The sequence below is a fragment of the Peromyscus eremicus genome, chromosome X, assembly GCF_949786415.1.
Source record: "Peromyscus eremicus chromosome X, PerEre_H2_v1, whole genome shotgun sequence".
Taxonomy (NCBI): domain Eukaryota; kingdom Metazoa; phylum Chordata; class Mammalia; order Rodentia; family Cricetidae; genus Peromyscus; species Peromyscus eremicus.
In genome coordinates this window covers 115,944,522-116,088,700 of record NC_081439.1, presented here as the reverse complement: position 1 = coordinate 116,088,700, position 144,179 = coordinate 115,944,522, and the positions used below count along the sequence as shown (strand labels likewise).

At 39.8% G+C, this 144,179-nt stretch overlaps 2 protein-coding genes across 2 annotated transcripts; one reads left to right on the top strand and one right to left on the bottom strand.

Moving 5' to 3' along the window:
• The first annotated feature begins 54,920 nt into the window (after window positions 1-54,920).
• Gpr101 (G protein-coupled receptor 101) lies at window positions 54,921-56,459 on the top strand. The gene has a single exon (XM_059250160.1). The coding sequence runs from the start codon at window positions 54,921-54,923 to the stop codon at window positions 56,457-56,459; it is 1,539 nt and encodes a 512-aa protein (XP_059106143.1).
• Window positions 56,460-66,088: 9,629 nt separating this feature from the next.
• LOC131899607 (transmembrane 9 superfamily member 2-like) lies at window positions 66,089-143,943 on the bottom strand. The gene is made up of 17 exons (XM_059251110.1): window positions 143,617-143,943; window positions 139,426-139,493; window positions 137,918-138,011; window positions 136,254-136,381; window positions 135,942-136,071; window positions 126,117-126,244; window positions 124,950-125,061; window positions 118,941-119,020; window positions 112,964-113,072; window positions 111,825-111,957; window positions 109,385-109,504; window positions 108,919-108,976; window positions 96,480-96,639; window positions 95,193-95,341; window positions 91,059-91,170; window positions 85,775-85,946; window positions 66,089-66,230 (listed from the first exon to the last, which is right to left on the bottom strand). Exons 1-17 carry the CDS (start codon window positions 143,761-143,763, stop codon window positions 66,163-66,165), a joined length of 1,968 nt encoding a protein of 655 aa, XP_059107093.1. The 5' UTR covers window positions 143,764-143,943; the 3' UTR covers window positions 66,089-66,162.
• Between the last annotated feature and the right edge of the window lie 236 nt (window positions 143,944-144,179).

Sequence of the window (144,179 nt, the reverse complement as noted above, 5' to 3'; positions counted from 1 at the left end):
TTCCAGGCAGAGACTATTTCTGTACTTTATATCACAGCTTGAACTTAATTCTTGTTTTGATTTTATTTTACAGTCATTTATTTTCATGTAGAGGGATGAGTGGGTGGGTGGGAGAGTGCCCATGTGCCACAGCATGCATATGGAGTTTGGAGAACAACTTGCAGAAACTGGTTGGACCCAGTTCTTAATATCTGTTTATATACACAGGATCAAACAATCTATAGAAAACCATGGCTAATCCACAGATATGTGTTCAATTAATAAATTAATCAGGTGTGGTATTTAAAAATCATAGACTTTTCAGTTAAACAAACATGGATTCAAATTATAGTTAAGAAAGTGATTGACAAGCAGGGGGAGGTACTGTCTTCGGTTGTGTGCCCACTGGTATACTCACCAGACTCCAGAGGAGATTTTAATCTCAAGGTAAGACAGAAGGACTTGATCAAATCCAGAGGGCCACAAACAAAAGACATGGATGTAGAAAAGAGAATAAGAGGCAAATTGGGGGTGAACACGGGAGGGAGGGGGATGAGAGATGATACAGCTATGAGCAATTGGAATGCATTAGATACATGTCTGAAATTGTCAATGAATAAATTTAATTAACAAAAAAGAAAGGAAATCATCTCATATCAACTATTTTTCACAGCTTAAGTTCAGAACAGTGATTGTATGTGTACTACTTAATAGGGTGTCTGTAGCAAGAATTGTTAAAGGACTATTCAAGTGGTAAATTCTTTAAATCTCTCTTATTGCTTTCTATTCTGCAAACAAAGTAAATGATAATAATGCCAATAAAAAATAAAGTTATCTACAAGCTACTTGGCTTCTCTGAACCTGTATTCTCATCTAGCAACTATAATAGTAATGCCTTCCTCCCTGGATGAAAGAAGGTAGTAAATATAAACATAATCACTGACTTCAAAAGCCTTCCACAGATATACTTAGGACCTAAGGCATGAGTAATGCCAAACACATGGAAAGTGCTCCTGGACAGTTAGCCACCATGATTACCTTTGAAGATGAGGCTTCTGACAGTCCCCCCGGTGTATGAGAAGTATCTGATGAATGACCAAGTGGTCCTGCCTAAGCATCAGATGCTCTTCATATGCCAGTCCCATAGCTACATGACTCTGTTGCTTACAGAATGCTTATATATCTATCCAACTATTATATTTGCTACTGCAACTTATCAGGCATATTCAACCACTCCTTACTGCTGGATTTCAGGGTTCAAGAGAACCCTATAGCTTATCTAAGATGATAGTCAAAGCTAGAGAAACCAAATATCCCAAATTGCCTGCTGGAGTCCCAAGTTTTGTGTGAGGGTCCACATAATTAACAGTGTTCTGTGTTACTTTTGAGTGGATCATGGTTTGGGTAGTAAATTATGTGGTCATTCTAGTAAAAAATATGCTTCTTACCTGTTTTCAATGTAGAGAAGAAAAAATCCTAAGTGAGAACCAACTTAATGCTCTTTCAACAAGAGCATCTCTGTTTTGGTTGGAGAAGGACATAAGTTATGCTTTTTTCCTTCTCTCTGTGTATGCGGCTCCACATAGCGCACATGAGCAAACCACTGGGGAAATTAAGAGTAGTACCAGCCAACTCGCCTCACAGCCTGTAGGTTCAATTACATGAGGGACTAGTCTGCTTCAGCATCTGCTCCTGTAATTGTGTAAGCACGGTGTCTTCCTGGACTCAGAGGCCATTCTTCCTGTAACTCTACCCCAGCACTCTTTTGGGGTACATGGCAGGGCAGTCAGTGCCTGCAGTCACAATGTGGACAGATGGTTCCCTATCACAAGCCTCTCCTAGATTGCAGTTTTAAGGAGGTCACTTTACTTACAGCTACTGTCCTTAACTAATGGACATGCCAAGTCTTTCAGGCAAGACTCTCATTACTGCTAGCACACCTTGGTGTTTTCTGGTGGCCACAGATGAGAACCGAAGGCCACAAATAATCATAATAAAGATGATTGAGCCTGACTTTGCCAACACTTTGACAAGATGCAGTAAGAAGCATTATGTTGGTCAGCCTAGACCACCAATATTTGCATCTATTGATTTAGTCCCTCCCAGTTGGTTTTGCCATTGTGCATTGGAGGCAAAACTTCCTATCAATTAGTTCCAGTGAGAAGAAAGATAATTGTATCATTGTGTGTGGGGAATCTCAACTATCATGAACCGTGCTTAGTTTATGTCTACAATGTCCATCAAGGAACAGGAGACAGAGTTAGAAGTCATGGATTTTGCTCCATAGATAACAAGTTCCCATTGTGCAAAGCACAACACAAACATATAGTAGAATAACTTGCCCAGATCAGTGGAAGGTTGTGCTTATTCACTGAATCCATAGATTACCTATAGTGGGCACCAAGGACAGACTGATAACCAAGATGAGCACTGTCCCTGCCTTCCTAAGACTTAAACATGAGAAAGAGAGAGACAGCAAAGCTATTGTTTTAAAATACACTCTTATTAGAAGAGTGACAGCAGAAGGACTATATAAAGAAGGTGTGAAGGGAGTTGAAGGGACTAATTCCTGTAGTGAGTGACAGCTAACCCACCAGCCAGAATCGGGAATAGACATTTGCAATATAGGAGCTGACCATTTTTATTCATTTAAAGATTTACATGTTTGGTGGGACTTTTGTGTGTTAACTGTGGTGCCAGGGTCTGTATGGAATGCCAAGGAAACTGAAAAATAAGACAGAAGGCATACTGTATCTCTAATTTTTAGGATGGAATACTAGAATCAAAAAGCTAAGTGTCTTTCTACTTTCATTCGACATAGTTTTAAGATTTACCCATATCACTATATATCTATAGTTCATTAATGCTGTTATTTCTGACTTTACAAGTACATGAAATATATAACCACTATTCTATAAATGCTAGAATCCTATTGTCTTACAAAGATTTCTGCAGGTTCTCAGGAAAGAGCCCATTGCCAACAGACATAGAACACAGTCTGAAAAATAGATAGCCTTGAAAGTATGTTAGGGAATGGACCAGAATCACCCAGAGACTGGGAGAGCAGAGCAGAAAGACCAAGAAAGAACTCAGAACAGGCAAAAGCAGGCAGTACAGAGACAAGGCAGGACCATGGGGATAAACTTTCGGACTGCTCAAATCCAACAGTGTTTCCCCTTCCTCTCTGATTTGAAAACTCCTGCAAGGTTCCTATCAGCTCTGCCAATCAAACCCAAGTGTTAAGGCCAGCCAATCACGTGTGATTCTCAATCCTGGACAGCAGTTTTGGTTTTAAATGAATAATATTTAAAAGTATCATCTAACTTTTTACCAATTCATTTTAAATTCTCTAAACCTCATCTTTTGTCAATGATGTATTTGATGACTCTTGGCATCTTATGGCAGTGCATAAAATAATTATGAATGTGCCATTTGCAGAACAAAGTCAGTATCTTAGGAGGAAATTGCTACTGTAATTTGCTGTAATAGCTATCCTGAGTTTAAGGATCTGAAGTGTGTGATTGTAATGCACAGAAAGCTAAGAAAAATATTGAAGTCCAAAACAAGGACTTCAGTGCTAACCTACATATCTTTCCACCAAGGTTTTAGTAACTAAATAGCCTTAGCTTTGCCCCTGCTCAACTCTGCTTCTATTGCCTTAAGAATCCTTCCTTGAATTATTAAAAAAGTTTTCCCAAGCCGGGCAGTGGTGGCACATGCCTTTAATCCCAGCACTCGGGAGGCAGAGCCAGGCGAATCGCTGTAAGTTCGAGGCCAGCCTCGGCTACCAAGTGAGTCCCAGGAAAGGCGCAAAGCTACACAGAGAAACCCTGTCTCGAAAAACCAAAAAAAAAAAAAAAAAAAGAAAAAGAAAAAGAAAAAGAAAAAGAAAAAGTTTTCCCAGTGTGACTATTTCCTGTCCAGAGAGAAGAGAGTTTTGTTTGTCTGGTGCCATACCAAGGCCTTTGTACCTGCAAGGTGACAGCTTCACCACTGAGGTGACTCCTCAGCCAAGGAAGATTTTTTAATGCCTTATTTCAATGGCAACTCTAAATCAGATGATCGAAGCAACAACCCTGCCTCTTATTCTTGGGCCTCCCTTCTCCCACACCCCATAGGTGTGGAGCCATAGGGCCAGCCAGTTTTATGAGGGGATAAACAACAAGTCCTGAGACTTGAATCTAGACCAGTGGTTCTCAGCCTTCCTAATGTTGGGACACTTTAATACAGTTCCTCATATTGTGGTGACCCCCAACCATAAAACTATTTTTGTTGCTAATCTATAACTGTAATTTTGCTACTGTTATGAATCATAATGAGGATATCTGATATGTGACCCCTGTGAAAGGGGTCATGACACACATGTTGAGAACCACTGGTCTAGCTGGGCAGTGGTGGCACAAACCTTTAATCCCAGTACTTGGGAGGCAGAGCCAGGTGGATCTCTGCGAGTTCGAGGCCAGCCTGGTCTACAGAATGAGATCCAAGATAGGTACCAAAACTACACAGAGAAACCCTGTCTCGAAAAACAAACAAACAAATAAATAAATAAATAAATAAATAAATAAATAAATAAATAAATAAATAAATAAGAACTACTGGTCTAGACTGTTTGTTGTTCACTTAAACCCTGTCAAAAAACAAACAGACAGACAAACAAACAAACAAACAAATAAATAAATAAATAAATAAGAACTACTGGTCTAGACTGTTTGTTGTTCACTTAAACCCTGTTGAAAAACAAACAAACAAACAACCAGACAAAAAACAACAAACAAACAAATAAACAAACAAGCAAGCAAACAAATAAATAATTAATAAATAAATAAATAAAAAGAACCACTGGTCTAGACTGTGTGTTATTCGCTCCAGTGGAGTTGCTCGGTAGATACTGTGATTTCTAGATTTGTTGCTGAAGACGAGGGCTGAGCCAGAGACTTGGGACTCATCTTAAACTCAAACTGCCAGGATATTTACGACAGGAAAAAGCCTGAAGTCCCAGATGTTGAGTTTGAGTGATTGAACGGATAGTGGTGCTTTCACTGTGATACAAAACAAAGAAGGAACAGTTTTCAAACAAAGTGGTGGATAGATAGAGCTAAAGAGCCCACTAGACATCCAGAGGAAATTGTTGAATGAGCAATTGCTTATATGGCTTTGGAATTCAAGAGATCATGGCAGATGATAAAGCCCTAGGCACCATTGCCATTTACAGAATTAATCAAGGAAAGGGAAGAGTAAGATAGGCTCAAGGAGAGCAACCCAATCTGCTGGAATTCAAGACACACTACAGGCAATGATCAAAAACACAGCAGCTTCCAGGTCTTGGTGCTCTTCTAACTTTAAACACTTTTAGATTTATGATTTGCATCCTCATAGAAGCTAAATGAATGCAATTAACCAGACCTTGGAGACCAGCTGACCCATGCTATGGGAGCACAGTGCTCAGACGTTGGAGCCAGAATGCCTGTTGGACCTTAGACCGAAAGCTTGTCCATCAATATGCTCACCTGTAACATGAACAGTTCAGTCTTCACAGCACTTTAATGAGAATTAAACAACTTAATATTTGTAAAGTGCTTAAAACATAAGCACCGACACATACACAAGCAACCACTACAGAAATGCTTATTAGGATAAATACACAAGAATCAGTTAGGAAAATTCTGGTTTATGCTGAAATAGATGGCATTGGGTACGAGTGTTTATCCCAAACCCTAGGTTATTCTAATGTGTGACTAGAATTAAGACCTATGATCTTAATGCTTCTTAGATCTTTTGTGAAGAAATGTGCTTTCACAGCTCAGTTACTTAAAATGGGCCATATCAGTCATTTTGGTGGTCCTACGTCATTGGAATCTAGGTAGATGCATGAGTATCAAACCTCAGCAAGGTGTGGAAGAGCAAGTCCTTATTCCTGCTTGTTAGCAGCCTCTAGAAAGCTCAACCTCCACTAGATTCTACCTTCTCCCCCAGCAGCTACATCCCCATCTTTCCCAGGGATCTTGTGACCCACCAGGTGCTCCACCAGCTAGTCAACATTTTAAGTATCAAACCAGCTGTACCAGTTAGCATTGGCCCAATCATCCAGAGCCTGAAAAGAAGCGAGGTGAAAATACCCCCCCACACAACCCTCCACTTCTCCAGAACTGCTCTTCTATTTCTTTAAGGTAGAGAGGTTCTTTCCTAGGATTCAGTGGGCAATACATATGTAGCAGAAAGCAAATAGGGCCAGGAAAGATCTTAGTAGGCTGCTCGTTTCAGGTTCTTTTGGGACAGCAGTATTGAACTTTCTCTGGAAACCTTATGACATCTGATATGGGAAACATAAGTAGCTCTGTAAAAAGTTCACATGGGATTGGGGATCGGAAATAAAAAGCACACTTGATTGTTTGCATGGATTCATCATATACATCAAACAAAAATGTCAAGAATGTCCAAATAAGCATTGGCTTCTATAACAGATACACGCAGTCATTCGGAGCTTACCTGTGGTGGCCACTATGCACCTCTATTTGGACTGCAGACTCTATTTCAGGAGCTAGGTCATATAGCTGCTTTATGAAAGACAAGAGTCTATACTATAAAGTGTTTCAACTGAGGCAAATGGTAATGCCGTGTCAGTGTAGTAAATGGTGAGTGTAATTAATGCAATTACTTTGAGCTCCAGTTCTTCAAAGCCTAGCTCAAACAGACAGTCTACACCTCTCTTGGCCCTCCATCTTAATGAAGTAAAGAACTCTTTACCAACACTCACAAGTCCCAAATCTGCCACCAGCAATTCTTGTCTCTATCAGTAGTGCTTAAGAAACAAAGAAATATCCCCAGAATAGATTCTGGCAGTATGCTTGAGCAGACAGAGCTCAGAGTTTGGGGAAAAAAAACGAGAGATCATTCCATGTGATCTACCAGGGTGTCACCTCGCAAATGTCTTTGGCAATGCCTCAGCCTCAGTTTCCTCATTAGTCTAATAAAGGGAGTAAATAAATTCAGTTAAAAATGGCTTCCAGATTGTACCTGTGAAGATTTTTCCAGATCCTGTTTCCTTTCTCTCAACTATTGTGCAGCCACCAAAGCATCTTTACCTGATGTATTTGTGCTCAGATTCCTGCTTCCTACTAAAAGGCTGGAGATTGGTAATCATTTTTTAATTTGTTTCAGCCTTTTCAAAGCAACTCCCCAAAGGTCTCCAGAACTTCTGTTCTAATCATGCTTACAAGAGCGAACCTTCCCTTATCTTCACTGAGCAGATATTAGTATACAACATGAAGATTAGAATCTGTGCCAGAGGAAAAAAATCGTATTACATCTATCTTAGACACTGTTCTCTAGCTATGAGGAGACATCAGGACCAAGGCAACTTTTATAAAGGAAAATATTTAATTGGGGGCTGGTTTACAGTTTCAGATGTTTAGTTCATTATCATCATGGTAGGGAACATGGTAGCACACAGGCAGACATAGTGCTGGAGAAGTAGCTGAGAGTTACATCCAGATCCACAGGCAGTAGGAAGAGAGAGACACTGGGCCTGACTTGGGCTTTTGAAAACCTCAAAACCCACCTCCAGTGACATACTTCCTGTAACAGGCCACACATACTCTGACAAGGCCACACCTCATAATCTTTCTCAAATAGTGCCACTCCCAGGTGATTCAAAAATATGAGCATATTGAGGCCATTCTCATTCAAACCATCACAATATCTAACAGAGCCAACAGACTTGGGTTTACTTTCCACGGCCCATACCATCCTAGCTTGTAAGTTTGAGAATATTGTTTAATGTCTTAGAGTCCTGAGCTCCTCTTCTATAAATGAAGATATTATTACCAGTACCTACCATATTTGGTTCTGCTGATGATTAAGACATAAATTGAATGCCCTTCTCAAGGCATAGTGAACATCTAATAACAGGCAACAGATGATGAGGATTTCCATCACCTCCTGTGCCTGTACCAGGTGGAAAGGAAGATGTCTTCCTCTCTTTCTGGGGTTCTTATCCATCCATTTATAAGAACCCCAGAAGAACCCCAGAAAGACAGTACACAGTAATGCTGGCAGTGCTGGGGGGATGCTAAGGGAGAGTCAGTGAGTCACATGTTTTGTGATTGTGGTTATCACTGTGCCTGTGATTGTTTCCAAGGTGGAACCTTTTTAACTTTTCTATTTTTTCTTTCTAAAAGATGTTTGCAGAAAATACTTTAGAAATGCCCTGTAGGTGAGGGAAAAAAAGAACAATTGACTTAATTCCTTTTCAGAACCTGTCAGACCCATAGCAGTTAGTCCAAAGAATATGGAAGTGAAAAACTTTTTTGGACATCCCACTGTCTGCCTCCTGAGATTTAGGACCATATTTTATTCCATTTTCTGTTGCTATAATAAAAATAACTGAAGTTGTGAAATGTAATTTTTACAAAGAGGTTTATTTGGGCAGTTGCATCTGGTTGACTTTCTGAAGAACACATCTACTGCATCATATTACAGTGGAGAAACAGAAAATGGAAACAGGCACCTACAAAAGGAGGTTGTCTATGAGACATAGAGGGAGATGTCAAGCTTGTCTGATTTGCACTCCCTCTCCCTGTAAGCAATCCAGCCTCAAAGGACCTAACTTGTCCCAAGAGACCCACTACAGTCTTGAGAAATTGATTCAATCTCTTGGTAAAACATTACTCCATTCAGGAATGTTGTACCCTATTAACCAATTACAACCTCAAAGATCTACCTCTTGAAAAATTTCATGAGGAGAAATTATGCCTCAACATGAGTATTTGAGAGGACAAACCATGTTCAAGTCATAGTGAGTACTAAACTGAATTTAACAGAATGTACTTAATGTGAAGTATTTGCCTTCTCGCCCATCACATTCGAAATCAAAACCACTTAACTAAACCTTGCTGAAAGGCCTGTGATGAGAACCACCCCCTCTCTTCCTTCATTGGCCCATAAAGGATTTCTTTAATCTCTTGTTGGGACCTCTCAGAAATGACAGTGCAGATTATTTATGCAAAGAAGTATTTTGTTCTGCAATTGTTTTCATTTTCCCTTTTAGAGGCAATAGCAATTGAAGAAAAATAAAGTCAAATTATCCTAAAATAAGAAAAAAAGTGCATGACCAAACTTAAAAAAAAACCAGAAATCACAAAATGTTCCCCTTTTTACTGAGAAAAACAAATCTATTATTTCTTTACTTGGTACCCCACAGGCCTATACAGCACATGGAGTTAAGGTACTTGATAAATATTATGTAATAGGATGATGAAGATGATTTTAATGAAAAGAGGAAAAAGCCCCCCTCAAGTGTTTTATCCATCCTTTCTACAAAAGACAGCATCCTTCTTTTCCCATTTTTTGTCTGTAAATGATCTTTGTCAGGGAATATTGCAGATGGGTTCAGAGCAGGGGATTCAAGTACTGACTCTGCTTTATCATTTGTGTCTTCAGACAAGTTATGTAACATGTCTATGCTGCAGTTTTTTCTTTTATGAAAATAGTACCCCTCTTTGACACTTGAGCTGTGGTGATCAGAATGACTTAACTTGTGCAAGGACCCCGATGCATATATGAAATACTTGAGAGCAGCCTCCCATGGTGACTTTCCATCCTAAGGACTATACTAACAGTTTGACCACAAAAACACAGTCTAGCAGCTGGCTACATTATTATATGCTCTTAACATCTAATAATCTTTACTCTTTGTAAACATCCCCAAACTTCTTGTTTGTCACCATGCCACCAACACCAAACACTGCCAGATACACCTGAAAACCAATTACAAAATTCTTTACTTCCAAACTTCCTAGCCTGGTGGCATATTTGCCAATCAGAGGCAATCTCTGTGCTTTTTCTTATTTACCTATAATACACTGGCTTTCCCTTTCACAACCCTTTCTGTAACTATAGTGGTAGATACAGGTTTGTGAGTAAACAACCTTTGTTAAGTTTGTTTCAAAGTTTGTTTCTGACAAGTGATGTTGATTCATTGTCTTATACCTTCCTCCAATTTGTCAACATTACTGAGTGTTCTTTAGGGCCTTGCACATAGGAGACATGCAATCAATATGCATTGCATGGCATAATTAATTGTATGTTAACTAATATTTGTCTACTACTCAGTGAGCCTCTTATAGCCACTGTGTTATATTTTACAACACACATTCTCTATTTGTATCAAAATATTGAGCAACTATGACTCTACATATGTAGAAAAGCCTGTTCATTGTTTGCTAGAAGCTGTGTTAAAGGGAAAGAAGGGCTTTGGTGTCTGGGAAAAGTGAATTTGGAGAAAACTCTGGGCCTACAACATTTTGGACTTACACTTCGGCTGTTATGTTTCCATCATTATATAGGGATCAAGGTAAATTAAATACAGAAAGTTTTTCTCTCTTTTCTTTCATTTTGCCAATCCTTGCAATGCACTTTACCTAATTTCGTTCAGTATCTTCTCTTATTTTGACATGTTAGATTGTGTAGAAATGTAAGGTAGGAGCAGTAAAGAGAAAATCCCCTGAAAGTCAGAATATGCATCCGATGTCCACTAATGGCCGAAATATTATTCAGCCATGGGAAATTATTCTTTCTTTAAGAAATAATGTTACAATGTGGTTGAATCTTGATGGCATTGTGTTTAGTGAAGTAAACTAGTCACAAAAGACAAAGTACTTCCATTATTCTACGTGCTGTACTTAGAACCATCAAATTTACAGAGACAGAATGTAGAATGGTGGTTATCAGGAGTTGGGCTGAGGGGGACAGGAATTAATGCTTAATAGATCTGGAGATTTGGTTTTGCAAGATGGAAAGTTATGAAGAGCTCTTACACCACTGTGTCAATATATTTGACACTACTGAACTGTACATTTAAAATCATTATTATGGAAAGTTTAATTTTGGGAGCCATAACTAAAGGTTAGGAGATGCAGGTTCCATGGGAACTAGTGCACTTACTGGATAGCCTATATGCCCCAGGTGCAGTCATCTCCCAGGTTGAAGTTCATTTCAAATGCAGGCATTACTCAACATGCATGCCTCTATTTCATTAGCATGATTTCTGCATTTTCTTATTTATGATCCTGCTAGTGAGCTTTGCTTCAGGGTAGGAGACTAAGGAGGCAGAAAAGCATGAAACAAGCATTTCCCCCACCAATTGCCTTGCAATTGATATTTAGAAATTTTCCACTCCCTCTAAGTAATGGCACACAGTAATTTGCAGCTGCTCATCTCAACCGTATCTCCTGATTACCGGAAGCGCTCTCAAAGTCATTCCACGTGAGCTTTTGGCTAAGCTCATGGATCAACTGAGTCACTGTACGAATATGAAACGTATTCATAATACATATTTAAAACCCCAGAGCCTACCTTTAAATATCCTCATTACCGTAAAACTCATCAGCAAAAAGGAGAGACTCAAAGGCAGAAGTGACCTAACAGCACAGAGTGGATGGGAATGGAGTACCTTGCAGAGACAGAAAACTCAGCTCTGACAAATTTTCACTTTGTTGAAGCTAGGATTTTGTTAGCTTGTTTGTTTTTGTGTGCTGTTTTCTGGCCCATCTGTGATGTTTTAATTTATCACAGTGTTCATACACACAGGACAATTAGTTGTTAATTGTTTTATATATTTCCTGCCTAATTGAAGAGAGCACCAATATGGCTTTGTGACCCCTGATCATTTGCATTAATTAACTCTAAATCAATCTCTCATTACTAACTTCCCTAACAAAATCAATCATAATCTGCTAAAAATTGAAAGACCAAAAAGCAGATAAAACTGAGAGAGTTCAAATCACCTCTATTCTGTCCTCACAATACCCTAGTCTCATTGTATGCCAGTGACCTTTCTATTTTCTGCTCCATACCCCCCCACACACACATACACACTTCCAACTGACAAGCTTTTAGTAATCTCACCTTTTCAGGAAATGTTTAAAAATATACCCTTCTTTCTTGCTCAGCCACTGGGTAATTGCAGTGATGATGATGATGATGATGATGATGATGATGATGATGATAGCTTCATTTTATTAAGTCTCTGGTATGTATTAGGCATGGAACTATTTTTTGTGTTTCTTATTTTTTTTTTTACAATTTACATGTAGTTCATTGTGAATATTCTCACTCCCATCTTCACTTATTTCCCTTTCATTCCTGTCATAGCCCACTCCTCCCTACAGGTTCCTTTTCCCACATTCATATTATTTTGTTTTATGATTCACTGATTTTAACTAGGATTGTCTTATGTCCACAGGATTAGAACTATTCATTGGATCCTGAAGGGCTCACCATTAGGCATACAACTGAAGACTGTCCCTGCCCAAGAATCCTTCAGTAGCCAATAATTCATCAGGAATGGGTAGGTTTCCATAAGCCCTCCAGAATCAATGATTTACTGCGGGCAAACCCAATCTCTATGCAGGACCATTGCAGACAATCTCAGTTGTTGTGAGATCATGTTTTCAATAGCCATGTCCTGCCCCAAAGGCAACCTTTCATGGCCTTTATTCCTATCTTCCAGCTGGCTCTTACATTCTCTCTGCTCCCTGTTCTGCAGTGTTCTCTAAGCCTTATGCTATAAATGTTCTGCTTAGGGCTCATCACTTAACTGTCACTTACTCTTAGCACCTTAAACGGCCAGAAGTCTCTGTATTCATCACCATTCACTCCAAAGAGATTCTTTGATGAAGGATAAGATCAACATTTGTCAATGTGTATAAACATGAATATTTATAATGTAGTTTGGTGTCGTATCAATTTAGCTAAATGACAGTAATGAGCTCCCCACCAGGATCTTTGGCCTCCCCAGCCATGGATTGTTAACTGAGTTTACAGTACTAGCATGGATTTCCCTTTTGGATTGGACCTCAGATCCAACCTGAAAGCAGCTGGTTATCTCCATACTAGTCATACTACTATTGCACTAGTGGGCATATCTTGCTTTGTAGGTTGGCATTGTAGTTTATAGAGTTCACAGCTGGGTAAAATCACTGACGCCTTATTTCCCCTAGCAACCTGCATAGAACCTTCCAGCATTATGAAAGCTAGCCAGCAGGAAAAAGGGTTCCAGCTCAGTTTCAGCTTGATTTCTCTATATCTGGCTACCAGGATGTGTAATGTCTTTAGCAGCAGTGCCTGATCACCTAATTCTTGTAGGCAACCAAGAGGAATAGAAATAGCCTACATTGTTTTGGAAGTGTCTAGTGCCTCCATGACCCTAGGCCTGGAGAGATAAATGCCACATGTTCTTTCTCATGTGTGGATAATATAATATATTTGAATATATAGGGTTGTGTGTGTGTGTGTGTGTGTGTGTGTGTGTGTGTGTGTGTGTGTTTAACTCAAAGCACCTATAAAATCGAAGAAACTAGACAGAGCTATTTGGGGAGAGTATCCACCAGGAAGGTATCTTAGTACAACATAGGCGATATGAAAGTAGAGAGGCAGGACACTAGGGGTGCGGAGGTTTAAGCAAATGGGGGTAATGTGGAACAAGGAAGACAAGGAGGTAGAGAAGGAAGGTTAACCAAAATGAAGGAGCTATCAAAAAGCATATGGAAACCTACTACTTTGTAAACCATTTTTTAAGTTAAAAAATAAAAGGAGAGAGGTAACCTGAATGGCTGAACAGTGCTGCACCTAGAAGCCATTATTTGTCAAACAAAAATGTTAGTGTCAGATGCGGAACACCTCCCTATGTGTTGGTTGCACTACTTCAATGCTCACAAAAAAAAATACTGCTAAGCAGGTTACTGTTGTTACCCTACTTCACATGTTCCCCATGCCATCCCTACAAACTGTATTTTCAGAATCAAGCAAATAAGAATCTCAAGATATTATAGGTCATATTCATGCAGTGCATAGCTAAAAATTAAAATGCAGATCCTATTCTTCAACCAATGACCAGAACTTTTGTGAATGATGCCGCTCTCAGTTGCACCCACGGGAAGACATAACACTGATTCCAAGGACATAAAAATTGCTCCAAAATCTCTACTTTTCCTTTCGTCATGACTGCCTCCAAAGCTCACCTCTAATGTGCTCAGGGAAATTTGTGTCCTTAGCAGAGAGACACAGCTCATTTCTAAATCCAAAACATTCATTGCCAAGCATGATCATCCACCTTATTTACCAGTGTGGGCTCTAATGACTTCTAGCTGCTTGTTCTCAGAGGACAGAGATTTGTCACCACTGAGAAGATTCAAGGGAACATGCGACAGGCTCTGAATGTAATTTAACAATTGAGTTTCTCCCTTCACCCCAACACCTAGCATCTGGCTTGTCGTTTCAAAATTTCATGATGAACAGGCAGCAAGGAATCAAAAACTTCCTCTCTGGGCTAGAAAATAAGCAAACTTAACCCTGAAAAATCCCTCTGAATGCAATGACCAGCCACAAAATATTTGCATTCTTCATCAGATTTCCCTAGACCCTAGAAGGGAAATCAATGGCAACCAGTTGCTATTTCCCTTTCATTTGGAGTGGCCAGAATCCAACTGGCCTCCGAGGAGCCGCTCACAGTGAAACAGGAAATAACTACTTTTCACCACAATACTCCTTGGAACTGTTTTCTCCAGCAGTAAGTTAATTGCCAGCATAAAATTCTATTCCTATTCTCTGCGTTGTGTGTCTATGAGAAGAGAGAGCAAGTCCCTTTTGCCATGCGGACTCTTGCAGATAAATGGGCCCTGGCAAACCAACTGCCAGTTGGTCATCTTTGCTACCACCTTTAAGAGCATATTTCAAGCTGTCTTTCCTGCTTCTCCTGATAAAATATTCTAGTATATTTATTGCCCAAGAAGTAATCATCTCAACATAAGCTGGCTGTACTGAACCACATTGCTAAGGAAGAAATATGTTCCATGGATCAATTACCTTCATGCAAATAGCACATTACAGAAATTTAACACTCTCATTAAGTGACAAACATTTTGCTTTTGAGTGTCACAAAGGCCTTGGAGGGGAATTGTTATTTGGAAGCTGAGGATATTGTAGCAACCTATGAGCCCTGGGCCAAACAAAGTGGAACACTTTGAATGTTGGACTTAGGGGTTGGGGGAGGCAAGGATAGGAAGGACTTCAAATGGTTTGAACAAGGGATGACCAAACCATGGCTCACCCAAGAGCAAATGTGAAAGAGACCCAATAGCCATTCTGAGTGTGACTGATAGTCTAATTGAATGTCATTTTCCACTGTGGATTATATACTTCCTTTGAAATGCCTGGGAGCACTGTTTTCAACAAGCAATGGAGCACAAGGCTTTCATGATCTTGTTTTCAAATAATGCAAACAGTGAATTGAACCATTTCTCAGAAGCTTTAGTGAGGTCTATCATTCGCCCTTAGATTCCATTGGAAATCTCACCCAGAACTCATACAGGGAGCACTATTTTGGGCAATTTATTGGATCCTCTGGGGGCTTTTGAACCTTTCCACCACCTTTCTCTTTTCATCTATCACTCTCATCCTTCCCCGTTTCTCCCTGTCTTTTGATAATTATCTCAAGTAACATTCACAAAGCTCAGAGAGCTGGTCTCAGATGCAGCCCAGGAACAACAACTCTGTGAAGTAAAACACTTGAGGAAAACCCATCTGAGATACACAATGAAGGATCTGATATGAAAAGGTATTGGTGAAATTATTAAGGCCACTCCACGTAGTTAAAAGGAGATTTATTTAATGGCGTAACTTACAAATTAAGGGATAGTTAGTTCGTGGGGTCTGGGGAAGGTGTATCGCAGTCCAGCAGTGTTCTCTGGAGCTCTGCTTGGCCCACCTTCACCGTCCAGGGTCCCGGAGCCGAGAGAGTGCTCGCAGATCCAGATCTCGGGTCTCCAGGCGCCTCCCTTGGCCCTGCCTTGTAGGCGTGACAGTTGCCGAAGTCTCAATGAGGGTTGGAACTTCCAGATCAAAGCTGGAATGGCTACCCACTACAAAAAGGATACCCTACACTAAACATGTCTATAATATTCTCATTTATAAATAAAATTTGCATTCCTGCATGACCCAAAGTGGTTGACTTCTTCCACAAGGCTGCTTGTACCAGAATGAAAGCACAGAAAAACACCATTGTTTTCTCTTGTGAGTGTGCAAGGCTCCCCACAGTTATTTAGTCATTCTCCTCCTCTAGCTCACTACTAACATTCCTCAAGGGGAAAAATTTGTCTGGCCTGCAACCTGAGCCCAAGACAATGCCCAGATGATTTGGTGAAGTGTTATAATAAGTGCTGCTACAAAGCAGTGTCCATAAATGGTACCTGTACTTGCTGCACATTTGCCCAATGAATAGGATCCATCTGTATCCAGAAATGGTTGAGCGATGCTAAGAGGGCATTATGACCCTACATGCCCTTTGCTTTCCTTGCCATAGGTTACAACGCCCAATGGATCTTTCTTCATCTGCCTCATTGTTTTCCTCTGGCTCTCGGCGAGTGAGTTTCTTGGTGGGCTGTAAAGTAAATCAACTTGATAATGAGGAATTCATGACTTCCCTGGCTCTCTGGAGACCATCAGCTCCAGAGAAAACATTCTCAATTTGTCATTTTTTTTTTATCATGGCTTGTTGCCAGCCACTGTTGAATCAGGGACCATGAACATAATCTCTCTCAAAGGCTGATTTGGGGCTGCTGAAGTTGGTAGAAACATCAGGTTTGATAAAAAGTAATTTCATTTGAGACCAGAAACATTTTTCCTGCATATCACTTTAAAATGTCACGTATTTGTTTCAACATCTGAGTTGTGAGACAGTTTCTAATGACATCTCAAATCTTCCAGCAGTTTCTAAGTCAAGTTCTAAAAGGTGCTTATAAAGCCTCCTGTAGCACTGCCAGACTTGGCTAGCTAATCCCTTCCCCTTATAGGACATCGGAGAACTATTCACCATTGAGAACAATTGCTCTGCCAGTTCAATATCCTATGTCGACATTGCTGCAATTTCCCTGTATGCCATTTCTTCAGGAGATCAGTCTAAATATTGGGTTATGTGAGTAATGGTGACAAGAAAATCCCTGGGAAGGCTTTTGAGGGCACATCATAAGTTGAAATTTTAATGATTATAAGACAAATAAGAAATCTGTTCCTATCCTGTAAGTTATTTAGAACCACTAGCAAGTATATGTGCGAGTTCAGAAAAGTCAATACAAACCAGAGTCCCACTCTTATCATGGCTAAGAGAGGTCTCCGTTAGCCACATGCCATTACTAAGACTACTGTTCATTATTGGTTCACAAGCATTTCTCTCTTTACTTGCACAGAAGACATTTAACTACATGTTGATGATAAAACTTACTGATCAAAGGAAGTCCTCCATTTAGCTTCTTTCCTTCTATTTGTGGACAGTTCCCAATGCTTCATAGACCAGCACAAGCAATTACCTGCAACTGTGCTGTTTTTCCTTAATGCTATCATGTCTCAGTCCACTCTTACAGATGATAGGACTGTGCATGGAGGCAGACATGGAGAAAGTAAGCAGAAATGGGGTTACCGAGCTTATCACCATATGGTAGTTATGCTATAAAAAATGAATAACTTAGTTTAAGCTCTTGGAATAGCAATATCAATGCTCATTCAACCCAAAATATTAGCCCAAATGTCAACAAAAACCAATTATTTCTCCTGTTCTTCAAGAAAATAATGTGTTCATTTAAAACACTGAAACTGCTTTTCTTTTTTTATAGTATTTTTATTTTATAATTAACTTAATTTCACATATCAGCCACGGATTCTCCCATCCTCCCTCCTCCCACCCCCCAGCCCTCCCCCCAATCCACCCCCCACTCCCACCTCCTCCAAGGCAAGGTCTCCCCTGGGGAGTCAGCCCAGCCTGGCAGACTCAGCCAAGGCAGGTCCAGTACCCTCCTCCCTACACCAAGGCTGAGCAAAGTGTCTCAGCATAGGCCCCAGGCTCCAGAAAGCCAGCCCATGCACCAAGGACAGGTCCTGGCTCCACTGCCTGGGGGCCTCCCAAATAGTTCAAGCTAATCAACTGTCTCACTTATCCAGAGGGCCTGGTTCAGTTCCATGGGAGTTCCTCCACCATTGGTTCACAGTTCATGCACTTCCACTAGTTTGGTTATTTGTCCCTGTGCTTCCTTCAACCATGGTCTCAACATCTCTCCCTCATATAATCCCTTCTCTCTCTCACCAATTGGACTCCCGGAGCTCCACCTGGGTGAAACTGCTTTTCTATCACCTGTTGAAAGACAGCTGATGTTGGTCTGTACTCCACACTAACTCCCTGGGACTATGATCACCGCCACATCATCTGGATCCAAGTCCAGTTCCTTCTCTTTCTAGTTGTACCAACCAAAGGCAAGCTACTTTCTCTCTCTGAAATATTTCTTGCCAGTTGAACACAGAAAGTCACAGTACCCTTTGTATGCGGCTGCTAAGATTTTCAAAATCAAATTGAGAAGGTGTTATGCTACAATGGACCCCACACTGTACAGATTCTAAAGTATTTTGTAAATTTGGGGTTGTTTTGCATATAACATAAAGATCATCTAAGTTCATATGATTGCTAAGACAATCTGTGAGATTTCAAAGTGCTACTCAAACTAACAAAGATACATCTGATTATATATATATATATATATATAATATTTGTTATATAGGAGTAAATATAGTTTTCTGTATTCTCATGCCTTTAAGCATGTGTCCTACATGTGGTACCTATTAGACAAAGTAGTCATAAACTACAACCCCAACCCCAACCAGGTTGAGTAAAAGAGATATAACCAAGTCTTTTGATTCAGATTACATCTTACTCTCTCCAGGCATCAAATGCCTACAGTTTGACATGTAGATTTCTAAATGTAGCTCTACTTCCCAGGAGGAAAGTACATCTTTACCAACAAGTACAAGGCAGAGAGAGTGGAAGATGATGGAGAATGACTTCTTTACTACCTGCCAACAACCACCTGGCAGCCACTTGTCTGTCGGCCACTCAAGTCCACCTGAGGATGCAGCTGCTTTCGCCTCCTCTGGGGCTCACAAATGCGTACTAGATGGCTATTAGCTCTCAAATCACAGCTAAACAGTTTCATCCTAGCCGTTCTCCATACAAGTGTTTATGCCTACTTCCAGTACAAATAACCAAATAATAACTTGTCATTGGATATTCTTAAACATCTGTGTAGAAGACCAACATTTCATGAATATACTAACTTATATTTGTATTATAGTCTCATGAAGTTCTTTGCTGTATATTGTTCCATGTGTTTCTTCCCAACAGCTCTGAGACAAGCTAGGTGAAATTGCTGCCACCCTCTCTTTCTCTAAATGCTGACAATGTTACACATTTTACCTTGTCTAGGACCAGGCCTGGAACCCCCTACTCGCTCAGATACTGACATGTTAATATTTGTTACGTTACTAAAGAAGAAAGGGACTTGTAGTCAGTGTGGGTGATAAGAGACAAAGGAGCTACAGGAATGATCACTTCAGAGCCACCATATTCACTGGCTCACCAACATGCTGCCACACTACCACGGCAAGTTCTTTGATCTTTTCGGTGAAAACACAGGCTTCCCTTTGTTGCAAGGAATAGGCATGTTCCTTTGCATCCATCAAAACTACTGGCATTTACCCAGGACATTTTTCTCCTCAGACGCTTAGTTTCTGCTGACTCTGGCCTGAAATCTAGCAGCCTAACTTCCAGAATTATGCCTGCATAACCCCTACAACATCACCTGACATCACCTAATTCCATGGCATCAGGAACAAGCAGAATAAAATCACAGTGCAAAAAGAATCTCATGGTTCATTCATTAGAGCAATAGTGGCAGCAAATACACAAACAATTGCGTTTTCTTTCTATTTCCCCTGAATTGCATCCCTTTGGGACCTGCCTATGCACCTATCGGTCAGAAAGCTGTTTGTTGTCTTCATATCAGTGCACAGGTGACACTATGAACTTTTGCACTAGAGAGGGGTTGCAAATAGAGCAGTCGTGCTATGAAAAACACTGCAAGTGATTTTTACACTCCTCGGCCCTTCCAATTACTGAAAATAATTATGCAATGTTAAGAGCTTTCTCCCTGTTGTGTTTGGACTGATCATAATAAAAAGTCCTTAGGCAAATTTGCAAATTTGGAGTCTAACAACTGCTTTGTTCCAAATGGAAGAGAGCTGTAAACTGATAGGAAGAGAGGGCTGGAGCCAAGCTGAGAACAGGAGGGACCTGGGTTCACAAGAAATTTCCCACCTCACAAATACAGCCACATTCCTAATGGTCCTTCCTGCATTTTAAGAGTAAAGCAAAAAGAGGGAAAAAAAAAAGGTAGAGGCGATCTCTTGTGCAGAACCTTAAGTTCTCTCTAAGTTGGAATAGGTAGCCCTTTTGGTCAGGTAAATAAAGATATCTTGCCAGAGAGAAGTCACTTCAGTGGCAACTTCTAAGGGAACCCAGAGGTCTGTTGTAGCCAGTGAATGCAAGTTGCTCTTGCTCTCTACAAAGGACTGTCTAGCCTCCACTCACTGCATCCCTCATGATGGTACCTCCACCTCATCTGCTGTTTGCTCTCGTATGGTGGAGACTTATTAGGCTCATAGTTTCAGAGAGTTGAGCATATAACGGCAGGGCTGCTGCAGTGGAGCAATGGCTCTTATCATGGTGGCCTGAACTAGCTGGCTTTCTCTTTTTCTCCATTTTATGCCATCTAGGTTCATATTCCATGGAACAGTGCCACCCACATTCAAGATTTCAAGATAAGTCTTGCACCTCTTCATTTTTATTCATCTGCTAGGCATCTCTCAGTCTAACCAAGTTGTCAGTCGAGATTAACTCTCACGTCTAGTTTTCAATATTTTTTCTTTTATAATTTTCTGTGTCCTAAGAATCTATTCCTTTATAAGACCTCATGACCCACCTCTTTAATTGGTCTTGAATCTGAACCATCTTCTCTCGTCTCCTCTCTCCCTTTTGTAAATGGCCAACTTGAAGCCACCATCAACTTTCTCATGACTGCTGCAAGAGCTCCTTTGTGGTGCAAAGTAGAACTTACAACTGTCACCTCCTCCACTCTATTCCTTCTTGTCCCTCCTTCAGTCTTCCTTGTTTTTTTTTTAAGGCACTACTGTATAAAGCATTCATTCAAACTAAAACCTAGACATCATCTTGAACTTCTTGCTCTCCCTTACTCTCCATCCCTAACAGATCACAAAGTCCTTTGGGCTTAACTTCCTACCTATCTCTCAAATATGTATGCTTTTCTCTGCCTTTTCTTCCACAGCCTTAACCCAGACCACTCTCCCTACAGTAACAGCTCTCTAGTTCAACTCTTGTGCCCCCAATCCATTCCCCATCCAGAAGCCAGATTGAATTTTCCAATTACCCACTGCTGCAAACAAAACATCCCCAAATATTCAACAGTATAAAAAAAAAAACCAACATTCTGTGGTGTCCATAGATTCTAGCAGTCAGGATTTGGGAGAAGTATAGCAAGGAAAGGTCTTCTCTGTTCCTTCGGTATCTGGACAGCTGACTTGAGACTTGCGCAAGCAGAGAACTGGCATTATCTGAAGGCTTCTTCGTTCAAATCTGGTAATTGATGCAGAATGACTTAAAAGCTGAGTTTAGTTGGAACTGTCCACCAGATAGCCTGATTCTATGTTGCTTCTGCTTTATGTGTTGGCTTCCTCACCATCTGGTAGTGTCAGGGTAGCCGCCACCTGACTTAAATATTAAGTATGTCTTAAACATTGTTTCTGTTTACAGCAATGAGTATTCAAATAAGCATAGTGGACTAATGGACTAATTAGTGGACTAATTCTCAATGGCCCTGTATGCCTACCCTTGGAAGTGACATACATTTTCTTATAATTTAATAATCAAAAAAGTTAGTTACCATACACACAGGTGGGAACAATGATTGTCACACACCGATTGGAAATGGGTCAAAGAATTTGGAGCCATATGTTCAAACTACAGAGTGGCCATCTGGACACAAACAGATCATGAAATTGCCTGACAAAGACTTTCAGTCACCTTAGCAGTTGACTCTTACATGGGACCACCTCCCTCAGAGTGGTGCAGTCAAGCCTTCCAGCAGGCTGTGTTCTCCAGAAATCATGTACTTACCTGATCAGTTAACTCCTACTCATGAGCACCCTTTCCCCAGGTTCACACAAGACTGATACGAGCTCATGTAGCACTCATGCACATTTAAAAGCTATTCATTGGCCCTTCTATATGGATATAAGACATATGGCCGGGGCACTCTGTTTCTGGATTTACACTCTATTTAGCACTTGAAGGAGCATCCTTATCTCAGTAAGTAGCACTTATATTCTGGAACTGCTCAGCTCAAAATTTTGGTCATATATTTAAGTGTTTCCTTTCTTTGAAACTTTCATGCAGTCTACCAGGAAACCATACCAGATCTCTCTTCATATGTGTATCTTAGTCTACACAGAGCAGTTATGGGTCTTAAATAATCTCCCTTGCTGATAGCCAGAGAGATGTCTCAGTGGGTAAAGGTGACTGCTGCCAAGCCTTATGACATGAGTTCAATCTCTAGGACCCACATGGAGGAAGAAGAGAACTGACTCCCGAAAGCTGTCCTATGACCTCCACACACCAAACACATAAACAGACACGTGCTTACACATACGCACATGTGCACATTTATTTTTCATATATATGACTATTTTTGTATATATATATATTCATGTATATATACATATATGTGAAAATATATAATATGTATATTCACATATACATATATATATATATGAAAACAGTCTTATATGTAAATTGCAAGCTCCTAGAAGCACAGATAATGCCTCAGTCATTCTTGTCAAAGAGAAAACAACTGCCTTTATATTATGATGTGATACATGAGAGAATGACTCTCTTCCATCATGGTATCCAAATATCAACTTTAGAAACACCTGTGTCTGGATTCCTGAGTCGTTTTAAATGGCAACATTTCTCATGGTTTCAACTCATTCACAATTTGGTGTTAGTGGTACATCATAGGTCATTCCTTCATGTGAATGCATTAGGCCAATAAGAAAGGAGGAAATGAACGAAGAAAGAAAAGGGCAATGGAAAGAAAAGACCATCGTACAATTTCACCTTCCTTCTGCCCTATGCATTACTAATACCACACAATGGTGAGCAGTCCTTGACTTGCCACACTAGAAAATGGTTTATACTCTCAATGTTCCAGGCTGTTTCCTTTCCCCACAGATTATACTCATACCTTAAAATAAGGCTTTCTAGTGTCTTAAAAGCAGTTAAGAGAAGAAGGGGATAGATGGGCCTTGACAAAAATTTTTCTGAAAAGCATTCTGGCCTATCACATTATAAGCCTTTGATTCAGAACCCTTCCAGAAATCATACCAAAAGGGCAGGGGAACACAAAATCAAAAAAAAAAAAAAAAAGAATTGTGTCTGAGAAATTAGAGAATAAAAGTGCTACTTAATGAGAGGAAGATGCTCTTTCATAGGTGCTGAGTGTAACTCAGAAAAGGATACTCGTCTACAAAGGAAAAAATGTCCAATAATCAGGTACTTGGTAAGTAATATAATGGGATACTAAATAGTGAACATTGTAATTTCAAAGAATATTTAGTAACATAGAGAAATGCTCATAATACAATTTATATTGACAAAGAAAAGCACAAAAATTATATATGTAATATGTGCTAATTTGGAGTTATTTATTAAGTATGAAAGTGCCCAGAAAGGTGTGTGGTACATAGTAGTACCTGGCTCAATACACTATATATGTGTACAGTCTGCTCTATAAAATATAGTCATTGAATGACTAAAGCCATTAGGTGCTCACGGCATATCAAGTTTGATGTTAAGACTTCCCATGGTCTACATACCTTACTTAATCTTTCCCACAATCCTTGTGAGTCAGCCAGTTACTGGCATAGTCCCAACAGGTTAGAAGACTGCAAGCCTGAAAGGATAGGTGACTTTGCTCAAAGACACATCATAGTTACCAAATGGCAGAGCAAGGATTCAAACAGCCTATTCTGGAGTCAGAGCTTTTTAACAATACCTATTTTGCACAGTTATGCATACATTAGTATCAAAAGGCTGAGAGGAAAAACACCAGAATGTTACCAGTGCCTTATCTCTAGGTGGTAGAACAGGAGGAAATTAACATTCTAGTCTTTTGCTTTTCTTCATTTTCCAAATCCCTTACAATAATTACACATTGCTTTCATTTTCAGATTCTTAATGAATCATTTTGCTTTTAGCAGACCAAAGATTTGGGAGATCAATGGTCAAGTCCAATCCTTAGTCATGACCTTCCATTTGCCTGTTGGGACCACCCACTCTGATTTTCCCTGGACAATCCCACTCCTCCTCAAAACTGCTGTATAAACAGCACTTCCAGGCGGGCGTAGGTTAGAGTGAAGTCCCTGTCCTCTGCGGCCACTCTGCCCAGGCTCTGGCTTTCTGCTCTATTTTGGTCTCAGCCCTTCTCTCTTTTTGCCACTCAGGCTCTCTGCTTCTGGGCAAGCCTCCTCTTCCCATGCCCCATTCCCATTTCTCACTCTCTGAAAGCCTATAAGCTCAGTATGACATCATTGCAACACTCAAATGTGACAGTTGGTGGGGGGAGTCTTGTGTGCAGAATCCTTGCAGCACAGAGGATTCGGGAACAGGCCACTACAGCTCTCTCTTTCCTCTGTGACTTTTTCATATCCCTCTTCAATTACAGACCCCAAGCTGATCACACCACTCTAATAAGGCTCTGATCAATGCTAAGAAGTTATTTTATGATTCCTGCAGGTTGTATTCCTGTTATTATTACACATCACAGCATCACATTAGCTTTCAAAAAAAAAACAAACCAGCATTGATTTGCTGACTCACTCTGTGGTCTCCTATGACGCTCAGATCCTTCCATTATGTTTGCATCTCCAGGCACAGAGAGAATTGATTTCCTCTCCAAGCCTCCATAAGAGGTTCCTGTTCACTCGCTCGCCCGCCCGCCCGCCCGCCCGCCCGCCGCTCCTGGTCTCCCCCTCGCCCTCACCCTCACTACTGAAATCAGACAAGTGTAGAGAAAAACAAAACCCCAAGGTATATTTGTAAAGCCCCTGGAATCGGAAGTCTCACAAGGAAACTATAGGCTTTTACCCCTTTTCCACTAGCTCTCTCCAATTTTTGTTTTTGAAGTTTAAATAGCCCAAAACAGTTTATGTTGTAGGCTATAAATCAATACAGTGAGACAGTTAAAATCTTAAAACAGGGAGTTGGAGAGATCTAGATTCCAACACCAAGTTTTGAAGTAAATAAATAAATAAGTCCTAGCTCTGTCGTTTCAGAGTAATTAACTTTGACTCTTAAGCCCACGATCTTACTACCTGCGAAAACCAGAGGCCTGGTAAACACAGCAGCACAGTTTCGCGTTAAACGTCCCATGTTTAAAGGACCTGGAGTTTGCTTGTGGAAGTGGGAGAGTGAAGAGTGCAGTTGGTAAGCCCTTGTGAAGTGGCAGGATCAGCAAACCCAGCAAGGCTGGAGCAGCAGGTGGGGCTGGGCATATTTTGGTGAACTGAGGGAGTAGATCATGAGCACGTGTGCTTGTGCACATGTGTCTACATGTACTTCCTGTGTTTCTCTATAATTCACTTTAGCTAGGCACACTTTATTGAGTTCATCCCTAGTGTTTCTAGTAGAAGAAATGGCACATAAGCAAACCTGATGTTCGTGTTGTGCTCAAATTGCTCCCTAATACATCAATTGCATTAGAGTGAATTCCCAATTTTCAAAACAAGACTGTACAGCAGAACTGACTGTACTAACCTCCCAACTTGGGAAGATCACACAAAATAGTACCATGGATAATGCCTTCAGCAAAAAGGCTTGGTCCATGATAAGCTCTCAATAAATGATGGCTGCAGTTATCCAAAACAGTAATGGTAGTTCAAAATTTATGCAAAACTGCCGTACTTACAGGTGGATCCTGGTACTGTCTGGATATGAGTTTCCCCTCGTACATCTGATGAGAGGTAATGAAAGCTCCTTAAAGCTTAGTTCTGTTTACACTGACCCCTCTCCCAACACCCCACCATAACCATAATCAGATGGCTGTGCCATTTCAATGAAGTTCATGACTCTCTTTTCTGGCCTTGGAGTACCATGCAGGGCTATGCAACGACAGCTCTTCAAGAGGAGGCAAGGGGGAAGCCCCTAGCCACAAAGAGCTTATTCTATCGGCCACCAGGAAGAATGAGGCACAATGGGAACTGGGGTGGAACGGCTGGAGAGTTCCCATTATGGGAGACTCTGGGTTCCAGAGCAAAGCAATGACAGGATAAAAACTATGCTTTAGCACAGATGTCAGCAAACTTTCTCTGTACATGGCCAGATTGGAAGATTCTAGGCTTTGCAGGCCATATGATGGCTGTTAGAAGCAATCAGTGTTCCATTGCAGCATGGAAGCAGCCATAGGCAATCTCCACACTAATGAACATGGCTGTGTTCCAGTAAAACTTCATTTACAACAGTGGCAGTGGGCCGGATTTGGTGTGCAGGCCTTACATTGCCAACACTTGTTTTAGAGAAGTCTTATCTAATGGAGGTGCAATTTGTGACACAATTGTAAACCACATAGATAATTTCAATTTTTTCCTAATAGCCATATTTTAAACCATCAATAGAAACAAGTGTAACTAATTTTAATAATATGTTTATGTAACCTGATAATAGCTAAAAAGTTCTGATTTCAATGTGTAACCAGCAGCACGTAGTGAAATATTTTGCATTATTTTTTATTATACTAGGTCTTTTCAAATATGCTATGTGTTGAACTGCATCACCCCAGAGATGGTAAAGCCCTAACCCCCAGTGACTGTGATTGTGACCCTGAAAACAGGAACTGTGCACATGACCTGGTTAAGAGAGCTCTTCACAGTGGATTCTAGTCTGATGCCTGCCCTACTATGTCTAGAGAGCCTCACAATGGAACCATGCCTTTCATACTGTCTTAGTGCATATATGACATCATCAACGCCCAGTTCCAAACCAATTTGGAGTATGAAGCTGACCCCACACTTCCTGGAGGCAGCCAGAAGAGGGAGAACCTGTCACTTAATAATTAATAGAAAATATACCATCACGCTTCTCATAAAAACTAATACCACTTCCAGAAAAAATTGACTTTTAGTCATAGAGGGGATTTTCTCAATTGTATCTATGAAGAAAGACGAAGTTTTAGGAGCTTATATAACATGTCACATGCCTCCCTCACTCCCACTTAGCTACAGATTAATTTCCCCTCAAATGTGTTTGCAAAAGCTGACTTTTTCAGCCAGGCAGAAAAGAATGCACATTCAAAGTCGTCATCTGTACAGAACTCCTGATAAAGAGTTTTAAAGAACTGCAGTGTCACAGTTACCCTGGCATTGTTAATCCTTGAAAAGAAGGGAGGGGGTGTATTGCTCAGGGGAGCTTTGTAAATGCTACAACTGTCACACATTTGGAGGGGGGAAGTAACAGCAGTAGGACTGAAGTCCTGCGCAGGTTTTATAGAAAAGAAAGCTCTAGAAGAGCTTCTACAGTGAAGACAATACTGACAGATACCATAGCAACCTGAACTGCTTGTGGCCTGGTAAAAATGAAAATTGTTCCAATGATCAGGCATATGCTGTGTGTCAGGAAATGAGTTTATGAATAGAAAGCTTCTCTCAATAAAAATCAATTTCAGGGATAATACTGATCAGGAAAAGGGAACTTTGTCTCTGAAAGTATTCTACTCAGTCTACTTCTGCAGAGAAGATATCAATTTCAGCTTCCGCTGAAAAACACAGAGCTGTGTATTTATGTGGAATTGTGAAGCAGAAAGGCCCCTCCAGAGGCACCCACGCCACCACTCCGCCGCTCTCCCATCACCAGGGCACCTCTCCTGGATGTAGCTCTTTGGAAAAGATTTGGTTTCTGCAGCATGAGCTTCTTTCTCTTTTTCCCAAACACCCACAGTTCTCTCTGCTGTGCCTTTCACTCTCCTTCCTTCCTTCTTGGTTCAGCACCTCTCATCTTTTGGGGAGTCGATTTCCTTACACTGTATTTTAGACTTGATGATGGTTTGGCCAATCCAGGATAAATCCTCTGTTCTCTAATCCAGCCTTTTCCATTGGTTTATAGACTGAAATATTTTCATTCAATCATAATGCTACCATCAGTCCCCTTGAACATGAATGAACCTCTGCCTTTGCTCAGAGTCACTGCATTTCATCATCTCTTTGTGAAAGGACTTCTAATGGACAGTCTTCCTTTCCCTCCATGCCCCCAACCCCATAGAGAACTCACTCTGCACAATTTCAGTACAGCAGAAAGAACAATAACACAGATTAGTCTATGAGCTTTGAGTTTCATCACCCTCTCTGATCCTCACTCAACCTCCAGGTTGTTGTTCTCCATGCCCATACAAGGAAACTAAGGCTCAGAGTCAGAATGGAAACACTGAAAGAACCAAGATCCCAGGTTTGAACTCCGAGACACTACCAGGACCTCAGCAGCCCCAAGCTTGCCCAGATCCTCACTATTTTGCCTGGAGTTCAAAGACCTTGATCTAAGTGATAGCTGTCACCTTCAAAACTGCTATTGACACCATGAAAACACCCAAATAGCCCTTTCAGTGAGTCTACTCTGAAAACCACCTATTAAGCCAATCTCAGAGAAGGCTGTTAATAAACATAAAATAAACTGGTAAGGCAGTTACGGCTCTCCAGCCTTTTCTCTCAGGCATCCTATCTAAGTCCCCAAAAGTATACAACCTTGTTAGTATTCTGCCTAGTAATCTTTGCAGTTCTCTTTCTTGCCAGAAGTTTACACAGTTGCCCAGGGAACATTTAGACACTGGTAGAAAAAATCAGGACTAAACCTTGAACTTCACACATACACAACAATAAAATTAGAAATATGGAGGAAATGTGAGCAAAGTAATGACAGAGAGAAGGAAAACACATTTGAAAAGACAAGGACTGAAGCGATGGCCCAGTAGTCAAGAGCTCAGACTCCCCATCCAGAGGACAGGTTTGATTCCCAGCACCCACACTGGGCAGCTCACAACCACCTGTAACTCCAGCCTCTGGGGGATCTAACTCCCTCTTCTGGACTCTACAGGCATCTGCATGTACACACATAGAGAAACACAAACATACACACACATAATTAAAAAAAACCAAAACTTTAAAAAATGAAAAGCTCCCTACCATCTAAGTGATTCTAAAAGCTTTGGAGTTTCTGAAGGTGGCATTCAGTTATTGTTTGCAATTGTATTTCTCTTAGCATTCTTTCCTTCCAATCTTTCACAGATCTGACTTTCAATAAACAAACAACCCCCCCACCACCACCACCACCATTTAGTGACAAGTGCTGAATTCTGATGTTCAACTTGTTGGGTTTATATAAAAAAGAGAGGGGAGGGGGAACTCATATAAAAGAAGATAATGCTGTAATTGAGATGGTAATAATTCTCACTGTTGAAGTTAAAAACATTCTAACATTTCAAGGTATGAATACACCTCCTCACAGCCTCTGCTTTTCAATACCACAATTCATTAGGAGCGGACAGGGCCATTAAGAACAGGGAGCGAGGGAAAATGAGGGCTGATGTTACAAGCCCCTGGGCCAAACTCAGAAATGAATGACAATTAGATTGCCATTCAAACCACATAGGCGATCCAGACACCCATTTTGAATCCCATCCACATTTGCAGAAGGGAGAGGTAGACAACGCCTGGAATGTTGTCTTTCAGAAGTATTAATGACGCACTATAAATTTTGTCCACGTTTCAATGATAATTCAGTCCTCGTTAAGCGCCGGTGCTGATAGCAAGCCACATTTCGACACAGCGGGTCCTCGCAAATTTATTTTCCCTTTGTTAAATCCAGTTTACTTTAATAGTTTGCCGAACAGTAGACAGAAGCTGAGCGGGGGTGGAAATCGATGTCCGCGTCTGATCAGATACCAGCTTTCTCTAAAGCAGCGAGCAGCACCGGAACTCCAGTGGCAGCAAAACATCTTCGGAAGAGATGGGACTGTGCTAAGGGTTACAGAGTCCTTTGCTTATAGGGAGCTTGCCCCTTCCCCTTTGGAGTGTTTCCCCCAAGCGAAAATGGTGGCAGGGGCAGCAAATGACAGCCGCAAAGGCCCTAAGAGACAAGGAGCTGTAGGAACGCTCCATAGCCCTCCCCGCAGCCCTGGCTAGTTCAGGACGCTGCGGTAACCTCGGCTGAACCATGAGCAGCCACTACTGTGAGAAGGAGCCCCTGGGGGCATAGGCACAGCAAAATAAAGAGCCTGGGTTTGAGTACAGTTTTGCTGAAGAAATAAAGAAAGCAGGTGACCCTAAATCTACATCCTATAAGTCTGAGGAGGTGTATATCACAACCATGCCAGTGATTTCAATAAATCCCCCTTAGAGGGTCCTGGCTGACTGGGACCACCGGAACCCACGCAGTGACAGCTATGCAGCACCAGAGGGCGCCTTGAGCTCGACTTGCTTTTGTGAGGAGGGGGAGGGCGGGAGTTAGGGGCCTGCGGAGGGTGGGGACAGACAGGAGTCTGGACTAACCCACCGGAACCTCAGCTCATTGCCCACACCGCCCCCAGGCCTCTCTGAGAGGCGCACTGGGAACATCCGAGGAGCTATTAGATTGACGACGCAGCAAACGCAATGAAGGAGGGAAGCATCTGCAGCTTGTACAGAAGCGGAATCGAGAATGTCATTTTGAAATTGCCTAGGACGGGCATTTGTCATCACCAGACCCTCTCCTTTGGCACATTCCAGTCTCCCAGGGATGGCTGTGTCCTAAAGTACACTCCATCTCACCCATGTGAAGGTCCTACCACACCCAGGAGGGTTTTGAATGGTACTGTTTCATAATCAGGACAGCACCATCCAGAGCTCTGAGCACTTGCACACTATGTCTCTCATTTAATTCCCCAAACAAACTCAGGGGAGATTCTTAATTACCAGTTGCAGATAGAGAAACTGAGGCTCAAATGGCTTATAAAATCTGCCCAAGTTCACAGAAACCCCCTGTTCTTTTCACTTCTGAGCACTGCTTCCTGGATGAGAAATGCAGCTGTCCAAATGGCCGCTTGCACCCTTCTTCAAACTGTCAGGAAACACTGGAGCTAAAAGGATTCCTATGGTTCATAAAGTATCATCTATAATTCTAATGTGTTTCCATTTTGGAAATGTACACACACTATCTATCCTCGGATGCTCTCTGACTGCTGTATCTCAAGCTACTTTAAGAGAGCCTCCTAACCCGAGTTAAGAGGTGGCAGCACATGTGAGGAGCCTTTCAGTACACAAGGGAATGGAAAAGTGGCCCTTTGCCTCAGAAGCGGCACCAACCACACTAATATAAACTGTTAAGTCTCACATCTTCGAAGAAATCTGTAGCTCACACTAGCTTCTTTTGCCTCTGACTTCTTCCCAGCACTCAATTTATGAACCCTCGAGCAGCAACTTGCTTGTTTCCATCTCTTCTTCTCCAATTCTCTCTTGCGTCTCTAGCTCACCAGCAAGCTGATGAGAACCACAGGAGCAGAAGCCATGTCATCACTGGACTGGCAGCAGCTCTCAGAGTTGTGAAACTGAATTATGACTACATCCCTGGGTACAACAGCTACCACTTTCCATCAGTTAAACAAGACGGACTTGTTTGCTTTTTCTTCTGGCTTTTGGTTTACTTCTTTGAAACAGTGAGGTCCAGTGACAGGTATAATTTATTAAAAATAAAACAACAAACCCAGAAATTGTAAAAATCTGAACAGTTTCCTTTGTACAACACAGTGTATAGCTGTCTTCTCATTTCTTTTGGTTCCCTATTTCATCTCTCCTTTGCAACTTTGATTTTTATTAGAGGTGTTCATTTCCATTACAGATACAGGTTGATGATAAGCAGAAATACTTCCATACAGCAGATCTCTGCCCACCATTGCTAGTTATGTAGACTGCGGTCAGACCCATTGAACTGGGCACCTCCCATTCCTCTATAAGACAGTACCCAGACTTGCTGCTACAAGGGAGAAATAGAAGCTGTTCAGTGAAGGAGAATAATTGAGGACTGATATAGATACATGCTGAAAAATGCAGAATGGACTGGGGAATAGACTTGAAGAGTGGAGGGGGGCAGTTTGAATGTCATGGAAGCTAATAACTGGGCTTCCAGAAACTAAAGGTGTGGGGCATCTAGCTAGACCATGAAAACTAGCCAAGTGATCCCATCCAACGTGCATACATTTGCAGAGGCTGCAGAGTTTCCAGATTGACCACTTCATGCTGAGCTGCTACCACAGCTTAAATGTGAGGTCCTCAGGCTAGTTAGCTGCTTTGGGTTGAATGGCACAGCGAGAGTCTCATTCAGGCTGTATTCAGAAAAGAGTTCACCTCGAAAATGAATGAATCTAGTCAATGAGCCTCAGTGGGTGCTGACATCACAGAAAGAGAGACAATCAGACATCATCAGCCTCCTGATGGAAGCACCATAATACCATCTATGAAGAAGTCTTGCCAGAAGGCAAGTGTGAATCTGATCAAGCTCCAATCAAACCACCAATTGCAGGGAAATACAAAGTACAAAAGAACATTTCAAAAAGACATTGTAGTAATACAATCAACAATATCTAGACTTTAAGAAACTCTACCAGAACAAATTATCTCAGTATTCCAACAAATAAACTGGGAGAGAATCTAATACAATTGGTTTAAAGCACCTATCAGCCAATCATAATATGTAGGAGCTTATTTAAATCCCAACTCAAAAAGTTACAAAATGAAAAACTCCAATGGCATTTAAGAGGCAATTCAACATTTGTTTGAGAGTTTGTGATATTTTCTATTGTTTTAAATGTGATGATGATGTTGTGCTTCTTTTTAAAAGGTTCCTGTGACCTGCCTGACAACATGTACCCATTGGGGTAATAGTGACATGAAGGTGGTAGGGGCAACCAACTTCTTTCTGATTGGATTTGAGACCCACTAACAGGAATTCATATCCAGTACTAAAAACCTGGTCAAAAGCCCAGGGTTCAGGAGGTCATAGGCCCTAGAAAGAAACCTACAAAAATGGTAGGTTTCTTTCTAAATGGACATGTCAAACTGCTGTTTGTGTTTACAGCCATAGACCTGGAATGGCCCTCACCTTGCCCAGAGAAGCTTCTTTCTGCAATGGGAAGCAGTCGATACAGCAACACATAACTGGTCAAAGTGCTGCGAATAAGTGACTTCTTGAGTATTTATCCCTAAAAGGCACATATATCTTAGTGCCCTCCATCCATGTTTCAAGAATATCACAGAGGATGAGGTAGAAAAAATATAAGAGCCAGAGACTAGGGAAGGGTTTTATGAAATGCAGGCTTCTGGATATGACATGGCCAGTGCACTCAGGAATTCACGGCGATGGTTACCTGCACAAGACCTGCACAAGATCAAGAGCTGGCAGTACTAAATGGACTCAGTGGGTTACAAAAACGGGAAAGGGCATGAAGGAAGGGGAGGAAGCTAAATACATTGATATATGTATGCAGTTTAAAAGAAAAAATAGGAAGAAAAAGTGAAGAAATTAAGCTGAGCACTAACATACATGAACACATTGCCTTCTGATTATAGGTCTGATATAATCAATTCCCTGAAGCTCCTGCTCTGTGGTTTTCATGTTACCTGAAACTGTGAGCTACAATAAACCCTTCCTCCCCTAGAAAATAAACTACTCTTTTAATTTACACACACACACACACACACACACACACACACACACACACACACACACTGAAATGCGTGTTGACGAGATGATATATCTGGAGTTTGCTTCAGAATATTCTAAAAATAAATATTTTCAACAACACTACTCATAATATTCCAAAGTAGAAACAACCCAAATGTTCATCTACTAGTGGATAGAAAAAGAAAATATGCCGGGCAGTGGTGGCGCATGCCTTTAATCCCAGCACTTGGGAGGCAGAGGCAGGCAGCTCTCTGTGTGTTTGAGGCCACTATGGTCCACAGAGAAAAAAAAAGAAAGAAAAAGAAAATATGGTATATCGATATAGTGAAATATTATTAGCTATAAAATGTATGTACTACTGATTGAGGGAACAGTTATTGGTATGTTAGCTTTAAAAACATAGCACCATGTATAGAAACCAAATGTGAAAGACTGCACTTTTGCATCTAGGTTTAGATGATAGCGTATTTTCTTTATTCACCAATAGATGGACATTGCATCGCTTCTGCTTTTGACTGTTGTAATAGCACTGTTGTGAAATATGTAGGAACAAAACAAAGATTAGCAGTTGTCAGGTAAGAGTGGAAGGGAAAACTAAAGAGGATGGGTCTAAATAACTTTCTTGGAGCAATCACCTTTTAAAAATGGATTGTGGAGAGTCTTAAAAAATTATTACATCATTTTTATTTTGTGGGCAAGGAGGCATGTGCCATATGTGCCACAGGACACATGTGGATCAGAGGTCAACTTGCAGAAGTCAGTTCTCTTGTTCTGGCATGTATGTCTCAGGGACTGAACTCAGGTCTTCTGGCTTGGCGAAAAGCAACTATACCTTCTGAGCCATCTTGCTGGCCTGATTGTGGTGATATTTTTGCAACTTTGTAAATTTACATAAAGTTGTTAGATTTTATTCTCACAATGAGCGAATTTTATAGAATGTAAATGTTGCCTCAGTAAAGCTGTTCTGCTTTTAATGCTATAGGAGATGGGATGAATGAATGGGTAGGAATTAAATGAAACAAGATTGGCCATGAATTGGTAATTGCTTAGGCTGGGTGATGGATACATGGGATTTATTAGGATACTATCTTTAGCTTTATGCTTGAAAATTTCCACAATAGAAAACTTTAAAAGTGAAGGAAATAGAGGTTAAAAGTCATCACAGACAGAGGCTTTTCCAAGGACCTGCTCCTCTCATAATCTGTTGCTTCAGTTCTGCGCTGTCATTCACAGGATCTCTGCATCTCTTGCCTTCTATGCTCTCATATATCTCTGCATCTCTTGCCTGCTCACCTCTCATGATCAGTTGACTCAGCCTCTTGACACTCTGTAGCACAAATCCTATGGAGTATAGTATACATAACCTAGTTGGGGCTGCTTTTATCAAAAACCCTTGGTACCAGCCTGGGTAGTGATCATCAGCCTTGGGCCAGTTACCCACTTCTTGTCCAAACAGTACATATCAGTATCAAAACCAAATCTAACACACAGAATGATATGACCCTACTTCTCCAGGTAAAGGATTGTAGAACAAACCATTTGAGCTTGAAATGAACACACAGGATCTACTAGCATGTTCCACACAGGCCCCATTTTTACCATCTACAGAGCTTGAAAGAAATTGATTCCACTTCTGGCATGGTTTCTGCTGGACATGGCTCCAGTAGTTGAGTCTGAAAAGTGGGAGCATGATGCATCAAATGAGAATGAGGGAACATGGTGGCAAGTGGCCCAGTCTAGCCCTGGAGAGCTATGCAAGTCAAACTCTTCAGAAGGCTAGTGCACCTAAGTGTGAACTAAAGAGACCCAAGGAACAACCACAAAGCAGGAGAATTCACTATTTCACCAGGCTTGCCAACAGTCCTTAGCACTTTCACCATGGTCACCAGATCCTGGCCATAATGATACTGAGAAAGGGAAAAGAAGGAGGGGGGAAGGGAGGGAAGAAAACAGACTGGAGGACCAGGCCTGTCTCTGCCTACTTGAGGTGGGGCAAGTAAGTGATGATAAGTGGCTCATTAGTAGCAGTTCATGCCTGCTGCCTCTGAAATGCTTGATTGTAAGTGCTTCCTGGGTTATTACCCCATGAGTACATTCACAACCACCTACAGACATGGCATGTTGCCTTAGGCAGGGAAAGTGCTACATTTGAGCAAAGAAAGCTATTCAACCTCCAAGCCCCATTGGCTTGATCCACTTGGATACACCAAAGGGAAAGTAGGACTCTTCTCCACTTATAGTTACTCTCTAGCCACCACTCCAGCTTTGGGGAGGATTCAACACTAAAGTAAGTTCACGATTCCATGCAGATGCCCTAAGCTGCCACAACCAACTCCAATTAGCAGGTATCTTTTTCCTCTACTCATTGACTCCAAAAGAGTTTGCCTCTACTTGTACAAAACTAGCTATATCCTTGTCATTATACATAAGTATTCACCAATGGTGGTCTACAGTACCAATAGTAAACCCAGCATGGTGTTTGGAAAAGATTTTCTGCTGCATAGCTGGACAAAATCCAGTTATAGCGAAGACAGACATGCCTACTCTATACAGTTCCTCCTTCAGTGGCCTTTGATCAGCTTCTTCAGATGTGAGCTGGATAGACCACACCTTTTGATTATGAGCTGTCATCTACTCTCTGGATCCTAACATTCCCCCTTAAATTTCTCACAGCTCCATGCCACAAATTAGCAAACAAGCTCTCTCAGTAGGTATCATGACATCTCCATTGACAAACAAGAAATCAAAGTGAGAGAAACTCTTGAGAACGTTCCATCATTTCTACTACATACTTTTTCATAGGCTTTCTTTTCAAGGTTTCTTGCTTTCAAGGTCTATTCGTTTTGTACACTCATTTACCTTACTCTTTAGTGGGCTGATTTTTTTTAAGGAGATTTGTGATTTGTAGGCTGATTTTTCTGTCCTGTCTGCCAGCTCCCAAATAACTACATGGAGACTTCTTATTTATTATGAAAGCTTGTCCAATAGCTTAGACTTGTTCTTATTTCTTATAACTTAAATTAACCCATATCTTTTAATCTATGTTCTTTTAAGTGGCTCAATTACCTTTACTTGGTAAAACCCATGCAGCTTTCTCTGTGTCCCTGGCATCTCCGCACAACTTTGCCCTTCTTCCCAGCATCCTCTGTGCCTAGAAATCCTGCCTAGCTATTGGCTGTTCAGCTCTTTATTAAACCAAAATGAGCAACACATCTTCACAGTGTACAAAAGATTATTCTACAACAGTGATTGTGTAATAGAAAGTAGGTTTTTTTTTTTCCAGAAAAACATTTCCTGGCCATTCCACACACATAAGCAACCTTTTCACCAAGGAAAGCTCTGTGATCCTGAGGTATTATGAGAATCTGTCCACACAGCACTCATTCAGTCTCCTTTCACTGTCAGAAGGACTTAATACAGTTTCTTGGCTATGGAATTTCTAGAAACAGGAAAAGTTCTGCATCAGTTCTGGTGGTTTTTTGATCATCCACATTTGTCCTAGTCTATAAGAGCATAACCAAGCTGCACAGGAGAACACTGAGCTCAGAGCATGCCAGGAGCTATCTTTCACAGCAGGAGTTACTACCCATAGGTCCCTGCCTCAGACATCAATAGATTGACTTCATACTCCTATGAATACCCTTGAAAATGTGTTTAAATGACCCTGTGTGTATGACAGTACATGTGTGTTCATGTACAAAAGTGTGAGCACTCTTGCATAGACCGGAGCTCTTAGCTTTTCTCAATTTCTTAAAGGAGTCTTTAATCTAAAAGAAAGATAGAGCTTTCAGGTGTGCTATTAAGTTGCTAATATGAGAGCTCTCCAAATTCTTCATGAAGGTACTTAGTGCTATGAACTTTCCTCTTAGCACTGCTTTCATAGTGTCCCATAAGTTTGGGTATGTTGTACATTCATTTTCATTGAATTCTAGGAAGTCTTTAATTTCTTTCTTCATTTCTTCCTTGACCCAGTGGTAACTCACTAGAGAGTTGTTCAGTGTCCATGAGTTTGCAGACTTTCTGTGTTTCTGTTGTTGTTGAACTCCAGCTTTAATCCATGATGGTCTGATAAGACACAGGGGGTTCTTTCTTTTTTTTTAATCTCTTGAGACTTGTTTTGTGGCTGAATATATGGTCAATTTGTGAGAAGGTTCCATGAGGTGCTGAGAAGAAGGTATATTCTTTTGTGTTTAGGTAAAATGTTCTGTAGATGTCTGTTGGGTCCATTTGAGGCATAATGTCAATTAGTTCCATTATTTCTCTATTTAGTTTCTGTCTGGATGACCTGTCCATTGGTGAGAATGGGGTGTTAAAGTCTCCCACTATCATTGTGTGGGAACAATCCTATGTGTGATTTAAGCTTTAGCAATGTTTCTTTTACAAATGTGGGTGCCCTTACATTTGGGGCATAGGTGTTCAGAATTGAAACATCATGTTGGTGGATTTTTCCTTTGATAAATATGAAATGTTCTTCTATAAAAGGAAGATATAAAGGTAAGATTCTGTGGATGCCCACAGAGGTGTCCTAGTGAGATCTGAGCTTGCTTTACCCAGCAGAGCTGCATAAAGGGATGGATTGACCATGTGTGTGGTTACCAGGTGTTTGGAAGGGTCTGCATTTGGCTGTACTAGGGGGAGGTCTTTTGCTCCACCCCTTGTCATTCCTTTAAAAAGTCCTTTAGAAGAGACAGAAGAGGCTGGTGGATAAGGATTCAGGCCCTCCTGAGGCTATCTGTTTCTCTCCCCCTCTATATTTCTATCTAAATTTCTTATCACTCACTCCTCAAGAGTACCCTGGGGAAAAAGTGGAAGTGGGTCTCCCCACAAGAATCATTTTCTCAAAATAAAATAAAATGAAATAAAATAAAATAAAATAAAATAAAATAAAATAAAATAAAATAAAATAAAATAAAATAAATTTGGTCAGTTGAGTGTATTGGAGCAGTTTCCTCTGAAATCTAAACATTCTATCCTGCATGGAAGCTCATTAAGAAAGAAAGTAAATAATTCAAAATAGCTTCAGGAAGTCCCTGAAAATGACCAGGTTCACTTAGGCTCCTCCTTCCTCAAAAGCGTATTAAACAGAAAAGACTGCTGGAAGTTACTTTCAGACAAGCGAGTCACCTGGGAGAAACAGAGAGCAGCCAAGTAGTCTGAAAAAAGCAGAGACCAGCTGAACTGTAGAAGAAACAAAAACCAGCCAAACTGGCTGGAACCAGCTCAGACCAATTGAGCTACTTGGAAAGGACAAACTTCAACCTGTTGAGCTGCCTGTAGGCTGTGTAGTGTGTTCCAGGTTCCCAGCTTTGTGAGCTGTGGGTGGACTTTGGTGATACAGCTGTCTTTGAGTCATTTCTGCTACCGTAAGTGACCCCTCACCCATATTCCTATAAGTAACCCCAATAAAACTCATTGGTTCAACAAGTTGAACTTTGATGGTATCTGTGCTTTGGTCTGTCTTGAGTTCCCTATCTGGGATGCATAGACATGTGTTGCCACAGCTCACCTCAGGAAAATTTCAATAGGCAGAGTACAAGGCTGGCCTGATAGAATTGAGAATGTTATTTTAAGACCTTTTCTCTAGAACCAGACAACTCAGCCTCAGTGACCATCTATATCTGAATCTAGAGCTTAGCATAGAGATACTAAAGGGATCCACATATTTTATCCAGGACTGTGTCATTCTTTTAATTCCTTACTTATAGACATTAGTGCACACTGGAAAATAATGTGAATGGAAACATTGGGACAAATATGTACACATCTCTGATGTTGCTGTGGGCTAGTTGCCTCATTCAAACAGGAAATTATACACAGAAAGAAAATGGTCTAACTACCATCTAAGAGACTGAACGCTGATGTTCCTTTAAAATTTAGGCATTGACATTTTCTATCCCTCCCCAAATGTGACTGTATTAGGAAGCAGCGACTTTGGGAGCTATAATAGTCCTGAGAGCTCCACTCTCATGACATGGATTAGTGACCTTATAAAAGGAACTTCAGAGAGCATGTAAAGACACAGTAAGAAGGCAGTGGCCTACAATCCATCAAAACTAAACCATACTGACACCCTGGTCTCAGATTTTCAGCTTCTATATTATGAGGAATAAATACCTGTTGCTGTTTATAGCCCATCAGTATATAATACTTTGTTATGGTACCCTGAGCTAATACTGTTATTGAGACAGGCTAGAACTCAGTTTCTCTAATACTTCAGACAACCACATAATAACTCATGGCCTTTTCCATCTTTTTCCTCAACCCTGGACACCCATGGAAGACCTATCATCAGTAACAGATACACAACAAGCAATTGTGGGTGAAGGCTAGCAAAACCAAAGCAGTCCAGTGGGAAGTGGAAAGTCAAAGAAAACCACTACATACTTTCTTCAGTATAGCAGAAGGAACCCTGAACAAATATGAAACGAGTGAAGTCAATAACCACAAAAGGTTTCTGATAGTTGCTTTTTTTAAATATCATATTGAAAATCCATAGTGTGCCAACAACTTCAAAATGCCAGAAACTGGGAAAGAATCATTTTTAAACAACGAAGTATCTGAGATAAAAAAGATGAGTGGTGTAAGCGCGATTCTCCATGTGGAATGATGCATCCAGCAAAGGAAGCAGATGCTCCCCATACACTGAAGGTCAGAAACTAACTAAAATCCCAGGTGACAAAGGGAATGGAGAGAAACCAGACAAGGTACTTGAAAGTCAAAGGAGAAAGGCTATTATGGAATTGCCTATGGGAAATGCCAGCAGGACAAAACAGTGGGGATAGCCCTCAGGTGAGAAAATGGCCATACTTAGGAGGCTAGAAAGTGAACATACACCAAACTGAATATCACAGAGATGTTTATTCTGTTTCAGCTGCCATTGGGAGTATTCAAGTCCTTGCCCTAGATATTGACAAATGTTGTCACTGTTGAAGGCTTAAACTATAGGATCGCCTAAATAGGTACTTTTCACTAAGACTCAGGAGGTAAAAATATCCCCCTTGAACTTAGGCCAGAAGATGAGCCCTATCCTACCTGGAGGACTCCATCATAAGGTAAGGACCCAAAACACCACACACACCAGCTGAGAAAGCATATTTATAATAAAGATGGACTGAATGACCACTGGAACAAATATTTTCACAGGAGGAAATCAGGCATGACCAACAAGTTTTAAGCAGGATAGTCACACATAGATTTTAAAAAAGAGAGCAAGGGAATGAAAGAACAGAAGCTTTTGACAAAGAACTCAATCACTCTGAGATTGGGGGTATAGTGGTATGGTCATAGATATGTACAAGATATGTACAATCTTTACAACAGCCAACTTTACAAGATTTTCATCATTTCAAAAAGATAAAGAAACCCTCTAAACTTTATTCAGCTCAGTTTTCGAGCTGCCTATACCTCCAAATTAGATTAAGTCCCTTATCTAACTTCTGTCTCCAAATTTACTTATTCTGGGTGTTTCATAGAAATGAAACAAACAACAGACATAGGGAATGGAAAAAGGCATAAGCATGACTTTCTTTATGGAGATGCTGTGACCTCCCATATAGTAGTAGAGGGATCTGTCTTACTTGGCATACTCAAAATCCATATGGAAACAGAGTCATCTCGTAAAAATTTCAGGTTTCTAGGCAACACCCAACCCTTCTGGGTAGTAACATGTTAAGCTTTTTAGATTAAACTGCAGGAAGATGCTGAGAGGCTGGGTGAGTGGGCTGAAAAGTAGCACGTGAGCATCAGTGTAGGCAAGTATAAAATAATGCACTGAGAAGAAGAATTCCATTAACGATTCAAAATAAGACATCAAGCAATCAAGCCTCCTTTGTACAACTCCTTGGGATTCCTGCACCCCAAATGAAAGGGCCAGATCTGCTATTAGACCAATGGAGTAATGCAAAGGTCATCTCAAAGTCTTCCTTTGAGAGATGAGGCTATAGAGACACAGGGACAGGTGGAGGAATAGAACCCAGGCCAGAGCACTTTATCCAGAACCTCAGCTGCTAGCTAAGAGTATATTAGTCTTTAAGTATCAACTGGAAGATCAAGGGTCTTGGAAGCAATATGGTATAATGTATAGAGCATGGCTTCCCAAGCTAGATACATTCCACTCTAGCTCCATTTTTAGTTTTGTGTAAGTTGAACAAGTGCTCTCATCTCTTGTGTATAAGTTGTCTCATCTGTAAGATGGCAGCCACCACTCACATTTTGCAAAGATATTATGAGAGTTAGAAACATTTTAAAAGGATTCAACATGGATCTTAATTTCTCCAAGAAAGATATACAAATGGTAATAAGCATGTGAAAAGATGTTTGACATCATTAGTTAGTAGGGGAATGCCACTCAAAACCACAATAAGCTATCACTTTACATTCCCTAGGATGGCTATAATTTTTTTTAAAAAAGAAACTAACAAATTTTGAAGAGGATGTAAGCACCCTCAACGCATTGCAAATGAGCACATAAATTGGCATGCTTGTTATGGTAAACAATTTGGCATATCTTTGATAAATAAAACATGACCCAGCAATTACATTCTTATATCTATACCCAAGAGAAGTAGAAGTGGATATTGGAAAACACTTTTATAGGAATGTTCCCAGCAGTGCTTTTTACAATACCCAAAAGGTTAAAAGATCTCAAGTGGACATCAACTTATGAAATAATAAACCAAAGGGATATAGGTTTAAAATAAAATACTCTATAGCCTTAGAAAGAAATGAAGGACTGAGATGTGACAACATTGGATGAATCTTGAAAATACTACACTGTGTGAAAGTAACCATCAGAAACAAATTACATATGGTATGATTTCCTTTATGTCTTAGGGTTTCTATTGCTGCAATGAAACACCATGACCAAAAGGAAAGTTGGGGAAGAAATGGTTTATTTGGCTTACACTTCAGCATTGCTGTTCATCACTGAAGGAAGTCAAGACATGAACTCAAACAGGGCAGGATCCTGGAGGCAGGAGCTGATGCAGAGGCCATGGAGAAGAGCTGCTTGCTCATCTTGACTTGCTCAGTCCACTTTTCTTATAGAACCCAGGACCACCTACCCAGTGACAGCACCACCCACAATGGGCTGGGCCCTCCCCATTGATCACTAATTGAGAAAATGCCTTACAGCTGGATCTCATGGAGGCATTTCCTCAGTTGAGGCTCCTTCCTCTCTAATGACGCTAGTTTGTGTCAAGTTGACACACAAAATCAGCCAGTACAACTGACCCTTTATCATTTTGACACACAAACACATCCCTATTAAGCCACAACCCTTCCTTTCTTATTTATCCCTAAGGTTTTAAAGAACTTTAAAAGTCCCAGAGTCTTTACAAATTCAAATACATTAAAATTTTAGTAAACAATCTTTTAAAATTCAAGGTCTTTTAAAATTCAAAGTCTCTCAACTGTGGGCTCCAGTAAAATACGTTCTTACTGCAAGAGGGAAAAATCAGGACACAGTCACAATCAAAGCAAAACAAAATTCCAACTGTCCAAAGGCTGTGATCCACTCACCATCTTCTGGATCCTTCTTCCAAAGGGCTTGTATCACTTTTCAGGCTCTGCTCTCTGCAGCACACACAACTTGTCTTCTGTTCTCCAGCTGGCTCCACTCTACTGCTGCTGCTGTTCTTGATGGTCATCCCATGGTACTGGCATCCAAAATGCTGGGTCCCTCGCTGCAGCTGGACTGCACTTTCACCAATAGACTCTCATAGGCTCTCTTCATTGTGCCAAGACTCAACTTCTTTGCATGACCCCTTCAGTCCTGGGCCCTCAACTGCCACTGAGGCTGCACCTTAACCAATGATCTATCCTAGCCTCTCATAGTGCCAAGTCTCAGTTTTCCCAAGGACCGCTTCATGACTTCAAAACCAGTACCACCTGGGTGACGCTTACATATTACCAGGTCTGGCTGCCAGCACAAGGTACAACCTTGGCAGTCTTGAGCACATGGCTTCTCTGTGGTCTCAGGAAACACTTCCCAGAAGGTTTCACCTCAGTGATGCTGGTCTCTTCTTAATCAATGCTAATTTCTTAGCTTCAGTTGACCAGCATCAAGTATCCTAGCAAAGCAGCTGATTTTTCAGCCCCAGCTAACCAGAACCACAGAATCTTAATTCAAAACAACAAACAACCCTGATAGAGTCTTTAAATTTCCCTCTGAAACTTTGCAAGCTGGGCCTCCATCCTCTGCACTTCTCTCAATATTCGTATCTTCCAAGTTCTCACAGAAAGTCTCACTGAGGTCTCAACACTCAATGGCTTTTCTAGCCCAAAGTTCCAAAGTCCTTCCACAATCCTCCCCAAAACATGGTCAGGTTTGTCACAGCAATATCCCACTACACTGGTACCAATTTCTCTCTCTCTCTTTTTTTTTTATTGCTGTGAAGAGACACCATGACCACGGCAACTCCTATAAATAAAAACATTTTATTGGAGTGGCTAGCTTACAGTATCAGAGGTTCAGGCCATTATCATCAGGACGGGGAGCATGGCAGCATGCAGGCAGATGTGGTGCTGGAGCTGAGAGTCCTACATCTTGATTCAGAGGCAACAGGAAGTTGACTGACTGTCACACTGAGGGAAACTTGAGAAAAGAGACCTAAAAACCTGCCCCCAACCATGACATACTTCCTGCAACAAGGCCAAACCTCCTAATAGTGCCTCTCCCTTTGGGGGCCATTTTCTTTCAAACCACCACAACTTATATGTAACTTCCAGAACATGCTATTCATAGAAAGTAGAAAGTAGTGGTTTCTGAGGACTGGGAAGTATGGGCAGACAGAGAACTATTAGCTAAGAGTTACAGTCTTTCTAAAGTTGACTGTGGTAATGATTGTACATGTCTGTAGATCAATTTAAATAGGATGTATGGTATGTACACTGCATCTCAATAAGTTAAAAAATAAAAGTGAAGTGTCATATGGGCAGAAGTGTATTTGTTAGTAAACGTTTTACTTCTGGTTCTCAGAGGGGAAAATGTCTTGGCTTATAGGGTTCAGTGTTTCCACGGGGGAAAATATTTCTCTGGTTATTTTTAAGCACCCAGTTCTCTATTGGTGAGTGTAGGTATGGAAAGAAACATAGAGCTGCTTGCTATCACAGAGTATTTAAACCATCTATACACAATAAACCAAAGTAGCAAATATATCAAGGAGTATAATGTAAGATGGTAGAGTAATTACATGCTCTGACTATTTATTTCCATTGTTTTAAGTATAATACATTTAACCATAATTTTGCCATTTGATTTTTAATTATTATTTGTATAAGTCATGAAAATTTAACACTAAGTGCCCATAAACAAGTTCAAAGTTCAGACTGACTCTGAGTACTATACTGTGATTCAAAAACACTCCTTTTGAAGAATTTTGTGTAAACATCTAGGAAAGTGCCACCATTTACATTCCTTTGAGCAGAATTAAAATGCTTATATGGCCTAAGAAGTTTCCTATTTCTTCCTCTAGTGCTTATATCTGAGCTTAGCAGAAATATTTTCCTGGTTGTAGCAACATAATCCTATTTTCTGTAGACAGTTTTGAGGCTTTTGGGTACTATTTTTCAACCCAACAACCCACACCAACAGCTCAACAAAACCCCTGAGCACACGTGATGAATGGCCTTTCTGCAGTCAGGCCCTGGGCTCTTTTGATTTCTGACTGTCATCAATCTCAGTGCTTGTACTGTTTCATGAAATCAAACTTCAAAAGGATTTAATGCAATGACAAACAAAATAATCAGCTAGCCTTTGAAAAACTCCGCAAGTCCTGATATTTAATGCAGAGTCATAACAAGTTTGATGTAGTTGCTACTTTGAGTATTTGGTGTTAACACTGTGCTGTTTCTGATCACAAAAGACTTCCTCTGGAGGAATACAGGCTTTGGAATGGGGTATGCTCATCATGGCACCTGATGCTTACTGTACTTAGGTCATGAACATTGCTGCCTGTGGGCAAATAGATTCAAAAAGATTAGGTCTGATGTCAAATTAGTGGAGATAAACCTTGCCTGGCCTAAGCATGATAGTAAGCCAAGCAGCCATAGATAATAGACAGACTATAGGCACTACTGTTATCCACCTGTTGTTGGAATAGCTAAAAGCAAGTTATATAGTTTCTCTGTGCTCTGTTTTCATATCTGTACAACAAGGTACATTAACAAATTTCACAATTGCTATAGAATAGATGAGACAAAATGGATAAAGTTTCCAAAAACTTTATCCATTTGGATAAAGACATCCAAAAACCCTTAGGATATAGAAGCAAAATTGCATAGCATATTTACACAAAATCCTTCAAAAGGAGTGTTTTTGAATCACAGTATAGTGCCCAGAGTCAGTCTGAACTTGTTTATGAGCACTTAGTGTTAAATTTTCATGACTTTTACAAATAATAATTAAAAATCAAATGGCAAAATTATACTTAAATGTATTATATTTAAAACAATAGCATATCTGGGCTTTAAAGTCAATTGGTCCTAAATTTAACTCCTAGCCCTATATATTCCTGAGTAACTAACTCTAAGTCAGTCTTGGCTTCTTTCTTAGTCTTCAGTTTCCTATCCGTAATCATAGCACCTACCTGAAAGAAGTCAAAAGTGCAAGTCCTCAAAAACTGGGGGCTGTTAGGCAGTTCAAAGAGAGTGGATGTTATTCTGCAAGCATTTGGGCAGAGCTCACACAGGGAAGACAGAGGAAAAACGCTGATTCCTAGAACATAGTGGTAGACAGATGAGACCCAAGATGGAGGTGCTAGAAGGCTTGATTGCTTCCATTCGGGAAAGCCAGTCAATGTTCTTACACTGTAGGTAAGAACATGGGCAGGCAAACCGTTGGCTTTGGATTTTCTTTTTCATAATCTTTTAAAAATTTTATTTCAGTGTAATATATGTAAATTAGACTGTACATACCTAACGAGTACAATTTGATGAATGTTGATAGGAGTATATTCTTATAAAACTATCATCACAATCAAGATGATGAACATTTGTGTCACTACCAAAAGATTCTCCGTGAGCCGTTTTAATTGAGCCTCTTTCCTTCCCTCTCATCTCTCATCCCAAGGCAATCATTGATCTACTTTTTGTCACATTAGCTAGACTTTCTGGAATTTTACATAAATGGAATCATACAAGATATAATCTTTTGGGTCTGGTTTCTTTTGTTCAGCATCATTATTTTGATAGTCATCCACTATTCCATATACTAAAAATTCATACTCTTTATTGACCAAGTGGTATTTGCATGTATGTATATATCATCTACCTGTTGACACATATTAAGAATCCTCCCGCCGGGCAGTGGTGGCGCACGCCTTTAATCCCAGCACTCGGGAGGCAGAGCCAGGCGGATCTCTGTGAGTTCGAGGCCAGCCTGGGCTACCAAGTGAGTTCCAGGAAAGGTGCAAAGCTACACAGAGAAACCCTGTCTCAAAAAACAAAAAAAAAAAAAAAAAAGAATCCTCCCAGGGTTTAGGCCATACAAATGAAGGTATTATAAGCTTTTATCTATATCTTTGCGGAGGACAAGTATTTTTATTATTTCTTTTTAACATTGTCTAAATTAAGCATATTATTTTCCAATATTATTGTACTATTTTCCATTCCAAAAGCAGTGTCATGTAGAATTTCTCTGAAACCTCACTAACTGTATGGTGAGTACTTAGGGCGAAATTAAGCATTATGATTTACCTTAGCTCCGTTTTCTCCACATTCTTTATGCTTGAGTTTTGTTGGAGTTTTTGGAAGTTTGAGTTTTGAACTTTTATTAAATTTGGAAATGCTTCAGCCATTACTTCTTAAAATAATGTTTTTGTCTCCCTATTTCTAAGGCTCCAATTACACATGCACTAAAGCCATAGAAGTTGCCTCACATCTTGCTGTTGCTCCATTCATTTATTTCTCTCTTATTTTTCTCTGTGTTTGATTTTGGACATTTTCTATTGCTAAGCCTGTGAGGTCACTAGTGTTTTCATCTACAATGTATAGTATAATAATAATATTATCCAGTGTGTTTTTATATCTGGCATTATATTTTTTTATCTGCGGACATAAGAACTGAGTCTGTGTCTCCTTAGCGTTGGAAGCATGTAAGAAATTTTTGTAAGAAATTATTGTAATGTAATTGCTTACCAATTCTCTCACCTATGTTACTTACCACTTAAGAATTCTTCTTTGCACTATAGGACACATTTTTATATTTTGCATACCTCATTATATTTTCCTAGATTTCAGATTTGAGGAACTATATTGTTGAGTGCTGGATACCCTTTAAATACTGATGAGCCTTGCTCTAACTTGTATCAGTCTTTTGGAAATAGTTGGAGCCTTTCAATGCTTGATTTAAGCTTTCTTAGGTTGGACCAGACAAACTACACTAAGGCTCATTGGGCTTTATCACCAAGGCAGTCTCCTTCTGAGCACTCAGCCTGATGCCGTGGATATTAGGAGGGTTTTTTTCTGCCTGAGTATTGAGAAGCTAAGTAACCTGGAACCTTGTGAGAGCTCTAGAAGTCGCTTCCCTACTTCTTCTGAATGGTTCTTCTCCCAACCCTGTACTTCATGTAATTGTGATCAATATATAGCCAAAGACTTGTGGGGAACAGATTACAGAGACATCCCCAAAGCTTTCTTTTGGGGTTCTTAAAATCTGTCTCTTCAACTAAGGGATGTGCAGGTTCATCCTGGGCTGCATGGAAACTCTCTCTAGGTCACACACAAGAACAACTGTAGAACTATCCTGTACAGCATATTTTTCAAATGTCTGATAAGCATTATTTCATGTGTTTTGCACATTTTAAAAGTTGCTTGAGGTAAAGGGCTAAATCCAGCTTCTATTACTCTTCCATGGCTAGAAGCAGAGTGTAGCTCTCTATTTTTTCTAATATTTGGGCTAGACTAGGTTTTAGATTCCTAGTAATACCAGATAGAAAGTAAGAATTCTGAGTCATAAACTGGTAGGATTCTTAAAGATGACCTTGGATCCTCCTCCTCCTCCTCACTCATCTCCCCTCAGGTTTCATTTGATGGATTATAGAACACAGAGCAAGAAAGGAAGACTCTTTCCAAAGTCACATTGCAAGCTGGCCACAAAAACAAGACAGAAATCAAGCCTTCTGCTCTTTATTTTTAATTCATACAGTAATTTTCTACTTGTTTTCTCTTATAACTTACTTTATTTGGATAGATTATAGCGTTGAAATCCAAAATCCATGCTTCCCCGGGCTACAGAATGGGCAATTATTAGCTCCCACCTAGATGCTATTTCATTTTATTTGAGTTTTACAGACAACTCCTAGGGTTGGATGAAAGTAAATACTACCAGAATAGCTAAAACATTGAAAAATTAAACCACTTCCATGGCAGTCACTCCAGGACAAAACTATATATTTTCCCCATTGTTTTATTGTGAACTTCCTAAGTAGGAAGTCATGTGACTTAGAACTTAGATTGGTTCCCTACAAAAAGTCAACTTTTTATAATTGCAAATGTACTCCCACAAGTCCAGTGATTACTAGTCCCCTTTCACCTGAACTGGAAAAAAAACTGGCTTGTCTAAGTTTCAAGAAGCCCTGCTGTCTTACCCCTCCTTAAAGCAGTCTAGGAAATGCTGCTTTCAAAGTCAACTAGAACAGATATTAACCATTGGCTTCAACACTTACTGTATCACTTTGGATAAGTGACTTAACCTCAGGGAGCTAGGGAGATCACTCAGTAGTTAAGAGCACTGGCTGCTTCCAGAAGACCTGGGTTCAATTCCTTGCACCCACATGGCAGCTCACAGCTGTCTGTAACTCCAGTTATAGAGGGTCTGGCATCCTCACACAGACGTACATGCAAAACACCAATGCACATAAAAATAAATAAATCTTTAAAGTGACTTAACCTCTTTGTAAGGGAAGTGTTAGCATTGTAGTATATCATCATTATAATTAATTATTCATCTCATATTTTAGCACTTTTCAAACAATAGACAACTTTGCAGTATTTTCTTTTTTTGAGATTTATTTTTTTTTATGTGTATAATGTTTTGCCTGCATGTGTGTCTATGCACCATGTGCATGCAGTACCCACAGAGGCCAAAAGGAAGCATCAGATTCCCTTGCAACTGGAGCTGCAGATGGTTATGTGCTGTCACGTGGGTGCTGGGAATCAAATCCACGTACTCTGGAAGGGCAGTCAGTGATCTTAGTTGCTGAGCAATCTCTCCAGCCTCTTTTTCCCCCTTAATGGTATACAAGATATTGTGGGATCTAAAACTACAGTACTAATTCCTAACAGTAGAATATTTTCAATGACTAAATATAATAAAGTAAGCATAGTACATGGACCTCTTGGCAATTATTATTGTTGTCGTCATCATCATCATCATCACCAATAATAAAAAGCAATACCTGGCCAGGTCACAGGCCTTCCAATTCCCCTCTTCTGGTTGTCAGTACACAGTTGGAGCTGCTTGTCTGACAAGTTAGAGGCTGTCATGCTGCTCACCAGTGTCAACTTGTCACTGTAGTTCAGCCCTAGGGTTTTCCTATTAGTAGGATTTTGTCCTCTACTTTAAGCCTATAAGTACCATTATCTCAATATCGCCTTTGCTACCATTGAATTATAAAAGCAGAGAAATGGGTTCTGTGACTTCTTGAGTCATCTCCCAAACTCTCTCTACTTCATTTCAAATGTCCTCCCCATGTTCTGAGGAAGCATTCTAGTTGTAGTGTTCGTTAAGTCATCAAAATCAGAGCTGCCAGGGCTGAAAGTCAAATCTACTTTCCTCAGTACACGTCCAGTGCCCCATGTTAGGGAACTGATATTTAGATGTCTTTGAAATTCAAGGAAACCAAGTCTGGTCAGGTGTGAAGTGGAAAGAGTCACCTGAGGATGAAGCACCAGCCTGCATCTCCCCATACAGAAAAGTGGCCTGCATTTCTCTCCAGCTTTTTCTTGGTTTTGTTAGTATGTGATGCAGACAAGGCAGGCTGCTTGCATTGTAAAGCCTTACTCCTCCCAGACTTCTCACACAACACACACACACACACACACACACACACACACACACACACACACACACACTCCATCCCAATCAGCTCTCACTGCCCATGAATATAGCTATAGACAGCATGAGCTGGTCCTGGAACACCAACCTTTGACATGTAAGCAGAGGTTAGCTCTCTGTCTCCTTCTGGTTCCTAGCAGTCTAGGACACTCTGGAGAATCCCAGTAAAAAGGAAGAAAGGTCAGTAAAGAATGGACTTTGTCTCTGGCCATTTGGAGCAAGCAGCTTGACTGCTTCTCAAGCAATTGTAAAATAATCGAATCTGAACCAACTGGTGCTTGACAGTGCATGCCACCCAGGATTCTGCACCATGGCCAGTGTGAGGCTGGGAATTAATAATAGTGAATGATTATCATAGAAACTGTCTCCAGGAAAAACGACCAAGTTTTTTACCATTCAACCTTGGGAAGATAAAATCGGGCCTAGCAGAAAAAGACGAATGATCTAAGAGCAAAAGCAGGACTTGAAATCCAAAGAGCATCCTGGGACATGACTATGCACCAGCCTCATCTCTTTGTCCCAGAGGCAGGTGATACGGAGAAGAGAGGATGTCTTTGTCCATCTCAGAATCCTGTGGTCAACCTGCAGTATCTCTAATACCTCCTGGCCCTTGTTCTTCTCGCCACTAATTTCTTCTTTCCTGAAGACTATGTTAGGCCCCTCTGTGTGGCCTGTTGAGCCCTCCTTGTTTCCCATGGCAACATCCTTTCTGCCCTTTCTCCACCCTATGTCCCATCTGCCCCCACCTAAGCAATGCTTCTGAGAGAAACCTCATCACATTGCCCTACTTTTAAAAAAAAATCAATAAACAAGAATGGGTTAACATGTGTCAGTATTTAGTTTGAGTAATATGAACATAATGGCTTATTTAATTATTCTCACTATATTTGTGTATACTCTAAATTACTCATAATAAAACAGTTCTTCAGAGATGTCAAGTTAAAGCCTAAAGTCTTCAGGTTTGCCTTCAAGGTCTCTCAGGCTGTCTGTGAGATACCATAACACACAGTCTTCTGTATTTCCCAACCTTGACGTGCAGCCCTATCTTGGACCATGCACTTACATATAACAGAGCAGCTGCCCCCTCTCCTGTCTACAAAGTGTTTCTTCCTCTCTTGGAAGCAGCCAAATGAAAATGACCCCTGATCCGTCAAAGATACCTTCCCAACACCCCCCCCTCAATCCCGAGGAGGTAGGGATGGTGGAGGGTGCCTCCTCTGGCCTGATATGCATATATGCTGAACACATTTTCAAGAGAGCAGATTGTTTTAGTTAATCAAATAGGTGCGATATTTACTTGAACTTGGGCAAATCAAGTAATCTATCTTGGCTTCTGCTTCTGTCTCCAGGAAATGAAAGTAATAGCAGTACTTATCTCACAAGACTGGGGTAACCTCCAGTTCTGTTTTGTCCTCTATGAAAATAAAGGAAGATGGTATAGGGGAGATGGGGGAGGAAATAGGAGAGAAGAGAGGAGGAGAGAAGGAGGAAGAGGGCAGAGGAAGGGGAGAGGGAGAAACGGAGAAGAGAAGGAGGCAAGGAGGGAGGGAGGAAGAGAGAGAAGGAGGAAGGAGAGAGACTGAGACTGACTGGCAAATCGACTTCAAGCAAATAGTGTGGATAAATAATTACCCAATTTGTCTAAGATGGAATGGTCCTGAAACCTACAGGTAAGACGCTGCTGTTTATGGGAGCAAGTGAAAAATTATTGACATCAAAACTGCGATTCCTGTGTGGGAACTGAGGACCGTTCACATTTGGAGGGAGGTCTTCAAAGATCAAGGCCAGAGTCTCCCACTCTTTCTTTATAAACACTCTGAAAGTCAGTGGCAGTGATCCTGCCCAAAATCCAGGGGCTAAGGGCTGAGAGCTAGGGTTTGCATGAAAATTCGCCCTGGTGACAGCTCCAGTCTGTGAGCCTCAGAGTGCTTGCGATGGGATGCAGGGTGACAAAATCTGTGCGGGTCCAGTGCGAGTCATCCCCCCTCCTTCCTTCCCGCCCCACTGCCGCTGCCACCAGCCTAGCTCCTCTGGGTTCGGTGGCCTCGTGCGTCACTGGCGCGGGCGGGGACAGAGGGGGGGGCGCCGCAAGGTGAGGGCACCGCGCTGCTTTAAGAAGCCGTGCGCCCCCGCCACAGCTCAGAGCTTGCGGCGCTGCGCGCTGGCCAGACTTGCGGGCACAAGCTCGGTGCCCCGCTCCCGCTGCGCCCGCTGCTCCTTCCACTCGGTGCGAGCTCGCAGCCGCCTGTGCCCCTAAAGGTGGCCAGAGGAGCGCGGCGAGCCCCGAGGGATCGGTTCTCAGCTCCTGCGACGCAACGCCTCCAGCAGCAACAGGTAAGCTGCGGAGCTCCGCTCAGGTCGCCGCGGGTCCCCGAGCCCAACCGGTCCCCTAGCCCAAGCGCTCAGACACCCATTTGCCAAGGCTAGAAGGTTACTAAGGTCGCGCACCAGGTCCGAAAGGGCTCTCCAGGCGCCCTTGCGTATCCCGAGCACTTTCTCTCCCGTGTCCTCTCCCTCTCCCTCATTTCCTTGTTTCCTTCCTGCGTTCTCTGCTTCTCAACCTCTTTTCTATTCTGGTTAGCTTTTATCTTTCTCCATTTCTCCATGCCCCTGTCTCTTACTATCCCCTTTTCTCTTTCTCATTCTTAATCTTTTCCCCCCTCTCTTTCACTCTTAGGATCCTATTTGTTCTTTCTTGGTTCTCCTTCCAAACCGCTCTCTCACTTTTTCTGTGTCTCTCTTTTCCCTTCTGCCTCTCTCTGCCTTTCCAAATATCTTGATCTGTCCCTCTCAGACCCCCACCCCCGTCCTTGCGCACCCCTGTCTCTTTCCCTATTCTTCACTCTTCCCAGCTCGCTCTCCTCACCCCCACCCCCACAGACTCCTAGCCGGCTGGAAAACATAGGGAGGATGGCGAATTTGGGACATGAGGCAGTGTAATAGGTTACATGTTCCAGCCACCACTGCGCTATTGAGAAACTACGCATTTTATCTGATAAAGCCCTGGCGGCCGAGGGGGCAACTGGTTTCCATGGCAAGATAAAGTCAGCAGAGACAGGTACAAGGATACAAAGATCCAGCTAGAGGAAAACTAAGGTGGGGTGGGGGGTGCTGTCAGAGAAGGATGCTGAGCGATAGGGATGTATGCACATTCAAAGAGGCAGAGAAAGAGTTTGGCAATGGTACTCGGGCGGTGAGAATGAAGGGCAGAGATGAACTGGAGGACACACCTAGAGACATCACTTGAGAAACAGAGATACCAGAGTGTTAGGGAACAAAAGAGGAAGGAGGGACAGGTGTGGCAAGACATAGAACCTAGGTACTTAGAAAAACAGTAAAGGAAGACAGGAAGAGGTACAGAGAAATGTGAGAAAGGGCAGGCACACAGGTGCTGGTGTGAGACTTGAGACACATAAATCTGAGAGAGACACGGACGAGAGAGCTAGAGACACAGAACAGGTGTGTTAGGAGCCCAAAGGGGCAATAAGGGAAATCGACTGAAGAGGAAGAAAGACCCAAGGAGAAGAGGAGCATACATAGCTACAGAGTAAGCTCACTAGTGAAAAAAAGCACGCAGAGACTGAGAGACAGAACTGAGAGTGGGAGGGAGACTATCAGAGGACAGCAACAGCCAGACATAGACAGACTATGTACATGCTAGTGGGAAACTGAAAAAAAAAAGACTATAGAATGAAGGATGGGACGATGTTCATGGAAACAGGGGCATACGCTCTGTGGTAGAGGAAAGGTGCCCCTAGTAAAACACTGGAGACAGAAATCTCGTCTTATAAGCAGGCAGATACAGAGTACAAGTGCATGCGTCAGTGAGAAAGAACAAATCTCCAAGAGGCATGGAGGAGACAGGCTGAGGGAGTGCCCACTATGCTAACAGGGAGGACAAGCAAAAGGAAGAGAATGCAAGGAAGACTGGCAGTGAGACCCCAAGAGTTAGAAAAGGAGCCAGAGAAACTGCTTTGATTGGGGTTGGGACTGCGCAGGGGTCTAAGGGAGGGGTCCTATAGTGATGCTACTGGTCTCAGAGGCTTGTCTCTGCAAGGCATTAACCCTGCCCACGTGTTTCTCTCGTCCTCACTATAGACAGTGTGCAGTCTGCGCATCTCATTGCCCACTGGTGCAGAGACTGAGCTGCACCTTGTCTCCCGCCTGCCTGCCATCACCATGACACCCACCTGCACCAACAACACTCGAGAGAACAACAGCAGCCAACCGTGTATGCCCCTCTCCAAGATGCCTATTAGTCTAGCTCACGGCATCATCCGAGCCACTGTGCTGCTCGTCTTCTTTGGTGTATCCTTTGTGGGCAATATAGTGCTGGCTTATGTATTGCAGCGTAAGCCACAGTTGCTGCAGGTGACCAACAGGCTCATCTTTAACCTCCTCGTCACTGACCTGCTGCAGATTGTTCTCGTGGCCCCCTGGGTGATGGCCACCTCCATTCCTGCCTTCTGGCCTCTCAATATCCACTTCTGTACGGCCCTGGTTAGCCTCACCCACCTATTTGCCTTTGCTGGTGTCAATACCATTGTGGTGGTGTCAATAGATCGCTACCTGTCCATCATCCACCCTCTTTCCTACCCATCCAAGATGACCCACCGACGTGGTTATATGCTCGTCTATGGCACCTGGATTTTGGCTGTCCTGCAGAGCACACCTCCTCTCTATGGCTGGGGCCAGGCTACTTTTGATGAACGTAATGCTCTCTGTTCCATGATCTGGGGAGCCAGCCCAAGCTATGCCATTGTCACTGTGATATTCTTCATCGTCGTTCCACTGGTGGTTATGATTGCCTGCTACACTGTGGTGTTTGGTGCAGCACGTCGGCAGCATGCTCTCCTGTACAACGTCAAGAGCCGCAGCTTGGGGGTGAGAGTCAAGGACTCTGTGAAGACTGAGAATGAACGGGGAATAATGAAGAGGGATGAGTGCCAGGATGAGAATGAACTCCTGTGCCAAGGTGAAGGTCAGACCAAGACTAAGGAAAGCAGCATCGAGGTGGAAGAGAGTCCCATGGAAGCTGGAGACATCATCATGAAGGCCAGAGAAAGAAGCCCTGATTTAAGTGCAGGTATTGCTGAGTCCAAGGGCATTGAAGAGGTCAGTAACGGCAGCATGGAGGATCTGGAAGTCGGCAGTGAAGTTCAGGAGAGCAGCATGAAGGCAGACACTGGCCGAATGGAGGTCAATCAGTGCAACATTGACTTGGGTGAAGATGACATAGAGTTCGGCATGGATGACGTTCATTTCAGTGAGGATGATGTCGAGGCCATGAACATCCGAGAGAGCTTTCCACCCAGTCGTCGTAACAGCAACAGCAACCCACCTTTGCCCCCATGCTATGAGTGCAAAGCTGCAAGAGTGATCTTCCTCATCATTTTCTCCTATGTGATATCTCTGGGGCCCTACTGCTCTCTAGCTGTGCTGGCTGTGTGGGTGGATGTCCAAACCGAGGTCCCCCAGTGGGTGATTACCATAATAATCTGGCTTTTTTTCCTGCAGTGCTGCATCCACCCTTATGTCTATGGTTACATGCACAAGTCCATCAAGAAGGAAATCCAGGAGGTACTGAAGAAGTTTGTCTGTAAGAAAAAGCCCTCTACAGAAGACAGCCACCCTGACCTGCATGAATCTGAAGCTGGCACAGAGAGAGGCACTGAAGGCAAGGTCGTCCCCTCCCATGATTCTGCTACTTCACCTTAAAGTTAGTTCTAAGGCAAACTTTTCACTGTCCACAAAACAGAAAACAAGAGCAGCTTTCTCTTCAGTACACCACCCACAATCTCATTAGTGCCAATCCTTACCATTTCAGGCAAAGGTGTTGTACATGCATCCTTGTCCACCACAAGGCAGGTAAATATAAGGAAGAAGTAGAGACTTGGATCTTTCCTGAAAGGTATAAGCCCGTCAAAGAGTGGACTTGAGGATTCCTATCAAATATGTACATATTAGGCTCCAAATTTTTTAAAACAAGGGCTACCTGGTTTGGAACTATTCTTGGTATTTTGCCTGCCTCCTCAGAGCTACAACATAGCAGCTTTAGCTCTGAGTAAAAGGGAAAGTGATGCCTGTGGACATAAGAACTATTTGGCCTTCAGGTCAGGAACTCATGGGCTGGGGCTACGTATTGTGTTCAACTGAAAGAAAAGCAACTGATCAAATCACTTTTGGAGTCCGAAAAGCACAGCTAGGCGGACTGATCATCGTAGGAGCAGATTTCTGTACTGAAGAGCCCCACAATATGGTGCAGAGACTATAATACAAACTTTGACATAGGGGGATTGTGCAGCTAGAATATGAAGAAAGCGTCTAGGTCCTCTAAAGGGATCCAGAAAAGGGCATACACGAAATGGAGAGCTAGTTCAAGGGAAGAAATGGAGAAATACGTCGTATCCATGGAGCTAAACAATTGTGTGTTTCTTTCTCTTTCTCTCTCTCCTCTCTTTCTCCATCCTCCCCTACCCTGGGATTCCTCATGGGCTGGGACTGACCTCTGTGCAAATGGAAAACTGTCAAGTGACACAAATATTTTCTGTCTCCTATTGGAGTAACAGCAGGAAAGAAATCAAGCCAGTAGTTTACTATTTCCCTTCTGTGACCGAGTTGGAATGCTCATGAGAATTCTCTAGATGTCTACCAACCACTTGTGTTTTACTTTCTTTTATTTCAAATTGATGTTTGGGTTAAACAAATTTTCAGGTTTAAAAAAAAGAAATTCAAGTATTAATGGTCCAAGTTCTAGAAAACTCACACTGCCAATGAATTTTATGTCCATAAGAAGTCTCTTTTATCTCTATAACCTAATAAACATGAACTAGTTTCTCCATATGAGGATAAACATGTTCCTTCCTCCAGGCACACACAACTTTTCAACCTGTGGCTCTCTCTAAAACTTGTAAGTTCTCTGCACAAATGCAGAAATGACAGAGAGGATTGTTTCATAATACCTAGCAAATATTTGAACTATTCCAAAGAATCTGAAGATCAAAGCATCTGAATCAAGCATATCTTTTTGATTTACTATTGAAACACACCTCTTGTAATATGAAAATTACCCCCAGGGCAAATACCGAAGTAAAGTTTAAAAATATCAAACCTGGAAATCACTTTGGGCAAGGACAGAGCTAACATATTTCAGAGAGCACAGGACATATTTAAAGACAAAATAACATGCAACCAACAACTAGTAAGCAAGTGTTGTTGAAGCAGATACCTACTGTTAAGATGGGAGGAGGGAAAAGGGAGGGCTATTTGATTAAAAATGATTAAACAGGAGGTTGTACATGATGGTAGCCATAGTCAGAGGTTAACATTCTTCATTCATTTATATGTTATCTCTTCCTCCTCAGATTCCAGCATCAACTTCTCAAAGGGGGAGAGGTAAATGGCTGTGAATAAGTGTGTGTGTGTGGATGTGGGATTACCATATTCAGAATGCAGGAGAGGTGATTCAACTAAATACTTTTGAACTGACCTGTCAGATCATTATGTCCATGAGAACTTTATCAACTTCAACTCCACTAATTTGGAACTTGTGGTAATCTCAGACAAGGCATGGTATCTAAAATTAACCCTCACATCACCATTTATTTTTCCATCAATATTGATATAGCAAATTAATATTCAAAAATTTATTACATTGATTTATTGCTAAAATTATATTGGCCAATCCTTAAAAGATACCTGGGTGAAGTGGCTTATTTGATCAGTTTTCTTGTGGGGCAAGGGGTATTTCCTTACAGGTTTGAAACAGAGGAGTTCAAAGGTGGCAATGTCTATACTATCAGTAGAAATGCTTATATACTTACATAGAAAACAGGATTTCAAATGTGTTTCCAACATTTTGTTGAAACTGAACTTCTTATTTTATTTTTAAAGCTCAACCCCTTCAATGTGTAACAAAGAGAATTGTTTGCCAAAACCCAAAATCCAAATGGAACCAGAACCTGTACAAGTGTGGTAAGTCCATTTGACAACACACACAACATCTTCCAGGGTGCTGAGACTCACTTGCTCCTAAAACAGTCCGACTTTCCCTCTTTTATTCACTGTTCATTCTTTGGAAATCAGATTCTTCAAAGGTGAAGACCTTTTGAAAATAGGGTAGAAAGGACAACCCTTGAAGTAAAGGTATTCTGTCTTGATGACATTTTCTTTTAATGAACAATAGGACTTCTGGTTAGCATGGAGAGAGGATTTAACAAGCGGCTGCAAGCTAAGAGCCAAGCTAAGACGTCTGGTCAGTCAGGGCTTTAGACACTCTCCCTACTTAACTGTGTCTCCATTTTGATTATTCTGGGCCCCTGAAGGCCCTAAACCACTCCCAAGCTTAGGTATGAGGAGGCAGAAGCATGAGCTGGAGACAACAGACTAGAGCCTAAAACCCTGGAAGAATAGACACCTTTCCAATTACATATGATAGCTTCCTCTATGGCAAATATTTAACATGCATATTAGCACACTTAGGCTATAAGCAACAAAACTGGTTAGAGGAAGAAATAGGGAAACTCAAATATACTGAACATGGCCACTGCCAGGTCACTGGCAAGTTCACTGCTTTTTGGTAAGTAGGGTAAGAATCCTCAAGGAACATGAAGGTTGCCAATAGGAGTTAGGTTTCCATCATTGCCTCCCAAAGCCTCCATATCTTAAGAGTATACACACTAAGGGGAAAACACAGCAACTTGTACATATAAGGAGATTTGCTGTGTGAAGATGAACAGCTGTATTTCTTTTGCTCTAAAAGAGACAAAAACAAGATTGGTTTTAGTTCGGTGCTTCAAGTTTGAGTGGATTTTTCCCCTCTTCATCTGTTACAACTTTGTTGAAAATTGGTACTTTTGTCTTGTGTCAGTGCTGTGCTCTTTTGTGGTATTTCTTCTAATTGTAAGCTCTAACTGTATATAAAATGTGTTCTTGGAGATAAGGTGCTAGATATTAGATTGTATGTGTTCATAGCTAGTGTCATCAGTAAAAAGTGAGTGATGTGTACATGTAAAGTTAGTTAGTAAAATGCATGCAGTATTCTATATGTGATCCACAATTCTTGAAGTAGAACATAGTACATTTATTTACCTTTAAAAGTGTATACTACAGGATATGTAAGATGGCTCCAAGATCACCAGTGTGGCAGGAAGAGTTGACCTTCATTCCTTAAATACCTGGTACATGACAAGCAAGAACTTAATTCTGGTACTACTGGTAATCGATGTGAACTAAAGTATCAACTTGGCTGAAGTCCTTGCTGGCAGTTCTCCACAGTACACCTGGCACTGGTATACCTGTTTTCTTCAATGTATAGAATATAAAATCAAAGAAGACGGTCCTTTCCCCATAAAAGAGCAAGAACACCAGGACAGGCTATTGGAGTCCTCCTGATAGCAAAATGAAAAGAACACTACAGTTTCAAGACCTAAACAGGAACCAGTACCTGATTGGGACGTTATTGGACTTGCATTTAGCTGATCCATATTGTGACCATCCCTGCCCTCGTGGGGAAGTGCCAAAACCCAGAAAAAGGCTGCTCTGGTTTTTGTTTCCCCCCTTTGGCTGTCTCAGACAAGATGTAGTATTAATAAAGAGACAGTTAGAATTCTCGGGTTGGGGGGAGGGCAGGGGTTACAGCTCAGGTGTTTGAAGAGTTACAGTTGTAGATCAAATATATTTGCAGAAGAACTCAGATTATTTTATTATATTTTGAGAACAAAAGTATTACAGGAGAATATATATATACATATACATATATATACTCACTAAATTATTTCTAAAACTGCCTTTAATACCAAATTTCATGTGCTATTTTGAGACTGAGAACAATAGGAACACTGCACTCAGTCAATAAAACAATTCTCTTTAATACTTTCCATTTTAAATTTAAAAGTTTCCTTTAAAAAAGGTTTGTAATTTAAAAGTGCCTTTTCAAAGGATTTTCAAAACTACAGTCCCGGGGACAAGTTCCCATTGGCACAACTTACCTTCAGGTGCACAAATGGGGTGGAATTTATTGTCCACCTTTCAGCAAGAAGAGAAATCCCCTCACACTCCAATCAAATTTACAAATTGATACTGTTACATGGGTCAGTAGTCCCAGAGACTCTGCCTAATGTCAAGGTTTCATATATTGGATAACTTTAATTGAATGCTTTCTAAACTGGTTATGACGCATTTATTGTTGGACAGGAAATACAGACTCCTGCTTGGGGAATGCTGAGAGATTAACATTTGTGATTTAACTATTATTAAATGTTTGTGTTTCTTAAATAGGTGCTGTTAATCTGTCCTTGGTATATTCTTCTGAAATACATTAAATAAAGTGCGATTTTATGTGTGTATCTGGCCCCTATATTGTGCTCTTTGAGAACACAGGGAGACACATGACATTTCCATCCCTCCTCTTTCGTGGAGACAAAATAAGCAGCTCACTGTATCAAATTCCCTCCATGGGCAACTGCACTCATGTGTACACACATACACTATTTTTCAAGATAAAAATAAAATTAAAGGAGTATGCAGTAGTATGTAGTAGCAGTCATCAGAAAGGATTTTTTGAGAGAGGCCCATTGGTGTGATCCTCTATGAATAAAGAAAATTTCAAAGTAAAATAGGGTGAGCAGAAAGGAAACATGGATGGAGCCAGATGCCTAAGGTTCTCAAGTGTCAAGTTCACTCCAAAGGCAATGAGGTTTAAACAGATGGGGGATTTTTATCTATTAAAAAAAAACAACTTTTTAAAAACTTTTATGAGTTTGAGTGTTCTGCCTGCATGTTTGTGCACTATGTGTGTGCCTGGTGCCCTCAGAGGTCAGAAGAGTACCTCAGATCCACTGTAACTGGACTTCTGGACAGGTATAAGCTGACATATGGGTACAGAACATTGCACTCATGTCCTCTGCAAGAGCAACAAGTTCTTTTAACCACAGAGCCATCTCTCCAAGTGGGATTTCTTTTAAAAAAAATAAACAACTGCACCTCACTAGGGCAGCACAATAGAGCCAACCCTGTTAGCACAGGTGTAGGTGAGCCTGACCTGACATTATGGGCATGAAAGAGCTGTCCCCATTACCTATCTGTCTTTTAGCAGCACGAGCAGGGGAGAGCTGCCCTTCTCCCCTCCCTGACCATCAACATCCAGGACAGATGGTAGAGCTGACCCTGTGGTCATAAAAGTAGAAGAACTGTCCCTGACCCCCACCAGCTGTGACACTCAGGAGAGCAGGCTTTGCACCTCACCAGGGCAGCACAATAAAGCTAACCCTGTTAGCACAGTTGTGGGTGAGCCAGCCCTGAAATTGTTAGCATGGGAGAGCTGTCCCCATTACCCATCTGTCTTATGGCAGCATGGGTGGAGGAGAGTTGCCCTCCTCCCCTACACCCATCAATGCCTGGGGCAGGTGGGAGAGCTGACCCTTGTGGCCATAATAGCAGAAGAGTTATCCCTGACCCCCACCAGCTGAAACACTCAGGAGAGCAGGCCCTGCACCTCACCAGGGCAGCACAATAGAGCCAACCCTGTTTTAGTGCAGGTGTGGGTGAGCCTGGGAAGTTGTAAGCATGGAAAAATTGTCCCCATTTCACATCTGGTGGACCAGCCCTACAGATGCCCAGGTCCAGACCCAAAGATATAACTTGGCCTACTGCACCATCCACCCCGTGTATGATTTGTTGGAGTACATAAAGGAGCTAGTCCTACAGACCCAAAGCTGCGGGATCTCTACAATACATGGCAACAACAAGATATACAGGAAGGGTCCTAGTGAGGGCCCAGCATCAATAGTGTAGCAGAAACCAGGGGCCTCGAACCAGACCAATGACTCTGCAATGAACACTTGCAAGTAAAGATAAATTGACAAAAAGAGTTATACTGTATGACTCACTGTGTCACACTACAGCTTCCATGACAAGATTTTTAAGTTTTTTCCTTTTTTTTATTTTCCCCCTTTTATTCTCTTAAATTTTGTTTTATTTGGGGGGGGGCGTGTGCAAGGGTGGAGGACCTATGCAAAGGGACGGGGAAATGAATGGGATCAAGATACATGATGTAAAAGACACATTGAATGAATGAATTAATTAATTAATTAATATTAAAAATAAACAGAATTACCCAGTACCTCAGTCACCTCCACTAGGCTCAAGCCCATACTTTATTTCAGCTCAGAGCACTTCCTTCAGTACCTCTCAGTTTAACCTAGCTTAATTACCCACACTCATATCACTCAGTTCAGCCCCAATTCACCAGGGTCTATAGGACAGAAGAGCAAAAGCATGCTTCTCCAATCCCCAGCCTCATAAAGCAGTAGTAACTCTGATGCAGTCATCACATATGAAAACAGTACGCAGATAAGGTGGGTTAATATGTTTAATATTTAATAACCCCTAGTTCCTCTTGAGACGAATTATTTGGCCTACGATTAGCTCCTCTCCTGATACTCTCATTAGTAGTGGTGTAAGGAACTGTAGAGCTCATACTGCTGAAGTTATATTCGTGAACCCATACAAGGAGGCTCAGGATACTATTCAGCCCCATTTCAATAAAATTAAAGAGCTCTTCTCCACTTAACTACAAAACCAAGCTAATACTTACTTACACACTTTCAAGATGTGGTTGTCATGAGACCTGCCTTTATCTTAATCTATGAACACCACTCAGGCAACAACACTTTTTTGCTTAAGGAATAAATTTTCCTTTCTAGAAGACTATCTTCAATGCGGGGGGGGGGGGGGAATGGAAGCCTATATAAAACTACCAGGCAGCTAAAGTGGTGGGGAAAGTGCTCCCTGAAGCTCAATAGCACCATTTAGTTTAGAATATTTGGAGAATTGAGTAAGTTCCAATGATCTTCACAAAAAAAAAAAAAAATCCAGTTCTTCTTAGGCAGGCTGAAGGGCATAGCCCTAGATTAAGAGGAATCTGAAAACTCCCGTTTGTCAGGAGACCTTCTGTGGCCTTCTGGGTCCACTCCTCCAACAATTCTGCAATAGACCCAGGCTCATTTGCCATCAGCCACAATACAGACCCTTCTAATTTAAAGGCAGGTTATGCTACCCAGCTAGTGACTTAATTTCTTCTAAGGGTCAACCAATCAACTTCTAATTGCCCTCTCATTCTCTCAGAATGGAACTCTCCCATGTCTTCCTTCCTGATTCCAGTCTAGCCTCCCTTTCCCTGGAAGGTAATATGACCTCTTTGAGCCCTTGAACCAGGCACACAAGAACAACTCTTCAGCTTTAGGGTAGCTTGGGAATATTCATAAATTGAAGGGTATGTGTGAATATTTCTCAAATATTTTCCTAATTGAGACATTTATCAATAAAATTTACCACATGAAACATGATTTTCATGACTGCTCCCCCAAAACTACAAACAAGATTGAGGAATATTTGTAATACAAATGTCCAATATCCAGAGTTAATAACGTATTGTTTAGTCAAAACCAATCAATACCTGAGGACCATCAAGGTGGCTCAGTGAATAAAGGCCTTGCCACTAACCCCAATGACCTGGGTTTGATCCCTAGAACCTATAAGGTGGAAGGAGAACCGAGATGTTCTCAGTTGTTCCCACAAGTTGTTCTCTATTTTCCACTTGTGTGCCATGTCATGCACATACCTACACACACACATACACATGTACAAAAAATAGATAAGATATAATAATATTAGTATTAATAATAATAATAACAAAGCTGGACAACAGAGGCTGATGAGATGGCTTAGTGAATAAGGCACTTGACAAAAACCCTTATGACCTCAGTTCAGTCCCTGGAACCCACATGGTAGAAGAAGATCACTGACTCCTTCAGTTGTTCTCTGACCTCCACACATGTTCCATGACACCCATACAACCATCTCCCACATGCACAGAAATTTATAAATAAAGGTGATTTTAAAAATCTGAACTCCCAAGATTTGTTATCTACATAAAACTAAGTCAAAATTGAACATTTCTGGCCTCCAAAGGACATTACAGAAATAGACTAACAAAATATATGTTTTTAAGTTAAAGGAGATAGACTACAAATAACTGGAAATGTGTAGGATTGACTGAGCAATAAAACAGCAATATCTAATATTTTTTTGTAAACTCTGTAATTTAAACTAACTACTGTACTGGCTAGTTTTATATCAACTTGATACAAGCTAGAGTCATCAGAGACAAGGGAGCCTCAAACAAGAGAATGCCTCTATAAGACTGGGCTATAGGCAAGCCTGTAGGACATTTTCTTAATTAGTGATTGATGGGGGAGGACCCAGCCCATTGTGTGTGGTTCCATCCCTGGGCTTGTGTTTCTGGGTTCTATAAAAAAGCAGGCTGAGTGCTGTGGATGATTGGTTAATAAATAAAATGCTGATTGGCCAGTAGCCAGACAGAAGTATAGGCAGGACAAAGAGAGAGGAGAGGGCTGGAAAGTGGAAGGTTGAGGCAGAGAGATGCTGCCAGCTGCCACCATGAGAAGATGTTAAGCTACTGGTAAGCCACAAGCCACGTGGCAACTTATAGATTAATAGAAACGGGTTAATTTAATATAAGAACAGCTAACTAGAAGCCTGAGCCATTAGGCCAAACAGTTTAAATAATATAAGCGTCTGTGTTTTTATTTTGTAAGTGGGATGCGGGACTGCGGGGGCTTGGCAGGACCCGGAGAGAAGCTCTCCAACTACAGCTGAGCAAGCCATGAAGAGCAAGCCAGTAAGCAGCATCCCTCCATGGCCTCTGCATCAGCTCCTGCCTCCAGGTTCCTGTCCTACTTGAGTTCTGGTCCTGACTTATTTTGATAAGAAACGGTGATGCAGAAGCAGAAGCTCAATAAACCCTTTCCTCCCCAACTTGCTTTTGGTTATGGTGTTCATCATAGCAATAGTAACCCAAACTAAGATTCATACATTTTTTTAAACAACCATGTAGATATAAAAGTATAATATATCTTGTATCATCAACTTCGGTTACAAAAACATTTTACCTAAAAGTTGTTAGATAGTGCCAATAAAACAACTGTTCTGACAGAGAAACTAGGCACTCTAAACATTAGGAAGCAGAATTGGGAAAAAAGCAAGCTTCATGTGAAAAAAAATGATGTATATTAATTTTTAAAAATGTGTCTCCTTGGCTGATTGTTTTAAATGAAACCCGTTTATCTTTTCAAGAAACTATGACTGAGAGTCAATCTTTTTACCAATCTATTTTCTTTCATTAATCATTATTTTGTGTCAAAGAAACTGAGGCCAGACAGTGAGATTTTGCGATTTTGCATTTATGAACACTTTAACTGAATGTAACTTAGAGCATATATATATATATATATATATATATATATATATATATATATATATATATATCAACAGATATTTATATAGATACAGAGGTGTTGAAAACAAGGGCTATGTGCTTTGAAACATCTGGAAAATTTCATTAATCCACTTTCATCACTCCGTAGATTGAAGTAATAAAGCAGAAGCAAGAAAAAAATCCGACTGTCCCTGAAACAAAATACAAAAGGTCTGTGTTAGCCAGGTATCATAGTAAATCAAAGAAGATTGCTTGAAAACACAAACACGGCTGCTTCAAGGGAGGCTACTGAATCTTTAAATCTCAAGATTTATACTTAATCAAATAAAAGTCATAAGGTTCAGCTGTCATAGTGGCACCTACCAGTATTCCCAGCATCTGGGATACTGAAGCAGGAAAATCAAACTAATTCGAGGCCATCATAGACTACATAGTGAGACCCTGTACCAAAACAGCAAGATAAATCACCAGGTTCTCTTGCTAAGCAACCAGGGTGAGCAGCAAGGCCAGAAGTAAGTGAGAGAATCCTTCTGATTGAATTCTGTAAGTCTCTAACCAGAGTCAAAAATAAAACAAAAACGATGAGCTTACATTCTCCATTTCAAAGAGGCTCAAGACTTTCTGATTAAAAAAAAATTTCTTGTAATTTGCTTCAGGGTTTAGAAAATGTAAGTAACTAGGCTGTGAAGATGGCTCAGTCAGTAAAGTGTATGCCACACAAAAATGAGGAACTGAGTTCAGATCCCCAACATCCCCATAAATTCTGGGTACTATGGTGTGCCTACTGCTGAGAGGCAGAAACATGTGGAGCCTGGAAGTTCATCAGCCAACTGGTATGGCCAATTGGTTAGCTCCAGGTTCAATAATTGTTTCAAAAAATACTATGAAGAGTGACTGAAGGTACCCGACATGAACCTCTAGCCTACACACACATACACATACACATAATCACACATACAGACATACACACAGAGAGAAAAATATAAAATATCATTATCATTATATATAATAGAAATGGAATATAGATACAGAGTACCTATCAGTTTTAAAATCAAATTGTCTTATGATAAACATGAACAATATCTTATTTCTGAGGATTTATATGAAAAAACCCACAATTTTATAGAAGAAAAACACCAACAAAAAGTTAATCTTAATACTATGGCTTGAAACACTGAATTAATACAAATAAACTAAATGCTCCTCAAAGATGATATTAGCTATACTGTGACCTAAGTAAACAATGAAATAATGCAGTCACCAAAAAATGACAAAGATAGCAGTATGAGAAATCTTTGGTTATTGATTTTTAATGTGTTTGTTCTGAAACAAGTTCAAAACAGGTCTTGAAATTACTAGCTTCAAACTTAAGGTGATCCTCATGCCTCAGTGTTTCAAGTGCTGAGATTACAGGCATGTTCCACCAAGACAGGCTACAATCTTTACAAATGGTATTAGGTGGAAAGAAATTTAGACCTTAACTCCAAAGAATCATACCAATACTAGTATAAACTGGATTAGATAAAGTAGAACATGGACAATAGAAGATATCTTTATATACTTTAGGATGATAAAATTGTAAGCACATTTTCCTTTCATATATAATTTCATACTATAAGAACTTGCAAATGTTATTTAAAAACATCGTAAATGTTCTGACTTGGGGCTTGAAATATATTATTACATGGGATTTATCTAAATATAGTAGTCCTCAACATTGATTTCATATTGAAAATGCCTGGTGAAATGTAACCTGTGTGTTTCAAGCCCAGAAATTATGACTTCATTGACATGGTACACACAGTCTAAATATCAAGATTTTGAGGGGCTTGGGAGATGGCTCAGAAATTAAGAGTGCTTGCTGCTCCTGCTGCTGTGGGATGTTCTGTATGGCAAATGTGTTGCTGTGATTGGTTAATAAATAGAACACTGATTGGCCAGTAGCCAGGCAGGAAGTATAGGCGGGATTAACAGAGAGGAGAATTAGGGGACAGGAAGGCAGAGGGACACTGCCAGCCGCCGCCAGGACAAGGAAGATGTAAGGTACCAATAAGCCACGAGCTACGTGGCAGCTTATAGATTAATAGAAATGGGTTAATTTAAGATAGAAGAAGTAGATAACAAAAAGCCTGCCACAGCCATAAAGTTTATAAGTAATGCAAGTGTCTGAGTGATTATTTTATACATGGGTTGTGGGACTGCAGGGGCTTGGTGGGACCTGGAGAGAAGCTCTCCAGCTACAAATGGCGTCCAATGGCTCAAGTTTCCACCTTAAACCTGAGAATATTTAATAACCAATTCAAAACAGAGCTAAAAACAGCTTCCTAGTTGTCTCTCTCAAGTTGGCGGGTTCCTGGTGTGAGTGTTTGACCAGCAGTATGGCGGGAATGGGGCATCTACAAGGACACATTACACTGCTACATGGTGGATTTAGCCTTTGCTAGTAAAAAAAAAAAGAGGTTTCTGAGCTACACGCTGCTTTGATAAAACTGCTTCTGATAGTTCATGGTACACATGGCTCCAGATCCAGAGCTGGTAATAAAGTGTACCACCGCCATGTTGGAAAGCTAAGGTGGACGGAGCCAGCAGCCACAGTACTGTTTCAGTCTTAGAATGCTGCAGTTTAAAGCAATAGTTACACAATAAGACAGATTCAGATGGAACAAGACTTTAAATGCTTTACAATATATATAAAAATGTACATAGGCTTAAAAGAGAGACAAAAACAAATACATACAGTTATATAAAGAAATACATAGTTTTTAAAAATAAAGTCTTTAAAGAGACAGTAAAGACAGTATAAAAAATAAGCCACGTAAAGATGGATATTACACAGAGAATCTGGATTGTGTTGTCTTTGGGATTTTTAACTACAAAAAAAAACATTTGATGGTAAAAACTATTGAGTTAAACAAATATGGATATTTTAAAGGTACCTTGACTTCAAAATTTAGATGTAAGGATATGTTTCTTTGGAAAAGAGGCTCTGCTTTTGTTTCTACAGAAAGCCAGAGGCTATGGATTTGTTCCAGATTAAGATACATCAGGTTTGACCAGCCACAACCCCCTGAAAGGTCTCCAATGACACCATGGCCCAGATGAGACAACATCCAGATCAGATTCAAGACAACTGGCTCAGACGATATAGCCTCATGGACTACTCCATGATCCTAAAATTTTCTTTCTGTCCCCATAAGACACAGCGCCCCCCTCCAGCAGGAAGTAGTAAGAAAAGCTACACCCAAATTCCCAAATATACCAAGCTGGCTGTGGAAATGGAATTGGCTCATTCCTTCTCTAAATTCAGCCATATTGCTTAAAAAAATGGTTAAGAGATTCTTGTGTCCCAAATCAGAAGAGCCCTCTGGTGTGGGACAGAGAAAAACCAATATTTTTATTTAAATCAGGTTGATTATAAATACAATCTCTTTCTAAAGAATAAAAGGGGATAGTTTAGATATGATAGGATGAAAGGGTAGATTAATGAACCTACTTTTAAAGAGCAATAATTTGTTTGAAATGTTTTACATTGGTATAGATTTTAGCTTATTGATACAAACTTAAAATTAATTTTGATATACTGTCTGTATATTTCTACTCTTGTTTAAGGTATTATGTTTGTACAGCTCATTTAAAATTGTAATGGATAATTAATAAATAGATTAATAATTAGTCATCTATGATAATTATATTTATAGCCATGTTAGTTAAGTCTTCTAGGTATACATATATATATTTCAGATAGATAGATAATCTTCAAATACTTCAAAGACCTACAGAATATGGCATTTAAAATGTTTTAAAAATTTAGACTTTCTGGACAGTGAGACATGTCTGCCCCTGGCAACACCGATTTACTTTAGAGAGGAAGATGGGCATTGAAGACACTCTATATGGAGTTTATCTTCACCTTGGCAAAAATAGCCATTTGGGTAAGAAACTGTTCTTGCCTGGACTGCTTGATCGACTGGACATGTAGGACCCATAAAAAAGTAACGACCAAACTTTGCTTGACAAAATGGTCCTTCAGGTTCCTGCTTTGCAGAGGAAACTACCAGACATTCTACAGGACACTGAGAAAAGTAACCGAGAGACTCTAGCCCTGTGGGCTGAAGACAGATGCCCCAACTTTACAAAGGAACATTAGGTGACTATCCAAGCTGCCAGCTGTCTCTGTCTACCCTGCAAGACTCCCAAAAGTTGCTTGCATCCTTCTCGCATTTCTCAAGTAATATTATATCCTTCTGAGGTCTTTGATGTAGTTGAAGCTAGATAGTTACAATTTTCCTTAGTTATGATAAAAGATAAGTTAGATATAAAACCTTAGACTCACAAATATAAGATAGATAGGATATTTCTTTAATTTTGCCAAATAAACTAGTTATTATAAGTAGACTAGATATTATAACTGTAATTCTTGCTTGATAACTGTTTTGTTATCTGTAATTTTACTATGCAAAAGTTAAAACCTTCCTTAAAAAAAAGAAAAGGGGAGCTTGCCCCGGACCCCATCCCTGGGCACCAGCCATTCCGGGGAAGACCTGCCCAACTTGGCCCCAGGTTCTGGCCACCGGGCAGGTTCCCTTCTAGCCCCACCGGGAAGGATCCCCTTCTCCAAGACTCCTGGCAGACCCTGCAGTCTCCACGCCCTGACCCCATGCCCATCCGCCTGAGCCCCAAGCCTCTTCCTGAGACTTAGAGGCTGGGTCCCAGCTCCCATCTTGCCCCGGACTTCCCTTCTGGAGGAGAGAGAGAGAGAGAGAGAGAGAGAGAGAGAGAGAGAGAGAGAGAGGAGAGCTCCCATCCTGCCCCGGACTTCCCTTCTGGACAAGAGCTCCCATCCTGCCCCGGACTTCCAACTTGGACAAGAGAGCTCCCATCTGGACAAGAGAGAGAGACTTCCTGAATCTGTCAGCTCTGTCTGAACCAAGTGTGCAGATAAGGCCAAGAACGAACCACAAGGAGATGGGCAGACGTCAAGGCAGAAACACATACAACAAAATGGATAGCAATATAGCATCACCAGGCCCTAGCCCTCCTCCAACACCTAGACCTGAACATCAGAAATTGGAAGAAGCAGAAGAAAATGGCCTTATGAATGACATCATGAAGAAGCTAGAGGCTTGTGTAGAGGAAAAGACAAAAAAAATGTGAAGAACATTGTAAACAACTAGAGGAAAGGGCAAACAAATTAGAAGAAATCAATAAAGTCCTGGAAGAGAACAATAAAGTACTGAAAGAAAATCAAGAAAAATCAATGAAACAAATGAAGGAAACAGTCCAAGACCTGAAAAGGGAAATAGAAAAAATGAAGAAGACACAAACAGAGGGAATGCTGGAAATAGAAAATCTGAGAAAACGATTGGGAACTTCAGATGCAAGTATAATCAACAGAATGCAAGAGATGGAAGAGAGGATCTCTAGCGTTGAAGATACAGTAGAAGAAATAGATTCATCAATCAAAGAAAACACTAAAGCCAACAAAGTCATGAACCAAAATGTCCAAGAAATTTGGGACACCATGAAAAGACCAAACCTACGAATATAGGGGTAGAAGAAGGAGAAGAATACCAACTCAAGGGCACAGAAAATATATTCAACAAGATCATAGAAGAAAACTTTCCCAACTTAAAGAAGGAAATGCCTATGAAGATACAAGAAGCCTATAGAACACCAAACAGACTAGACCCCCAAAAAAAGTCCCCTCGCCACATAATAATTAAACAATTAAACGTACAGAATAAAGAAAGAATATTAAGAACAGCCAAAGGAAAAAGGCCAAGCGACATATGAAGGCAAACCTATCAGAATAACACCCGATTTCTCAATGGAGACTTTGAAAGCCAAAAGGACCCGGACAGATGTAATGCAGACACTAAGAAGCCATGGAAGTCAGCCTAGACTAATATACCCAGCAAAACTTTCAATCATCATAGATGGAGTGAACAAGACATTCCATGACAAAGCCAGATTTAAACAATATTTATCCACAAACCCAGCCCTACAGAAAGCACTAGAAGGAAAATTCCAACCTAAGGAAGTCAGATACACCCTCGAAAACACAGGCAATAGATAAAGCCACAGCAGTAAACCCCAACGAAGAAAAGTACACACACATCACCACCAAAAAATAACAGGAATGAACAATCACTGGACATTAATATCCCTCAATATCAATGGATTTAATTCACCTATAAAAAGACATAGGCTTACAGAATGGATACGAAAGCAGGACCCATCTTTCTGCTGCATTCAAGAAACACATCTCAAATTCAAAGATAGACACTACCTTAAAATAAAAGGCTGGGAAAAGACTTTCCAATCAAACGGTTCTTAAGAAACAAGCGGGTGTAGCCATCCTGATATCCAGCAAAATAGACTTCAAACTAAAATCAATCAAAGAGATCAAGAAGGGCATTACATACACATCACAGGAAAGATCCACCAAGATGAAGTCTCAATTCTGAACATTTATGCCCCAAACACAAGGGCACACACATATGTAAAAGAAACATTATTAAAGCTTAAACCACATATAAAACCCCACACATTAATAGTGGGAGACCTCAACACCCCACTTTCACCACTGGACAGATCTCCCAAATTGAAACTTAACAGAGAAATAAAGGACTTAACTGATGTCATGACTCAAATGGACTTAATCGACATCTACAGAACATTCCATCCTAACAAAAAAGAATATACCTTCTTCTCAGCACCCCATGGAACCTTCTCTAAAATCAACCACATACTTGGCCACAAAACAAATCTAAACAGATAAAAAAAACAATTGGAATAACCTCCTGTGTTGTATCAAGACCACCATGGTCTAAAGTTGGATTTCAACAACAACAAAAACTACAGAAAACCTACAATCTCATGGAAACTGAATAATACCCAACTGAATCACCAATGGGTTAAGGAAGAAAATAAAGAAAGAAATTAAAGACTTCCTAGAGATCAACAAAAATGAAGACACCACATATCCAAACCTATGGGACACTATGAAAGCAGTACTAAGAGGGAAATTCATAGCACTAAATGCCCACATAAATAAGCTGGAGAAATCTCACACTAGTGACTTAACAGCACACCTGAAAGTTCTAGAACAGGAAGAAGCAAAGTTTCCCAGGAAAAATAGATGCCAGGAAATTATCAAAGTGAGAGCTGAAATCAATAAAATAGAAACAAAGAGAACAATACAAAAAATTAATGAAACAAAGAGTTGGTTCTTTGAGAAAATCAACAAGATAGACAAGCCCTTATCCAAACTAACCAAAAGACAGAGAGAGAGCATCCAAATCAACAAAATCAGAAATGAAAAGGGGGACATAACAACAGACATTGAGGAAATCCAGAGAATCATCAGGTCACACTTCAAAAACCTCTATTCCACAAAACTGGAAAACCTAAAAGAAATGGATAATTTTCTGGATAGATACCACATACCTAAATTAAATCAAGACCAGATAAACTATTTAAATAGTCCAATAACCCCTAACGAAATAGAAACAGTCATTAAAAGTCTCCCAACCAAAAAAAGCCCAGGACCAGATGGTTTCAGTGCAGAATTCTACCAGATCTTCAAAGAAGAGTTAATACCAATACTCTCTAAATTGTTCCACACAATAGAAACAGAAGGAACATTACCAAACTCCTTCTATGAGGCTACAATTACCCTGATTCCTAAACCAAACAAGGATATAACAAAGAAAGAGAACTACAGACCAATCTCCCTCATGAACATTGATGCAAAAATACTCAATAAAATACTGGCAAACAGACTCCAAGAACACATCAAAACAATTATCCACCATGATCAAGTAGGATTCATTCCAGGGATGCAAGGATGGTTCAACATACGAAAGTCTGACAATGTGATACACTATATAAACAAACTCAAAGAAAAAAACCACATGATCATCTCACTAGATGCTGAAAAGGCATTTGACAAAATCCAACACCCCTTCATGATAAAGGTCTTGGAGCGATCAGGAATACAGGGAACATACCTAAACATAATAAAGGCAATTTACAGCAAGCCAACAGCCAACATCAAATTAAATGGAGAGAAACTCAAAGCAATTCCACTGAAATCAGGAACGAGGCAAGGCTGTCCGCTCTCCCCATACTTATTCAATATAGTACTTGAAGTTCTAGCCAGAGCAATAAGACAACATAAGGAGATTAAGGGGATACAAATTGGAAAGGAAGAAGTCAAGCTTTCCCTATTTGCAGATGACATGATAGTATACTTGAGCAACCCCAAAGATTCCACCAAGGAACTGATACAGCTTATAAACACCTTCAGCAACATAGCAGGATACAAGATCAACTCAAAAAAATCAGTAGCCCTCCTATATACAATGGACAAAGAAGCGGAGAAGGAAATCAGAGATACATCACCCTTTACTATAGCCACAAATGACATAAAATATCTTGGGGTAACACTAACCAAGCAAGTGAAGGACCTATATGAGAAGAACTTTAAGTCCCTGAAAAAAGAAATTGAAGAAGATGTCAGAAAATGGAAAGATCTCCCATGCTCATGGATAGGCAGGACTAACATAGTAAAAATGGCAATCTTACCAAAAGCAATCTACAGATTCAATGCAATCCCCATCAAAATACCAACACAATTCTTCACAGACCTGGAAAGAATAATACTCAACTTCATATGGAAAAACAAAAAACCCAGGATAGCCAAAAGAATCCTGTACAATAACACAACCTCTGGAGGCACCACAATCCCTGACTTCAAGCTCTACTATAGAGCTACAGTAATAAAAACAGCTTGGTACTGGCATAAAAACCGACATGTGGACCAATGGAATCGAATTGAAGACCCTGACATTAATTCGCACACCTATGAACAAATAATTTTTGACAAAGAAGCCAAAAGTGCACAATGGAAAAAAGAAAGCATCTTCAACAAATGGTGCTGGCAAAACTGGATATCAACATGTAGAAGGCTGCAAATAGATCCATATCTGTCACCGTGCACAAAACTTAAGTCCAAGTGGATCAAGGACCTCAACATAAATCCAGCTACTCTGAACCTGCTAGAAGAGAAAGTAGGAAGTAGTCTTCAACGCATTGGCATAGGAGACCACTTCCTAAATAGAACACCAGTAGCACAGACACTGAGAGAAACAATCAATCAATGGGACCTCTTGAAACTGAGAAGCTTTTGTAGAGCAAAGGATACGGTCAACAAGGCAAAGCGACAGCCTACAGAATGGGAAAAGATCTTCACCAACCCCACATCTGACAGAGGACTGATATCCAGAATATATAAGGAACTCAAGAAATTAGACATCAAAATGCCCAACAGTCCAATTAAGAAATGGGCTATAGAACTAAACAGAGAATTCTCAACAGAGGAAACTCAAATGGCTGAAAGACATTTAAGGAATTGCTCAACATCCCTAATCATCAGGGAAATGCAAATCAAAACAACTCTGAGATACCACCTTACACCTGTCAGAATGGTTAAGATCAAAAACACTGAAGACACCTTATGCTGGAGAGGATGTGGAGCTAGGGGAACTCTCCTCCACTGCTGGTGGGAATGCAAAGCTTCCACTTTGGAAATCAATATGGCGCTTTCTTAGAAAATTGGGAATCCATCTCCCCCAAGATCCAGCTATACCACTCTTGGGCATATACCCAAGGAATGCTCAACCACACCACAAGAGCACTTGTTCAGCTATGTTCATAGCAGCATTGTTTGTAATAGCCAGAACATGGAAACAACCTAGATGCCCTTCAACTGAAGAATGGATAAACAAAATGTGGTACATATACACAATACTACTCAGCAGAGAAAAACAATGACATCATGAGGTTTGCAGAGAAATGGATGGATCTAGAAAAAATCATCCTGAGTGAGGTATCCCAGACTCAGAAAGACAAACATGGTATGTACTCTCTCATAGCAGGATACTAGATGTGGAACAAGGATGACTGGACTGCTACTCACATCACCAGGGAGGCTACCTGGAAAACAGGACCCCAAGAAAGACACGGGGATCGCCCAATGACAGAGAAATGGAATGAGATCTACATGAACAGCCTGGACATGAGTGGGGGTAGTGAAGGGCGAGGGTCGAGGGAAAGAGAGCTTGGGTGAGCGGGAGATCCCAGCTGGATCAACAACAGAGAGGGAGAACAAGGAATAGGAGACCATGGTAAATGAAGACCACATGAGAATAGGAAGAAGCAAAGTGCTAGAGAGGCCCACAGAAATCCACAAAGATAACTCCACAACAGACTGCTGGCAATGGTCGAGAGACAGTCCGAACTGACCTACTCTGGTGATGGGATGGCCAAACACCCTAATTGTCGTGCTAGAAACCTCATCCAACTACTGAGGGATCTGGATGCAGAGATCCATGACTAGGCCCCAGGTGGATCTCTGGGAGTCCAATTAGCGAGAATGAGAAGGGTTTATATGAGCGAGAATTGTTGAGACCAAGGTTGGATAAAGCACAGAGACAAATAGCCAAACGAATGGAAACACATGAAATATGAACCAATGGCTGAGGGGTCACCAACTGGATCAGGCCCTCTGAGTGGCTGAGACAGTTGATTGGCCTGATCTGTTTGGGAGGCATCCAGGCAGTGGGACCGGGTCCTGTGCTCATTGCATGAGTCGGCTGTTTGAAACCTGGGGCCTATGCAGGGTCCCTTGGCTCGGCCTGGGAGGAGGGGACTGGACCTACCTGGACTGAGTCTACCAGGTTGATCTCAGTCTGCAGGGAAGGCTTTGCCCTGGAGGAGATGGGAATGGGTGGCGGGCTGGGGGAAAGGTGAGGGGGGTGGGAGGGGGGAGAACAAGGGAATCTGTGGCTGATATGTAGAACTGAATTGTATTGCAAAATAAAAATTAAAAAAAAGAAAAAAAAAGAAAAGGGGAAGTGTTGTGAGATGTTCTGTATGTTACGTGTGTTGCTTGATTGGGTAATAAATAAAACACTGATTGGCCAGTAGCCAGGCAGGAAGTATAGGCGGGACAAAGAGAAGAGAATTGGGGGAAGTGGAAGGCTGAAGAGAGACCTGCCAGCCACCACTATGACAAGCGAGATGTAAGGTACCAATAAGCCACTAGCCACGTGGCAACATATAGATTAATAGAAATGGGTTAATTTAAGATATAAGAACTAGATAACAAAAAGCTTGCCATGGCCATACAGTTTATAAGTAATATAAGTGTCTGAGTGATTATTTTATACATGGGTTGTGGGACTGTGGAGGCTTGGTGGGACCTGGAGAGAAGCTCTCCAGCTACATCCTGCAGATGACCTAGGTTTGGTTCTAAGCACCCACATGATGGTTCATAACTGCCTATATCTCTGGGTCCAGGGGATGTAATAACCTCTTCTAAGTTCTGTAGATTTATGTACACATACAGTGCAGATAAATACATTCACACACACATACAGTAAATAAAACTTTTAAAAATATTTTAAAAGGTTTCCCAGGTGATTCTAATATATGAATCTAGGATTCCAAATCTCTCAACCAGCCTGTCTTTTCTGTTTATCCTTCCTTTCCTTCCTGTCTCAATTCCTTTTCTTTCCTTCTTTGTAAAGAAATGTAGGTAAGAGGCAGATATGGTGGCATATGCATATAATATTAGCTCTATCAAGGCAGAGGGAGGAGGACTGAGAACTCAAGGTCACCTTGGGCTAAATAGCAAGTTCTATGTCAAGCTGTATGCATAGTGAGACCCTGTCTCTGAAAACAAAACTCAAACATAAATGAGAATTATGAAATATGATAGAAATTTCCCCAAAAAATAAAAAAAAGAAATTTCCTGGTGTTGTCACAAATGTATATTTTACAAAGGAGTTCTGAGAAGCTAGCTAACTAACACAGCTGAAAAGTCTCTCATTCAAAATTCAATACAAACAAACTTTCGAGGAGTCTTTCTACAGTCACTGAGGAAATTAAAATCCAAGACCTAATAATTACAGATCTTGAGACATGGAATTAAGACATGAGGAGAAAAATAGAAACTGCAGCCATTTTACAATGAGGTAAAGGAAAAAACCTGTTTAGAGAAGAGGATTTTGGGAGCCCTCATTTCCTACTACCACATTCGATTCGGTGCTATAAAGCACTTTCTCTAGACCCAGAAATGCTCAGATACATAAAGCAACTTGCCTTAGAATACACAGCCAATAAGCAGCAGAGATGGAATGCAAGATTAGTTCTTTCCTTGACTGCTCTGAGATAGAGGTATCAAAATGGGCTAAAATGACCAGAAACCACTTTGTACAGAAAGACAGCAAAGAACTAACAGCAGTGAGACAGGAAAAAACTATAGGTGGTAGTGGGCAGAAACCATCACTGATGTGAGTTTCACGGAGTGTGAAATACATAGCAGTCTAAGAATGCCAGCATATATACTCACTTTGGGAAAAGCAGAATGCGTCCTTACATTCAGTCTTTTTAGTATCATATTCAAAACCAGAATACTGGCCAGTACAAGTTTCAGAATTGGAGTAGGGATGTAACTATTTATATTGATAGAAATAACATGATCTAAATATTTTCCATACTCATGAGCATACAGACATCTGTGTCTTGGCTTACAAAACCTAACACTTTCTTTGGTTCATAAATATAAGTTGAAATCAAACTAGTCTGGAATTGAAGACTTCATGCAATTATTCAAGGTTTATCCTAGTCTTGATGGCCCCTATACTAGAACAATGTAGAAAATGGAAATAATGTACTTGCATTTTTAATTTTATGTGCATGGGTGTTTTGCCTGCATGTATGCTTGTATATTATGTGCATGCAGTACCCATAGAGGCAAGAAGAGGGCATCAGATCCCTTGAAACTGGAGTTAGACAAAGTTGTAACTCTTCATGTGGGTACTGGGAACCAAGTCCAGGTCCTCTGAAAGAATAGTCAATACTCTTAACCATGGAGCCATATCTCCAACCTCCATTTTTATATGATGTGTTGAGTTGAATAGCATGGGGAAACTTGAGATATTCCATTGTTATCATATATCCTTTAGGGTAATATCTATATTGCTTTATATGTACCAGGTCTTAGTTCTTCCAATCAAGAGTAGGCCACATGGTCAAATGGAAGACCATAAAGTAAATTACATAAGAATTCTTTGATTGTTGATTTGGCCTCCACATTAAAGACCATGTCTCTTTCTTGAAGAAGACATACAGAGTTGTAATATGAGAGAATAAACTGTGGAATCAAACCAATCAAAGTTTGAATGAATTGTAGTCCCACCATGTACTAATGAATGACTTTGAACACATCACTCCCAGTAAGAGAGCCCTAACTTCTGTGTCTCTGACTATGACCTCTAAGTAAAGTGTTATGAAGCACAGCCACCAACTGAGTGTTCCCTATAAGGGCTTCTCTTGTGTTTATCACAATAACTCAGCCTCAGTTTCCTTGCACATGCAGTGATACTAATGTGACCTATATATTACAACTTAGGCTGTAAGACAAGGAAGCTCAAATATTGGTTCTTAATTAGTTATTTTGACATTACATCTATTATATCAAAATAGGAATATATCATTTCCATTAATTTTCTAAGACTTAAATTCATCCAAACAAAATGTGATATAAATAATATCAGCCATTAAGATTGTTCAGTTAAGAATAGTTAGGATTTTGTCACATCAAATATACATGAAGAGTCTCAAGTCCTATATTATTTCACTGAAACCAAAATTTCAGAAGACCTAATCAATACTTATAGCTGCATTGTGTAAAGAAAATTGTATTTTCTTCATTCTTGTCACTAATATTCTAAGGAACTCAAAATGAAATATTTAATACACATGTTTAAGACAAAGACTAGTTAAGAATTTGGATAAGTCCTTCAACCTTGACTGATATTCATTTGTCTTTGTAAAATACAAAGTTTCTTTCCTACTACCATTTCTTAGAATATTGTTTTATCCTCCTTCTCTCAGTTTCTTGAGTCTTTTGACTTATTATTATATATCTTAAGCCTACTAACAAATGAAAAATGGATAAAAGAACACAAGCAACAGAGCACATCACTTCCCCTGGTTTCAAAAACAATAGAAAACAATGGAATACCATTCTATGATAATATGTATAAAATAGTTAATGAAAAAACTAGGAAACTGCTTTGTTTTACCAGTAATACTCAACATCAGCCAAGACTGAAATCAGGAAGTATAAAAGTGTTTGACTCTGTCATTCCATTTCAAAGACTATCTTAAGGAAATAATCCAAAGGAAAGAAAAAATAAGTTGCACAAAGAAGAAATCTCACTGGATTAAATCATTATCTGCCTGTCTGCACATCCCTATCTCTGTCTCTGTTCCTCTCTCTTCCTGTGAGTGTGAAATTCTTAGTATATAAAGTATCTTCTTATAGCCACAATGCTTAATATTGAAAGATGAAGTCCTATATATCCTGTTATGCCATGAATGAATTCAAGCACCAAAGAAACTTCACCTCTACTGACAACCATTCATAGATAGTGCTGAAAGATACTATATACCAAAGTAGAAATGTAATCATTAATCTCACCTAGATATGAACCCTAAGAACTACAATAGTGACCTGACTGCATGATATACCCACTGGTGCAATAGTAGAATAAATGTTACAGGAGTAGCCAATCCCCCTTTTTATGGAGGCATGATCCATGAAAGAGAACTAATTAATACCTGGCACTATTAATAAGTCCAAGAACCTAAGACTAGATAGGTCATAGGCCCTAGAGAAAATCCTATTATTCTGCTAAATGAAATGGCAATAAAACAATTCCTAATGGCATACATATTTCTATACCCACAGATCAGTGCATCACTCAGCCTTCATCAGAGAACTTTCTTCTTGCAGTCGATGACAATTATGACAGAGGCCCTGAACTGGACAATATACAGATAGTGAGAGACTTTATATTACTTTTTTTTTATTACTTTTCCCTAAATAGGATGTCTTTATTGCACCCCTCCTCTTAAGACTCACGGATCTATGCAGAAGAGGAGGCAGAAAGATTGTAAAAGCCAGGGGTAGTGGATGACTCTAAGGAAACAACAGTGTTGATGCACAGATGAACTCACAGAGACTGGGCAAGTATATCCAAGAACTGCACAAGTTTAAGCTAGACAAAATCCTGACATGAAGAAAGGGAAGTGAACACAAGGTCTTACCCCTAACCAATAAGCTATTTTCACTTTAGAGCTCCTGGGAGAGGGAAAATCAGTTTTCTTCAATGGAGAAACACTGGGTATATCAACCACATTCCAGCACAGGCGACATGCTAAGGAAGTAATAGGCAAACAGAACTGGACTCCAGGTTTTTTTGTTGTGTGTATGTTTTGGTTTGGTTCATTTTTTTAAAGAGAAAAGAACATAAAATTGGGTGGCTGGGGGTGGGGAAGGATCTTTCAGAAGTTGAGGGAAGGAAAAAAATCACACACACACACACACACACACATATTTGTTAAATTTATTTTTATTTTATTTTTCTTTATTAAGAAATTTTCTACTCACTCCTCATGCTATCCACAGACCCCCCCTTCCCTCCTCCCATCCCCCAGCCCTCTTTCCCAAGCCACCCAGCATCCTCACATCCCCCAAATCAAGGTCTCTCATGGGGAGTCAGCAGAGCCCAGCTCACTGAGCCTAGGCACGTCCAAGCCCCTTCCCACTGCACCAAGGCTGTGTAAGGACACACACACACACACACACACACACACACACACACACACACACACACACCATTTAAGATAATGCCGGCACACAGAGCTCCAAAAAGAACAGTCTTGGAAAAGAGATGCAAAAATCACTTTATGATCTAATAACTTTTCTATGATCTGGTTGGTAACCACAATTAACTTAAGACAGTTATCACACTTATGATTTAATATTAAAATGGATATAGAAACATGGTAACACAATAGTATCTCCTGTCTTCCATGCTCTATGCAATTCAAGAATGATAGTCTTGAACAGGCAAAACAGGTCCTGTTCTCAAGGGGATTTCAATTCTTTAGGGAACACGTGAGATAGGGAAGAATGCTGTGAAATTGCATCTTCTGTATATGACATGGTTATCATAATCATGAACTTATAATAGCTGTGATTACATGCACAAGATCTATACGAGATCAAATGAGCCAAAGGTTCAGCAGTGAAAAGAGAGAAAAAGGTTAAGATGCATAGCTTGGAGAAAAGGGAACACTAACTTAAGTTGGGAGACATGTGTAGAATGTGAAGTACCACTAGGACATGCAATTGCTCAAAATACAGTTGGTGATAAAGATACAGAATGGAGAGCAGTGAGAAGTAAGGAGAGCAATGAGAGTGAATGAGCTCTAAAAGGTGAAAGTACAGAAAGAAAGGACCAAAGGACTAAATGGCAATAAAGTTGGAGTCAGATGACAAAAGAAAGGCAAGCAGAAAGCACAGAGTAGGTCATAGGGAGTAATGGAGATGTTGAATTTCACAGAATAGGTTTGAGTAATGCCAATGAAGCCAAGGAATGTACTAGAGAAAATCTATTTACTTTGTCAAGAGATCATTATCAAGAATTGGACAGACAGCTTAGTGGTAATAACACTGGTTGCTCTTTCAGAGAACCCAGGTTTAACTGCCAGCAGCCACAAAGTTGCTAACAGTGCATGCGTAACTCCAGTTCCAGAGGACCTGACACCATCTCTAGCCTCCATGGGAACTGCACACATGTGGTATTCAAACATACATGCAGGCAAAACACCTGCACACGTAAAATAAATAAAATCTTTAAAAAAAAGAGTTCACTGTTTATCATTGAGAGTTACTGTTCAGCATACTATGATTAACAGAGAGCCAAGAATGCAGATGGTAGAGATACCAATGGGGAGGAAGATTTATTAGACAATATGACTATTCAGGACTACATCTATTTTGGAAGGAAAAAAAGCAGCTCTTGTAATATGGTTCCCAAAGAAAGGCAATGTGAGTTAAAGTACTTGTTAATGAAAGAAAAAAAAGGCAGAAGTGATTATGTTTTGTCTGGTAAATGCCCCTTATCTGTGGTCTTGCTAGGCTTTGTTAGTTTGTTTGTTTTTAGTTACCTAAACATGAGGATTTGAGTTTGATCCCAGCATCCACATAAAAAGCCAGGCTTGGTGGCACATGCCTTTAATCCCAGCACTTGGGAGGCAGAGGCAGGCCTGGTCTACAAAGCGAGTTCCAGGACAACAAGGGCTGTTACACAGAGAAACCGTGTCTCAAAAAAACAAACAAAAACAAAAACATACACACAAAAAAATCAGGCATGAATCAACAATGATCCAAAAATATTGAGTAGAAAATTTCAAAAACAATTCATAAATCGGAAATTGTGTGCCATTCTGAATAGCATGACTAAATTTTACATCTTTTTCTCAATTCCGTCTAGGCTGATCTATCCCCTTGTCTACTGTAGTGTATATATTCATTACCTTATTAACTACTTAGTAGCTGTCTCAGTTTCAGGACAACTATCAAAACACAGTGTTTGTGTTCAAGTAACACTTGCACATAAGGTCTTATCAAAATGTCTACATAATTTACTTCACCTCATCAGGTAGGCATTGTATCATCTCACATCATCACAAAAAGAAAGAGTATAGTACAAAAGGTACTTAGGGAGAAAGTGAGACATCGCAGTCATATAACATTACTGTGAATGGGTTAAATTTTTCTATTTTATCATAAAGTACTGCTAATCGCTTACTGTGCCAATTTGTAAATTATTACAGAGCTGTAGGTATAAGAAAACACTGTGTACACACACACACACACACACACACAAATATATATATATATGATCCAGTACTATATATGGTTTCAGGCATTCACTTGGGGTCTTAAACTGGTATCGCCTGAATATGGGGAAACTACTATGTATCTAATATATCTAATAATATATCTAATAAATATATAACCCAGTAACTCAGAGAGGGATGGGATGATCCAAAACAAGATATATGAGGGTCTCAGCCTCCATCCACAGACATGGTTAATGATCAGTCTCACAAGCAATATTGGAAGAAAGCAGCTGCTAAAGAAACCAAACCTAAAAGATTTTATTCTGTATGCATGTACATACTTCTATATTGAAAATGAGGACAAATTGATCTCTACTATTGAAAGTCAGGCTAGTAGTTGCACTTATAGAAAGTGAGTAGAAAGAGGCCCACTTGCAGCTCTAAAGCTGATGTTCAGGTATTGCTGATCTATGTGGGTGCTAATTACAATGGTGTTTCATTTTATGATAACACATCAAACAATACTTATGGTTCATATGCATAATGCTTTTTCTTGTACTGCTGGGGACTAAAATCAAAGTTGGTCTTGAACATGCTACTCAAGTGTTCTGCCACTGAGCTACACTCCTTGACTCTATTTGCATACTTTAGGGGAAAAAGATAAAAGAAAATAACATGCAGATTTGAGTTAGAGTACAATGATGAAAGTGCTCTGGCCTTCCATTGTGGATAGAACTGCTGGTAGCTAAGTGATGATAGGTGCCCTAAAAAGTCTTTACTAAGGAGATGGTTCCAGCAGTATAACAAAAGTAATCCAAGTTTTAAATATACTTTTAAAAGATGCCTAGTTTATCAAATAATGTTTGTCTTTTATGAAGGATTGTTCATATTTCTGTGTGTGCACCTATGTGTGCAGTATATACAACCGTGTGTGTTGTGATAGAGTGGATAAGAATGGTCCTATAGACTCAATATTTGAATGCTTAGTCAGCAGGAAGTGAAACTCTTTGAAAGGACTAGAAGGATTAGGAGGTATGTCCTTTGCTGGAGGAAGTATGGTCTTGTTGGAGTAAGTATGTCACCAGGGGATGGGCTTTGAGATTTCAAAAGCTCATGCCAGGCTCACTGTCTGTCTGTCTGTCTCTGTCTCTCCCTGTTGCCTTGCATCAGAATGTAAAGGTCTCAGCTACTTCTCCTTCACCATACATGCCACCATGCTCCCTGCGATGATGATACTGGACTAACATCTGTACTCAGGTCCTTATGCTTTAGACACTGACCCACTTCCCCAGCTCCCAGTTTTCATTTTATGTATCTCCTGAATCTGAATGAATGCTAACTCTGAGAGAATACTTAAATTTTCAATCTGTCTTATATAAATGATATGATCTAAGCTACTAAAATCCAAATTTAATGAGGCAAGTTAAAACATTCTTTTGTGTTGAGAAGGTCTAATGCCTCTGCAACTTCATTATATCTTCAACTAGGCCATTTTATAAGACATTTCATTTTTTCACCTGATTCAAGAACTAAGCATTTGGACCACATTTGAACCAAAATAATAACTATCAACTTACTAATCCTTACAAGTATATACATCTTGTCCTTGACATTAAATTGCTTATATGACCAAATAATTAATCTAATTTTAATAATTCAAAAGGAATTTAAATCTGTTAATTTGTGTATTTGGAGTCTATTCAAAGTTGATTAAATTTAACCCATTCTGTGGTTCATAACACATCCCTGCTGATTAAAATTATGCACAAGGAAAAATCTTACAACGAAATATGTAAGGTACATCTCAGGCCTCACAATCTTTGATGCCAAAAACATATGAATGAACGAGGTGACTTTGTTCCATATTCCTTCCTCTAATGGTTAATTGACATTTACTAGATTACAAATGTCTCTAAGACTGTTTTAGAGAATCTAAAATATACTACATAATTCTGTTGTCACTTACCTGTGAAAAGGAAGAAAACTAGCACTAGGATCAATGTGTACCCAAAGTACATAAAGGTACTTCCGATGCCAGTGACTTGAAGTTTGCTAAAGAAGTAATGAATTGCATATACAAAAATATAAAAAGATGTAAAACTGCTGGTCAAAAAGGCTCTCCACCACCAACCACAATCCTGTAAAAATATAAAAAAAATACTTAGGTGAAACATTAGCTATAAATAGATAAGCAATTATTTTTATAACAGAAGATGGACTTTAACGTTATTAATTAAAAGTAGCAAAATGTAGTGGCTGAAGAGATGGTTCAGTAGTAAAGAGCACTGGCTGCACTTGCAGAAGACCCAGGTTTGATTTCCAGCACCCACATGGTGGCTCACCATTCCATCTAATTCCAGTTCCAGAGAATCTGATGCCCTTTTCTCACCTCTGCAGATACTGCACACATGTATGCATGTATGCACAGGCATACATGCAGGCAAAACAGCCATACACATAAATAATAAAATAAAAATTTCTAAAACTATAAATAAAAGTTGAAGTTTCATAAGCAATTTAATAAAACACATAATTATGTCATGTTTGAGATGCTCTAGCTACTGTAAATTCTGTTTCCAGGGATATCACATATGTCCTCTTAAGCATGGAGTTACAATTCAAGAATGCTGTTTTAAGACTGCCTCAGCCTTGGAAGGCATTCAACTCAGCTTCCTTTACTGACAGAGTTATGCTGTACCCAGTTTGGAGTCTCTGTAGTAACCACCATCTACTACAAAAACTAAGTCTCTCTGACCAAAGCTGACAGCAGCACTGATCAATGTTAATAAAAATATTCAGGAGGAAATATGTCAGGCACATCTTTCCCAGTAAGAAAAATAGTAGCAATGTGGTCAATGAGCTGACCAAATAGGATGTTGACTAAGTTTATTATACCAAGCTTGAATTTCCTCCTGTTGAGAATATCTCAAATCCAATAAAAATTAATTGGTTACTTGCCATTATTGCACTAATGGGCATATGCCCTTCATGCCTGTTTGGTATTATAACATGAAGGGTCCATAGCTAAGTAAGACTGCTGATGAAAATCCTCCTTCAGCAGTCTCTCTATCTTCTTTCACTGATATAAGGACCAGACAACAGGAAGGGAGGTTCCAGGTCAGTTTCAGCTCGATTTATCTATATCCTATGACCAAATGACTAATATTAGTGGGCAACCAATAGTAGTGGCAAGAATCTGTACTGTTTAGCCCTAATGTGACACCTATATAAGCTTACCTCTGAGTCTCAGGTGACATGGGAATAGGGAGCATAAAAAATAACAGTCAGAGGAAGGAGCAGAGTATTGTGGAGTGCTTTCTACTGTCCATGACATGGTCACTGCACTCTTGAACTCTTAGAATGGTGATTATCAGCACCAGATATGTATAGTCATATTAGGTATGTTTTCAAGGTCAAACAGAGATATATTTTAGATAGACAGGTCATCTTCAAACACTTTCTGAATTCTCTGATCTATAGAATATGGCATTTAAGATGTTTTAATAACATAATTTTTTTTCTTTTTTATGACTATGAGACATGCCTGCTCCTGGCAGCACCAATCTACTTCAAAGAGGATGATGGGCATTGAAGAAACTCCATATGGAGTTTACTTTCACTGTGGCAAAAGATAGCCACTGGGCAAGAAAGTGCCCTCGCCTCGACTGTTCACAGTATGCTGTCCAAATGGACAAGCAGGACACAAAAGAAAGGACTGTTGATCCTTGCCAAGACAAGGTAGAAAAACTTTTTAGAAATCCTGCTTCACAGATGAGTCTGTCAGATATGCTAGGCCTATAGGCCGAAGATGGGTGCCCCAACATTGCAGAGAAACCTCAGGTGACTGTCCAGGAAGCCAGCTGTTTATGTCATAACTCACATTTTTTGAAAGCCACTTTTTTGCACTTCCTGGTTAACTAGGTGATATTATTTCCTTCTTAGGTCTCTGAAGAAGCTGAAGATTAGATAGTTATAGCTTTCCTTGTTAACAAATTTAGAAAAGAAACTCACTAAGTGGTGTAGTGTGTAAGTTTGAAAGACATCAAAAGATAGTTTTTGGTTGGTAATCAAGTTAGGATAGAAAGTGAATTAGGTATATTTTGGACTCAACAAACTAGAATAGATAATGGAGTATTTTTGCTGAATTTGTCAAATGCAAATGGACTAGACATTGTTGATGTATTTATTGCCTGTATATATTGTATATAGTTATTGTATTTATTGTAGTTTTTCTTATAGTAGTTATAATTTTTTATTTTATACAAAAAAGGGGAAATGTGGTGATATTTTATTTGTGCACCCCAATAAAACTTATCTGAGGATCAGAGAATAGAGCTAGCCACCAAACAGGCATGGTGGCACACACCTTTAATCCTATCACTCTGAGAGGCAGAAATCCATCTAGATCTCTGTGATTTTAAGGCCACACTGGAAACAGAGCCAGGCAGTGGTGGCACACACGTTTAATCCCAGCACTTAAGATCTCATACCTTAGATACCAAGTATTTGGGAAGCACACATGCCTTTAAGCACTAGGAAGGAAGGAAGATGGCAGGGCACAGAAAGGTATATAAGGCATGAGTAAACAGGAAGTCTCGCTCTGGAGGCTGAGGAGTTGGTAAGGTGAGGTTGGCTGTGGCTTGTTCTGTTTCTCTGATCTTCCAGCTTTGACCCCAATATCTGGATCCAGGTTTTTTATTAATAAGACCATTTAGCAATTCGTCTTACAGACATGTACAACACTGGGACTATTAACATTTTATCACAGAAGGGAAGGGATCACAAGTTCCCACCCTCCCCAAGTATATAAATGAAGTTAAAGATTGCTAGAAAATGGAGAGGTATTTTCTTCAGTGGTATAACCACTGGTAATATAAATAATCCCTCACCCATGCTCCTGTAAGAAACCTTAACTAATCTCTATGGGTTACCAAAAAGCAAAGATATGACAGTAAAAGGGGAACTAGTTGGGAAGAAGGATATCAACAGGAGTGGAGCAGGCACAAAAGAAAGAGTTACGGCATAAATATGAACAAATATATTATATAGATAAAGGAAAAGCTCATGATTGGGCAGTCATGTTGTGAGGCTTTGTGGGTAAAGCTTCTGACATTATTAGGAGACACAATCTCACAGCAAACTCCTTGATCCTCTGGCTTTTACAATCTTTCTGTCAGCCTCTTCCCCAGTGTTTGCTGAGCCTTGGGCACAGGAGTGTTTGTAGAGTTATCTATTAGGACTGGGCTCCACAACTGTATTTTGATTGATGTGATTTGCTGTAGTGTTCTCCATCTGTTGCAAAGAGAAGTTTCATAGACATGCCAAGGTGGATAGGGGAGGGGAGCCCATGAGGCCTCAACCCTACACAAAGACAACTAAGAAACACTAAGAATGGGGGAAACAGTCTTTCCCCAGGAAGAGTGCACCAATTGGTTATTTCATACCAAATGGTTAGCTCTGAAAACATGCGTACAAATAACATTATACAGACTGAGCAGGTTAGGTTAAAGGATTTATATGTACATACATACATACATACATACATACATACATACATATATATGCATGCAAAAACAATTTTAAAAAGAGGCTATAGCCGGGCGGTGGTGGCTCACGCCTTTAATCCCAGCACTCGAGAGGCAGAGACAGGTGGATCTCTGTGAGTTCGAGGCCAGCCTGGGCTACCAAGTGAGTTCCAGGAAAGGCACAAAGCTACACAGAGAAACCCTGTCTCGGAAAAAAAAAAAAAAAAGAGGCTACAAATTTGAAAGAAAACAAGGAGAGGTAAATGGCAGGGTATTCAGGGAGGAAAGGGAAAGGAGAAATGTTGTAATTATAATCTAAAAAATTAAAGATAGAAAAAAAGGTCACAATGAAACCCATTATTTAAAAAATGTTATACTATGTCTAGTAGTGCCTTAGGTCAGATACAAGAAAAAGTACTATAGAAATTTAAGATGGACCTTAAAGCCAGTAGAATTTTCTTTCACTGGCTAAATTCAGGATCCGTGGGGGACATGACTGAGATCAATATGCAGCCTGGTCTTGTCATGCCCCATGAACTATGTCTTTTTCCCTTACTCACTGTGACGTGTGTCTTTTCTCTGTAATAAACTTTACCATGTTTGCTGATGTTTGGTACCATGAGTTCTTCTATTTAATTATTGAGGTTTAAGATGCTCCAAATATCTTCTAAGAAATAAAAATATACCCACAATATGCTTGTTTCTTTAGGCTCATTAGTGATTGTTACACATTCTCTTTGTGATAAAATGCACCAGAGAATTTATCAGTAGCTAAGTACAATACATTTTTAATTATATATTTTATATCTATAGCTCAAGAACAAAATGCTACAAAGCAACAAGTATTATAATCATTCTCTTAACTATTCCTTGTAACCTTCAGACACTGACATTTAACTACAATAAGATGATGATTTATGAAATTTGACCTAACCCTAGTGCTAACCCTGAAACAATGTAAGGCTAGAGAGATGTCTTAGCAATTAAAAGGGTATACACACACACATACACACACACACCAAACAAATATAAAGAAAGAAAGAAAGAAAGAAAGAAAGAAAGAAAGAAAGAAAGAAAGAAAGAAAGAAAGAAAGAAACAAAGAAAGAAACAAAGAAAGAAACAAAGAAAGAAACAAAGAAACAAAGAAAGAAAGAAAGTCATTTTAAAAAGAGAAACAGAAAATAAACAACAGTTTACTACACCACCAGTCACTCAAGTATTATCAAAGAGAAAAAATGAGGATGAAATAAAAAGAACTATTTACAGTAATATATTAGAAGAAGCAAAAAGGACCTGCAACAGGAACCTCAATTCCACAAAATTCAATCCTGGCTGATGCTCCAAAGAAACCTTTAATTATTTTTTTAATCACTATACTAGGTCTTTTACATGTCTAAACTAAAATTAGTCACCTACCACCATATTTTTAAACTCAAACCAACCCCTCAAATGCCATATTTTTTCAATGTTAACTGAATAACAAGCAGAAATTATAGAAACCACACAAAGAGAAATTGCTTTCTTTTTTAATCTTGCATCAAAAGTAGCACTCAGTAGCTACATCAAAGTCAGAATATATCATTAAGAAAGTATAATATAAAACTTATTTCAAGTAGTAAAAATCATAAAGTTACTATTTATTTCAATACCCTTCTGAGCACACACTCTACTTCCAATAATGTAAGTTTAGAACACTTAAGTAACATTAATATCTATGTCTTTACCTCAGCACACAGCCGAAAATAGCATAGCAGAACTGTAACTTCTGAACAGGAAATCAGAATAATCAAAAAGGATAAGAAAAGGAAGGCAAACAGGTAGTACATATGAGGAGACCTAAAAATAAGCACAAGATTTAAATTTTTAATATTACATAGAAAAAGATTAGTCCAAATCTATACAAAAGACTATCACACAATTCTTTGATTTTTTTCTTCTCTCCCGCCACCCCTGCTTCCTTGCCCCTCCCGGTCTCCTCTCCCTCTCTGAAATAGGGTCTCTCTATATAACTCTGGTTGTCTTGGAACTCACTATGTGGAGCAGGCTCATAGAGATCTGCCTGCTTCTGCCTCCCAAGTGCTGGGATTAAAGGTGTGCACCACCATAGCTGGCCAGCCTTTAAACTTTGTATTCCAAGCCTCCATCCATCCACATAGTAGTAAAACTAATCTCTTACTAACATAGTTTCAGATTTTAGTCCCATCTTCTCTAGATACAAGTACAGCCACTTACCCATGTTTATCTGTTTACATAACTAAGTTCTTACTTGACACTCATCAATATCTCTACACACATTTAAATTGTCATTTTAGATATGAAAGATTTGTAAATGCTATAAATGCCACTAAATACATTATATATTAGAAAATGACAGACTCAAATATGTCCTTGCCTTTGAAACTCTAAAGACGCCTCTTCAAATACGTCTTCATAGTATGTCACATAAAATTCTATTAACTAATCTTTCAAGCATGCATCTTTTAAAAATATGTATGTTGGTTGTATTTATGATAAACCAAAAGAAATAAATGACTACTTTTATTATTATAAAGCTGAGCTGATTACATTTTTAAAAGCATCCTGAAGCCAAACATCCAGGTATATGCCTAAAATCTCAGTTACTCAGGAAGCAGAGATAGGAGGATTACAAATTCAAGAGCAGTTTATGTAATTTAGTGAGGCTGTCTCAAAAGTAAAAGTAAAAAAGAGGGCTGTGGATAAAACTCAGTGATGGAGCACCTGCTTTGAACACATAAAGCCCTAGTTTCAGTCTCTAGTATAATTATTAATTAATTAGCTATGATTAATTTTTAAAGCTGAGAATATTGAGAAAACCATTAAATTAATAAATACTTCATTTTAAGTATAATATGAAATATATATCTCAATGTGAGGATAAGGAGCAGGGTTAGGGAGAACTGTTCTATAATTAATAAACATGTACAAGTTGTACACACTCTTTTCAATGCAGAAAATTCTGATTCTCATTTTGACACCTTTTTAGACAAATTTTCTTCTGAAGTTGAACCTAGGGCCTCGGCACTCTTCCACTGAGCTGTATAATCAACTGACAGTCTCAGGTTCTCCTGCTTACCTTTCAAACCAGTTTGTCACAATACTAGTTCAAAAGTAAGTCCTTAGACTGGACATGACTAAATCTAATTTTCAAGGACTTAAAAGATTTGTTTAATCCCAGCTCTTGGGAGGCAGAGTCAGGAGTATCTCTGAGTTGGATGCCCGCCTGGTCTAGAGAGCAAGTTCCAGAATAGGTTTGTTTGAAAGACTATTATGGTTTAAAAAAAAAAAACCTATATAAAAAAAACACAGTTACTGCATTTTACTTCTTTTTTTAAAACTAATGTTTTTAAAAGATATTTCTTGTGTATGTGTGCGCACATGTGTGTGCACAGACCGAAAGAGGCAATTAGACCCAGTGGAGCTGGACTTACAAGCAGCTATGGGCTGTCTAATGTGGGTGCTGGAAACAAAATTCAGGACTTCTGGAAGAGCAACAAGTGCTCTCAACCACTGTTACTCCAGCACTGGCTTTTTACTTCTCCTTACCTTTGTCCATCTCCAAACCTCTCCATAGAAATATGGTAGCTGGCCAGTTTCTAAATCCAGTTAAGAACCAGAAAGTAAGATAGGAGTAAAGCCAGCATGGTGGCACATGCCTTTAATCTCAGCACACAGGAGGCAGAGGCAGGTGGACCTGTGATTTCCTACAGAACTAGTTACAGGACAGCTAAAACTACACAAAGAAACCCTACCTTGAAAAAAAAAAAAAGAAAGGGGAAATATGGAGCAAATGAAAGAGATGTCATAAAGCTCTTGCACATAATTTTGGAGGCAGGTTCTTGCTATATGTAGGCCAGACTCGTCTTCAAGCTCTTCCTCCTTCAGCCTCACAAACTGCTGGAATGGCAGGGGTTCCAGGCATTTGCTATCACATAGAGCTGGCTTTTCTTCTTTCCAGTGTTGGGGATAGAATCTAGGGCCTTGTGCACCCTAAGCAAGTACTCTCCTACTAAGCTACAACCCAGCTCCAGCTATCATGCTTTTAAACAGAAAGCAAATTACTTATTTTGCAAATACATATAGCCATAACATTATTATAATTCTTAAAGCACAACAGATTATAAAAGGTAGCAAATAAAATGGTATAAGTAACAAGCATTCTGATACCAGAACAAATAGCTGACAGGAGGAAAACAGAAAAAAACTATGTATAGCTCAGTACACATGAAAACTCCTAAGCCACATTATCTTCACATTGATTTTAGCAGAGGAATTCTACATAAATATTTCTTTGGAAGGCCAATATGAAAACATAAAAATCAGATTTCCCCTTTCCATATTTAGGTGCCTCCTACCCTAGGTTATCCAGACCCCTGACCTCCCACCCTAGGGTTTCCATATTGAGGTGCCTCCTACCCTAGGTTATCCAGACCCCTGACCTCCCACCCTAGGGTTTCCATATTGAGGTGCCTCCTACCCTAGGTTATCCAGACCCCTGACCTCCCACACCCTAGGGTTTCCAGACCTCTGACCTCCCATACCCTAGGGTTTCCAGACCTCTGACCTCCCACCCTAGGTGTTTCAGATCCCTGACCTCCCACCCTAGGATTTCCAGACCCCTGACCTCCCACCCTAGGATTTCCAGACCCCTGACCTCCCACCCTAGGATTTCTAGATCCCTGACCTCCCACCCTAGGATTTTCAGACCCCTGACCTCCTACCCTAGGGTTTCCATACCCCTGACCTCCCACCCTAGGGTTTCCAGACCCCTGATCTACCACCCTAGGGGTTCCACACCCCTGACCTTCCACTATAGGGTTTCCAGAACCCTGACCTCCCACAAATTTCAGTTAGAGATCAGCTTCTCTAAGTCATGTAAAACAGCTTACCAAGAGGGTAATTTTTAAATTTCCATTTGTGTGTGTTTGTGTGTGTCTTTGTGTGTGTGTATGTGTGTGTGTGTGTGCATGAATTCCACTGCGCATGTATGGATGTCACAGGATTATTTGTGAGAGTCAATTCACTCCCTCCACAGTGTGAGCTCCGTGGATCAAACAGGTGGTCAGGCTTGGCAGCAATACCCACACTTACTGAGCAATATCACTGAACTCTATTTTTTTATTTATGTGGATGTCTGGTGTGTGTGTGTGTGTGTGTGTGTGTGTGTGTGTGTGTGTGTGTGTGTGTGTGCCCACAGAGGCTAGCAGAGTCTGTCAGATCTACTAGAACTGGAGTTACAAGAAGTTGTGAGTCACCTGACATGGGTGCTGGGAACTGAACTGGGTCCTCTTGAGGAGCAGCAAGTACTTTTAACTGCTGAGCCATTGTTCCAGGCCCCACCCCTGGTTATTAATTTTTTAAAGTAAGTCTTTATAGAGAATTCCATAAGAGTCATGTTAAAAAGTTGTAAATTATATCTGTTCCCAAGGAAATTACCCTAGGTCAAACTGTTATTTCCTGAACACAGTAAAGATAGATGAAATATTATACAATTTAACCTCTTTGAAATATAAAAAGTTAATCAACAAAACTAAAACTCAGGTTTAGGAATGTAACTCAGTGTCAAGGTTCTTACTTGGCATGAAGAAAGCCCTATGTTCAATCCTACCAACACAAAACTTCTAGTCATTATAAAATATGTATATTACTATAAACTAAAGCCAATCTACTGTGCTATAGAAGATTAGAACTTATTGATTTAATTTTATTTGGTACCCATTATACATCTTCCTTGATTTTATCTTTGAACATCATACACAAGTCCTGAACTATTACTGTATAAATATGCACTAACATTATGTATTAAACTAAACTTGAGTTTATTGAAATGTGATACTCACCAAATATGGCTTAGAATGTAAGAAAGTTGGAGAAAAATACAGCCAAAGGGTAAGAGACTACTGAGTATAATGGTAATGGTTGGTTTTTTAAAGAAATTCCTTTTGGGACTCGCACGAGAAGTCTCTTGTGTTTTAACTGGAAACTGAAACTGTTTAAAAATACATGAAGCAACAATAGGAGTGAATGAAACAAATTCACAGTCACAATGATAATACAATACACAAGCTTGAACCTGAACAGCACATGAATGTCATGTGGGCTAGGACTAGATCACCACCATGCGATAAAAGTGTACTGTAAACAGGAATGTGATACATTTTTATATATAGTTTTTAAGGATTTAGTAGTTACATAAAAGTATAAAAAGTAACAGGTAAAATGATTTTTAAAGTCTATTTTATTTGATATAACAGAAGTATAATTTATTTGATATAACAAATATTATCATTTGAAATCAGGTGTGATGATTTACACACAGACATGTGTCACCAAACCCCATTTTTGCTAGGGATTGAACCCAGGACTTCCTTCATGGTAGCTAAGCCCTCTATCAACTGATCTACACCTGCAGCCCTGGGTATTTACCTTTCCAAATACATTCCAAAGGAGATATTTGACAAGATTTACTTGTGATTATTCTAATATGAAATAGATATGTTTAAAAGCTCCCTCCAAATTTACCTAAAAATTTACCTTTTAAATAAATTTATCAATGAATCTGTCAACAGTGTTCAGTTTTTTTCTTTTTCCTACTTTCTATAGAACTCCATTTCCCATTTCATCGGGGTTTGTTGTTGTTGTTGTTGTTGTTGTTTGTTTGTTTGTTTTACTTTCCCCCTGCAACCTCAAACTAGTTTTCTGCAGTCCTCTTGTAGAATGGCCACATTTAGTCTTTTGGGAGCATCTGTTCCTTTTCTCCTATACATAGAATTAGGCTAACTTCAAATCTGTAACTGAACATCCCATTTCTCAATTGTATCTTTGCTCTCTTCCCCCACTATGAAAACATTTACTTTCCAAAGTAGTTTATGTTAGCTTTTTTATACTATGTTCTTTTAATTTTGTTCATGAGAGATAAAAAGAAATGCAAATGCCCTATGGTATGGGAAGTATATTAAACGGTATCTTCTAAAATGCTACTGTCTTTTACTTATCTTTAAATCTTCAGTTCAAAAATTATTATAATGTTGTTTTCAGTGGTATTTTTGTATTTTATATATAGCATATACACAGTGAAATATTTCAAGCATCACTCAAAAGTCAAAAGCAGTGTTCTGAAAGTTTACCTCTTCCTTTTTCCCGAAGTACACTCCCAAAAATGTTAGTGGTGTTGAAACACCAAAGCACACTGCAAAGACACTTATCAAAGTACCAAAGGATACAGCAGCTGATGAACCTTCCATCCAAAGACTTAGATTCATAATAAAGATATCAGTGAAGATAATTCTGAGGAAAGGGGGGTTGGAGAATATCATTACACAATATACTTCCAGGAAAATGTCATAAACATATTTAATGCAAATATCAGAACATTCTTTTGGTGAGAATAGTTAGTTACAATGTTAAACCCTAGAAACATACTACATCACAATGCACAAATTGGTCCTTGAGCTGAGACTTAAACATGCTCTCATGCAACAGTAATTTGTTACAGGACATGATTTATAGATCCTGTCATCTTTATATCTTCAAAATCTAGCAGATAAGGTATAGATTAATATATCAATATACAATATAATGAACCCAATGAAGAAACAACATATATGGAAAACAGACTTTTGGAACCTAGACTGAAATAGGCTGTATGATGCACTCAAAATCAACATAACAACTGTCAAATGAACTAGCTACATCACCAGGCAATATTAATTGTGTCTCTGTTTGTTCCAGATAAATTTGTGTACTGATAAGAGTAAGGGTCAGTGTGGGGATGACTGTGATTGTTTTAGAATACCCAAAAAACAAGTTGAAAAAGTATAGACAGAGAGTAACTTATGGAAGTCTCTGAGCATTGAGGAAAACAGACTTTATTCCATCAAAATCCAGGATGAACTAAAGAGGTATTAATCCCGTTTAAAGACCATCCTACTTTCAAGAGTTCTTTCTCACTTTTCCTTAATCTATGTTTGCCCTGCTCAAAAATAAAAATAAAAAATGAGCTGAAGAGGTTTAAACTCCAATTTGTTACAATTAAATGCAATTTCTCAGGAAGATTAATGTATATGTACATTGGTTGGGGGAGTCAACCTATGGGAAAAGATGACAAAACAAAGGAGCCAAAAATAGAGTCTGTATAATGTGGTAGTTAACACATAAAAGGGATTGCCATAAAAGATATAAAGACCTAACTAACTAGAGTCTGACTAAAGATAGCATATTGAACTCATCATGTATTTGAATCTGCTTCCTTTTTAAAACCCTGATAAAATTATAGTAAAGGAATTATAAGAGGCCACAATTGCAAAAGTTTAGAGATATAGGGAAGAAAAACTTTGGAACAAATTTTAGCTCTAGATAGTGGCTGGAAAAATAGTAACTAAGTCAATAATAGGAGAAAGCTGCCATCCAACCTCACAACAGGGAAAGCTGAGAGGCAACAGTATTTATATTGAGAGCTTCAAAAAGGCTGAGGAATGCTCAGAGGCCAAGTCCTTCTCTAAGAGTGAGTGCATAGAAGAGACTTTGAAAGTCAGCCTAAGAAGTTAAGAAGTTAAGAAACCTACAAATTACCGTTCCCACTAGTCACAGCCCAATAACTTCCCTTCCCCCACCTCAGCAGAAGACTTCTTGTGAAGAAGCCTTCAAACTCAGGAGAATGATTTCAAAAATCTATCATAAGGCATCCTTGGAGCAATTAGCAGCTATATTACAACCATAAAACAAGAAGAGGAAATTTTAAGGACTTTTGAGATAATAAAAGAGCTCTTGGGAGTTAAAAATATGACAAGAGAAATTAAAACCTCAATAAAATGGTTAAGAGATGGATCTGATAAAATGTCTTAAAAAACAGCACAACAGAAGAGCAAAAACATAACAAGAGGACAATACCACATACAAAAAAAAATAGATGAATAAGCCAGAGGGCAGGAATTAAAGGCGTGTGCCACCACTCCAGGCTCATAACAGGCTCTTTCTATGGACCTTATTTGAGACAAATGTCTACCTTTGACCATCCTCTGAAAACATCTCTATAATAAGGTAACTATCCCCGAACTCTCCCAGCAATCATATCCATCACCAGAGAGAGGGAACGTATTAGTAGCCACCCCATGATACACAACCAGTTAAACATTGATTCTATTTTCAGGAAATAACTTCTATTTTAAGTTCTCTGAAGGTCCATTCCAAAAACTAGAAGTCTAATGTTGCCTTCATATTTGCTATCTCTTTTCAATGCCTTATTCAGGAACACTGTACTGGATACTTTCTCTTTTTCATTTATAAGTTACTTCATTATTTTTAAACTAATTTCTACTATTTGTTCTTTCATTTTACTATTTGTCCTTCACTATCCCTCACCCCTGCTTGCATTTAAGATCTTTTATAGCAATGTGCTTTCAGTAGGTATATCTATCTACTCTTTAAATGGTTATATTGTCCTGTAAATACAACTTCAATTTCTCTCAAACAATAACAAAACCTCTACTTCACATCTTTAAAATGTTTTGTACCTTATAAGGAAGACTGGTTTTCCATGATTTAACCATACTCCTCAAAACACTTTTAATACCTTTCTGCTCTAATGAATTTGTTTAGCCATAATAGTCCTTTGCCAAATTTCCTACTTTTGAGATTCATTTCAGCTGTTATCATTCCTTAACCAGAAAATTACTTCTCACTTGACAAATCATAACCTCGTTTCTTAGACATAAACTCAATTAAACCATCTCAACAATTTTCCTTTAGGAAGTATGCTCTAGAATATTAATATGAGGTTAAATAAATCTATAACTATTCTGCAACATCATGTTTTCGCATCCTGAAAATTTCTTCCTATGTCAACCTTACTATTTCTAAACTTTTAATAGCATGATAAGCAGAATATCTAGAGTTAAACTTGAGTCACCTGGGTCCACCTTTCACGTGAAACAGTTATTTACATATTCATAAAGTATCTACTGATGTTCACAGATAGATAAACAAAAAAAACTTGCTTCTAAAAAAAGATAACCTAGTGATAGTCAAAGACAAATAAATTACAATGCAACATGAGAAATACTAGGGCAAAATAATGAACAGAGGGAGCTAAGAAACTAGAAAAGGACAAAACATTTTACAGCTCAAAAAACAATTCCATAGTCCATCAGTTCATTTATTTCTCCAAACAACATTGCAGCATGGTTACTACAGGCAAGGAAATGGATATTCAGAGAAGCTATGGGACTTACCAAAGTCACTCAACCAGCACTGAATGTTACAATTCAAGCTTTCTTCCAGTTTAATGTCTCAAAATATACCTATCAAATCATGTTGCTTCTTCCTTGCCTATCACTTTATGTTTTCTTCTGCAGTGCTAGGCCTTAACCCAGGATCTTGTATACGCTAGTCAATCGCTATTTTATCATTGATTTATACTTTTAGCCTAATATTTATCACTTTTAAGGTTACATAGAGGAAAAGCTTTACTAGCATATAGCCTTATTGCATATAAATCTAAATCCATTTATAAATTGAGAAACTGAAATTCTCTTTCAAATTAGAATATTTTGAGATAAGAATTCTAGTACTTTATGATGCTTATAATCTGCATATACCATATCTGGTTTATGAATTTAAAACTGCATTCTCTTTTCCAGTACTGTGTAGAAAACAGAAACTATATTTATATCTCAACTCATAGAAAAATTGACTCATAAAAGACCTAAAACTCTGAGTGTTCTACAGGGCAATATAGGGGGAACTGATTCAAGATTTATAAAGAATAGGACTCCAAAAGCTCAGAAAACAGTAACAAAATTTGATAAATGGGATTACATAAAATTAAAATGCTTCTGCACAGTAAAAGAAACAATCAACACAAGGAAGCAACAGTCTGCAGAATGGAACAAAATCTTTGCCAAATATTCAACTGACATATAACATACAAAATTAAAGCAAAAGACCAGCTAATCCTACTAACAATGACAATGGAGATGTTCATATACTTTTCTATTTTTCCTATCTTTAAAACCATTTTTAGGGTTACAGTTTTGCTATGTGTAGCACTATGCATAGGAACCAAACTATACAATCACCCCCACGTACTCATAAGAAGATGAATGAAGAAAAGTGTGGTATTTTATCCAGCCATAAAGAAACGTAAAATTAGATTGGCAGGAAAATGGGTGGAACTGAAGTTCAACATGTTAAGTGAAAAAGCCTGTCCCACAAGACAAGTATGTTTTCTTTCATGTAAGGAAGGGAAGGAACAGAGATGAATTACAAGATACATAGAAAATAACAAAATAACAAGTGTCAATCCTGATTAGTATTATGTTAAATGTAAATTAATGCCATAACTTAAAGAGAGAAGTGCCAAGAGTAGAGGAGGAATGATAGGAGCAGAACATTTTGAAGAAGAGAAGGGAAAGGAACCAAGAAACAAGGACTTAACTAAGAGGTAGGTTCATATTCATTCTCCAGGAGGGCAAAAAGAAGGGAGTTAAGAGAATGTTTTACAAGATCGTGCTCTATCTCAGCAATAGAGTATTTGCCTAGCATATATAAGAGCTTGAGTGTTCTCAGCATTAAAAAACAAACAAATATAAACTGTTTTTCTGAAAAGAAGACAAAACCTGAAAATACTAAAGGGAATGGAACATAAAAAATGAAAATGCAGGGAAATAGCTTGGCATTTAAGAGCACTGGCTGCTCTTCCAGAGGACCTAGGTTTGATATCCAGCACCCACATGGAAGCTAACAACCAGCTGTAATTCCAGTTCCAAGGGCTCTGATGCCCTTTTCTGGCCTCTGTACGCACTGCACACCTGTAGTGCAGAGGCTTACATGCTGTTTCCATGTACATACACAAAATTAAAATAACAAAAATGCTTGGAGAGGGAAGATAAGTGATATAGGAACACAAAAGGTGGGCAAGGAAAAGAACAAATAGGAGTTCCAAAAGATCTATTTTAAAGATCTATTTAAAGAAATATACTAAAAACCTAACATAAAATGACATTTGGCAAATTAATTCATAATTAATATAAAACCTGTAAGAATTTAGTGATCACACATGCATAAGCAGCATTGTGTAGTACAGTGACTTGAACGATACTGCTTGGGCCTAAATACTGCCCATGTTCCCATGGATGGCCCTACACTCAGATACATACATTCAACACTAACTGTAATCAGTGGGTTATAAAGAGAAAGAGACGGTATGACCTTGGGAGGGTGATGTGGGAAATCTGGGAGAAGTTGGAAGGAAGAAAGGAATGGATATCATCAAAATACATTGTATCTATGCATCAAATTCTCGATAGATACCAAAGACAAAAATTTTAAATCATTTGTTTGGGGAATGTAGAGATGCTTAGCAGTTAATAGTGCTTCCTGAACTGGATATGGTGTAGCATACCTGTAAGGCCACAACTTGGGAGGCAGAGATATGAAGATACTCGCAAGCTTGAGGCCAACCTGGTTTACATAGCTAGTTCAGAGCCAGCCAGGGCTACCAAATGAGAATGTGTCTCACTAATAAATAGTAAGAAACTCCAGACAAGCCAGTCTGCACAGCGTGAGCGCTAATCAAGTCTGAGCTGCCCATAGTAAGTAAGACTTTGCCTCAAAAAAGAAACTAAAGGACCAATGACTCCTCCAGTAAAAGTGGCTGCTGCACAAGCCTGATGACCCAAGTCAGTCCCTGGATCCCACACTGGAAAGAGAGAACTGACTCCCAAAAGTTTTCCTCTGACCACACTCATGCTGTGGCATATGCATACCCACACTTTCACACACATATATCATTTACACAGGTGTGTGCATGTACTCATGTGAACATGCATACCCACACTTTCTCACACACACACATCATTTACACAGGTGTGTGCATGTACTCATGTGCACATGCATACCCACATTTTCACACACACACACATCATTTACACAGGTGTGTGTGTGTACTCATGTGCATATGCATACAAACACACAAATAATAAAAAAAATGTAAAAATGGAACAGGAAAAAAAAGAGAAGTGATTCCTGTTCTTCAAGAGGACCCAACTTTGGTTCCTAGAATCCACATCCATCTGGCAGCTCACAACTGCCTAGAACCCTAGATTCTGGAAATCTGACACTGTCTTCTGGCTAGTGCACATGACAGCATTCACATGTGCATACTAACACACAGGCATACAGACATGCATATAAAATAAAATTTTAAAAAAGCATTTTTACACAAGTAAAAAGAACAGGAAAGCAGGAAATGGAAAATAAAAAAAGATGTAAGAACCCATGCTGGCAGTGAGAAATGTGAGAAAAAAAACAATTCACACTACAGAGCCCATAAAAGGGTCAGAAACCGATAACAGCAGGTATTCTATGAGTAACAGGAAGAGGTGGGAAGTGACTAAAGGAAGAGAATTTTGTGAAATTCTTTTGAGAAGTAGATACTTCTATCACCTCCCTCCCTCACAGCAGATATTTGGAGGCTTCTTCTCTGGGCTAGAGAACACCAGACAGGGCAAAATAATTGGCTACTATACTCAGAAATATTTAAGTAGCCAAATGCACACTAACCTTTGCAGGTTTAGACACTTTTTTTCCTCCCACATATCTCTTAGAAGACTAATCATCAGATAGTAACTCCTCAGACAGGAGACTAGAAAATACATCTCTTGGAAAAGTGACCAGACACACATTTAAACCCTAAAGATAATGTCCTAAGAGGTTTCCAGAAAAAAGAAAGAAAAGAATAAAGTGACGCATGATAGAAGCAAGATACTCAATGACCTCCTCTGGACTCTACACATGCACATATAAAACACACACACACACACACACACACACACACACACACACACACACACAGAGTAAATTAAGACAAAACAGAAACTAGAAACTAGAGTGTCTGGTTCAACTCACAGAGAAGTTCTGAGTCTCCACATGTCTCTCTATATTGGTAGTGTTTATTATTTTATTCCCACACATTTAACAGGATCTCCCTATGTAACCCAGCCTGGCCAAGACCTCCTGATATAGAATATGCTGGCCTCAAACTTGAGGTGATCCTCCTGTCTCAGTCTCCTAAACGCTGGGATTGTGACATGTGCCATTATGCCGGAATATTCCCACATATACATATATATAAATATGCATACATACATATACATAAATATCAGCAGTTGTTAGGCCTTTGAAGAAGACATGAAAAATAGAAGCTAAAAACAATTTTCAGAAGGGAAAGTAAACTTAAAAGAAATGACACTATCCATCAAAAAGAATATGCAGTTAGCTCATTAGTATCTTAACCCATGAGACACAGACAAGATGTTTGAGTGTGTGTATGAGAGAGAAATGTACCCTGTAGGCTAAGGTGCTTCAACATTTGGCCCCCAGTTGGTGGTGATGTTTGGGGATGTTATAGCACTTTTAGGAGGTATGACCTTGCTAGAAGATGCATGTCTGCTGTGGGATGGTCTTTCTGTATGCTGTGAATATGTGTTGTTCTCACTGGTTGATAATAAAGCTGTATGGCCAATGCCAAGGCAGAATAAGGTTAGGTGGTACAATCAAATTGAAGATGGAGAGTAAGAAGGGTAGAGTCGGGACAGACACCAGCCAGCCAACGAGGAAGCAAAACATGTAAAAACTGAGGTAACAAGCCACAAACCATGTGACAAAGCATAGATGAGAAATATGGGTTAATTTAAATATAAGAGCTAGTTAGTAATAAGCCTGAGCTACATGGCCAAACATAAGTAATATAAGCCTCTGAGTGATTATTTGGAAATGGCTATGGGATGGGGCAGGACAGAGAAAAGCCTCTGTTTAATACATCACTGGAGAGGGCTTTGAGAATGTATAGCTTTAGCCTACTTCAAGTTTGTTCTCCCTCTGCTTTTGTGCTTGTGGTTGAAGATGTGATCTCTCAGTTTCCTGCTCCAGGCACCCATCTCCATCCCTCCTTATCACTGTAGACTCTCCCTGTGGGATCATCAGCAAAAGCAAAAGCAAAAGCAAACAAAACTTTGTCCTTCCTATAAGTTGCCTTGTTCATGTTTTATGACAGCAATAGAAAAGTAGCAAAATATACATGCTAAGTAATTGCTGTGTCAGTAATACATTTTTCTGTCCCTGACAAGCTATATTTTAAAAGAACATTCAGAAAACAAAAAGATGCTCAATGTGGTGATGCACATATGTAATTTCAGTACTTGCGAAACTGAGACAAGAAGATTGACTCAAGTTTGAGTCTGGCCAGGGTAACATAGCAAGACCTTGTCTCAAAAACAAACAAAAAATGAATAAATTAAAAACTCAATAGTGATAATGCAAAAGAAGCAGTAAAAAATTTGAAACCTAGAAAGTGGAACAAAAGCTGGGTGTGGTGCTTCAAATCTCAGTACTTGGGAGAGGAGGGAGGGGTTGTTACAAACATGAGGCCAACTGGACATACATAGCAAGTTCCAGCCCAGCAAGGGCCACATAGAAGTGAGACCATGTCTCAACAAAACAAAACAAATTCAAATCAGCCCGGGGAAAGATCTCAATAGAAAAGCACCTGCCTTGCATGTACAAGGTTTTGGTTTTAATTCCCAGTTCTGCAAAAAAAATAAAATAAAAAATAAAAAAAATAAAAGTATTATAATTCATACAAAATAAAAAGCACATCTATAAAAGAAAGCATTGATAAACAGGACACATCCATGTTCATGTCTTTTGCTATACAAAAGACAAGCACTACAAGAAATTGTTATGAATTCTATGTCAGAGAAATCACTTATATACATAAAAAATTTTCAAAATGTGACAAGAAAGAAACAAGGTAGGACTGGTTATGCATCTCAATTTTAGAGCACTTGCCTAGCAAACACAAAGCTCCTTCGATCCCCAGCACTGCATAAAGCCAAGTGCAATAGTGAATACCTGGAATCCTAGCACTTGGGAAATAGAGGCAGAAGAGTGAGAAATTCAGGGTCATCCTTAGACACATGGCAAGTTCAAGGCTAGCCTGGGTGACAAGAGACTCTACCTCAAAAAAAAAAAAAGTAAATAACAGAAAAGAAAAAAACAAAAGAAACTAGTAGATAGGAATTGTGGCACGTGGCTGAAATCCCAGCACTAGGGGGCTGTCTTGTGGTTTCTATTGCTGTGAAGAGACACCAGGACAAGGCAGCTCTTATAAAGGAATACATTTAATTGGGCTGGCTTACAGTTTCAGAGGTTTAGTTCATTATCATCATGGCAGGGAACATAGCAGTGTATAGGAAGACATGCTGCTGGAGAAGGAGCTGTGAGTTCTCTATCTGGATCCACAGGCAGAAGAAGCAACTGTGTCCCACATTGGGTGTAGCTTGAACTTAAAGCCCACCCTACACTGACACACTTCCTCCAACAAAGTCACACCTACTCCAACAAGGCCACACTCTCTATGGGCCAAGCATTTAAACACGTGAGTCTATGCGGGCCATTCCCATTCAAACCACCACAGGGACTAAGAATGGAAGATTGTGGGCAAGGGGAGTGGAGAAAAGAACCAATTAAAAATGAGTAAAGATTGCCGGGCTGTCAGTGGCTCATGCCTTCAATCCCAGCACCCGGGAGGCAGAGTCAGGCAGATCTCTATGAGTTCGAGGTCAGCTCAGTCTACAGAGCAAGATCCAGGACAGGCACCAAAACTACACAGAGAAACCCTGTCTCGAAAAACCAAAAAAAAAAAAAAAAGAGTAAAGATTTGGGCCTGTGAGACAACTCAGTGGATAAAGGCACTTGCTTTGAAATCTGGTAGCCTGAGTTTGATCTCCAGAATTCACATGGGAGAAGAACAGAACTAGTTCCTGCCTGTTGTCTTCTGACCTCTGTACACACACCATGGGACACTTTTGCCCTTGAACACACTCAATAAATAAATAAACATATATAAACATACACACACACACACACACACACACACTTGTAATGAAGTTTTAAAAACAAATAAAGATTTGAATTGACACTAGCCTAGCATGTCCAGTGCTCTGGGTAGCACTAGGAGTGAAAAGGGGGGAAAGGAAGAAGAAGAAGAGGGGAAGGAGAGAGGGAGGGAGAGAGGAAGGGAGGGAAGAGAGGAAGAAGAGAGGGAGGGAGGGAAGGAAGAAAAGTGGTAGTCTTAGGAATAGAAAGGAAGAGCTGAGTAATTTATAAGCAATAAAAAGAATGGATTCAGTGAAAAGGTAAGATAGATGTCCAGGGGAGGAACAACAACAGATTGAGCCAGGCTGTAAAAGAGACGAGAAGGGAACAGAAAGGATCACAATAGTGGTAAAGTGTCCTTCCAATCATAGTTTAAGTGTTATTGCCTTTGTAAAGCCTTCCCAGGTGGGCCGAACTGAAGCTGCCTTTTCCTCCACTGAACCTCCACTATATTTAATACGTACTCTTGTAACCCCTTGTCTTTCTACCAAGTAGAATTGTTACTAGTTACTATTTTACACACTTTTTCATTCCTTCCTCCTATCTCAATAATTCATTAGCTCCTAATTATTCAAAAGCAGAATTTCAAGGTCATTTTCTATTTATTTCATACAAAGTCCTTACTAAATATAGAAACAACAACAAAAATCCTGCAGTAAGAAAGATCAATGAATAACTATCCAGTGCAGTGACTGACCCTTTTGCTAAAGCATTTATTTTTTATATGTGTTTGCATGGATGGATACATGCTGTGCATGTACATGCCACAGCACATATGTGAAGGTCAGAGGACAACTTGCAGGAGTTGGTTCTCTCTTCCAGCATTGAGTTCCTGGGCTCAAACTCAAGTTTTCAGGCTTGGTTGGCAGCAAGCCTCCCTGTCTGCTGGGCCACTTCACTAGACCCCTGAAGCCGGTGTGTGCATGGGTTACCTTGGTATTACAACTACATACAATGATATTTGCACTGGCACTTCGTTACCAAATATATTCAGTTTCAGATTCATCTGAGTCTTGAAATTGAAGCAAAATATATCTGAAAAACTGTCCAGGACATGTCTTTCTTACATAAGTGCATTAAACCATTCACCTCAGAAAAGACCACCTATTCTGATTTGAGTGTATGTTACAAAAAGCCAGATGGTTCTATTCAAGGAGAAGATGAGAAGCAATTCATTATGCTAATTAAGTCAGTCAAAAATTCTGAGGAATATAGATATGATGTGTAATTTTATAATGTTTAAAGTTGCAATGATCTTAACCTTTTCTCTTGAGTTTAGAGTAAACAAGTTACATATAGATGAAACTGATTATCTATCTACTGACAGCATCACTGAAGTATATCATTTATGGTACTATGCTGAGTCCCAGCCCTGTTAATGTTTGCTGTCTTTCTACCACTAGTCAGAACACACTGTATACTTCACTCATATCCGCTCTATAGTATTTTCAGGATAAGAGTGCTTCTTCTGTTGTAATACACCTGTAGCTTTAAAGACATGGTTTTTAAGTAAATAGGAATTATAGCACCAGAATACAATTAAGATACAATCCAATACTGTTTTCCTTACAAATAAAAGATCACCTTTCAAAACATACCAAGGAATATTTTTCCTTGGCATTAAAAATGTGATGTGCACTGAATTGTGTTCTCCCAAATTGATATGTTAAAGTACTAGCCACCAATGTTCTATTGGTAGATGGGCCCTTTGAGACATAATTAGGTTTAGATGTGATTGTGAATGTGGAACCCTACGAGCTTAAAAGAAGAGATCTCAGAGAACAGCCCTCCTTCCCTCCCCTTCCCTAATCTTCCTTCCTAATCTCTCTGATTTGGGGAGAAGCTGGCTCTTTTAAAGCCAGAAAGACAGCACTCAGTAGAGCACAATTGTGCTAGCACCCTCAAACTCACTTGCCTGCAGAACTGTGTAAAAGTGCATTTCTGTTTTTCAAATTATCTAGTTTATAGCATTTTGTTGTGGCAGCCCAAACTAAGACAAAAACTTCAAGAAATATGGAGGTAAAATCCTAAGCAATCTCCAACTTTATTAGTGAAGTATTGTGAGAAGAGAACCAGCTAAGACATAAAGGGACACTCAGCTACACACACACACACACACACACACACACACACACACACTCACACAGAGTCATTAAGAGACTGAATGAACTACTCTCACAGCCACTGCATAGCAGCAGCCCCACCTCCACACTGACTGTGAATGTACCTACAACTATCACTAATGATGCTACAGTGACAAGGAAAGACAGGAAAAAATAATCACTGAAGGCAGCAACAAGGAGAATAACAAAATGCCATGAGTAAATTGTCACTACAGTATGATGTGTAATGCAAGATGTTTAACTATGATAAGCATTGACAGAATCTGCTTCAAAAACAAAGATGAAACTGGAACATGTAACAGTACAATTGCCATCTCTTTGTACTAGAGTTAAAATGTAGAAGATAGAAAGAATGCAGACACAAAAGTAAGGGAATACTGTAGCTACAGGAAACATAGTGGTCATTCAACTCCTTCCTACTCTTCATTATAGTGTACAATGTTTTTTCCAAGATGAAACCTAAGAAAGAACATAATGGTATATGGAGAAGAGAATATGAGATACTAACCCAGGAAATAACAATGATGTCAGCATAAAATGCATCTTCCAGTTTCTACCATTAAATGCTGAGGAAGCAAAAAACAGAAGAGTTACTGAAATGCCTTGATTTGGACCATTTTATAAATACTGTTGTGTAGTTGGTTAGTGGGGGCACACGCCTTTAATCCAGCACTTGGGAAGCAGAGGCAAGTGAATCTCTGTGAGTTTGAGGCCAGCCTAGTCTACAGAGTGAGATCCAGGACAGCTAGGGCTACTCAGAGAAACCCTATCTCAAAAAATTAAAATTAAATTTAAAAAATACTGTAATGTAATCAGTACATTACTCTTGTACTGTAGTGTAATCAGTACAAAATTACAACTGAGTATGTTGACTAAAATTCCTTATAATTTTTTCTGATCTTTTTCTTTAAGGCCTTTTAATTTCTACATTTAACACACCAATTTTCTGAAATAATAACAGTAGTAACGCTTACTCTTGTACATTTTGGCAGACACATATCCAGCAGGGATTTCCAGTAAGAGCCACAGCACAATAGCATAGTTCATTAAAGCACTTTGATCAGCAGGGGTAAGAAAACCAAGGCCAGCCAGAACTAAAGGCAGAAAAATAAAATGAGAACTACATGAGAATAGCCTCCAGATTTTCTAGGAATTTAAGCATTACCCCCATTAAAGCATTATGTAAAACGAAACACAAGTAAATGTTCTAAGGGAAGTACTTAAATCATATTGCAAACAAACAATATTAAGTTATCTACTTCCCTTGACAGTTTCTCAAGTGAAAAGATTTGATTTTCAGGTAAAAGTATATGGAAGTTTGATAGTTGAATTAGTCTTTAATTTCACTAGATCAAAATCATACACTGTTTCTCCTTCCCTGTCCAAATAGTCACCCCAAGAATAGCAAATTACTTTCCCCTCAAAATTTTCTTTTCTCAGCTTGGCAGTGGTGGCACACATCTTTAATCTCATCACTAGGGAGGCAGAAGCAGGCGGATCTCTGTGAGTTCAAGGCCAGCCTGGTCTACAGAACGAGTTCCAGGACAGCCAAGGCTGTTACACAGAAACCCTGTCTTCAAAAACAAACAAAAAATAATTTCTTTTCTTTGTATTTTGTCAAAGCAAGGAATAAAAATATCAAAGTAAGACAGTTTCGGGGGGGGGGGGGTGGAAAGTGCCCTCAAATTGGACTTTTAAAATTATCATTGACCTCTGAAACATCTAATAAGCCTTTTTTTGCACAACTTTGCTCATAAAATCATTGCTCTGGCTATCAAACCGTGATAAGCTCCATTTTGAGCTCATAAATTAAAACAGCACATGTTCGTAGGTCATTGCTAGACTGACTACTACCGATGCAGTAATGAAGCTGGGCATGGTAGCACACACCTGGAGTCCCAGAATTTGGGAAGTGAAGGCAAGGGGATCAGGAGAACAAGTCCTTGGCTACACAGAGAGATCTAGACTAGTCAGCGCTACATGGGAACCTGTCTCAAATAATAAAAAAAGAAGCCTGGGGATTATAGCTCAGTTAGCAGCGCTCTTCCCTAGAAGGTACTAAGCCCTAGGTTTGATCCCCAGAGTTTCATAAACTGGTTGTGGTGACACTTGTCTATTTATAATATCACTTGGGAGGAGGAGGAAAGAGTATTATAAGTTCAATTTTATCCTCAGCTACATGAAACTCTAAATAAGTAAACGCCAGATTAAAAAATGAAAAATAAGAATACCATTTCATTTATACACTTAAAGATCTGTACTTGTAGGCCGAGGCCATAGTTCAGTCTACAAAGTGCTTACCTTGCAAGTATAAAGACCCAAGTTCAATACCAAGAATATGTGCTAAAAACATTGGATATGAGCTGGAGAGATAGCTCAGTGGTTAAGAGTACTGGCTGCTCTTCCAAAGGACTCAGGTTAAATTCCCAGCACCAACATGGCAGTTTACACCTGTCTATAACTCTAGTTCCAGGGGGTCTGACACCCTCACACAGACATACATGGAAGCATAACACTAATGAACATAAAATAAAAATAAATTATAAAAAAAGAAGTCCAGGCAGTGGTAGTGGCACACACCTTTACTCCTGGCACTTGGGAGGCAGAGACAGGCATATCTCTATGAGTTCAAGTTCAAGGCCAGCCTGATCCACAAAACAAGTTCCAGGACAGCCAAGGCTATACAGAGAAACCCTGCCTCGGCAAAAAAAAAAAAAAAAAAAATGTGGAAATGTGGACATTGTGATGCACTTTATAATCCCAGCTCTACAGAGGTAGACAGATGACTCTGGAGTTTATTGGCTGGTCAGCCTACTTTAGTTGTCAAGTTCCAGATCAGTGATAAACCTTGCCTAAAAAAACAACCAGAAAAATCAAAACCCTGCGCTTAAGCTTGCCATGGTATTTCAAAATGTTAGCTTTTGTTTCAGGTGTTTCCTCAGTCCACTGAAAATATTCTATTCATACCAATTTTCAATAGTGCATCTACCTTATAAGGTAAGAAATATGTGCTGAGTTTTTGTTTTTTTAATTTGGTTTTGTTTTTTGTTTGTTTGTTTTGAAACAGGGTCTCACTACGGATTCTGGCTGTCCTAGAATTCACTCTTGTAGACCAGGCTAGTCTAAGATTCACAGAGTTCTGCCTGTCTCTGCCTCCTAAGTGCTGGGATTAAAGTCATGTGCCGCTATGTCTGGCTGTGCTGAAGCTTTTAAACAAATTATTTAGAACTGATATAGGAACATCCTCAAACTCACATCCAGAATTTGAAAAAACACAAATATAAGTACTAAAAAACATGAATTTTACTGCAATTGAGGGTACATTTTTCAAGTTCATTTTGTATTTATGAATTAAAGTCTAACACATGTCAGCAGTTCACTACAAATACTTAAGATATACTTGAATGTACTCACATAAAGAAAAAAATGTCATTATGAAAACTTGTGTTCCTTGACCAAGAAGAACTGACAGCAACATTCCATGTTCTGGGGGCATGAATACACTCCCATAAATCATCCTCCATCCAAACTGCCTCCGGTTGTATACCTGCATGTGAGAAATTCTTTAATAAACATGTAAGTTAATATGACAAGTTACAGGAAATGGAATTTTCCACTCAAGACAAACTAACTGGAAAGCAATGGCTATGGATTCAGCAGCCTTCTGGATGCTATGTGAGCCTGCTACATAAATAAATCACTCTCTTAAATTATGTTTTGCATTAGAGGGGTGTGTTAATTATATAAAACACACAGTTTGCTGTATTTTCACAAAGAAAGCAAAATTATTTAACCTAAGAAACTCAACAGATTCATAGAAATTTAAAATTCATCAATATGCAAACATTTACAAGAACCAAAACAGTAAATATAATGTAACATAAATTATACTACCTTGCAAGATTTGATATTTCTATCTCATGTTTCAAGCCAATTAAGAGTTTCTTAAAATGATATGTTTAGCCATCAGAAACATATGCAAAATATAACCAGAGTTGATGGCAAACAAGTCTCTAAATAAACTTACACTTTGAAACAAATCTATACAACTCTATACTTTGACTGTATAATTCAGTGATTCTCAACCTATGGGTTGCAACCCCTTCAGAGTCAAAGGGATCTTTCACAGGGACGATTGAAAAACACAGATATTAGGGCAGTAGTGGTGCATGCCTTTAATCCCAGCACTCAGGAAGCAGAACCAGGCCTGGTCTACAGAGCGAGATCCAGGACAGGCACCAAAACTACACAAAGAAACCCTGTCTCGAAAAATCAAAGAAAAAAGAAAAACACAGATATTTACATTATGATTCCTAACAGTAGCAAAATTATAGTTATGAAGTAGCAACAAAACTAAATTTGTGGTTGGGGGTCAGCACAACAGGAGAAACTGAACTAAAGGGTCACAGCATTAGAAAGGCTGAGAATCACTGTTATAATATACAGCAGCAATGTGTTATAGACAAGGTACTATACTCTAAGTAAAAATTCAATAACTGACAACCAAGCAGAATATATATCAAGTTGAATTAAAATGTGCAATTTTTACTTACAGAAAGTTTTGTTCCACTGTATTTGGCAATATCTCTACAGATACCCTTTAAAATGATGATAATCACCAGTCCACACAAGGAAAGTACCACAAAAAAGGAGTTTACTAGTCTAGAAAATTTCGGAAAGAAAAAAAAGTTAGGGTTGGCAAGGTAGCTCAGCAGGTAAATGTGCCTGCCACCAAGACTGAGCCTGGATTTTATCCCTGGAACCCATATGGTTGAAGGAGGGAACTGACATCTTCAAGTTGTCCTCTGAATCAATATCTCTCTTTTCTCTCCCCTGTCTCTCTGTCTCTCTCTCTCCCCTCTCTCTCCCTCCTTCCTCCTCTCTCTGAGTGTCTCCCCCACCCCACACACATACCACACAAATAAATAAAAATAAGTGACTGTGGTCGTTTGAATGAGAATGGCCTCCAAAGGCACATATACTTGAATGATTAGTTCTGAGTTGGTGGAAGGATTAGAAAGTGTGACCTTGTTAGAGGAGGTGTGTCACTGGGAGTGGGCTTTGAAGTTTTAAAAGTCCATGCCAAACCCAGTTACTCCAACCTGCTGATAAAGTCTAAGCTGTCTGCTGCTGATAAAGTCCAAGCTGTCTGCTACTGATCCAGCACCATGCCTCTCTGCCCACCATGATAGTCATGGACTAACCTCTGAAACTGTAAGCAAGCCCCCAATTAAATGCTTTCTTTATAAGTTGCCTTGGTCATGGTGTGTCTTCACAGTAATAAAAAAGCAACTAAGACAAATGCAATTAAAAAAAAGTTTTACAAAAGTTAAATTTCTTTTTATTTCTAATTTATTTGTTTTGTGGTTTTTGAGAAGTTGAAATTTAAATTTATTTCACACACACATATAATAATGTAATTTTAGAATGTTCACCTCATTACATTCTACTGTTTCCCTTCTACTCCCACTGATCCCCCTCCTCTTCCTACCTAGTTTCTCTTCTATTTTATTTATTTATTTATTCATTCATTTATTCATTCATTCATTCATTCATTTGTGAATTTCACTAAGGTTGCTTATAGGATCCTGGGTAAGGGACAAGGAGACCTGGAAGTATAGTCTCCTTAGCACTGGCTACACACTGAAAAAAAAAGTATCTTCTCCCCCAGCAACCATTAATTACCTACAGACACTCAGGGAAGAGAAGGGCTTTGTGAGCTATCATTATTTGCCTATGGATCTAGGGGAAGAAGTCCTGCTCATGAGCCTTTTCCTGCCTGGGACAGGATGTTGACAGGCCCAGTCTTGTGAGGGACTTGTGCCACTAATCACAATTGATTTCAAATTGTTTAATTGAACATTGAATAGAAAATACGTGAGCTATAAAAGAAAGACATCCAAAATTATCACTCAGCCTATCTATTTTCTAAGGTTAAATTCAAAGACTAAATGCATTGAAGACAGACATATTTGTACACTCCTGTGGTTCTAACACTTAGGAGGCTGAGACAGAGAATCAGAAGTTTGAGGCCAGCCTTGGCATACTCCTGAAGTGCTACATTTATAAGCATGAGTCACCACATCTGGCTTTATTTCAGAATTTTTCAAAACATCAGGTCACCAAGATACTTCAGGAGGTAAAGACACTTGCTGTGAAGCCTTAAGACCCAAATTAGATCCCTATAACCCACATACTGAAACAAAGAACTGATTCTCATAAATCGTCCACTGATATCCACATGCATGCATGAATGATAAATAAATGATCTTTAATTTTTGGTTTAAGAATTTTATTGACGTGCTTTGATCAAGTCCTCCCCCACTCCTTGCCTTCCAACTTCCTCCTGTATCTCCCCACCACCATGTGTTCTTTCTTCCCACTGAGTCCACTTGGTACTGCCTCTCAAGTGCCACATCTCCAAAGAAAACTGACTGAGCCTCCCCCAGCAGCCACCCATCACCAATAGTTCCTCAACAGGAGGGAGAACTCTGTAAGTCTCTTTCTCATCCATGCTGGGATTTGGGCTGGCTTGATCTCCTGCAGAAATTGTGGCAAAAAATAAATAATTAAAAAATCTGTCCCCAAGGAGAAATAAGAAGTAAAATCAGTATCACAAACTTCATTTTGGAGCACGGCACTGTGAGCTGAAGTTTAGGAGTCACAGGCTTCCTGACATCTTAGCCAATAGACTAAGACTTTTATATTTGCAAGAGTCAGAGCAAAAACTTCAAGGACTCCCTATCTATCAACTACTACTGTTTCTAAAATTAAAAATTTTTTAAAAACCTAAAATCAAAACCAATGTCTTCTGCCATCTCCAACCCCCAGTCAAATCTACACATGATTAAAACAATTGCATGGGACCAAGCTAGGCCCTCTGAATGTGGGTGAAAGTTGCATGGCTTGATGTGTTTGTGGGTCCTCTGGCAATGGGACCAGGACTTATCCCAGGTTCAGGAACTGGCTTTTTAGAGCCCATTCCCTATGGTGCGATGCCTTACTCAGCCTTGATGCAGTGGGAGTGGGGGTGGGGCTAGGTCTGGCCCCAACTTGGTACACCAGCCTGTGTTGACTATCCAAGGGAGGCCTTACTCTCTATGAGAAGGTGATGGGAGTAGGTGGGGGGGGAGAGTGAGAGAAGAGGAGGGAGAGAGAACATGGGTTGGTGTGTAAAAGGAAAGAAAATTTATTAAATAAAAAATATTTTAAAAAATTACTGGTTAATAAAAAGGATAGCACTATTTTACTGAGAAATCAAAAGAAAGAACAGTAAGATACATATGGTTCACAAGAATTATTGTATATTTCAAAATCAGGAGATGATTTTGAATGCTCCCCCCAAAATAAAATAACATGTATCTGAGGTAAGAGATATTCCAATTACCCCAATATACATGCACTAAAATGTCACACTGTCCCTGTAAAAAAATACAATTACTATTTGTAGATTTAAAATAAAATATATAAGCCAGGAGCAGTGATGTAGGCCTATAATTCCAGTATGCAGGAGAGTGGGAACTTTCAAGATCAGCTTATACTACAGAGTGAGAATAAGACAGGCATGGATATGTATACCTGTAACCCCAGCATTTGGGGGTAGAAGCAAGGTTATAAGTTCAAGAACCACCTAGTCTAAGAGATGTTGTCTTTTAAAAAATAGAAAATTGTAGTGATATGTTGTGTACCCCAATATATTGTGTACCCTAATAAACTTATCTGGGGGTCAAAGGAGAGAGCCAGCCACTACATTAGACATAGAGGCAAGACAGTGGTGGCACACACCCTTAATCCTATCACTTGGGAGGCAGAGATCTGTCTGGATTTCTGTGAGTGCAAGGTCACACTGGGAACAGAGTCAGGCATGGTGGCACATGCCTTTAATCCCACCACTTGAGATCTCATGCCTTTGCTTGGAAAGCTCACAATCCCAGGAAGTGGCATGGCTGGGAGGAGAATGGTATATAAGGCGTGAGGAGACAGGAACTAAGCAGCAGTTCAACTGAGACCCTCAGGGGTGAGGACTCAGAGGCTTTCAGTCTGAGGATTCATGGAAACAGGATCAGCTGAGGAGTTGGCGAGTTGAGGTTGGCTATGGCTTATTCTGCTTCTCTGATCTTTCAGCTTTCACCACACTATCTGGTTCCATTTTTTTTAATTAATGAAACTGTTTAAGATTTGTGTTACATTAAATCTCTGTGTGTCTGTCTCTGTCTCTATGTTTCTGTTTCTCTGTGTCTCTCTCTGTGTCTCTGTCTCAGTCCCTCTCTATTTCTCTGTCTCTGTCTCTGTCTTTCTCTCTCTGTCTCTCTGTCTGTCTGTCTCTCTCTCTGTGTTTGTGTATATGTGCGTGTGTGTAAATGTGCATGCACGCATGTGTGTGTAAAAATAAAAGATAACAAACAAATGTTTTTGCAAGGAGACTTCTGGGTATGTGTGGCTTGATCAACATAGGGAGTTTTTTTTGTTTTGTTTTGTTTTGTTTTGTTTTTCGAGACAGGGTTTCTCTGTGTAGCTTTGCACCTTTCCTGGAACTCACTTGGTAGCCCAGGCTGGCCTCGAACTCACAGAGATCCACCTGGCTCTGCCTTCTGAGTGCTGGGATAAAAGGCGTGCACCACCACCGCCGGGTGGGAGCTTTCTAAACAAAAGACTTCTCTAGAAATTTACTGTATGGTAGAGGAATGTGAAGAATATGCGTAAAGATAAAACCATATTCATTTTCTCTCTCCCTCAGTTCCTTTCTTCTGTGACAGGGTGGATCTTGCTTTGTAGCTCAAGCTGACCTCAAAATCACGACCCAACTCCATCAGTGCTAGAATCTCAGTGTGTGCAACTACACGTGGGGAAGACTTTAGCCTCATTTTAAAGGCAGTGGGGATATAAGAAGAATCTCCACTTTGCAAATACTGTATCACGATATCAGCCCTTTCCTTACTTTCAGTTTCCTTGTACAGCTTTCTTCTGCCCTCAGTTGCTTTACTATAGGAAACAGGAATGAGGGAACAAATACTAAGTATATACATTCATTTCTTCTCTACATAATCTCCTAAGTTGCTCACTTTTCCTTGTCCCATTGTCAGCTCTTTCTAACAACCCCAATCATTGTGGACTCAGTTTGTCCATCCCTCAAAATTGCTCCTTCCATGGTCAGATTTTCAATTATGTTGTCTGATTCTGAAAAAATCAAGATCTTTTACATGGAAGATACTACAATGGAAGCTTCATTTAAGCAGAGGCCTTTCTACTTCATTAACCACTTGGAGACTGTAGTGGTACTCAGGATATCAGGAACTAAAAGAAAATCCTGTTGAATAAATGGACTCCACTGGCAGACATTATTTGCATACAATCCTCCTGTTTGTATAAGCTGCCTTGATGAGATGGCCACTTTGAAAGCTGTTAGTTCATCAGGTCTGAACTGACCTGAAAATTTCTTCCCTACTGACTAGCTTTCATTGGGCCAGAAGGTGCATAGCCATTGTACCAAAACTCACTGAAGCTATGATTACCTACCCGAGATCAAGTAACAAGATCAGTCAACATTCTAACAATCAGCACTAATTGTACTCAGTAGGTTATTAGCACAAAAAAAGGAGAAGACATGAAGAATGATGGGGACATGTTAGGGGGCCTAGGGGGCGAGAAAGGAGAAGTTGGGAATGTGCAGGATCACGTCCATTGTTTATTGACTCATCCTTTCAGTCTCTCTCTCTCTCTCTCTCTCTCTCTCTCTCTCTCTCTCTCTCTCTCTCTCTCTCTCCTCCAGTTTTTCATGACATTCCTACCTTCCTCTACCTAGCTGCTTACATTCTCTTATTCTTGGTTTGCTCAGACCATCTGAGTCCACAGACAGACTTCTTTCCCATTTTGTTTGCTGTCTGTCTCTTTCTTTCCTGTCTATTTCTTACAAGGTGTCTAGCCTATCCTCCTGCTTCTGTCCTCCAAGTGCTGAGGTTACTAGTGTGTGTCACTGTGCCCAACTCTGGTTTTCATCCATTGCATAAAGCCTGCTTCCACAGTCATATTTTGCCCACCAACTCCCATGTTGTCTACATGAAGACACAGTATCTATGGCATCACAGCTTCCTTTCCCTTCAGCATAAACATTAATGTATGTAAAATATATTTCTTTTCACCAGATATGTTAGAAGATAGACGAAAACAAGAGGGGAAACTAGCCCCAAAGAAATGCTGCTCAGTATCATCAGTAGTGACAAAATACCTCAACTTAAAAACAAGTCTCCTAACCCTGGGGGGAAACAGGCAGGAGGACCCAGAGTTCAAAACCATCCTTGGCTATACAGCAACTTCAAGGTAAACCTGGGATACAGGAGACTGTCTCCAAATAATAATAGCAAAAGGCTGTTTCTAGGAGGAAGAGCCAACTGAGTAGTAGAGCACTTGCCTTGCATGTGCAAGATTCCAGGCTCATCCCCAGTGCCCACCCCCACCTACAAATTTGAGGAAAAACATCATTTATGTTTGCTCTCCTGGAGCTACTTTGTCTTTATTTTATGGAGTGCTTACCTAATCCAATGAAGGTTCATCTCGGCTGTAGACTTTAAGTCATAATCCCATTCAGAAGACCACTCGGTAGAACTGCTTTTCTAAAATGAAGATATAAAATGAAATGACTAAACTTTACCTGACCTTTTGTGATTTGTTACTCAGAAGCATATAGAAGCCTATTCTGCACGGGCTTTTGCCCCTTTACTTCCAGCTTCATGGAATCTACCATTACATTTTAAGCTTGCTTTTACTCAGTAATGCTTGAATTCATTACAAGAAAGAAGTAGGGAGGAGGCAAAAGCAGGTGGATCTCTGTGAGTTCAAGGCCACCATTGTATGTATAGTGAGTTCCAGGGCAGCCAGGGTTACATAAAAAGACTCTGTCTCAAAAAACAAAAAGGGAAAGGAAAAAGAAAGAAGTAGAAAGAAAGTTGTTGCTATCCAACAAAATAGCATGTTTCTGCTATTCTTTTTTATGTAGTCCCCAACCCATCAGATACTCCCTTTTTCCCTTTTATCCTGACATATTTCCATTTACACTGTAACTTCTTAGGATAATTGCAAAAGTGCATAAGCCTTTACATAATGACTCACTGTAACATTTGGGAAATTAAATACCCACAACCAAAAATGCTCTTCAGGATAAGACTACATGATAGTGATCTGCACTAGCAGTAGAAAGAATGAAATGCATTGATGAGTGACAGTTCTGAGACAGAACTAACTTTAGAAAGGTGAGAAGTACATATGGCAAAATTACATTCTGAAGCCAGCAGGAGCTTGCTGCACGAGCAGGCAAAGTGAATTTGATTCCCAGAGCCCAGGTACAGGGAAAGGAGAGAACAGACTTCACCAAGTGGTACTCTAACCCCCACACACACACACACACACACACACACACACACACACACACACACACACACACACGCCATGCACACACAATAATCATTTTTTAAGTTTTAAAATCTTATTCCCCTCACCCCAGAAAGTGATATACCCATATTGCAAATGCAAATATTTTTCTGGAAGGATAAATTAGAAAAAGCAAAGATATGTTTTCAGAAAGAGAAATCAGGGATAAGTGAATAAAGGTAGAGAATTTTCTTACACTTTCCCTATATACATCGCCTGCAAACATACAGCCATTATAAATATTATTTAAGTTAAAAGACAACTTGTTTTACTAAAACTCAACAACTTTGCTACTTACAAATTCATGGTTATCCCCAGCTACATAGTTGAGTTCAAGGCAGCCTGCACTACACAAGATCCCATAAAAAAAAAAAAAAACAACAACAAAAAAAAAAAAACTGGGAAAATTTCAGCCAAGACAGCAACAGTGTTTAAGCATCGTTTTTGCACCAAACACTGCCATCTGCTGGAAATAATAGGTCATAACATGTATTAGTCATCTCCCCCCCCCCAAAAAAATAAACTATTTTAAAAATCTAAGGCACATGAGAACAAAATTACAAACACAAAAAGATAACTAAGTAACAAAGAACATATTTTTTATCTGCTTAAAATTAATGAATTATTCTTGGTCTTTCCATCCCAAAGTATCAAAATCTTTGTAAGCTAGCAATTCTCATAAAATAATATATGGCAAATTGGTCTTTAATGGTGGTAACAGTAACACAGCAACAAGGTGGAAACAAAGACTTCTTTATCCATAGTAGAGTACCCTGTGATGCGTCATAGTCAATAGAAATTACACAGAGACTCAATTTTGTAGGGAATTTGATGGTTAGTCCAGTGGTTCTCAACAGGAAGAGCAGCACCCCCTACAGGGCATAATGAAAACATGTGGCTGCTACTGGCATTTAGAAAGCCAGGTGTCCTGCAGTGCATAGGGAGATCTACATAAAAGAGAACAGAGGATACTTGTGCAATGCCCCACACCTTTCAAATGTCCCATCCAAAATTCACATAGGTGAAAAACTGCTTGTGATTGCCCACCCTTTGATTTCAACTTTGCTTTATAAAATATTTTATATGATTTTAATATATATTAAATATTCTCCCTCAAGAATGCAACTGTCTTACTGACTTAGGAGAAAATGATACTATACTTGTCTCGGTATGTTACCAAAATTGACTGACATTTCAAGAAGTCACAGCATCATTTGAAAAACAGCAATATTTGGGCCAACCATTTGCAATATTTTTGTCTGCCCATGATAACACTTACAATGACTATACCCATAGACACAAACATATAAAATGGATAAAATACATAAAGGGTATATTATTTTATTAAAAGTTACTACTATTTTCCCTTTATGTTATCATTAGGATGTTACACTGGTATTTGTTAAAATTACATGCATAGACAGGTTTTGTTCCCTATTAACTATTAGTAATATGATAGAATAGTAAAGGGAGAGTTATAAAACATTTATTATTAAAGGGACATCAATCCGATAGAGTTGAAAGTCCCTGATCTAGTTTAGCTCCCTCATTTTATTAGAAGGAAACTGGTATCCCAGGGAAAGGAGAGAATGAATGTACTCAGAGTCACAATATTAATTGTGCAAGCCAGACCCCAAAACTTCTGATTTGTAATCAGCTATTGGCTCATGCTGTCTGAAAATCAGAACTGCACTTTCCAATAAAATAAAGTCATGGCCAGGTGGTGATGGTGCATGCCTTTAATCCTAGCATTCAAGAGGCAGAGGCAGGAGGATCTCTGTGAGTTCAAGGCCAGCCTGTCTATGGAGAGAGTTCCAGGACAGGCTCCAAAGCTACAGAGAAACAACAAAAAGCAAAAAAAAAAGTCAAAGTCATAAGGCTAAAAGTACAGCTCAGTGTTACAAAATATGCCTTACACATGTAAAGCCCTGAGTTCCATACTCCACACTGCAAAAACAAACAAAACATGCAGTGCATAAATCTGTAGAAAGGTTCTCAGGCTAGCTCACAAGTAAAGCTTAAACTAGAATTCACATCAAAACCTTTTATCATTATAATGAAACAAAAACATCTTTGTTTGATAGCATGAAAACAGTAGGGCTCAATTGGCTCACAGAGACAGAAATGACAAGCTTGAGGCCTGCATGGGTCTGCACCAGGACCTCTGTGCATATATTATGGCTGTTAGCTTGGTGTTTTTCTGGGACTCCTAACAGTGAGAGTGGGTATATCTCTGACTCTTCTGCCTGCTCTTGGGACTCTTTTCCTCCTATTGGGATGCCTTGTCCAGCCTCAGTATGAGGCTTTTGCCTTGTCTTATTGTATCTTGCTTTGACCTGTTTGGCTGTTGTCACTTGGAGGCCTGCTCCATTCTGAAGAGGAAATAAAGGGGAAGTGGATCTGGGAGGAAGGGCTGGAGGGAGTGAAAGCAGGGGAAACTCTGGCTAGGATGTATTAGATAAGAGAAGAATCTACTTTCAATAAAATTTTTTTAAAAAGAAAACTGCTGTGGATATCACTATATGTAAATAAACTCTGATTGGCCAATAGCCAGACAGGAAGTATAGGCGGGACTAACAGAAAAGAGAATTGAGGGAACAGGAAGGGAAGGGGGAAACAGCCTGGAGCCACCGCCAGGACAAGGAAGATGTAAAGTACCGGTAAGCCATGAGCCACGTGGCAAAGTAAAGATTAATAGAAATGGGCTAAATATAAGAGTAAGAGCTAGACAATGACAGGCCTGAGCTAATGGCCAAGCAGTTTAAATAATGTAAGAGTTTGTGTGTTTATTTTATAAGTGGGCTCTGGGACTGGCAGGACTTGGTGGCGGGAGCTGGAGAAAAGTTCTCCAGCTACAAATGGTGCCCAACGGCTTGAGTTTCCACCTTACACCTAACAATATTTAATAACCAATTCTAAACAGAGCCAAAACCAGGTTCCTGCTTCATGTCTCATATGGGCAGCTAGGCGCCACAAAACGCGGGTTTGAGCTACTGGCGGGTTCCTGGTGTGTGCACTTGACCAGCTACAGAAAACAGAAAGGGTTATTTTTATTAGGTTGGGTTTTTAATTGTTTGGGAAGGTAATACATGCATACTACATATTTTGAACGAATTCATCCCTTACTATCTCCCATCTAACTCTTGCCATATTCCCTAGCACCTCTCCCTCCAAACTTCATTTACTTCCCCTCACTAAATGGACCCAGTGGTTAAAATGAGCGTACATGAAGTATAGTATTTGCTTTTGTTTTTATTTAGGGTCTCACTATATGTAGCTCAGGCTATCCTCTGACTCATGATTGTCCTGCCCCAGCATTTTCGATGTTATAAAACAGTATATAAAATAAAAGAATTATGAATATGTGCATTTTAGACCAGCATTCAATAACTCACAATGAACACTCAATATCCATAATTCATAATAGTAAGAAATGAAGGCAATGACTTCATAATCAGAATTCAAATATTTGTCATAAAAATAAAGAAGTGTTCACTCAAATGGTAATATAATTGATTCTATCTTTCCTTTTGAATGAATGCATTATAAACTAGTTTTGTATTATTTGAGAACATGTATCATTCTCTGAAGACATGACAGTACATTCACAAAGATTCTTAAATAAAAGGCAAAATAAGATCTAGGCATGATAACTTCAACACTTAGGATAGTAGAGCAAGAATCACAAGTCTGAGGCCAAACAGCTACAGAGTGAGTTCCAGGCCAGCCATCTTTCAAAGTGAAATTCTATCTCAACACTCCTTGCACCCATCTCCAAAACACGGGCAAAGAAAACTTGAAAAACTAAAGATTATCATACCATATCTGAACTTCTCTATGGTCAACACGTGCCTGATCAGGGGCTCAAGCTCATAATCTCACCCACTCAAGAGTCCATACTCTGGAGTCTAGACAGCAGTTTGCTGGCTGCCTTAAGGTGGCAGGGGAAACAGTCCTATGTAAACAGAGTTTGTAACTCAGGTGGTTAGGAGCATGTAGCTGTTACATGGCACTGACCTTCATCAAGTGAGTCATTATATGTACAAAATTTGGTTTTCCATTTATTTCCCTGTGCCTTCCTCATGTCAAGATTATCCTGTGCCCCCATCCCATCTCCTGAATGTCTGTACACCAGAGGCACATGTAAGATTTCCATGGTCCAAAGCAGGATGATATACTGTAGTTCACCCAGTTACAGGGTCTAGAATAAATCCATGTCACAGGGTGTGATCAAATTTCCTACACTAGGAGACGCAGGAAAACATACATTGATGCCAAAGAGACAGGAACTGCACATGTGGAGGTCCATACCTTCACCAAGGGAACAGCCACTAGTCACATGTGGAGGTCCATACCTTCACCAAGGGAACAGCCACTAGTCACATGTGGAGGTCCATACCTTAGCCAAGGGAACAGCCACTAGTCACATGTGGCACTTGAAGCTTGGCTCATGCTAAGAGAAGTGAGCCTGAAGTATTAAACGCACACTAGGTTTGAAAAAACTTCATATAGGGATTAAAAACTATATTTCTGTACCCCAAAAATATCAAGAAAAAATAAATAAAACAATAGAAAAACAAGTGGTTTACAAAAAAGTTGAGATAATAGGAGCATCAGACAGAATATTCACTAGGAAGCTTTATATATATATATATATATATATAGCTTTATATATATATATATATATATATATATATATATATATATATATATATATATAAACACCAACCCTATAAAATTATCTGCTCCTTTACATATTCTGAAAAGAAGAATTAAATGACATGAGATGTAAACAAGACATGGTGGTGCACAGCTGTAATCACAGCACTTAAGAGGTAAAGGCAAGAGGATCAGGAGTTCAAGGGCAGATGGGACACAGCAGACACTGGAGGGGGAAGGGAGAAAGGAGAAAAGGGAGAAGAGGAGTAGAAGGGGAGGAGAAGGGAAAGGGGACTGAGACAGACAGATTGACTGATTAAAGGAACCGTGGCCTTATGCATGTTCTAATCTCATCCCAACAACTTTAAAATGATGAAAGTGTCAGCTTGATTATAAATACATGATATTTATGTGCCTGATCTATTAAAAAATAAGGTGAGAGCACAGAATACTTGCCTCAAATTTTACAGAATATGTGTAGACCACATTTAAATTCTCCATATCATCTTCAGGGATTTCCAAAGGCGGTTCATTGCAAGTTAGGTGATTTTCATCCAAATGTTTATAGCTAATAAAAGAGAAAAGGGGGGAGCTTTCCATTATGTTCTTTATTTAGAACTCTTTTTAAACTCACTATCCTCCTGCTTCTGCCTCTTGACTTGGAATGTTGGGATTACACAAATGAAAACGATACTCACCTAGAGTTCTTCATAATTTAAAACACTTTTGCTCTAAATGTTCCCAACAAATGAGGCTCTAAATACTACCTAAAACTACTTCAGAACACTCATTTCACCTAAACAGAAAGAAAATAAATTCTACCAGAGAATGGCTTTATTCTTCTTTTGCCTCACCCCTCTTCAATACAATATCTTGTAACTTTAACTGTAGGGGTAGAATATTAAGTACATGAAGAAGAAATCATATTTGTAAATCCCCAGATATATGAGAGTCTACTATCTATAAAGCATCAAGCTTGGCATTGAAAGTTATTGCTAATATATACTACTAATGGCAGTTGAATTAGTATAGCCATTATGGAAAGTGAATAGAGGTTCCTGTATGATTCACCCACCTAACTTCTGGGTATACCAAACGGAGATGAACAAACAATTCTTTGGGCATTTATTAGGGCTCAAGGTACAATGGTAGATCTCTAATTGTTCAATCTCTTTAAAACTGGTTCTCCAGGCTCTTCCTATATATGTCCAGGGATAGAGCACTCAATAATTCTTGAGGCTTCTTATTCAGCTGTTGAGAGAGCTCTAATCATTAACAGCTTCTTCCACTCACCTGATACTTTTCTAATAGAATCTCCTGGAAATAAAGCTGTCCTCTCAAGAAAAACAAATCAAAATATATTTATATTAACCCCTTTATAAGAAAACAGCAGCTAGAACACTCCCAATAAATCTATGCTTCTTTTTCATTCTTCCTAACATTGTGTGATGCTCAGATTCTTAGCATGTGGACACAGAGGAAAAGAATGATTAAGCTTTCAAAATACATCATGTAATGTATACATAGCTATCCTAAAAGTAAAAAACGTCAAGTTGAGAATCTCTGCAGTTTAAGTCCATTTTTAAATCATTAGAACCAATTAAAAAGAAGCTCCACAATTACCTTTTGGGATCAACTCTGGAACTAATCAATTTTGCAACATTCTTGGTTGTGTCATTTTCCATGTGATATGTAATAGTAATGTCAAAATGGTTAAAGAGGTACAAACTATTATTTTTGTTGAATTCAGGCTGTAAAAGATAAAAGAAATTTTAAATTTTGAACTTTTCCTAGAAACTAAAAAATACAAAATCTGATAATGGAGTAAAAAGGTGTCTACAACACTTTATTAAAAAAAATGTACCATGGGGCTGGAGAGATAACTCAGCAGTTGGTCTTGCAGAGGACCTGGATTTACTCCCCAGCATCCCCATGGTGCTTTACAGCCTGCTGTAACTCCAGTTCCAAGGGACCTGATGCCCTTTTCTCATCTTTGCAGGCACTAGACATGCACATAGTGCACATACATAAAAACAGGCAAAATAAAAAAATCTGAATTTCTTCTAAAGAAAAACTGTGCTATCAATTTGAGCATATGAAGAGTAAATATGTTTCTATAAGTTTAAAACTGCAACCATGACTATTTGGCCTAATAAAGTATTAGTCAACTCTGCAAGTAATAAGTAGTTGTTAAAGAAATAATATTGTGAAACTGTGATAGTCATAAAAGTATGTCATTTTTAGGTTTTAACAACACAAGAATATGGAATAATGAAAATTAACTAGTGAAATATCAATAGATCCAGGCATAGTAATTCATGACTGTAAAACCCAACACATGAGAGACTAAAGCAAGAGAACTGACTCCAGGTCCAGACTGGTCTGGGCTAGAATGAGAGCTTTCTAAAAAAATATAAGTCATCAACATAGTTTAAGTACATCATGAGTCTGGCCTTCATCATCAGAGAAGCTTCCTCCTGCAGCAGATGGAAACAAATAAAGAGACCCACAGCCAGACATTACACAGAGAGAGACAGAGAGAGACAGACAGACAGAGAGACAGAGAAAGACAGAGACACAGAGAGAGAGACAGAGAGAGGAAGAGGAAAGGGAGGGAGGGAGACAGAGACAGAGACTGAGACAGAGACAGAAAGAGACAGAGAGAGGAGAATGAAAGGGAGGGAGGGAGACAGAGACAGAGACAGAGACAGAGAGAACACTGTGGAATACTCAACTCTACATTTGATGTCTCCATCAAATCCCTCCCCTTAGAGTTCAGGGAATCTCATACAAGAGAAGGCAAAAGAGAGTATAAGAACCAGAGGGTATGGAGGACACCAGGAAAACAAGGCCATCTAAATCAACCGAGCAAAGCTCATATGAACTCACAGAGACTGAAGCAGCATGCACAGGGCCTGCACAGGTCTGCACCAGGTCCTCCGAATATGTATTATGGCTACTGGTTTAGTGTTTTCATGGGATTCTTGAGTGTGTGAATGAGTGGGTCTCTAATTATTGTGCCTTCTCTTGGGCTCATTGCCTTTTGTTTGCTTGCCTTGTCCAACTTCCATGTGACAGTTTCTGTTTTATCTTATTATTATATTTCATTTTGTTATGTTTTGTTGTTATCTCTTCGAAGTCTGTTTTTTTCTAACGAGAAACAGAAAGGGAGTGGATCTGGATGAGAGGGGATGTACGGAGAAACTGGGAAGAGTAGAGAGAAGAGAAACTGTAATCAGGATATATTGTATAAGAAAGGAGTCTATTTTCAACAAGAGTGAGAGGGAAAAAAGAAAAAGAGGAGAAGGCAGGAATATCGTGAGTTAAAAGCCACCTCAGCTACATAGTATATCGGGGTTAGACCAAGCTACATGAAAACTTGTTGCAAAAGGGGACAGGGAGATGCTTAATCAGTAAAGTGTGTGCCAAACAAGCCTGAGAACCTGAGTTCCACTCCCAGCACCCACATATAAAGCTAAATTCAGCAGCACACATCTTTCCAATCCTGGGGAAGCAGAGAAAAAAGATGTCTGGGATTTACTGGCCAGTTAGTATAGCTAATTGGCAAGCTCCAGGTGCAGTGATAGAACCTGTCTCAAACATTACGTGGAGAGCAAATGAGAAAGACATCTCCATCTGATATCAGCCTCTGACCTCTACACAATACATTCATTCATGCGCACACACACACACACACACACACACACACACACAGAGGGGGGAGGAGATTGGAATAAATAGTGAATAAACATTTTTTCATGGACTTTAACAGGAAGTTTTGCAATAACTTATTCAGGATTGGATATGTCACCTAAAAATATATGCCTCCTAAAAAGATATGCTCAAGTTCAAACTCCCAATACCCATGAATGTGATCTTTATTTGGACACAGGATCTCTGTGGGAGCCCAGCTGGGAGACTGGCTCCCACATTTTACCCCAGGGTACCCTTGAGGAGTGAGGGATAAGAGATTGAGATAGAAATATAAAGGGGACAGAAACAGCTAGAAACACAGAATAACCTTGGGAGGGCCTGGATCCTTATCCACTGGCCCCTCCTGTCTCTTCTAAAGGGCTATTTATAGGAATGCCAAGGGGTGGAGAAAAAGGCCTCCCCCTGGCACAGCCAAGTGCAGATCCTTTCCAATCACTTAGTAATCATGCACATGGTCAAGCAATCCTCTAATGCAGCTCTACTGGGTAAAGCAAGCTCAGATCTCACTAGGAAACCTTTGTGGGTCTCCACAGATATGTTCAAGTTAAAATTAGGCTGTGATATAATATTAGTAGGTTAGGAAAGGGCTGTGTAGCTAGAGTTTTTCTGGTCCTGCCTGGCCCACAGTCAGGACAAATCTCTCTAACCTGCCAGTCCCACAGCCGCTCAGACCCAACCAAGTAAACACACAGAGCCTTATACTGCTTACAAACTGTATGGCCGTGGCAGGCTTCTTGCTAACTATTCTTATATCTTAAATTAACTTATATCTTAAAATTAATCTTATATCTTATATTATTCTATACCTTGCCACGTGGCTCGTGGCTTACCAGCATCTTCACATGCTGCTTGTCATGGCGGCAGCTGGCAATGTCTCCCTCCCTCAGCCTTCCACTTCCCAGAATTCTCCTCTCTCCTTGTCCCGCCTATACTTCCTGCCTGGCCACTGGCCAATCAGTGTTTTATTTACTAACATATTTGCCATACAGAACATCCCACAGCAGGGCTGCTTATTGTTTTTTAAGACAAGATCTCACTGATCTCACTCTGTAGCTCAGTGTTAGGATTCTGTACATGTGCAGCTCGGGGTCTTGTCTGGCACCTTACATCATCAGCGGGAAACTACATATTACCGCAAGATCAAGCAATCTCTGCCTTAAAAAGCCTCACGTGGACCCCCACGCTCTCTCTCTCTGCACTTCTCCTCTTCCTGTGTTTCCTCTCTCTGTTCCCTCCACCAGACCTGGCTTCTCCCTCCTATCCCCTCTTTTTTCTGATAAAGCTCTTCTCTTTCTAACTCTGGTAGCCATGGCCCATGACTTTTCCACGGACCAACCAGCGCTGTGCTGTTCATTCTTTTACTCAGGCCAGCCTGAAACTCCCTATTTGGTTGTCCTGGCTAGTTTTATGTCAACTTGACACAAGTCAGAGTCATCTGAAAGGAGGGAACCTCAATTGAGAAAATGCCTCTGTAAGATCCACCAATAGGGCATTTTCTTAATTAGTGACTGATGAGGTAGGGCCCAGCACATTGTGAATGGTAGTCTTAGGTTCTATAATGTTGGGCCCCATAAGGCCCAGGCGTGAGGCCCAGTGTAACTTCCTGAGCCTAGCTCAAGTTTGGCAACCTGTCCCGGGACATGACTTCCGCATACAAGTGACTCAGCACTACCCGACCTAGAATCGCCTCTGCCTAGTAACTGCTAAGATGGCATCATCTCATTGGCCCACTATCCTCACCATTACTCCCATCTATGTAAGTTCACTCCTGCTTCAACAAGACTCCTGGCCCAGTGTGTTTCTCTCCAGTGGACTGGGGGGGGGGGGGGGCGGGGGGGGCCATTGACACTCATCATTCCACTCAGCCCCAGGGAGAGACTGGCTGGACTGGTCCTGCCTCTGCCCTACCTGTCGGTCAGATAGACACTATAAGAAAGAGGGCTGAAGCTGGGCGGTAGTGGTGCACACCTTTAATCCTAGCACTCAGGAGGCAGAGCCAGGTGGATCTTTGTGAGTTCGAGGCCAGCCTGGGCTACAGAGTGAGTTCCAGGAAAGGTGTAAAGCTACACAGAGAAACCCTGTCTCAAAAAACCAGAAAAAGAAAGAAAGAGAGAGAGAGAGAGAGAGAGAGAGAGAGAGAGAGAGAGAGAGAGAGAAAGAAAGAAAGAAAGAAAGAAAGAAAGAAAGAAAGAAAGAAAGAAAGAAAGAAAGAGGGCTGAAGCCAGGCAATAGTGGTGCACAATTTTAATCCCAGCACGCGAGAGGCATTGGCAGACCAATCTTGTGAGTTTGAGGACAGCCTGGTCTACAGAGTGAGATCCAGGACAGCCAGGGCTACACAGAGAAACCCTGTCTTGAAAAAACAAAAAAAAAAAAAATAGTGGGTGAGCAAGCCAGTTAGCAGCACTCCTCCACGGCCTCTGCATAAGCTTCCGACTCCAGCTTCCTGCCCTGTGTGAGTTCCTGCCCTGACTTCCTTTAGTGATGAACAATGATAAGAAGTGCAAGCCAAAAAAGCCCTTTCCTCCCTTTCCTCCCCTTTTCCTCCTCAACTTGCTTTTGGACATGGTGTGTTTCATCACAGCAATAGAAATCCTAATTAAGCCAGTAGCCAAGGCTAGCCTCAAACTCATAGCAATTCTCCTGCTTCATTTTCCAGTGTATTGGAACTACAGGCACTAGACATGATAAGGACAGGGCTTATTAAACTTTAGTCACTCTTTTAAAAATGCATTTATCTTTGCAGATGTGTATGATATGTGTGAGAGTGAGTAAGCAAGAGAACATGCACATGCCACAGTGTGTGGAAGTTGGTTCTAGCCTTTGACCCTGTGTTGTTTTCGTTTTTAACTTTTCTCTTTTTTCTTTGTTTCCTTCCTTCCTTCCTCTCTTTCTCCTATTAATTTTCCTTCATTTTCTACCTTGTTTTGAAGAAGAGTTTCTTATCGCTACACTGTGTATAGTAATGTGTATAGCTTGTGAGCTAGATGCTCACGAGCCTCTGGGACATTCCCTGTCTCTGCCTACCATCTTAATATACAAAAGCAAGGGTTACAGACAAGCCAGACAAGCCACTTTTCCATGGATTCCAGAGTAGCAATTTAGATCATCAGGCTTACACAGTAACTGCTTTCACCTGCTGAGCCATCTCCCTTGCCCTACTTTCTCCACCCATTTGACCCATTTTTTCATCCAAGAAATGTTTGCATGACCTTGAGTATATTAGGTATATAAAATAGACATGCAAAGGATTGTTTTCTGAAACTCAAGTCAGTAACTCAAACCACATATTTTTTTCAATAGAGCATCTCATGTAGCCGAGGCTGGGTTCCTACTTGCTATATAGTAAAGGAACTCTTGATCCTTCCACTTCTACCTCTCAGGTGCTAGAATTACAGGTATATACCACAATTCCTAGTTTGTACAGTGTGGAAATTCAAACCCTGTGCTTTGTGCATGCTAGTTAAGTACTCTACTGAGTGACATCTCCATACCCTCAAACAGTAAATTTTATAATCAAACATTCTAACACAGTATAATCCAAAGATATACTATTTTGGTACTTACATGCTGAAGAATGATAGTAGGAACCATTAAAATTCTTTGTTTTCTATAATTAAACCATTATGATTTTTAAAATTGTATTTGATTTTTATCTATTTTGTGTATGGTGGACAGGGTGGAGAGTGTGCACATTCCATAGTAGTTTCTGTGAAAACAACAGGTCATGACTGGTGGTTTAAAAATTATTGTATTTGGGCTATGGATGCAGCTCAATTATAGAGTATTTGCCTAGAATGCACAAAGTGCCTGTTTGACCCCAAGCACTATATAAAGCTAATATGGTGGCACACATCTGTAATCCCACCTTTTGGGGAGAGGCAGGAAGATAAGTTCAAAGTCATGGCTGACTACACAGTGAGTTGAAGGACAGTCTGGGATACATGAGACCTTATCTCAAACAAACAAACAACAAACAAATTCAGATTCCATTCACTTGAACTGCATTTGAGTACAAGGATTTTTTTTGTTTTTGTTTGTCTGTTTGTTTGTTTGTTTGGTTGGTTGGTTGGTTGGTTGTTTGGTTTTGTTTTTTTTAGACAGGGTTTCCCTGTGTTACAGCTCTGGCTATCCTGAAACTCTCTTTGTAGACTAGGCCAGCCTCGAACTCACAGAGATCTGCCTGCCTCTGCCTCCTGAGTGCTGGGATTAAAGGTGTTCGCCAACAGGCCCAGTGAGTACAAGGATTTTGATGGAGACCCCCTACAGAATTTTTCAAAGACTTTTTTTGTACAAATACCATTTATAAAATTTTCTTTGTTGATCTGAAATATCGCTTTTATGATAAATCTATATTTCCATGAGTACCTATGTCTCTTTCTAGCTTGCTACTCTGCTCTGCTATTTTTAAAATACCTCTTAAAAATGAAAAAGAATCTTATTTTTAAGTTGTTAAACTTAAGGAAGTACTTGAGTACTTCCTTAAATTATGTTTGGCTTTGATCAAGTATCATAGGTTGTGATTAAAATCAAATCATGTTAGAATGATTCCATGGCAATATAATGTGTTTAATAAATTTAAAAGCATGAAAATCCCCTCTCAAACAACTGTTTTGCCACTTTGGTTTTAAGTGTCTCAATAGTTCTCAAATTCTTTTTGTCTCATAATCCTTACCCTTAAATTTAAGCATCCTTTCAAAAAAAAAACAACATTTGGTGGGGGAGAACATAAAGTAGGATGGGCAAGGGAAATGAGAAGGTTTTGGAATGAGTTTTGAGAGGGGAAAATAATCAAAATACATTGTATTTAAATATGTTTTACTTAGGGGCTGGAGAGATGGCTCAGTAATTAAGAGCACTGGCTGATCTTCCAGAGGACCCAGGTGTAATTCCCAGTACCCACATGGCAATTTACAACTGTCTGTAACTCCAGTTCCAAGGGATCGGACACTGTCACACAGGCATATATGCAAGTAAAATACCAATAAAATAAATATTTAAAAAATGTTTTAATTAAAAAATAAAATTTTAAAAACAAAGATCATTAAAAAGTTAAATATCTTAAAGTATTTCTGATTATGTAAGTCATATTTACATACATATATTGCATTAAAACTTAAAATAGAAAGGGAAACACACGCACATAAAATAACTTAAAATCTGGGGGTGGTAAGGCAAACCTATAATCCTAGCACTTAGGAGGTAGAAGCAGGAGCATCAAGAGTTCACTGTCACCATAGAGAGTCACACTGAGTTTGTGATAACCCAGAGAGTAACATGAGACCCTGTCTCAAGAAAAAAGGAAAACAAAAAAAGGAAAGTCAATCACCCACTCTGTGTGTGTGTGTGTGTGTGTGTGTGTGTGTGTGTGTGTGTGTGTGTATTGGGGGAGTACATTAAACCAGGAAATCACAAGATATTGTAATTCCTTTCTAAATAAATCTGAATTTAAAAGTGAATTTTCAAAAAGCAGACAAAAGTCAGACATGGAGCACATACCTGCAATTCTAGCACTCAAGAAGCTGAGACAGGAGACTGCCCATGAGTTCAAGACTAGCCTGGGCTACATAGTGAATTCCAGTTCAACCTGTCTCACAAAACAAAACAAAAAAGTAAAAACTAGGTAAATAATACAAGTGTTATCAGATATGGCAAAAGTCACCATAGTAGTACATGAATGACTGAGATTTTCTATAAACTACCCTTCATACCAAAAAGAAACAAGAGTACTAGCAGCTAGACAACCAAGCCAGAAACTGAGGTGTTAGTCTATACTCTTCCTCGCCCTTCCCCTTTATCGCTAACCATTGTTGAAAGTTTCGACACAAAATATATTAAAAGCTGCCACATATGGTGGTGCGCACCTGTAATCCCAGTACTTAAGAGGTAGAAGCAAGACGACCAACTAGGGCTATATGAGATTCTCTCTCATTTAAAAGAAAAGAAAACTAGTTTGAGAGCCATAAGACACAGTTCAAAAGCATGGGACCTCAGTACACTGCTGCTGTGGATATCGTTCTGTATAAATAAAACACTGATTGGCCAGTAGCCAGACAGGAAGTATAGGCGGGACTAACAGAGAGGAGAATTGAGGGAACAGGAAGGCAAAGGGAGAGACCTGCCAGCTGCTGCCATGATAAGCAAGATGTAAGGTACCGGTAAGCCACGAGCCACGTGGCAACATATAGATTAATAGAAATGGGTTAATTTAAGATAGAAGAAGTAGATAACAAGAAGCCTGCCATGGCCATACAGTTTATAAGTAATATAAGTGTCTGAGTGATTATTTTATACTTGGGTTATGGGACTGCAGGGGCTTGGTGGGACCTGGAGAGAAGCTCTCCAGCTGCACACTGCAGGCTACCAAAAGATAAATATAAACACCAAGCCAGCCACAAAACCGTTGGCCTACAATCTTTCCTGCCTGCAAGATATGTGAGGGCAATGGTGACACAGAACTTAGGGAAGTAGTCAACCAATACTTGATTTGACTTAAGGGCCCACTCCACAAGATGGAGCCCATACCCAACACTACTTGGGTGACCAAGAACCATAGACTAGATAGCCCAGAGACCTAGAGTAAAGCCAAATGCTACTGGTCTAAAAAAAGTATCAATAAAATGATTCCTAATGATATTCTGTTATACTCATAGATTAGTGCCTTGCTTAGTCATCATTAAAGAAGCTTCCTTCTGTGGCACATGAGAACAAACACAGAGGCCCAAAGGCAGTCATTACTCAGAGAGAGAGAGAGTCCTTGGAACACACAGCTTTAAATAGGATGACTCCATCAAATCCCTCCCTGCTTCCCCCAGAGCTCAGGGAATCCCATGGAAGAAGAGGTGGAAAGAATGTAAGGGTGGCCTACAATGGGTCTGCACCAGGTCCTCTGCATATGTATTATAGCTTTCAGCTTAGTATTTTTATGGGACTCCTGAGTATGTGAATGAGTGTGTCTCTGATTCTTGTGCCTGCTCTTGGGACTCCTTTCCTTCTGTTGGGTTGCCTTGTCCAGCCTCAATATGATGGTTTTTGTTTTATTTTTTATTTTGTTTTGTCATGTTAAAAATAATAAAAAAGATAAAAGGTCTTTGTTAAGGTATGACCTCTGCTACTTTCCAACTGTTATGATCCTAGTCAAGTCACATGTCTTCCTGAGATTCAGCTTTCTCATCTATAAAACTGCAGTTCTATGCTCTAGCAGCATAACTGTTGTGAGAATTAATCACTGAGTATGACATAACCAACAACATTGATGGCACAGTCACTGGTATGCAATCATAGTTTCCTTAGCATATGGCTGGCTTCTGTTTAACTCCTTTTTATTTATTCCTATAGCTGTAAATCTTAACCTTATGCGACAGACTCATGCTCATCTACTCAGAGTCTCCCAGTATGCTATTTCACACTTCCAAATTTTTGATCACAATAATTTCTTGACTGCAAATGTTTACTCCTCCATTTTCCTGCCTCCACTGGCCCCAATTCCTTATATATAACATATTGTTGCATTGATTTCTTTACAAGCATATTTCTTCTACTTAAGACTATAAATTTAAAAAGACAGAGACAGAATATAGAACAGAAACAAAGTACATTTGTTCTTGTATCCCCAAACACATAGCACACAGCCTAGATGGTGTCCCATTAATGTTTTCTAAATGAGTAAAATATAAAGTAAAACATAAATGAAGCAACATTCTTGTACTCTCATTGTAAGTTGGCAATACTTACATTAATCAGGCAAGGGCCTTTCAATTGGTCACTTGGGATATTAAAACATCCTATTGGAAATCCTGATTCACAATAGTGTTCTCCATCTTCCATGTCATAACACCATATTACTCTTGTGTTACCGATAACCCTAGACAAGAATAGTTTTTAAATAAGAGGTTTAACAAGCATTTCATATCAAGCAACAAAAATGTTATCTTATACATATTTAAGTTCAATTTTAATCAAACTCAAATCACAAAAATAGAATATAATTTATATGTCTACTAAAATTACTTTCAGAAAGAGTAAAAAAGAAGATAACAAGCCTACCAGTGATGATAGTAATTCTGTCTTATTCCTCCCTTCAAAAAAGCCAGCTTGTTCATTTGATCTTCATTTTCTGGAGCATAAGATTTTACACAAACTTTTCTACATGTTTCTTCTTTGTTAAAAGAAAACTACAAAAAGTGAAAATATTAAGAAATTTGGTAAATTTGTAAGTCAAATGTCACCAAGTAAGTAATTTAACTTACAGGTACATTTTTTCCTTCAAAGACATAAATATATCATCATTCTCCTCTCGGTTTCAGTTTTGAACTGTTATTACTCTAGTCATACACAACATCCTTTTAGAACTAAAGGGAAGAACTTGTCTTCCCATACTATATTGTAAGGTTTAATTATAATTTGTTCCCACAAACTAATATAGCATCATTCTTTTTATCATTCTTGTTATTATTAACTTTAACTCCTGAAGTCATATGTTAGTGATTTTAAAAAGTCACTTAACTCTAACTACAATGTTTTCATTGGAGCCACTTGGAAAGAGACTAGATTAAGCTATTAGAGTAAGGTCTTCATAGTTGAATCCCAGTGACCTTAAAAAGGGAAAATATACACCCATGCCTACCATTTTGTGATGCAAGCCGAAGGGCCATTTTCAGAGCTAGTGTAATGTTATTTGAGCCTTACACCTCCAGAACTGTGAGACTAAGCAGGCCTCTTTTCTTTTTCATTACAGTTGTTTGTTATGTGTGTGCACACACATGTCACAGTTCATGTGTGGCAGATCAGAGGACAACTTGTAGTTCTTTCCTTCCATCATGTGCATCCCAGGAACTGAACTCAAGTTGTTAACCTTGGAGGCAAGCATTTTAAGAACTAAGCTATCTCTTCTCCCTAGTTTTTATGATTTTTTGTTGTTTTGTTTTACTTTTAATTGTTGTTGATGTTTTGAGATAATCTTAGTCTCTTGTTCATTAAAATATTGAAGGTAAAATAAATGTATATTGGGTATCCAGTTTCATCTCCTTATATCATCCTACCCCAAATATGAACAGTATAATACAGTCACAGCTTTTCTTTATAAAGTAAAAACAAAACGAAACAAACACCTCAAAATTAAACCTTATGTGAGCTAGGAAGTATGGCTCACACTTGCAATAGCAGAACTCATGATGCTAGGTAGGATTGCCGTGGATTTCAGAACAATCTGGGCTATAGGTTGTTGACACTCTCTTTAGGAGAAAAAGAAAAGCAAGGAAAAGGTTGGATCTGGTGGCCACATCTATAACCTCAGCTCTCAAGAGGAGTCTCCCAAGTTATAAGACAACCTGGGCTACATATAATGTTCCAAGGCTAGCTTGAGCCTCACAATAGAACTTGTCTCAAAAAAAAAAAAAAAAAAAAAAAGGCTGGGACCAAAGTTCCATGGTAAAGCACCTGATTAGTGTATGTGACGCCCAGACTTCACTCCCAATAACATCCTCTCACACACTTTCTCCCTATCTCTGTCTCTATCTCTACATCTCTGTCTGTCTCTGTCTCTCCTTTATATGGATGCACCCAGCTACTGCAGATATTTTAACAAATTTCTCTGTCAACATGAGGTTCTCTTTTTCTTTCTCTCCCTTTAAAAACAAAGATTCGATTTTAAATAGTTTTGAGAAAGTTCTTTCAAAAATAAGATATACTAATAAGATCAGCAGAATAACCTTGTAAGGGGATGATACTATTTGTTCTCCAGATAGGATTTTTCCAAGAGTCTCAGAGGGTGTTTTCTTCAAAGAATCTTGGCAGAAGTCAAAGCTAAGAAAGAGGAAGGTCCAGTAAGATTTTTAAAACTCAGCAAGAAATCAGTCTTTATAACTCATATAGCCTCTATTGTTAACAAAACTGCTGTTAGATTTCCAATCTGGGACAAATGGCTGAGGTGCTTATATAACATACCAAAGCAGACTCTGGCTGCCAGGTTCCCCCAGCATCCCTCAGTCCCTACCTGTTACAGGGCCCTCCTGGCTGGCATGCCCATCCCCTACTGAACTCTCCAGCCCATACTTCCCTATAGAATTCAACCACTGGTTGCCCACTGTCTTTGTACCTTTGGGCCTCCTGACTGCTGTGCCTGGTTCCCCTTGCCCCCCTCTCCCCTTCCCCTCTCCCCACGTGCAACAGCTCAGTCTGGTCTGTCCACTCTGGACTCTCCCAGATGTCCTTGTCTCTGCCTCTACCTATGTTCTCCCACATATCTACCTCTACCATGCCTAGGAGCAGTCACATTCATGTTCCTTTTCCTTTTTATTTCTTCATTTTCATTCAACTGCAAATAAAACTGTGACCTAGGATTTATGAACTATGTACCTCACTATACATTTCTCATTAGAGTATGTAATTGCTAAACGAATTATTTAAAGGCTCTTTTTACAGCTCTAGACTTTTCTTAACATGGGAAATGATAATTTAAAAAAAACTCACAATATTTTGTGGGTTAAATTTCAAATTACACAAAAATAAGAAAAACAACAATTTCAAGTCCATATTAATTCTAACTCAATATATTCAGAAACCATAAATATTAGTTCTGATCAAAAGCAAATTTAGCCAGGTGGTGGTGGCACACACCTTTAATCCCAGCACTCTGGAGGCAGAGCCAGGCAGATCTCTGTGAGTTTAAGGCCAGCCTGGTCTACTGAGCAAGATCCAGGACAGGCACCAAAACTACACACAGAAACCCTGTCTTGGAAAAAAAAAAGCAAATTTAAAGAACAAACTCCTCCTCATATATTTCTATAAAATAGCAGATGAAAAGAATTAGAATTTTCTTTCAATTATTATGAATATAAGATGATTTAAGTAAAAAATAAAATACATAGAAATTTTGTATGTATTTTAAAAGGCAAAAGATTTGTACATTTAAAAGAAAAGCCACGGTATTTTATTCACTTTAAATACTCATGTAACCCTAGATTTATGCCTTTCTTTATAATGAATATTAGACTTGATTTTAGTGGAAATAAAGTAACACCAAATGACATCTTACTCTTTTTTTATAATATAACTTCTTTTTTCCAAATATTAAGTCATACTGAAATTGATCATGTAAAAACAGAACATTACTAAACAAAGCATCACTATTCACTAAAAACTTCCACATGAAACTTTCTCCTGTTTTAAAATCAAGCTACAACTCTGAAGGTGTTTTTAACATTTATGCTATACTTACCTATCATAGTCATAGGATAATATAGTTTCCACTGAGTAAAATTTATCAGCATACACTTGTATTGATGACTTAAAGAAAGAACAAGAATTATTAATAGTATAATGAGGTAGTGTTTCCAAAACACATAATAAAACAACTAAGAGGTAATCTGACCTATTGCTGCTAACATCAGTTTACAACTGCACAGTTATAAATTCCTCCTGAAGTTGTTCATAACCATAGTATTTTATCACAGCAATAGGAGCCCCGACTAAGACAACTGAGTTCTCTGCATGAATAAAATTAGTATCTCTACCATTCTTTTGTGGGGAAGGGGTTTGAGACAGGGTTTCTCTGTGTAGTCCTGGCTATCCTAGAGCTTACTCTGTAGACCAGGCTGGCCTTGAACTCACAGAGATCTGCCTGCTTCTGCCTGCCAAGTGCTGGGATTACAGTTGTGAACCACCAAACCCAGCTTCTACCATGCTTATCTTTTAAAAAAAAATATAAAGCCCTTTCAGAATAGGATAAAAAGCAATTGATTCATTTCTCACAAAAACACATACTGAAATTCTTTGACCAGCTTTTTAAAATACTTTAAATTTTATTATTTTACATATATGGGTGTTTTGCCTGCTGGTATGTCTGTGCAGCACCTGCCCTAAGGAGGACAGAAGAGGGAGTTGGATTCCCCAAAACTGGAGTTATTGAAAATAAAACCAGAGAGAAAATGAAATTCAAATTAAAAAAAAAAGTGGTAGAGAAACAGGTGAAAAGGGGGAAAAATGAAAGGCAACGGTAATGGAAGAAAGAAAATGCAATAGAAATAACAGAAGGGGAAAAGAAGAAAATAAAGGACAGAGGAAGAAAAGCAATAGAGAAATGCAAAAACAAAAAAGGAAAGGAGGTGAAAGAAACAAATAGGAAAATCACCCCTGAGTTAGTTCTAGGCCAGCCTGGTCTTCATAGTAAGTATCAGGCCAGGCTCAGCTATGTAACAAGACAGGAAAAGGAAAGGAAAGGAAAAGAAAAGAAAAGAAAAGAAAAGAAAAGAAAAGAAAAGAAAAGAAAAGAAAAGAAAAGAAAAGAAAAGAAAAAAGGGGCAAGACAGAAGAGAGGGGGCGTGGTGGCACACTCCTTTAATCCCAGCACTCAGGAGTCAGAGGCAGGTGGATCTCTGAGTTCGAGGCCAGGATGGTCTACAGAATGAGTTCAAGGACAGAAAGGGGATGAGAGAGAACAGATGATGGAAGGGTGAGACAAGGGAAGGTGAAAGAAAACTGGAAAAGAAAGCAAAGAGGAAGGAAAGAGGGAGGGGAAAAGGCAGCAGAGGGTAGGGAGAGGAGAGTGAAAGGGGAAAGGAAGGAAATGTGAAATGTAGGAGGGGAAGGTAGGAAACAAAAGAGAATTAGAGAAGACAAAGTAATGGGAGAAAAAAGAAAGAATGGGTGGATGTGAAAGGAAAAGAAACAGAGAAAAAAGGAAAATACAGAAACCAAAAGACAGAGAAATAGATACAATGAGAGAGTGAGAGAGAAAATAAGGGAAGACTAAACAAAACAGGAAAAGGGAGAGGAATACAGACAGGAAAGAGAAAAAAGGAAAGTGAGAGGAAGGCAGAAGAGGCCAGGAGTATGCCTGCACTCTCATCACTTGGGAGGTAGACACTGGAGGAGAGAGTCCAAGGTCATCCTTGGCTCCACTGCAAGCTGGAAGTTAGCCTGGAACGCATGAGACCCTGTCTCAGACAAATACAACATAATGAAAGTTTCAAGGAAGAAAAAAAAAAGAAGGGTAAGAAAGACAAACAAAGAAACACAAAGACAGAAAAACAAAAGACATTGGCTAAGGTTAAAAAATAATAATGAACGCCAGGCGGTGGTTGCGCACGCCTTTAATCCCAGCACTCGGGAGGCAGAGCCAGGTGGATCTCTGTGAGTTCGAGGCCAGCCTGGGCTACCAAGTGAGTTCCAGGAAAGGCGCAAAGCTACACAGAGAAACCCTGTCTCGAAAAACCAATAATAATAATAATAATAATAATAATAATAATAATAATGAAGAAATGAAAAGGAAAGACTGAAACAGAAGCAAGAGAGCAAGACAGAGAAAAAAGAAAAGGAGGTGAAGGGGGAATGAACAGAAAAAAAAAACAGAATGAAAGGGGGAAAGGAAAAAGGAAAGTATTGAACGAGGAACAGAAACAGTAGAAGAGAAGGTGAAAAAGAAGGAAAAGACACACGAAACAGAACAGAAGACCGACGAGAGGAGGACAAAGGAGAAAATGAGAATGATGACAGACAGGAAAAGAGAGGGAAGAGCCTGTGGGAAACAGAAAGGAAAGAAAAAGAGGGAGTGGAACCCCAAGAGGACCAGGGAAGAAGGACAAAAGAGCAGAAACAGTAACAAAGAAACGCACAAAAAAGGAAAGGTGAGTGCAAGAAAAAAAGACACGGGGGGGGGCATCGAAAATGAAAAATAGAACGAAAGTGAGAAGGGAAAGGCAAAAAAAAAATGAGGAGAAAAGGGAAAGAATGAAAGAAGGGGGAGGGGAGAGAGGGAGAGGTAAAAAAAATCTAGAAGGAAGATAAAGTGCGGGAGCGGGAGGCTAGAGGGCTATACCACAGAATAAATAACCTTCAAGTTCTGTCGTGTAAATAAGACAGGTGCACGAAGCTAATTACAACTATTTAGAAAATAAAAGGAGTTGGGCGGAATTTAGGAGGCAAAGATCTCTATGAATTTGAGTCCAGCCTGGTCTACAGAGTGAGTTCCAGGATAGCCAGGGCTACATAGAGAAACCCTGTGTTGAAAAACCAAAATGAATGATGATGATGATGATGATGATGATGATGATAGAATAAAAAGATACACGAGTCCGGTGTTGCGGCACACCCTGTAATCCCAGCATATGAGTGGCAGAGGCAAATGGATTTTGAGTCTGTTAACCAAAGGAGACTTTCTCTTAAAATATAAACAAACAAGCCGGGCGGTGGTGGTGCACGCCTTTAATCCCAGCACTCGGGAGGCAGAGCCAGGCGGATCTCTGTGAGTTCGAGGCCAGCCTGGGCTACCAAGTGAGTTCCAGGAGAGGCGCAAAGCTACACAGAGAAACCCTGTCTCGAAAAACCAAAATATATATATACAAAGAAGACATACAATCCCAACATTCTGCAGGTTTAAAACACTAGCATGGTATGCTGTTGTTAGGAATCATCCTGGGTTACTCAGCAAAACCAGATCTCATCACAGAGCATGTCTTTCTGCCTGTCTTCCCAGCAAGCGCTCGCTGAAATGCCCAATTTAAGACCTCAAGGCCAGTCTGCTGCTGTGAGACCTTACCAAAAAGAAACAAACAAACAAAAAACCCACCATAAATCAAGATAACACTCGCATCACCACAGAAATGGCAGCCTAAACTACAGGAGACCGAGTCTCCAAAATTAAAAAAAAAAAAAATAAATAAGTAAAAAGTTGAACACAGAGGCACACATCTGTGAAGTCCAAACTTGGAAAGATGCCAAGTTCAAGGCAAGCCTGAATGGACTACAAGCTCAGACCCTGACTGAAAAAGCGCTGGAGGCAGGAAGGAGGAGAGGGGAGGAAAAGAACAACTTGGGCACAGCGAGCACTGTTCCATTTCCTGAAAGTTAACTAAATGTCCCGCGTGGCAAATTCAGTATCACCGGCCTGTAGAAGTGGACAACGAATGAGTGTTATAGATCTTGAAGGGCCTGGGAGGTCAAAGGGAGCAAGCAAGGATCAGAACAGGAAAAGTGTGAGAGTCCAGAAGTGAGGGTGCCAGAAAGAGTGCGGGAGCCTGGCTGGATCTGGAGGGGAGGGGTGAGTGGGAGGGGAAGAAGGAGGAGAAGCTGAGAGAAGAGGGCGGGCTTGGGGCGGGAGGTGGAAGAGGGAGGGGAGGCGGTGGGGGAAAGAGGACACCTCGGAAGGGGAGAGTGGAGTCGGTGGCTGGGCAGGAGGCAGAGAACGGAGCCAGAGTGAGCCAAGGAGCCTGAGAGAAGGCCTTCGGCGGAGCCCCAACGCACTGGCAGGGCTGGGCACCGCCAAGGGAGGGCTAAGGAGGGGCTAGAGGCAGCTGGAGACGCTGCGAGGCCAGAAACCAGGAGGAAGTATGGCGCCATGCCCAGAGTGTGGGCCTGAGATGGGATCGCCCGTGCCCATGCCCTTAGGGCCTTTCCTTCCCCAGCTCCTCACCTGACAGCGGGAGTTAGGATGGCCCTTCTCACAGTAGGTGATGGGAACCAGTCCTGGAAAGTAGAAAGCCTCACAGGTGGTGAACAGGAGCCAGAGCCGCAACAGCCACCTCAGCCCTGGGAGGGCAAGGCAGAGCTTGGTTCCCATCTTAACTGCTGCCTCAGGGCCAGGCAGCCAGACAGATGAGAACTACTAGCCGAATGTAGCGACAACTGTCACCAGGAACTGGAGCGACGAGTGAGCGGGGTGAGAACTTTCCAGAAGAACTGTTACAGGTTCTCGCTAGCCTGCGGCTCAAGACTCTGTTGCTAGGACACCTGGCAGCGGCAGTTGGTGAGCAGGCACAGTGCGCATGCGTGTGTATCACACATTCCTCGCACTTTGCCCAGAGACAGGCCCAACTTTCCCTCCATTTTAGCCATGTGTCAAGCTCTGCCTCAGTCAGCGGGGCAGAGGGGGCGTGGCAACAAGGTGGCGCGAGGTTGGGGAGGGTAGGCCTTCTTCGTGATTTCAACCTCAAGAAGTCTCACTTCGGGGGAATTTTCTAAGACTCAAACTATGCC

Bases quoted from the DNA above. Each gene is read 5' to 3' on its own strand.
- Gpr101 (XM_059250160.1), top strand. From the start codon at position 54,921: ATGACACCCACCTGCACCAACAACACTCGAGAGAACAACAGCAGCCAA.
- LOC131899607 (XM_059251110.1), bottom strand. From the start codon at position 143,763: ATGGGAACCAAGCTCTGCCTTGCCCTCCCAGGGCTGAGGTGGCTGTTG. The intron at 138,012-139,425 runs GTAAGTATAGCA...CCTCTTTCTTAG, and splicing joins TTATCCTATGACTATGATAG to CTTTGACTTCTGCCAAGATT. The intron at 136,072-136,253 runs GTAGGCTTGTTA...ATTCTTGTCTAG, and splicing joins CAGAATTACTATCATCACTG to GGTTATCGGTAACACAAGAG.